Genomic DNA, 144,179 nt, shown 5'->3' with positions numbered 1-144,179 from the left:
ATCATTGATATATCTATCTATCATCTATCGTCTATCTATCTATCATTGATATATCTATCATCTATCTATCAATCATCTATCTATTATCTATCTATCATCTGCCTGCTGCTTGTGGATCAGGCTATAGCTCTCAGTTACTACCTCAGCACCTCTTTGCCTGCCACCATGATCCCCACCATGATGATAACGGATTCACTTCTAAAACGTAAACAAACCCCCAAACAATTTTTTTCCTTTATAAGAGTTGTCATGGTCATGTTGTCTCTGACAGCAAAAGAACAGTAACGAAGACAGCCAGTGATGTTGGAAAAGGTGCACTGCCCCATCATTGCTTAGGGAGAACACTGTACCACAGCTGAACCTTGAAGAAGGTGGGAGTTTTGGTGGTTTTGATGTTGTGTTGCTGTTGAAACAAACTCTTGCTGTGTAGTAAAGGGTGGCTTTGAACTTGCGGTGATCCTTGTGTCTGCCTCCCAAGTGCTTTGGTTGAATGTGCTGAAAGATAGTATCTGTAGAGAAAGGGAAAAAACAAGCAAGCAAGCAAACAAACAACAACAACAAAAGCACCCCACACATAAGGGAATGCATGGATAAGGGACAAAAGGCAGAAACCTGGGGGCTGCCTAGACAAAAGCTAAGGGGATAGAGAATGGGGGCTTCTTGGTATGTAAACAAAGTTATGCATGAAAGCTGCAGCTCGGGGGAGGCTTTGCATACTTTGAAATGCTGATATCTATGTTAAGAATTCACTTGGAAAGGGAAAAGATTCTGATAATATGATATCTTCTCTCCTCAGATCTCATAACCATGTTAACCCCATTTGCCCCAGCCATCCTGCTTCATCAAAAGAGCAAGGGAGACTATTTCTCTTGCTTTGAGCATCCCTTAGTAGCCTGTAATTCTTTGTGCAGGGTTGAGGCCTCCTGGGCTTCTCCCATCCCATCCCACCCCACCCTATCCACTTTGGCATGTCTATTGTTATTCAAATGATCAGACCTGAAAACTTACATTCAGGTAACATTTGCCCTTGTACAGACTGACCAGACTAAGCAGGGGTGTGTGTGTGTGTGTGTGTGTGTGTGTGTGTGTGTGTGTGTGTGTGTGTGATAACAATTAATAAAAAAAAAGAGGCCATACATTTGAAAGAGAACAAAAAGGGACAGGTATGTGGGTATGAAAGGAGGAAAGGGAGGGAAGGGAGGAATGATGTAATTATCTTATAATCTTGAGAATTTTTTTTTAAGAGCAAGAAATGCAGTCACCTCTGAGCAGGAGACTGAAGTGGGCGTCAGCGAGACATGTAGAAATATTATTGAGTTACAACACTGTAAATTCCCTTCAGGGCCATGTGACATGGCTGTAAATTGCTGCACTGTGCTCAGGTATGTCATCTCACACTCAGCTATATTTATCACTTTGTTTACTCTCCCTGGGATTCTGGTTTTTTTTTTAACATGTAATAGGTAATATCTATCTCCCCCACATATTTTGAATAACAGAAGATAAACTTTTATGCTGTTTTTGCTCTTCTGTTTCAGCCCCAAGGAAGAATAATTTCTTTAAATTTAACAAATTACTGGGGAAGCTTGTCTTCTAATCTAGTTACTAGGTCTCTGCACAATGGAGCCCAACCCTGTAGACATTCCAGGAAACATTTTAAGCAACACAGAATGGACAATCTCTCTTTAAGTGCAGTTTTAGGTGCCAGGTTTTAGTGATGGCAGTCTCTGTGTCTCATTTGCCATGGTCTCTCACCCATTAAGAGGACCTGCAGAGGCCTCGGGTGACCTGCCACCACCTCTCATGGGGCTGGCTTCTGGTCACCCACCTTTATGAATAATAACATTGGTGCTGTTAACTTGGCAGGCTATCCCTTGCAGCTGAGGACTGCTAACTCTTCTCTATGGTTGCTTTCCCAACTTAAAATCATTGGAATTCTATACCCAACATCAAATGGTAGGTTTCCCCTCTTAACAATGGCCCAGTATTGATCAACCACTTTCCCATCAGGCTTAAAGTCCCTTGCCTGGGCCTCCAACGCCACGTGTTGTGTAGGGGTTTGGTTTGTGCCCACCCATTCTCACGGGCCCTGGACTTTGATTGATGACCCAAAGTCAGCTTGAGCTGTGGTCCATGCTGAACTTCTAGGATGCTGGAGTTTGGTCTCTGGATCTTACTCAGGGAGACTGTGCCAACCCCCTTCTCAGATATCAAGCTACATAGCTGCCTATCATTAGCTGAAATGCAGCCTACTTTTTCTGTGTTTTTCTATCTGCTTTTCCATTCTGGCGTGTCCCACTGCTGCCAGGCCCCACAGCCCTGGCTCCCAGCTCCATCCTGCTGGCACTCTGTGTGATCTCATCCGTGTTCCCCACCACCCACTCCAGTGGTGGGATCTGTCTCTCTTCCTTTCATGGAGCCCTGTTTCTGTCACTGCTGGACCCTCTACTAGCCCACTTCCCAACTTTCTGTCAGTACACTGGGACCACTGGTAAGATCACCTCTAACATTTCCCACGAGCAAGGTTCTAGGCTCTGCCCTAGCACTGCATTCAATTAGCAGTGCATTCGTTTGTGGGGTCCAGGGCCCTTTGGATCTATGGATTCTTTGGGGATAATCCAAAAGAATTCGCTTTTGGCCTAGTGCCTCTCAGGTGACGGCCCCTTTTCAGGTTCTCCCCCAGCACTGAGCAGTGCATTCATTTTTCAGGCCCAGGGCCCCTCGGATCTGTGCATCCTTTCTGGGATATTTTTCTGCTTCACACATGGGAAATAGGCTGACATTTCTAACTTCTACCAGCAAATGGTTAAATTTGAAGAATTACACCACATGGACAACCATGGCTGCCACCATTTTCTTTGATCTTAACAAAGGAAGGAGCCAGAGACTAGTGAGGTTCTGCCCCTAGCCAAAGAGCTTTAACAGTAGGTTCTCCACATGTCCCTAGCCAGCTGCATGACCTGTTACTTTTAAGGTCTCTTACAAAAATACTGTATATGTACTCCAACCCTGCTTTAAAATACATTAAGATGTTCTCCACTATTGTCAGTTCTGCTGTTAAGCTTTTATTGTGAACAGTTTTTTCTTCTTTGTCTTTCACAAGTATAAATCTCACCTGTTAAGTTAGAAACCAGTACTGTCAAGCTTGGACTCAACTCTCTAGGCAGATTCTATACTGTAATTATAACTTATCTATACTCGATAAACAGCCCTCAACTGCTCAGGGATCTGGGAAATATGGCATTTAAATGTTTAATTATTAAAATACTTTTCATAACAGAAAGACAGGTTGGCTCCTAGCAGCAGTACTCTTATTTCCTTCAGAGAAGACAGAAGACAAATGGGCACAAAACAATGTTTGTCTGTAAGTTGTCTCATCAAGTGAAAGTGTTAACCACTGGGGGAAACTGCCTTTCAAGTAAACTAAAGATCTCCAGACGTGGACAAAGAATCAAATGAAATTCACTGCCTAGCTGCTCAGACGGAGGTAGGTTTGTCTTCCTACACATTTCCTAATCCCCAGGATCTCCTAAAACCTGGCAGGCCCTGCACTAAACAGCAAAAGGCAAATATGACCCTGAACAACCACGGAGAACCCTGAGGACCTTGGTAGAACAACCGAGTAAGTTCTCTGCTGTTTTTGAATCAATTACTCCTCAAGTAAAATTTTATTCTTCTCAAAGATCTCTGACACAGTTTGACAGCTGAGAGGTTCTGTCAGCATAAAAGGTCAACCTCACCAAACAAATTTCAGTATAGCTTCTTAACATGCTCTAAATAAAAGGTATTTTAAGTTATATAAATCCAAGTTATTAAGGTATATACCTGCAAGTTATAAAGGTCTGAGGACAAATGAAAGTTATCAAATTCCTCTCTCATGCTGCCTTTCATAATGTTTTCATTTTACAAAAGTATCTGTCACAGTCATTCTGACACAAATATGCTTCTATTTATACAACGTGTATGTCTAAAACTTTATGTTTTCACAAACTCAAAAAATTCTTGTGAGCTCCAGGGAGCCAAACTGAAGGGTTCACCAAAGCCTCAAGTGACTGCCGCTGCCCCTCATTGGACTGGCCTTGGGTCAGCAGTATTATGAAGATAACATGGGGAGAAGGCAAATCCACCCCAGCAGGCTCCAGAAGCTGGGGTCAGGATACTGTTTTTGATTATAAAGAGAGTGGATGTAGGTAAACCTGTGCTTAAGAAAGACAACTGGTTTACAGCAAGGAGTTGACTGGAGGGGCGTGTATGAAAGGAGAGGCCCCCATTTCTGTAGATGGAAGCAGATGACAACATTGGTCAGGTGGTATCCGCTGAGATAGAAGGAAGGAGATGCGCAGGATTTAGAGGCCAGATGTGAAGGTCAGAAGTTAGAAACAGGCAGAAACTGGTTTAGGGGACAAGACACAGTTCAGGGATGTGTGTGTGTGTGTGTGTGTGTGTGTGTGTGTGTGTGTGTGTGTGTTGTGTAGGAGTAGAGAGTGGGGTGGGTGGGTAGAAGGTACATTCTTGACCCAATACTCCTGTAGAGACATTAATAAAAATCTCTTCAGCCCATACAAGGCACCCATGACAGACCAACAAAACAATTCAAGTGTAGCTAAGTGAACCAGGGAGTTTACTGTGGTTAGTGACAAGAACCCAGATGAGTTGTCACTGACAGGGAGGGGTCAGGGTTACCGGAAAGCAGTTGCACCATTGAAAAACCCCTGCCCCACCCCAGCTGAATCCTTGGAGCTCCCTGCCCTACTTGCAGACAGCTTGGCTGCTGTGAGACATCTCTCCCTGGACCATGAGCTCCTGAAGGAAAAAAAAAGTCTCTTTTTATCACAAGCTTGGCATGACGAAAACCTTTTAGATACAGAGTTGGGAGAAGGCTAAGTAGATGAAAGGTAAACAAACTGAATAGTTAATTACCATCTACCAAAATCATCAGCAAGCTTCTATTTAGGGGGTTATAATAATTAAGGTGACATAATTAAGAACTGTAGCTTAAAACAATGGCCTTTCTTAAAACTATGAATAAGCACAAGATGTATATAATTTATTTATGTACTCAAATGTCTTTTTAATTTTATAAATTTGCTTCCCCCACCTATTTAACCCACCTAAAACTGTTTTTTAAACTAAACAACTTCTTTATACACACATATATGGTATATGGAGCACACTCCTATGCCCTCACCCACCTCATCTTCTTCATACACGTGTATTCAGTATGCGGAGTACACTCATCCTATGTGCTCACCCACCTCATTCTCCCTCCCCTACTGTAAGTCTCCTTTGTCTTACAGTTTTATTTCTACTTCCATGTCATTTACATAGACAGAATTGTACGTACTTTACAAAATCTAAGAACCCCAAATGAGACCCAAACATAAAATATTTGTTTTTCCAGCAAGCCTAACACTTTTGTTCCCACTCACACAAACCTTGTTCCGTTTCACTGGTAGCCAACCATGGTATTCAGTGTGCTTTGTACTATTCCAGGCCACAATCCTAGCTATGTCCTCGCTCTCAGCTCTCTGTTGGATGAAAATGTAAACCATAGCAGTGAAACACAGTCCTGATGCATGGGGTTAGGTCTTCAGAGAAGACACTGAAGAAGGCTGAGGGCCAAGAGTCTATACTCTTTGGTGGCATTTAAAAACCTAATACCCATTCACAGGGACTTGGCTGAAAAGTGTAGCAGACCCAACTTTTCCCTCCTGTGGACATCCTCAGCCCTCCCTTCTAGCCCATACCATTCCTTTGGGTCTACCTGGGACCCCGCCCCACCCCCTCAGTGGCCATACTAGGTCTGTATTCAGGTAGGTGATTTTCCCTCTTTCCTGTCCTCCAGTCTTATCCCCAGCCCCATAGCAGCCTGCTCTCCTCTTATCCTACCTCCATTCCCTGGGGACTCTGCCAAGCCTTGGTGTAAACATCTCTTTCCTGTGAACCTGTTCATCCTTCCCTTCTAGGCCATCCTTATTCTTTGTGTCAGCACCCAATACCTAAAAACATTTTACCCAGGATCCCCAGTGACCACACCTGGCAGGAACTAAGGTAGGAGAATCACACTGTCCTTCTTGTCTTTCAATGCTAATTATTCATTCTTACCCTAAGCCTGGTAACAACCTGCTCACAGCCACTCCTCCTACCACCTTAACTCCATTCACTTGAGACACCAACTCTTGGTTCAGATCCAGGGTGCCCCTGGCCCCTTCATCCTGTCTCTCCAGACAACTTTTTGTATTACTGCACCCTACTTTCAAGATCCCCTGTATGCACCACATATCAACTCCCTGAAGACCCCACTTCTAGATGCGAAAGACCCTTAGGCCTTTCCTGAAGACCCTCTTGTTATTTTCTCCTAGCCCACCTCAGTTCTTCTCTACCAACCACCAACATGCAGAAGCACTCCATTCCAGGTAAGCCACAGCCACCATACTTTCCTGACGTCCAGAGAGGGTGACAGACACAAAGGAAAGGAACACCACCCAACCAAGGCAAAATAAGACCAACATTTAGAATCACCTTCGTCATCCCAACTTCAGAAGCTATGTACACACCAGATCAAAACCATAAACATCACAGTCAAGACAATATATTTCCACAAGAACCCGTTGACCCTACCACAGTAGGTCCTGAGAAACTCAATATAACTAAAAGCAAAAGACAAGAACTTCAAAATACCAATTATGAATACGTTCAAGGACTGTTAAATGATGTGGGTCGAAGAAACCCAGGCTAACTCCAAGATAAACAAATTATGAGAGGTAAACTCATGAAACAGGAATGAAAAGTCCAACCTCATTTGTTGGGGTCCAGTGCCAGCCCAGACCATAAGTTATTTCTCTGGACCAGAGGGGAGGCGAGGGAATTAAAGACACAACTCACATAGCTTGATCAGGAGGCAGATTCTCAGTGATCCTTCATAAAATCCTGAGCTCACATCCTGAAAATTACCTGTGTTTATTCTCCAAACAACTTTTAGACCAAAATGTAAACTAAGGGGGAAATTCATTAGCATTCTGTTTCCCGGGTAGCCGGACTAAAGTCACTTCTGCAATTATGGCTGCTCTGCCTGGATTAACACCTCTTCCCAAGTGATCTCCATAATTACAAAGAAGAAGCAGAACAATATTACCATATCCTGACCCTTTGTTAGTGTGGAAGGCTAGGTGACCACCTCCTATGTGGCAGGTGCAAACTATGGCCTGAGAGTCTGGTCACCATACCATGTAGAAATATAGGCTGGAACCACAGAGAGAGAGAGAGAGAGAGAGAGAGAGAGAGAGAGAGAGAGAGAGAGAGAGAGAGAGAGAGAGAACCCTGAGTGGCCCAGCATTTTTTCTTCAGGTACCAAAAGGTCATACCCTAACCTAGTCCCACCTCTTAAAGACCATTGGCTGACAGAGATTCCCCATCACCTCTCCCTTTTGTCTAAATATGAGAGTCCCAAACCCAATACAATACTATATACAATAGGAACAGATATCAAATATAAAATTAGAATTATAACCAACATAAACAATATTAAGCAAGGAACGCATGCTAATTTTTTTTTTTTTTTTGGTTTTTTGAGACAGGGTTTCTCTGTGGTTTTGGAGCCTGTCCTGGAACTAGCTCTTGTAGACCAGGCTGGTCTCGAACTCACAGAGATCCGCCTGCCTCTGCCTCCCGAGTGCTGGGATTAAAGGCATGCGCCACCACCACCCGGCGCTAAATGTTTTAATAAATATTCTAGTCTAAAGTCTTAGTCTTGGGCTGGAGAGATGGCTCAGAGGTTAAGAGCACTGACTGCTCTTCCAGAGGTCCTGAGTTCAATTCCCAGCAACCACATGGTGGCTTACAGCCATCTGTAATGAGATCTGGTGCCCTTTTCTGGCCTGCAAGCATACATACATACAAAACACTATATAGATAATAAATAAATAAATAAATAAATCTTTAAAAAAAGAGTCTGAGTCTTGCATCAGAAATGGCTTGACTAAACCATCATCCAGATTAGTAAGTTTTTTTATAGTAGGCACTAGATTTTTTAATTTTCCCGGTGGTGAGACATGTTCTCCACAGTAACTGGGAATGATTGGACCACATTTGACATGGTGACCTGAGAGAGGCCCCACAAGGAGTTTTCCAGTGGTTTCAGGTTGCCTTGTCTGTCTTTTGTTGACCTACATTCATTGATCCAATTTGACATTTGCCACACCTTCTATATACATCGGAAGGCTGAGTCCTCCTATTCTTGCCATTCCCAGAGGAGATATTATACCTAAGAATTCTTTGTCTACAATCCCTTCTCAGATGTCCTATTCTACCACAATTAAAACATTTGGCATTTTGGTGTCTCCTCATACCAATGGAAATTGTTTCTCCTACTCAAGCTTCAGTCAAATGTCTCAACATTCATTGTATATAAGATCCATTAATCTATTGGTGCTGATCTGATCTTTAAAGGCCTAAGAGTATTTTTTGCATTCTAAGTTGGCATTTTCAAAAGCCAAAGATTCAATGAGTACACATCTTGCTTCTGGGTCTGTTACTCCTATTTGTAGAGCCTTAGTTAATCTTTGTAAAAAGTCACAAAAATGGGTTCTCTCTGACCCTGTTTAACCCTAATATATGATTGCATTCTCTTTTCTAGTTCCTGAATCCTGTCCCAAGCATTTAATATTGCTGTGATACATACACCTGTGGTCATAAAGAGCCTGAACCCAAGGATCAGAGTAATGTCCTTTGCCCAGAATTTGATCTTGGGAAAATTCAAGTCCTTTTGCTTTTCTCTGTTCTAAAATTTTTGTTTCTTCTCTCCTATAACAATTTCAAAGAAACTGCGGTCTATTTTCTAGGACCACTGTGATGAATTAAAACCAATATTGCGGGGGTTTCTTATTGCTTGAAGCCAACATTTTGACCATTTTTCTAACAAACAGTGAATGTAGGCCATAATTAACTATTGCTTGTTTAATTTCTTTTATATCACTCATATATATGGGTTCCCATGTATATTCTTTGACTATGTTAGGGTACTTGGTGCCAGATGGTCCTTCTAAGGAGATCACTGGGTAGGCAGTGAGAACTCTGTGTAAGCCATTCTAAAGTGTGGTACGTACTGATGAAGCTAAATTCTGTCTTTGTATCTTTTGTTCCTGCTCATCAATTTTGACAAATTCCTCAATCTTTTCAAATCTTTTTACCACTGCCTTTTGTAAAATCTGAATCTCCTGTCCTGTGTTCTGTTCTAATGTCCTCATTGAGGATTCCAAAGTATTAAGTCTTTCTAGTAAAGATAACATCTCATCCTTGGACGTAATTTTTATAACATACATATTACCTTCCTGGAGAGACACTCTATCTATCAATCTATCAACCTATCAGTCTATCATAACTGTTCAACAGATTCTGATTAATACATTAAACAGCACAAATTCTCTCAGACAATGTCTCAGTACTCTCTGTCATTGACTGGGTTTTGTCCAACAAATTGGTCATCCTTCTCCAGAGGGCTGATTTTCCCTTTTAGCTGCTCATTATCAGTTTGTAAAAAACTGTATCATTTCTAAAAGTGCCTCATTTTTTAAGGAGAGAATATGGAGGGCAAAGCTAATCTCTAGAATCAAATATAGGGATGTAGAAGGGAAATCACATAAGCCTTGCATAATACCATCTATTATATAAGTAAAAAAGCTGTTGAACCTTTGCATCATTAAATTATCTGTCATCTTAACTTTATAAATTATAAATTTGACCTTATAAATCTCACCTGTAATGAGCTGGAGTAGGTGTAATAACTGTTACTGGCCAGTAGGTGTCACAGTTTTAGCCATGTGGCTGCTTCAACAGCTCAGATTGGTTCTAGTGCTTTAGATACTGAAAAATATGCTTAAAATCAGTTATTATTACCATCAAAAGTGATTTCGAGAGTTGGTGACCAGGATAAAGAGAAAAGCCAGAGCTTTGCGTCACTGCAAGTCACAGACTGTGTGCTCCATGGAGCTTCCTGCCTGGGCAGCAGCAGTGTGTGCACCAGGGAACAGCTCTAAGATACCACAGAGGTCAGCTGCTGCTGCTTCAGAGCTGCAGGGCAGGGAGTTAGAAGGGGCCTGGCGGGGGCTGGCTGGAGTCACAGGGATCCGAATCCCCAAGCCCCACGATTTGATGCCAAGTGTGTTGAATGGCGTGGGTTGAAGAAATCCAGGCTAACGCCAAGATAAACAAATTATATATTCTTTATTATAAGGGGCAAACTCACAAAACAGGAACGAGAAGTCCAACTACAGTTGTGTAGTGAGGGAACTACAGAGAGAGAGAGAGAGAGAGAGAGAGAACCCTGGGAGGCCTGGCATTTTTCTCTGGGTACCCAAAAGGTCACACCCTAACTTGGTCCCACCTCTTAAAGACCATTGTATGACAGAGGTTCCCTATCAAAGGACCTTCAAGGGACATGAGTGAGTCCGTTAATGGAATTTATGAAACCACAGAGTGGAATGAAATAAGAGAAACAGTTCAAGACATGAAAGTGGAAATAGGGCTGGAGAGATGGCTCAGTGGTTAAGAGCACTGACTGCTCCTCCAGAGGACCCGGGTTCAATTCCCAGCACACACATGGCAGCTCACAGCTGTCTGTAACTACAGTTCCAGAGAATCTGATATCGTTAAACCAATGTGCATAAAATAAAGTTAAATAAAGTTAAAAAAAAAGAAAGTAGAAATAAACCAAAACTGGGATAAATAAATAAAACTTTCAGAAGTCTTACCAACAGAGTACAAGACATAGAGGAAACTCTCAGACATTGATGACAAAAGGGGAGAAATGGATACTTCAGTCAAAGAAAAGAGTAAATATAAAAATTCCAGGCACAAAATATCCAGAAATCTTGGACACTATAAAAAGACCAAATCTATAAATAATAGAAACAAAAGAAGGAGAAGAAACTCAGTTCAAAAGTACAGAAAATATTTCCTACAAATTTATAACAGAAAATATTCCCAACTAAAGAAGAAGGTTCCTATCAAAGTACAATAAACATATGGAACACCAAATAGTATCAGGAAAGAAATTCTCTTACAATACATAATAATCAAAAAATATACAGAACAAAGAAAGAATATTAAAAGCTGCAAGAGAAAAAGACCAAGTAATGTATAAAGACAGACTATTAGAACAACACCTGCTTTTTCAATGGAGATTCTAAAAGCCATAAGGGCCCAGACAGATATTCTACAAACTCTAATGGATCAAAGATGCTAGCACAGACAAATATACCCATCAAATCTATTGATCATAACAGACAAAGAAAAACACTCTGAGATAAAATCAAATTTAAACAGTTTCTATCTAGAAATCCAACTCAAGAGAAGGCACTAGAAAGAAACTTCAACCTGAAGAGTTAAATGGTTAAGTGCATGCCCCACCAAAAAAAAAAAGAATAAATAATCCCAGAACAGTGAGTCAAAAGTGGGAACTCACACCACGACAATAAAATAACGGGAATCAAAAAACCCCTGCTCATTGATAACACTCAATATTAGTAGTATCAATTCCTCAATTAAAAAAGAAACTTAACAGATTGAATATCTGTTTAACATCTATGTACCAAACAACAGGCCACTCAAATTCATAAAAGAAACATTACTACAGCTATAACTGTATGTAGACCTCACATAGTGATAATGGGTGACTACAATACCCTTCTTTAGCCAATAGATAGGTGGTCAAACAGACAAAAACAAAATAGAGAAATTTTGAGGTTAGATAATATCATAGATTGAATGGAACTAGCAGACATCAATAGAACAGTTCACCCAAACACAAAAGAATATACTTTCATCTTAGCAGCTTTCGGAACTTCTTTCAAAACTGACCACATCCTGTTGACACAAAGCTCTCAACAGAAATAAGAAAATCGAAATAACACACTGAATACTATCTGGTCACCATGTTATTAAAGCTGAATATCAATAAAAACAGATATCATACAAACTCATGGAAATAGAACAACTCCCTTCTGAATGAAAATGGGTCCAGACAGAAATCAAGAAGGAAATTAAATATTTTTAAAAGAATTGAATGAAAATGAATATACAACGTATTAGAACTTATGGGACATAATGAAGATGGTTCTTTGAGAACCAGCCATGATAATCTAAGTCTGGGCAGAAAGAAAGTTCTTTACTTTCTCCAACCATTATCACCTGGGACTCTGGCCATCGATAAATTAAAATGGAGCTTAGAGTCTCAATAGTTTACCCTGAGACAATGCCTGGCAGGCCTAGATTACCCGACCCCCACCCAAGAGCAGACCATTCAACGGAAATTCCTGGCATTCCAAGCACTGTAAATAGAAACACCTGCCAGCACTTCACCAGGACACCCCCCACCTTTACTACTATAAAAACCCAATTCTAATTGAGCTTGGGGGATATTCCAATATGTTGGACATGCGGAGAGACTGAGTTCGCAAACTTGATTAAAATAAAGGCTCTTTGCTTTTACATATGGAACTTGATTTCTTTTTTTGTTTTTGTGGGGAACCATGGATTTGGGCGTAACAGTTCTAATAGGCAAGTGTTATGCCTAGATCATGGAGTCCCTTCAAAATCAACTAGGAGACCAAGTCCTGTATATAAAAACAAAGCCTTTATTCTTACACAAGTATGCAAAGTCGGACTCTCCCTGTGTCCAATGTATTGGAGTAATTGGAGAGCCCCCCCACAGCTCAGCTAGGATTGGGTTTTTATAGTAGCAAAGGTCGAGGGTGAGGGATTTCAAAGGTTCAGGACACCTGATTGGCTGACATTTGTCTAGGGGTGTCCTGGTGAAAAAAACGATGGGTATCCCTATCTACAATGGTTGGAATGTTAAGAATTTTCTTGGGATGGTCCGTTCCTGGGTGGTCTCAGTTTGTGGTCTTTCTTGGAACCAGATCTTGCCTTAGGTTTGTAAACTATGGAGACTCAGGCCTCTATTAAGCTTGTCATGGCTGGGTCCAACACAAGTTCATAACACTAGGTGCCTACATTAAAACAATGGAGAGATTTCATATTAGCGACTTAGTGGTAAACCTGAAAGCTCTAGAGCATAAAGAAGAAATAACACCAGAAAGGAGTAGATAGCAAGACATAATCAAACTCAGGTCTGAAATCAATAAAATAGAAACAAAAAGCACTTGAAAGACAAACATGCTATGTACTCACTTATAAGTGGATATTAGACATAAAGCAAAGGATTACCAGACCACAGTCCACAACCCCAGAGAAGACAAGAAATAAGGAGACCCCTAAGAGAAACATGCATCGATTCCCCCAGGGTGGGGAAGTAGACAAGATCTCTTGAGTAAATTGGCAATGTGAGGTGAGGGGGTAGGTTGGTAGGGAGGTATGGAAAGGGAGAAGGGGAGCAGGCAGGAGAATATGAGGGATTTGGGAAGGCTGAGTTGGGTAAAGGACGGAAAGGGAGATCATGGAAAGAAATTCCTTTGAAAGCCCCCAGTGCTGGGGAGACTCTCACTCAAGTCTCGGGATAACACGATTCCCCAAGTAACTCACGAGGTTTAATGATGAGATGGGAACCAGTGCACTGGGGCCGAGACTCATAACCCACCCAGGGGAAGAATTCAACCCCGAGTGACCTGGAGAAGGGGTTTTTATAGGAAGAAACCACAGCCCAATAATCTGAAAGGGGCAGGGAGGGTGTCACAGAAAATCACAAGGGGACAACTCTCTGCCTCTCAAGATCACTCAAGGTCATAATCAGCTAGTTCCTGAAACACATTATTCCAAAAATACCAATGATAATCACAAGGGGGGAAACTCCCTGTTTCTCAAGATTATTCTCAAGATTACAATCTAACTTTATTTTCAGCTAGTTCCTGAAACACAGTCACTGAACCAGCTAATCCTAGATTCCCGATTCTTCTCTTCCTGCTTAGATTTTTGGCTATTTTCTTCCTGCTTGGGGGGGGGGGGAAGGGTCTGGATTTATCCAGGTCTTTCACCTTGAAAGAAGGAGTCATTATGGGGTTAGTGAGAAACCGGGTGTTGTTAATTAATTAATTCCTGGCTACAAGGTAAAAGGCGAAGGCGGTTACGTGAGGAAAAGACACAGGCACGCGGCGGTCCCACGTGGGTGCACTTTAATGGGGGGGAGGGGCAACAGGCTGGTGAAGGTGTGTGATACACTAGGAAAAGCGGAAGAGGAAGGGGGGAGAAGAGAGAGAGAGAGGGTCGTAGGACCCTCGCTTTTTAACGAGGAATACAAAGGCTTCTGGGAAATGTCCGTATCCAGGAGAATGCTGGGAACTGTAGTTCGGCAAAAGAACAACACTGGGCCTTAGGGAAATTCTGAGGAATGCACAAGGATGACCCCAGCTAAGAATCTAAGTAATGGTGGGGAGGGTACCTTAAATACCGTTCCCCTGTAATAAGATTAATGACTTCCTTAATTGTCATCATAAAACCTTCATCCAGCAACTGATGGAAGCAGATGCAGAGATCCACAGCTAAGCACTTGGAGTCCAGTCATAGAGAGGGAAGAGTGATATTATAAGTGAAGGGGCGAAGACCATGATGGGAAAACCCACAGAAACAGTTGACTCTGGACTGACATCTAGGGAACCTGAACTTAGGCCCTCTGACTATGGGTGACAGTTGTGTGCCTTGGGCAGTTTGTGGGGTCACTAGCAGTTGAACCAGTATTTATACCTCCTGCATGAACTCTTTGGAGCCCATTCCCTATGGAGGGATACCTTATTTAGCCTAGACACAGGGGGAGGGCCTGGGTCCTGCCTTAAATTTGTGACAGGCTTTGTTGACTCCCTATGGGAGGCCTCACCTTCTCTGAGGGGTGGATGGAGCATAAAGGTGGAGAAGAGGGAAGTGGGATTGGTATGTAAAATAAGATTGTTTTGGGCTGGAGAGATGGCTCAGCAGTTGAGAGCATTGCCTGCTCTTCCAAAGGTCCTAAGTTCAATTCCCAGCACCCACATGGTGGCTCACAACCATCTGTAATGAGGTCTGGTGCCCTCTTCTGGCCTTCAGGCATACACGCAGGAAGAATATTGTATACATAATAAATAAATAAATAAACAAATAAATAAATAAATAAGAAAGTTAAAAAAAAGATTGTTTTAAAAGTAATAAAAAATACAATAAATAAAAAATAAAGAGCTGATTCACTAAGAAAATCAACAATATTGATAAACCCTTAGCAAAATTAACTAAAACATGAAAAAAGAAGATCCAAAACTAACAAAATTCGAGATGAAAGGGGGACATCACAATAGACACCAACGAAGGTAGAGAATCCTAATGACATACTTTAAAAAAATCTGTACTCTACCGAACTGGAAAACTTCAAAGATATGGATAAATTTATTGATACATGAGACCCACTAAAGATAAATCAATATTATATAAGCAATTTAAATGAACCCATAAATCCTAGTGAAATAGAGTTTGAAGTTAAAATTCTCCTAACCAAAAGGACACGGAGCCAAACGGATTCACACAGAATTCTATCTGATGTTTCACAGAGGAATTAGTGCCTGTACTCCTCAAATGATTTAACAAAATAGAAACAGAAGAACATTGCCTATTTAATTTTATGAGGGCACAATTACCCTGATATCTAAACCACACAAAGACCTAACAAAGAAAGAAAATTACAGACCAATATCCCTTATGAACACAGATGCAAACACTATTAATAAAATACTTGCAAACTGAATCCAAGAACACATCAAAACATTATCCACCAAAATCAAGTCTGCTTCATTCCTGAGATGCAACAATGGTATATATTAATGCAATACATAAATCAATAAATGTAATCCACCATATAAACAAACTAAAAGACCAAAGCCATATGATTATCTCATTAGATGCAGAAAAGGCCACTGACATAATCCAACACCTCTTCATTATAAAAGATGGAATAGACTACAAGAGATATACTTCAACATAATAAAGGCAACTTACAACAAGCCCATAGAAAAACATCAATCTAAACTGAGGGAATCCAAGCATTTCCACTAAAACCAGGGACAAGACAAGGATATCCACTCTCTTCATACCTATTCAATATAAGTATTAACTAGAGCAGAAGTTAATACAATATAAGCAATAATTTAACTAAAGAGGGCCAAGAGGATACAAATTGGAAAGGAAGAAGTCAAAGTATCTTTATTTGCAGATTATATGGTTGTATACATAAATAACCCTCAAAACTTCACCAGGAAATTTTTATAGCTGATAAACACTTTAGCAAAGTAGCAGGATACAAAATTATCACTTGTAAATCGATGTGTACATGTATGCCAGTGACAGGCTGAAAGAGAAATCAGGGAATGAATTCCTTTCTTAAGACTGTCAGGGGGAAAATCCTTGGATAATTCTAATCAAGAAAGTGAAAGACATATAATTAAAAACTTAAGACTAAATTGAAGCTAAAAAGAAGATATCAGAAGATGGAATGATCTCTCATGCTCTTGAATTGATAAAATTGATGTAATAAAATAGTCATTCTATTGAAAGAAATCTACAGAGTCAATGCAATCCCCATCAAAATACTAACATAATTCTTCATAGAAATTAAAAAATTTTTCAGCTTTGTATAGACACACAAAATAATCCAGTATAGCTAAAACATCCCTGAACAATAAAAAAACAGCAGGAGGTATCACCATTCCAAACTCAAGGTGTAATACAGAGGTGAGCTCATAAAAACAGCATGGTATTGATGTAAAAACAGATACATTGATCAATGGGATCAAATTGAAGACCCAGACATAGATACATACTCCAATGGACACTTGATCTTTGACAAAGAAGTCATAAATTAACACTGGAAAAAAAGACAGCATCTTCGAGAAATGGCTGGTCAAACTAGACAGTTGCATGTAGAAGAATGCAAATAGACTGATAGTTGTTACCCCTGCACACAACTTTATTCCAGAAAAAGCAAGGACCTCAACACAAAGTTAGTCTGAATTTGATAGATACAAAAGAAAGTAGGGAATAGCCTTGAACTCAGGAATAGGAAAAGACTTTCCAAACAGGACACCCACAGCACAGGTACACAGATCATCAATTAATAAATGGGACCTCATGAAACCAAAAAACTTCTGTAAGCAAAGTCACCAAAGTGGCAGGATACAGAACAAAAGAAGATCTTTACCAACTACACATCTGATATCAGGTTAATATCTAAAATATTTAGAGAACTCAAAAAAGTGAACATCAGGAAAACGAATAATCCAAATTTAAAAATGGGGTACAGAACTAAAAAGAAATCTTAGTAGATGAAACACAGATGGTTGGAAAACATTTAAAAGAAATGCTTAACCTCCCTACTTAGCAGGGAAATGAAAATTAAAACTACTTTGAGATTTATCTTACCCTGTTCAGAATGGCCAATATTAATAAAACAAATAACATGCTGGGCAATGGTGGCTCACACCTTTAATTCCAGCACTCAGGAGAGAGAGGCAGGTGAATTTCTGTGAGTTCATGGCTAGCCTGGTCTACAGAGTGTGTTCCAGGACAGCCAAGGCTGTTAAACAGAGAAATCTTATCTGGAAAAACCAATAAAATAAAACCTATGACAGCTCATGCTGGTGAGGATGTGGGGAAGGGGAACACTTGATTTATCCATTGCTGAAGAACATGCAAACTTGTATGGCCTTCATGGAAACCAGTATGGTATTTTCTTAAGAAGTTGTGAATAGGGCTGGAGAGATGGCTTAGTGGTTATAAGAGCATTGCCAGCTCTTCCAAAGGTCCTGAGTTCAATTCCCGGCAACCACATGGTGGCTCACAACCATCTGTAATGAGGTCTGGTGCCCTCTTCTGGCCTGCAAACATACACACAGACTATTGAATACATAATAAATAAATAAATAAAAAGAAGTTGTGAATAGATAGATCTACCTCGAGATCTTGGGCTTATCTCCAAAATGGTACATCTTACTATGGAAGTATTTGCTCATTCGTGTTTGTTGCTGCTCTATTTGTAATAGCCAGAAATTGGAAGCTACCTAGATGCTTGTCAGTGGATAAACAAAGAAAATGCGGTGCATTTGCATAATGGAATATTATTTAGCTGTTAAAAGAAATAATGAAATTTGCTGACAAATAGATGGAGCTAGAAAAAAATCATTCAGAGTGATTTAACCCATATCTAAAAAGACAAATATGGTATGTATTCTCTTACATGTGAATATTAGCTTTTGAGCCTTTGATAGGCATGCTGCACATTTATAGCCACAGAGATTAAGTGACTAAGGGGGCAAGGATCTCACAGGGAAGTGGAAATAGAATTTATAGTTATGGAGTGACATGGGCAAAACTAGAATGGGAGGATTAGAAGGGGAGGGAGAGGAAATAGAGGGAATAGGAGAGGGATGCGGGGAGTACCAGGAGGGACAACTAATCCTGAGTGCCATCTGAACAGTCGCATGGAAACTTACTTCAGTAGAAACTTCCTAAGACATATATGTATTTGAAAAAAATTGAAAAGAAGTCAGAAAACTATGGGGAGAGAATTCTCCAACTAGAGATAGTTCACCACTCAGTAAAACTTCCAGTGGTAGGAATGAATTACAACTAGTTGAGTTGTTGGCCAAAAAGGGCCCCATAGAATCCCACAAAACAACTCAGGTTATTGGCAAGGCTATTGATTTCTCTCTAAAAACTGATGATAAGCTTCTATTGCTGAAGAGAACACATCTATATCTCACTGAACACAGAGAAGCTGAGTTGGTGTCTACCTAGAGCCTTGACCCCTACTGGCTACTTTTCACGATTCTAGAGGATACTCTATATGCCAGCAGAAGAGAAAGATACATCTGCAAAACCATAGATCTACAGTGGTGACCTGCCTGTGTGATATACTGGTACAATAGTAGCACAAAATGTTGTGGAAATAATCAACTACTCTCTGATTGGAACTAAGGCCCACTTCATAAGAGATGGAACTCATACCTGACATTGCTCTGGTGGCCCATAACCTGAGACTAGATAGTACATGGGCCTCGGAGAAAAAAAACCTGTGGAAGCCCAAAAATGTGAACCTATTTCTACCTTGACCAACTTCAGTATTCACTGGGACTCCCTCCAGGTACTATTCTGTGTTTTTATGTTTTATTACTTTCACACTCACCTTCATATTCTTACTAATATTTCTAAATCCCCACAAACTTATCCTGGCAAGAGGTGTTTTTGTTGAGGCTGGTCCCCAACAAAAACCAAATAGTATTATTGTGCTAAAGGAAGACAGTAATAAAATGACTCCTGAAAACCTGTGTCTCTCTTAGCTGTCTTCAGAGATGCAATAGACGGGAACCAATATAAAGATTACAACTGGACGATGTACAGAGAATGAGAAATGTTGGAGCACTGAGTTCTGAGTGAGATGTCTTCATCAAGCCCATTGCCTGAGAGCTAAGGAAAATATTCAGATGAGGAGGTCAAAAGATTGTAAGAGCCAGAGGAGACAGACACACAAGGAATCCATGTCTCCAGACAACAGGACTGATGCTCATATGAACTCACAGAGATCATAGCAACATGTTTAAGTCCAGTTTGAAATCGATACCCACCAGTAAAGGAATAATATGTTTTTTTTTTCCCAGTGAAGTCTCAGCAGGCATATAAATCACACTTAAGTGTAAGTCCCATGCACAGTAGTAGATGACCAGCACAAAACAAACTCAATGTTATTTTTGTATTTTTTTTGCATCTCATATGGCTTTGTTTGGTTTTTTTAAAAAAAAATTACTGGTATTTTGCGAGTATAATATGGTTTCCAATTATATATATATTTGGTGTGTATGTTTCCTGTGGCTTTTGTTGCTGTTGTTAACTCTGATTGCTTTTTTTTTTTTTTTGCATGATTGTTTTTCAAAGAAAGATAGAAAGAGATGTGGAATTGAATGGTGGAAAGATGGGGAGATCTGGGAAAATATGGGGGAGGAGAAACTGCAATCAGAATACGATGGGGGAGAGTCTTCTGTTTTGTGTTAATTTCATTGGTTAAATAAAGAGACTGCCTTGGCCCTTTAATAGGACATAAAATTAGGTAGGTGGAGTAAACAGAACAGAATGCTGGGAGCAAGAAGCTGAGTCAGTTGGTCGCCATGATTCTCCCACTCCAGGCAGACGCAGGTTAAGATCTTTCCTGGTAAGCCACCTCATGGGCTACAGAGATTATTAGAAATGGGTTAGATCAATATGTAAGAGCTAGCCAATAAGAGGCTGGAACTAATGGGCCAGGCAGTGTTTAAAAGAATACAGTTTCCGTGTAATTATTTCAGGGCATAAGCTAGCCATGTGGGCGGCCGGGTGCCGGGGACGCAGCCCCGCTGCTCCTATTACAACAAGAATATATTGTATGAATTTTCAATAAAAATAAGTGAACAAAATTAATGCATTTAAAGTGATTGTAAAGAAAAAAGAAAAGTAATTAAAAATAAAACACAAAGAAGATGAGGAAGACAGAGGCAGTGGCTCTCTTTGAGTTCAAGGCCAGCCTGGTCTACAGAGCGATTTTCAGCATGGAGAAGCCCTGTCTTCAAAAAAGAAAAAGAAGGAAAAGAGGAAGAGGAGCAATCTCTCTAGTGTGCCTCAGCTCCCACTCACTTGATTGCCCAGTTTCAGAGACCTGCCAGGACAACAGTATAAAAGAGTCAGAGTTGTTTGGGTATAAGGACTACTGCTACTGATAAAATATTTGGAGTGACACCTAGGTATGGAGTGGGTAGCAAGATTCAAGGACAGATCCTGAGCTGAAAGGCCTGGGTTCTTGTGCCAGCTTTACTTTAACATGCTCTGTGATAGTTTGGCAGACCCATTTGCCATCTCACAGGAGATCGACTTCAAGGTGTCTAAGTCTCATCCTGTTCTGATGCCTTGTGCTTGAGTCATAAATTCATTTCACTGCCTACATCTTTCTAATATGTCTACTTTCTACTCCTCCCTGTAATTCCTCTTTGTGGGGTCCCTGAACCTGTTGTCTCTCTTAGCAAGTCTTCTTGATGGACCAATTACTGGAAACAGCTTCTAATTCCTGTAAGATTAGACAGTGAAATCATTATTACACCTAATAAGAGTTAACTGGTCCATTTCCCACAAATTGTCTTCCTGTGTAGATCTGAATATAAATCACTAAACATGAGTGGTATGGGCTGGAGGACAGTTGTTCACAGACAATGCTGGTGCACACGGGGAATGTGTCTTGGCCAATGTTATACTCTAAAAGCCAGAGTAGTTTCAACCATTCACACCATCTTTCCCCAAATATTCAGTCTTCCACAGTAGGTGGTTTCTTGCAATGTTTTTGCTTTGTTGTCATTGTGACCAGACACCTGATAGAAACAACTTAAGGGGAAAGGGTTGCTTTTGCTAGTGATTTCAAATGTTTCAGTCAATGATGCTGGGTAAGGCATAGATCTCCCAAGAACCACAACTCATATCATGGTAGATAAGGAACATAGTAGATCATTAACAGGAATGGGCCAGAGCCTTATGCCACCAGGATACATCCCCAAAGTCCTACTGCCGTGAACCGGGCTCTCCACTTTTCATAGTTCTACTCATGATTTAATTGTATTTGGAAAGGTCTCTGTCACTGATGTCCTAGGTAGTTTACATTAACTCAAGTTGCCATAGGACCAAGCCTTTTTTGTCTTCTTTAATGGACATGCTGTTTCCTCACTTAGGCTCTGACACCCATCTCCCAACATGCTCTCTGATTTCTTCAGAAGGTTGAGTGAAGATGGCTGTTTACTAACTAAATTGTTGTTGCCTAGGATGCTTCACTTCAGCTGAACTTCTTCCTGACAGCCATATGTCTTAATAAACCATAAAGCTGGGCATGTAGAGGGCAGATACCACTTCATCTGCCAGGACCCTAATCCTTGGCAAGATGTCAAGCACAGTGTGCAGTTATGAGATGAGGATGCAGCAATTTGTATGCCTAGAACTTCTATTCCCACTCCTTTTGCAGGGTCCAGGTCTATCTGGACTTAGGGCTCCTTGGCCACTAGGAAATGCTTCAGGCTTTTTGTTCTCCTCTGCCCATCATAGTTCCCTCACCATGGGAACTGGAATCTCACGTTTGTGTCGTTAAAACAATCCCTTGCTCCTGCCCCATTGCTGGGTAAACCAAAAACTGGCACCTTAGAGAAAATGAGAAGACGAGCAAATGAACTGCTATAGCAGCTGGAAACTCAAGGCCGAAGTCTGGAAGAATCTGTACAGCTATCAGATATATAAGGCACAGTGAGAGGCAGCTGCCTCTGCTTGGAGGAGTCTAGAGAAAGGCGATGTCTCCCAAACTCTGGGCTGCTGGCTTGGCTCTTCAGAGAACAGTAGAAGAGTAAAGGGACCTCTGAGGCTTCTCCTCCAATAGAAGCTTTTGGTAGAACAGTGTTTCTCAACCTGTGGGCCACACATCCGATATCCTGCAATTGAGATGTTTACATTACAGTTCATAAGAGTAGCAAATTTACAGTTATGAAGTAGGGACAAAAGTAGTTTCATGGGTGGGGGTCACCACAATAAGAGAAACTGTATTAAAGGGTCGTGGCATTAGGAAGGTCAAGATTATCTTCCTGGCTGGAGAATAAAGATCTTACCCTTCTTTCCCATCTCTGTAGTAAACATGAGGGAGAGAATCTTCTGCTTTCTCTGGTTCAGCATCCATCCACATTTCCCACTTTCACCTACTCTGCTACCTTGATGATTAAGAAGGAATTTACAGCTTCTTTTCTACTCTCAGAAGTTCTAGACTAAGGAGAAGGACAGTCCTTGCCTTTAAGGAGCTTAAAGTTAATGAGGAGTCAGGTGTCCTGTGCTTAAGAAAGTACTGTGTCTAGTTTATTGGGATATGTGGGGTTTCTCTTCACAGTACCGCTTGATACTGGAAGACTGAGTTTCAGGATGCCTCCTTTGATGAAAGGAGACTCAGTTAATCCACTGAGACAGAGTTGTGAGCCTTGGTGTTAGAGAGATGAAAACGGAGCAAAGCTGGGAAGCTTCGCTGGGGCTGCCCTGGAAGAAGAGGTAAAACAGGTCAGTAACACACACAGGTATGTTAGAGAGCACAGGGCAGATTCCTGGGGTGAGCAAATGCTGTACTCAGCTCATAGTGCTCACTCAAGTCACAGGCATGTGTTTGAAACTGGTGATGCCTGGATGATATGCCAGAGCAACACATCCTTGCAGGACAGGCCTCAGCGTTGTTTTATGAAAGCCTACCAGGAGACCCTAACATGGCTGGTGTTGGGGACTGCTAGGCTCTTGATGCTGAGTACCTTGGAGGAGGAGTCTAGAGATGAGAGAAAAGTGCTTGTTTCATGCTAATTGGCGGAGGGGCAAGGCAAGCTAAGGCCTAGGGAAGAGAACTCTGGCCACTGGGGACATCCTTTTAGCATTTTCCTTTGACACTGCTTTGGCCTCTCCATAGCGTACATTCCAGCAAAGTAAAATTGTGCTTCACTTCCAGAATTCCCTGCCCTGAGGAGCTTGGCCTGTGCCTGTCCACTTGCTATGTTTTGTCCTCAGATGCCTGCAGAGACAAATATGCAGTGTAAGTCCAGGAGGACAACTCTCCCTGGCCACTCCTACAGGCCGTGGTAGCACAGGTCTAGGCAGGAAGATCTCTGTGAGTTTGAGGCCAGTCTGATATAGAGAGTAAGTTCCAGGATAGTAGGGCTGTTACACAGAGAAACCCTTTCTTCCTTCTCTATTCCTTTATATTCTTGTTTCACCCATAGCATTTAATATAACCTAGTACATTATAATTTTATTGCCCCTCCCCCTCAAATGAACACTAAAAGAAGAACTTGTATGTATCACTGTGCCTTTTCTGTAACGGTGTGTCATTACTAAGGTTTGCTTTCTGGGTTCTCCTTGAATTTACGGTTCTGTTTTTGTTTGTTTTGTTTTAAGACAGGCTTTCATTTAAGCCCTGGCTATCCTGAAGCTTCCTTTGTAGCCCAGGCTGGCCTTCACTCACAGAGACAGACCCACCTCTACTTCCTATGTAGCCCAGGCTGGCCTTCACTCACAGAGACAGACCCACCTCTACTTCCTATGTAGCCCAGGCTGGCCTTCACTCGCAGAGACAGACCCACCTCTACTTCCTATGTAGCCCAGGCTGGCCTTCACTCGCAGAGACAGACCCACCTCTACTTCCTATGTAGCCCAGGCTGGCCTTCACTCGCGGAGACAGACCCACCTCTACTTCCCAAGTGCTGGGATTAAGGTTGTGTGCTGTGATGTCCAGCCCATTCTCCACCTTTGTCTCCGGAGATAGGATTACAGATATGTACTTCTATACCCAGATCTATCTATCTATCTATCTATCTATCTATCTATCTATCTATCTATCTATCTATCTATCTATCTATGTACTTGTATTCTGAAAGCCTAGTTTTGTGATTGGACCATATTATGCACAAAAGAAATATCTGTTGAATGATCAGTTAATGAATGAATAAACTAAAAACTCTTAACATGTCCAAGTGCTGGCATGATTTGTACGGGTGTGTGTCTTCTGTGTGTGATGGTATTCTTAATGTCCAGACTAGATATCATGTTTTTAAACTGTGGTTTTGCCTATGCATGCAAGTATTTTTTTAAACATAAACAAATTCTCTGAGTCCTTGCATGCTATGCTTTTAATATGAGCTTTTTAGTATCTTGTTTTGTTTGGTTTGGTTTGATTTACTGTGTTCTGTGTCCTCTAGTTGTCTGTGGTTGTGTATGGACCATTCAAACTAATTGTCAAGACTTTTTGGAGGCACTGTGGCCATTTAATATCAGCAGAGGGCACTAGAGCTATGCGCATTAGTTCCAGGCCTCAAGCTCAAGCTATCTTGGCCAGGAGCAAGGGACTCAGGGGATCTAGAATCTGAGAAGTAAGAGGTGGAGACCGCTCCAGAGCTGCATAACTGGAAAGTTGTGCAGTTCCAGTGCCTTTCCTGTTCTTTCCGCCATTTTCGTTCTCTAGGGTCCCGGCTTCAGGCAGTCTCAGCAGCCCAGGGAGCAGGATTTATTTAGGGATTGGGGGAGAAGATGGCTACTTACACCGGGTTCTGGACAGGACCACCTCCTCCCAAATGACCTTCCATTTCGGTTCTCCACCTCTCCACTTTAGTGTGCGCCCCTGAGTGCTTAGAGATCATTCGCTGGCTGCCTTCTGTGTCAAGCCTTCGGGGAAGCACAAGAGAAAGCCATCGAGTTGGTTGCCTTTCCCTCCGAATGGATGGATGTCTGGGATGAACAAAGAAGAGTTAACTGAGCCTCTTTGTGGCTGCTACGGACTCCGGACCCTGGCGCTGAGGAGGGCCTCAACGTGGCTGGCTGAAAGGGCTCAGAGGCAGATTCAAGATTTCTCCAGTCTGAGCTTTGTGGGTTGGGAGAGCTTCTCCCCCATCCCCCTCCAAAATTCTCTAGTTATCTGAGAATTCTTTATTTAGGCATCTAGGGTTAGATTCAGGGGGTTGTGATTAGAACGAAAAGGCTCTTAAAGCTTCTATACTCCCCCCTCCCCGGAAAGACACAAGCACACCCCTCCCAACACAGTCACCCAATTGATGGAGGTTCATCCTCAGCCCAGGCTGCCACCCTATGCCCGACTCAGTTATGCCACTGGGGGCAAAAGTAGGTCTTGGCACCGGAGTAGCGCAGGTGGACAGGAGCCCAGCGGTCATTGCTTCAGAGGTGCAACGCTGCATTCTCCCTACTCCTCCCACCCCTTGCCGCTGCCCTCAATTCCTTTCTCTTCGCTCTCCTCCCATCTCGGTTCCAGCGAGCAGAGCCTGAGTGCGCGCGCGTTGGGGGACCAGGGGAGGGCAGAGGAGGGAGGCGCCGTCGGAGGGAGAGCAGACGTCAGGAAGAGGGAGGGAGCCGGGGAGGGAAGAGAGGGAGAGCTAGAGAACGGCGCGGAGGTTGAGTGAGGCCTCGAGAGATAAAACTGGAAGGCAGAAATTATTAGGGGGTGCGGGACGAGAGGAGGGGCCAGGAGAGCGAGCCCGCGGCAAGAGAGGCAAGCGAGTGTGCGCCGAGTGTGCAAGGGCGGGAGGGAGGAGAGGGAGCCAGTGGTGGCCCGGCTCGCGCCTACTCGGGCCCAGCGGCGGGCGGACAGCATGCCGAGCCTCCTCATCTGGATCCTCACTCTCTCCGACACTTTCTCTCAAGGTAAGCCCCAGCCATGGGCTAGGGTGTCCTGGGAAGGGGCGCGGAGCCACCCAGAGAACACCAAAGGAGTTTTTGGCGAAACGGCCCAACTTGCTTCCTCCGGCTGCGCGGGAGAACAGAGAACTTAGGTCGCGAAAGCCGAGATCCGAGTAGAAATGGGACCCGAGTGCTCAAAGTCTATCCTCCAGTCCCTGGCAATTCTCCCTCCCTCCCGAGCCCAGGACCGGACTCCTGGGTCCTGGCCAAGGGAAAGGCAGGGAAGAGGTGGGATTTCAGATTTGGGGGGTGGAGCGCATGGAAAGCACGAACGCTGGCGAAGAGGAGGCTCCCCCAATCCAGTCTAGAGTCACCTTCATTTGCAGTGCGGCTGCAAACTGCTTGGGATTGCTCCGTAAAGGGAAGACTGCAGACGGCCCCCAGCCCCGGAGGCTGTGGGGGTGAGAGGTGGAAGTCCTGACCAGGGCTGCTGGGTTGTTTGGAAGGGGAGTTGATCCGGCCAGGCGCTCACTTCAGGTCAGGAAAGTACAGACATCTGCGGCTCCTTTGGAACTGGCAGGACCGAGGTTGGAAATAAACCGTAGGGGAGAGATGAGGATGTTCAGGTACACTGGTCTGGGTTCCTGTGAAGGAACCAAGGGTCCAAACTCCAGCCAGGCCTGGGGTCTGTGGGAATGGGTGTCTTTTCTCCTGAAACTGACTCCAAGGAAGATTTAATGCTGTTGGATTCCTCTCCCGAACTGAACATAGAAATTGACACACAAATAGCTTCAAATAGAGACATTGAGGCAGATTGCACACCTATGGAGACATTCCCACAAACACCGACCCCCCCCCACCACCACACACACAGAGACAGACACATACACAAAGACATTAACTGACATCTCTGAAGAAGCAAAATTCCTCTTCTAAGCCGACACACATTTACCTAGTCCCACATCCTGGCATCAAACTTACACTGTATGTGCATGTATGCTACGTTCAAAGGACATAACATCTATTCACACAGAATTGCTTCCACATACTCCAGCCATGGAGCAAACAAAGAAACTTGGGCAGACATTCTTATAGGCAGGCGCCTACAAAGATGTACAGTCTTCAAAATGGAGGAGGTGGTCTCTCATTGGGGTGGGTGAGTGATCTGGGAAGAGACTAGCCGCCAACTGGAAAGAGCCTCAGGCATTGGCCAGCTCTCTTCCTCTCCTGAATAGTGTGTGTGGTGTGGTGTGTGTGTGTGTTTGTGTGGTGTGTGTGTTTGTGTGGTGTGTGTGTTTGTGTGGTGTGTGTGTGTGGTGTGGTGTGTGTGTGTGGTGTGTGTGTTTGTGTGGTGTGTGTTTGTGTGGTGTGTGTGTTTGTGTGGTGTGTGTGTTTGTGTGGTGTGTGTGTGTGGTGTGGTGTTTCACTGGACCCCTCCTCTCTTTGCTAGCCCTCTCCTCCAGCTCTGAAGGCAAACCTGGCGTAGTTCAGGATCTTGATTCATCCTCTTAGAACACGGGAAGGCACACATCCATGTCATGAGAGCAGGCGTGGAGCTGGAGGAGAAAGAAGGCCTGGCCTCAGGGTTGGCCACTTGGCAGAAAGTTGGGAAGATAAGTGAAGTTCCGACTTTGTTCAGCCAGGTTGCTGAACTGGAGAGAGCTGGAGGGGGAGAAGATGGTGGGTGAGAGGCAGCTGTGTCAGCTCTGATGTGTGGGGAGCAGGCTTCTGACTGGCCCTCTCTTGCAACCCTCATCTGCCAGTGAGACAGAATGAGCTTTAAGAGACAGAAGCTGCAGCTAGGAAGCAGGAGAGGCATGCAGCTTGCATCTGGACTGATAGATAAGTCAGAAAACATTGCTTGCCATGTACTCCTCCATCTCTGTAGGTGGGTGTGGCTAGGGAATGCAACTGAATCCCAGCCTTCTTGACTCTGTCAGAGGTGAAAGCAAGAACTGCAAAAGGTTGCAGGCGTGTTTGGGGGTCTTGGGGGAGGAAAGCAAAGGCGGAGAGGAGCCAGGAGGGAGAGGAAATCACTATGGAGTCTTTAGGGGACACCCAGCAAAGGGCTGGGGAGAAATGTGGGGACCTGGGAACACTGAGAAGCTGAGCCGGAGGCAGGGAGAGAGCACACAGTGTGGTCAGCAGTGAGTTGAAGGCAGGGATGACAGTGGGAAGTGAGGAGGAAGAGAAGGTGGTCAGAGAAGCAATAAAATTGAGATCAGAGAAGAGCCAGGAAGGGGAAATTCAGCCTCGCTGAGGAATGGAAATTGTATTTTAAAGGATTTCAAATGAGCTTCATCTATTTTCATTTTTTACTAAATAATTTTCCATATCTTATCTAAGTGAAAACCATTATCTTTTCCCTCCCCCACTGCTGTGTCCATCACGCCCTAGCTCCCTAGACTGATTATGCCGAAAATTGAAATATTTATTCATTTTCTAAGAGATTTTTCTCCCTCCCTAGTCTCAAGGAGGAGAAATTGAAAAGGAAGGATTGTAGTTAATCAGAGCAATGTGGGATGACAGGGTGGCTCCAGTGGGAGCTGCCTCCAGAGGCTGTAGGAGGAAAATCTGCTCCTGTGGTACCCCCACCCCCAAGCTCCTGTCTGTTCTGCCTTTGCTCCAAGGGGTAAAACAAAGAGGCCCAAGGGCCTCCTATGTTTCCAGCATTTAGCTCCCGGTGCACACTTATATCCTGGCAAAGAACAGTGAGCCTGGATTCTACAGCTCTGTTCTGCATACACATGCACACCGCATACTCCAAATGCCCTACTTCCACCCAAAGCTGGGTACTGAGCTGGGATAGAGGTAGGCAAAGCTGGCAGAAATCAATCTGACCCTGACATTGATTGGACTCTATCTTCAGCCTTCTACTCAAATTCAGAGGGAGACACGAAGCAAGTACTGGGTGCCACAGGGATGCATCTGCAACACCCAGGCAGGACAAAAGGGGAGTGGCATTCAGTTCTTCCAACCTTTGCTCCTTATTGCCACTGAGTGGCTAGCTGGCCCCCCTGGCCTTTCCAGGGGGTAGGATGATGGAGCCCCCTGATTACCCCATGCTTGCAGAGAACTGCACTCTGAGGGAACCTCCTTTGAGATCCCTTGGGACCTGGTCTTCTCGTCTCTCTTATCCTGCAACATGGGGCATCGTGCTGTGCATATAGCACTTGATGAGTTAATACCCAATTGATGAGTGAGCCGCAGTGCAGGAGGGAGGTCATGTAAAATGGTGATGACGCCATAGCCTTAGCCTGGTATGCCTGGAATCCTAATATTCAAGAGGCTGAGGCAGGAGGACTGTGAGTTCAAGGCCACCTTGGACTACGCGTACCAAGTTTCAGACCAGTTGAGGCTGAATTTTAAGTCCCCAGAGATAAATAACACATAAATTAATCAATAGAAGAACTCAGAGACTTCTATTTAGCTCTCCCATATTGGTAGTCTGAAGAAGTTATGTGCTCAATAAGTGCTCCAGTTTAGCTGTATGCAAAGTGGTGATGATAGCCGGGCGATGGTGGCGCACGCCTTTAATCCCAGCACTCGGGAGGCAGAGGCAGGCGGATCTCTGTGAGTTCGAGACCAGCCTGGTCTACAGAGCGAGTTCCAGGACAGGCTCCAAAGCTACAGAGAAACCCTGTCTCGAAAAACCAAAAAAAAAAAAAAAAAAAAAAAAAAAAAAAAAAAAAAAAAAAAAAAAAAAGAATACAAAGTGGTGATGATCTATGTGCTAATCCATGGATTGTAATATATATTAATCTATATATTACAGTGCACGGCATGCTGTCTGGTACAGAAGTGTTCAGTGACTGTGTTATGACTTTGTGTCTGAACTCAACATGTTGAGTTGACCACCCCTCTATTTTCCTGTTTATGGTTCTTTTTGTCTTCCAGTTCCAGCCCTTATGGTTCTTGGTCCCTGGCTTCAGTAAGCCAGTGGTTTGCTCCTCTCATAGAGAGAACCTGGCTGAGCTAGACCTTAAAAGACATAGTTCATCCCCCCCACCCCCACTTCTCCAGCCGTTGGTGCTCCCAGAAAAGGTCTGCAAAAGAGATGCACCAGGGGAGGGCAAACAGGAAAAGTTTGAGCTTTTGGGTAAAACGAAAAGTGGCAGGGTCTCAGTGTGAGAAAATAACACAGCTCATTTAGTAGGTTCTCACGTTAGTGACTTTTAATATGGGTTAACTTAAGCTGTACAACAGTCTCTTGGGATAGGCTGAGTAATTAATTCCTTTTTCCTGGATGGGAAGCAGAGGTTCAGATATGTAAGGTAGGTAGTTATAGAAACCAGCTGACTCCAAAACTTACACAAGTCTCCCTTGCCAGAGAGCTCCTCAATTAGCAGGGACTGGAGCTGGGCTAGGGCAGGATATTTTTTTTTTCCTGATCCATGGTAGAGTAAGTGTGAAGGGGATTGTTTTATCAAGGTACTGTCTTTCATTCTGAGATTCTACTCTATATTTTTGGGCTATTCTTTCTTTATATGGTACTCTGCTGCTTATTTGTTAAAAGGGCTTTATCTGCCAAATAAGATTTATACTAGGTTTATTCCAAACCTAGCCTTTCTAGTCCATGGGTTTATACACGGGGACCCTCCCTTTCCCCCTTCAAGCTGACTCTGTAGAGTCTTAGTCATAAAACTATGAGGCTGAAGCACTCAGTGGGAATCTGGGGGCAGCCTGTACCCTCCCACCTCTAGCCTCTGGTAGGGCTGTAGTCACAGTAGGGCTGTAGGTGGATGCAGCAGGGCTGTGGGCACAGTAGAGACTGTATATACAGTAGGACGGTAAACACAGCAGGGCTGTAAACACAGTGGAGGCTGTAGACACAGTAGGGGCTGACTGTAGAGAAAGCAGGGTTGTAGGCACAGTAGAGACTGTATATACAGTAGGGTTGTAGGCACAGCAGGGCTGTAGACATAGTAGGTAGGATTGTAAACACAGTAGGGCTGTAGACACAATAGGGGCTGAAAATTTCAGTGTCCAGTTCAGCTCACCTGGAGGTGCTAAGCTTTGCTTTTCAGCTGGTTGCTTACCTCAGGACCTGCCTGGCCTAAGGTACTGAAAGGGATCATGGGAAGTCAGCAACATACCAAGATGTCAGCCTTACCTTTTACTGAGTTCCTGCTGTTGCTTTTCAAAACTGATGTTCCTGTCATTTCATAGATAAGGAAACCAAAACTGAGAGGTTGAACAGCCAACTAAGGGCCATCTCTGGAGTGTTAATACCCTGATCCAAGTCCTTTTATATCACTACAAAGCTTAACTGTGTTGGCAACCTCTATTAGACAGGAGGAGAGCCTAGACCTGCTGTCTTGTTCCATACAACAGTCCTCTGAGATAGGCTGTGTAATTATCCGTAGTCTCTCAGCTAGGCTACCCGTAGTTACCCTGGGTTCGATATCAGCATACAAAGGTGGGAGTAAACTATTAATCCCTGTCAAAAAGAGGTTTGTGTTACTCCAGTCTCTTTCCTCCTATGTTTTCAGGTGGTTTTTTTTTTTTGGAAGGGGGTTGGGGGTGGGAGGGTTGTGTGATCCAACCCTGGGTTAGGCAAGTACTTTATCACTAAGCTACAGGCCTGCCCCCTTCCTGTCTTCCTTCTAGCTTTGGAGCTATGGAATGCTTCCAGGATTTAGTAGTGTCACATGTGCCGTAACATTCGATAGAGCATCATGGGATATAGGCAGGTTCTTTGTTATTCTCCCATTTAGTAGAGGAGAAAATGGAGTTCCAGAGAAATTGGATGGCTGGTGAAAGGGGTTAGAACTCAGATGGAGGACGTGAGGAGAGATAGAGGAGGCACGTTTCTCTATCTCCCCAGTTTCTGGGAGATGTCCTTCTCTGAAGACAGGGAAGGTACTCTGTGAGAGTCTGACCAAACTGTACCCTCCTGCCTTCTGTTTGTTTTCCAGCTCTTCCCAGGGCTCCAGGCCAGGCAATCTGGCAGTCTTTCAGAGGAGGTTTTGACCTGGAAAAGGCTGGGAAGAGAAAGAGATTGCTGTGTTCTTGATCTTGAAATGTGAGACCGGGGAGTAGAGAGTCTTAGGAGTCTTGATGCAGGAATGGCTCTCAGGGTGGAGAAGGAAAACTACTTTATGTTTTGCATATAATAGTAATGTCAGGTGTTACTTCCATTTTATAGATGGACAATTAGAGGCCCAGATAAGTTAAACAGATCATCCAGAAGGACACAGCCAGTACCCCACAGTCCAGATGAGAAACAGTGACATTAGAATGGTGGATGGGGAAAGACCCAGAAAGGCACTCCTGAAGGCTACACACATTTGCCACATCCAAGTCTGTAGGTGCAGTCCCATGTCACATGTGCATGTCCCATGTAGGTGCAGTCTCATGTCACATGTGCATGTCCCATGTAGGTGCAGTCCCGTGTCACATGTGCATGTCCCATGTAGGTGCAGTCCCATGTTACATGTGCATGTCCCATGTAGGTGCAGTCCCATGTTACATGTGCATGTCCCATGTAGGTGCAGTCCCATGTTACATGTGCATGTCCCATGTGGGTGCAGTCCCATGTAGGTGCAGTCCCATGTCACATGTGCATGTCCCATGTGGGTGCAGTCCCATGTCACATATGCATGTCCCATGTAGATGCAGTCCCATGTCACATGTGCATGTCCCATGTAGATATATGTCCCATGTAGGTGCAGTCCCATGTTACATGTGCATGTCCCATGTAGGTGCAGTCCCATGTCACATGTGCATGTCCCATGTAGATGCAGTCCCATGTCACATGTGCATGTCCCATGTAGGTGCATGTCCCATGTCACATGTGCAAGCACTCCTATTTCCCAGCACATCTTGACGGAAACCTCTGTTTGTTCTGGCCCTTTCATTTACCAAGACACTGGCTAGTATGAAAAAAAATTCCTTTCCCATCATTTTTCTTTCCAACCGTAGCAGCCTCCTGAGTCGTGTTGCTTGTTTTGTGTACCCTCTGACAGATGTGCACACTGCCGGGCTGAGAAAGCTAGGGCCCTTGAGTTCCCTGCTCTCCGGCTCTGCCCCTCTGTGTCTTTCATCCCCAGTTCTTAGACTTTACATTCTTGATTTTCAGACAGTGTGGGCTTGATTGAGCGCTTACGGCACCCTGAATGAAAGCTTCTGCAGCTTCTAGGTGCCTCTGAAGATGATTTTTCTGTCTATCCTGCTCTCCCTGTGTCTATCAGCTTCTCCCGTGTGGAAGGCGCTCCTAGTATCTCCTTCCTACACATTTAATTTCTTCAGCAACTTTTATTAACCTCTCTCATCTCTGGGGACTGCAGTGCTCCTCCGTCTCTGCCCTTCTCAAACCCATTCAACAAAATTAGGATGGTATTGAAATAAATGGGCCTTGCAGCCAGCCACCCTCTTCAAGATGGAGGGTCTTAAATCTGGGCTAGAAATCTCTAGTAAATGCCATTAGTTTTCAGGAGATAATACTGCAGCTTCATTCCGGGTCTGAGCCCTGGGAAGGTGCTGCCAGAATCTCCCAGAAGGCCATGGGGTCTGAGTTTTGAGGCAGAGAATGGAGAGCAGAATTTTGTGTCTCATGTAGCACACAGGGCCCAGCAGGGCTATTTCAGGTAGTTGTTCTACGTGTCATCTCTTTCCCCAGCTCCCTAACTTGGCCTAAGAATAATAAATTCTTCTTCAGGACAGGATTGCTTGTTCTTTGTGGCCTGCATTTCCTTCTGAGGCAATATGAGTATATCCTAACTGGAGGATGTGGGGAAAAAAATGCAGAATTAGTTCCCTCCCTTACCAGAAATGTGCAGCTAGCATGACTTAATGGTCAGAACCGCACAGATAATGGGGAAGATGCCTTCAGAGATATGTATTGTGAGACAGTCTCCTCAGCTTTTCACCACTGCACATGGTAAGAGTCTGCTGCTGGGTGATGGAACCCTGTGGCTCCTTGGGTATAGGTATTTTCTCACTGACCGCAAACATCATTACGAAGCCTAATGGCAGAGCACATGTGCCAGCCCTGCCCGAGCTCAGCCTCCTGCACCACAAATACAATCATACTGTTATATAGCACACAGGCAGATGTGTGTTGCAAGATGAGTAAGATACTATCTCTATTCTTAAGGGTCTTTATCTTTTATGTGAAATTATTTAACCCCATGGGCCTCAGTTTCTTCTTCCACAAAATGGGGAAAACTGATTTTTAAAAAATCTGGTATAACTATTTGGGAAATGACTACAAATTATGTGGAATAATTTTGAAAAAAGAATGTAGTTCCTTCTTGACAAGAAACTAAAACCCAAAACTACAGAGACTCTCTGTGTTGATATTCAGGGGCTACTATAGCTGTGTGAAGGCCAGAGTTGGAACATTTAGTACAGAGGAATTTGCTATGGGGTGCAGTGATCAGGGAGGGCTCCCTGGGAGAAGGGGTCTTAGAGTTCGGGACACACACACACACACACACACACACACACACACACACACACACAAGGCAGGCAGAGAAAAGATTCCCACAGGTCCGCATTCCCACGTTAAGGTATGGTTGTCAGCCAGGCAGGTGTGCAAGTGTAGTAAGAGAGAGACTGACTGAGAGAGGCGTGGACAGCACCGAGGATGTGTTATCCCTGAGGTGCTCTAAAGCTGAGACTGCTGCCAAAGCCCATAGGGCTTAGAAGGCTCACAGAGTCCTGCAAGAAGTGGAAGACCAGCTGATTCTAGGATTTCTTCTTCTGACATATCTCTCTTAGTAGCTCAGGTGGGCTGCAAACTCTTGAAGCCTCTGCCTCTGTCTCTTGAGTCTTGCTTTTGATTTTTAAACAAAGAGTGTGTTAAAAACAAGTTAGGGTCCGTGGCTCGTTCTCAATCAAACCTTCCCTTCCTCTAAACTCTTTTTTTTTTTTTTTTTTTTTTTTTTGGTTTTTCAAGACAGGGTTTCGCTGTGGCTTTGGAGCCTGTCCTGGAACTAGCTCTGTAGACCAGGCTGGTCTCGAACTCACAGAGATCCGCCTGCCTCTGCCTCCCAAGTGCTGGGATTAAAGGCGTGCGCCACCACCGCCCGGCTTCCTCTAAACTCTTAACCTGGTAGAGCTGCTATGGAGACGTGTAAAGCTGATGGTAAAATAAAAAAATAATAAAATGAAACACATAAATGAAATAAAGATCAATCTGGCTAGACAGAAGTGAACAGAAACCACTACAGGAGTGTCACTGGAAGTCCCCAGTCTGTGACCTAACTTTGGAGACTGGGAAGTGGAGGTGTTCTTGCAGAGTCCTTTGGCAGTGATAAAGCTGCCTGGAAGCAAAGTTTGGCAGTGATAAGGAAGAGGAGGGCCTTTTGACCCAGATGCCAGAAGCTGAATTAATCTGTGCCATCTACTCTGAACTTGAGCAGTCTATACTTTCCAGGGTTGAGAGTGATACCATGTTTAGACTTTCATGGTCTTAGACTTTTTCTGCTGGCCAGCAACCTTAGCTCTTTTTACTTAGAGTTTCTTAGGGCCTCAGCAAGGAGGAGAGCTCCAGGATTTCAGTGGAGCCTCAGCAGAGGGGCCCTGCCAAGGAAGAGGAAGCTAGTAAACAAGCTTAGCTATTTTTGTTTTGTGGTGGTCCTAGGCCTAGGGTTACAAAGGTGAGATTTAGTCCTTGTCCTTGAGGCTTGCTCAGCTCTCAGCCCGGTGTGGGAGGTGGATACAAAAACAGAGACGGTCCTGTAAGGCAGAGGTTGTAAGAGAAGTATGTGAAAAATGTTGGAGTCTGATCTTTCTGGTGGTTGCCTGAAGCTGGGAGTGTGTAGGGAGGAGCTGACTGTGCTGCGGGCTGTGCTGGGTGCGGAGTGCTGCTGCACCGCAAAGTATCTGGGATCTGGATGGTCCTTGATTGTACCCCTGCTCCAGACAAAAGGAGCCAAGGGATCCCCAGGACTGATTCTTCATTCTGCTTAAGGATTTTGATTTCTGAGAACAAAGGCAGTTTACATAAAATACCATTTCCTCAAGTCTCCCAATCTCTTGTGTCCACTTCCCTCTCCCCAGCCCCCACTCCTGCCCAGTGGAGCTGATTTCTAAATTAACTTTCTCCTCCTAATTAGCTTAGCCAGTTTTTATTATTACTCCCTCTCCCCGAATTCTTCATGCACAGCCTGAGGCCCTATGTGCTCCATTACCCAACATTGCCCCACCACGAGGCAGCACTTTTAACTGTTTGTTCCCATTCTGTTCATTTAACTGGGAGTTTATTATAGGGAAGAAAGAGATGGGCCAGAAGGACTGAAAACAGAAGGGAGCAGGAGAAGGCATTTTCCAAGCAACAGAAACCCAGGACTAGACATGTTGGCTGATGGGAGTTCTTAGAAAACTTGAAGTTTTCTTCATCTTCATTTTTAATCAACTGAGGACTTCCTGCTTAGGCAGTGGTACTCCTTTGCTATAATCCCAGCCCCAGGAATTTACCCATTGCTTTGTGACTTAGTCCGAACTCCCAGAGGAAATCTGCCAGCTTGACTGCATTGTGGAATGAGGGCCTCCATAGTTCCCACAAAGCCCTCTCTCATCCGCACTCGCTGCAGCTAAGCTGACAAAAATGAGCACTCAGGGCAGTATCACCTACTTTGTGGATGATGCTGGACTAATGTCCGTCTCTTCCAATGCACACCCTTCTCTGGTCAGTGGATGAAGTGGGAATGCGATTTCATTTTAATTGCTAGTATGAGCCAGAGATAACAAGAAAGGAAAAATCTGACTTTGTACAAAAATAAATAATTATAATGCATGGCCAAGGTAGATGAAGTGGCTTTGTACAAAATAAATAATTATAATGCATGGCCAAGGTAGATGAAGTGGCTTTGTACAAAATAAATAATTATAATGCATGGCCAAGGTAGATGAAGTGGCTTTGTACAAAATAAATAATTATAATGCATGGCCAAGGTAGATGAAGTGGCTTTGGGACTGTCCGCCCCGCAGTCGTGTTCCATTTACACAAACCACCGAGAATTTGGTAACATCTACATCTGAGGGGTTTGCACACACTTTCAGTTTTTTCCCCCAGGATCATAATGTAAGACAGCTTACTCTCCAGAATCAGGGAACCATGAATTTCCTGGGACCCCCAACCACGGGACTGTAGGAGTGTGAGCCTTTTTGTCAGAGGTAGCACTTTGTGCCCCTTGGAGCCTTGGCTTCCTCATCTATGAAGTGCAGATGGTTGAATGAAATGATGTATGAAGCAGAAGTGTCTGGTACTTACTAAACCATATTAATAATGCATAGTGCTTGATTTTTCAGGGCTCACAGTGCACGGCAAATCCAATAGAGAGGAACAGCGATGAACCAGATGCTGTCTGTGTTAGTGGTACAAAGGGAGGCAGCAGAGATGTGGTAACTCCTGCACTTTGTACTCTGAAGTTTCAGTGAAGGGGAAGGCTGGTGGGTGCCAGCCTGCTTTAGAATTCAGTCTGTGTTCTGTGTCTGGAGATTTGAGTGACCTTTGTGAGCTATGGCTTCTTTGTTTCCAAAATGGAGAACTGTTACTTATCTACTTCTAGGTAATCTACATCCTGGAAGAGTCATTGTGGGACAGTAAGCTTAACTGTTACTCCAAACCCTGTCTCTCCAGAAGCCTCAGCTCATTGTGCGAGGACAGCAGCCCTCAAGTTTAGAAGGATCTGGAGAAAGCAGATTCTGTATTGGTGTGGGACTCCCTGATGATGCTGGTGCAGCACGTCCCTGTTAGCGACCCTGTTGAGGTTTGAAAGGATGGCTTCTAAGGGAATCTGTCATCTACGGGAATCAAGAGCAGAGCTTTCTTTTAAAACAGTTTGGATGGGTCATTGATTAAAAGGCATTGATATGCTAGTTTTAGGAAGGCAGATGTGGGAACTTCCTTAGCATCCAACTGACCTGTCAGGCTGCCCCCGCTGCCACCTGCCAAATTCCAACACCACGTCCATGCCAAGTCTTCTGGGGCTTCCTACCGCAGAGTTGAAAACCCCAGCCTGTGCATTGCTGGAAACTCTTCCATGCCTGAGCAGTCATTTCCACATCATATTTTTTAAGTCCTTGTGATTCATCATTGGAGGTTTGAGAGAAACATTTTGGCAGAGCTTCTAGTCAAAAAACCTTGAGCCTTACTGGCTTTGGCTTAAAAATTGGGTTATGAACAAGATGTGTGATTGAGAAGGAAGGGAAGCTATGGTTTACCTGGACGTGGCTGTAGGGGAACAGTGGGAACTCTTTCTAAACAGACCAGCTTCTTAATCTTGCATAGAGACACTCAACCTGCAGACCACTCTACAGCCTTTGCCCACTGACTCTGTGGAGGAGTCCTGTCTACTAGCAAACAGGCACCACACTGATTCTTTGCTTCCTCCTTCCTCTTTCACCCCAGGAAACTGGTGTTCCTGAAGCTCTCTCTGCACCTGCAAGTGTAAGGTAGTGATTAGCTACACAAGCCTGGCGAGTTTGCAAGATGCAAAGAGGGGTGCATTTAATCAGATTTGGTTTCCTGGGACAGAGAAAGAACTTGAGGTCTAAAATACAAAACAAGTGATGATCATTTAAGAACACCATCTTCAGACTCCCAAGATGCCTCTCTTGAGGCGGGACTAATTCAAGTGAAGTTGGAAATCAGTGTTTGACCCTTTTTTGAAGAGAGGAATTTTATTAGCACTGTCCACTCTTTCCCTCGCCTATCTGACAATCCCTAGAAAAAAGGAAGTTCTTTCTGTCTAACCTGAATCTTTCCTGCTCTGAATGGAAACTGTAACGAGAGGTTGCAACACCAACAATGCTCTATAGCAGGATGAATATGTTTTCCCTGTCAGTTCATTTTTTCAAACTTCAGGGCATGCTCCTTTTATTGAGAAGCAAGGCCTGAGAGGTCAGAGGTAAGTGACCCTCAGGCTCCAGGGAGCCAAGAGATCTCTTTAAGGGTCAGACAGAGCTGCCATTATGCAGGTGTTCTTGGCTAGGTCTGGAAGGATGAGGCTCATAGCTCTGGACCTTCCCACCAACAATAGATGCAGCTTGAAGGCCTCTTCATCTCCCTCTGTGAGTGGCAGGGTGGGGATAGCAAGGTAGGCCCATTTGTTGTCAGAACCTGTTTTAGTCCAGGCCTCCCCAAATCAAGAGTGTCCGGAGCCCAGCTGTGCCTGCGTGGGTCCCATATGATAGTGACGTGGGCAGAGGAAGTGTCTATTGTGCACAGGCAGTGTAAAAGATCCAAAGAGGTAGTGGAGCGGGTCATGGCCAGTTAGAAAAATGGCCCTGGGAGAAGTGGAGAGACAGCACAGCAGCAGCTGTGCTGGGAAGGAGCTAGAGGACTGGACTTGTGAGAAAGGCAAAGGAGACTGGCTGCCTCTTAAGGAAGTTTGATGGGGAAAGCCACGATGCCCAGGGAGATCTGCCCAATTAGAGGTGTATAGTTAGCACTCTGAGACACATCACTGTGGTGCTGTCTTGTCAGCTGTGGCCCATGCAACTGTTTTGTCTGCAACCTGTGTGATGCATTTCCCACACAGTTTTTTTTTTTTTTGGTGGTGGGGGGGGAGGGAGTGCAGGGGGAGAACAATCTCTGCTCCTTTAGAATGGGATGGGATATCAGAGGAAGGGCAGGGCCATGGGAAGAGGAGTGCAGTGGGCCACGGGACAACCTGACATTCCCTTTTTCAAGGGCAGGAAGGCAGGACAGCCGTGGGCTAGAGTTCCACAAACACTAACTGTGGCCTGCCTTGGGACGGTGGCTGTCCTCCAGCAACACTGCTGGCCCAGTCTCTGGCTCTCCCTGTCCCTGGACGGGTGTTCTCCGCTCTCTTGATCCTGCTGTCCTCTGTCTGTCACTAGACAAGAATGCATTGCTCTCTTGAAGCATTTGGTGCTTAATAATTTGTGGATTACAGCTAACTCTCGATAAAGATTCCCCTAATTGCTTGCCTCACCTCAGGTTCGATCATCAAAGCGAAGTGGCGAGGCCCCCCTCACCCTCCTTTTCTTTTTATTATCTCTTAATTAATCACTCGGCTTTCACACTTAGCAGATAATTACAGTCTCCTGGGCACGAAGCTCATTTTCATAACCTCCTGCTCCAAGCCTGCAGCAGCAGCATGGAGGGGGTGGGAAGGAAGAGGGAGAGAGGGGAGAACAGATAGACATATGCTGAAGGAAGGTGGGGGAGGTGGCAGCAAGAGAGACAGGTGAAGAAAGGGACAGAGAAGGAGCAGCAAGAGGGACATGGCTCAGGATCAGGGCTCTGCCAGTGCGTAGAAGGTTGGTGATGCCTGGGGAAACCTCTTCTAGTTTTTATATACTGAGTTATATATTGTGGGTCCCTTCGTTTGCCCTGGGGCAGTGATGTGCATTGCCACAAAGCTTAGTGTTAACTATAGAGGAAGCTGAGTGAATTCTATTTTCTCTGAAAACTGGGGACATCTGAGATGGGTGCAACATGACTGTGATTGGGGTCCAGAAGTAAGAGCAGGACACCCCTTAGGGTTAGAAGCTGTGGGAATGAATACGATGGTATGTGTAGATGGAGGGGAGGCCAGGCATTCTCTCATCACCTTCACTTGGGGACTGCCTGTGGGTCCCAATAGCTTAACTGCCCCATTTTAGAGACGAGTAGAATCTTCCTGGGTTCTGCTGCATTCAGGAAGAGTGAGTGATCGACATAAGCTACATGTCCAGGTCTGACAGCTAGGTTAGAGCAAAGGCAAGAGGAAGAGGGGCTCTGTGCCTGTGGAGGCCTCTGGACCAAAGGCTACCACGTGACCATCTGGTTTTCCTTGTACTTCTGACTCCTAGATAAATAAACAATACACATTTAGATGGTGAATCTGAGAGGCACGCGGGAATCTGGGCCACAAAGCTGTGGCATGTTTCCCTATCTGGCCCTCATTTTCTTCCGTGACAAATCTCATGCTTAATGCTGGTTTATTCACTGTAGAGAGAATTTCAACCAACCTAGTTGTCTATAGGCAGATGAATAGATAATGAAAATTTGTTATCTTTAAAAAATAAAGTACTACTCACCTGTAAAGAAAAACAAAGTTAAAAACTTCGTAGGAGAATAGAGGGATTTAGAATGTATGCTATCTAAGTGAGGCCACATAGTTGCAGGAAGAAATAAACCACATATTCTCTTTTATATTCAGAATCTAGCAAATATACTGTACACACACGTGGGTACAGTATAACTGAAGAAAAGAGCAAGGAACGCTAAATACGAGGGGGCGAGAAAGGCATCAGTGCAAGGCATGGGCACAAATTATGACAGAGGGATATAAAGTTAATTGTTTTTCCTGCTCTGATTCTGCTCTATATGGCGGCGGTGGTGGTGGATGAGTACGTAAACTGTGTCAGATACAGAAGAGTCCAATCTAATGGGAAGCACATAGGGTTCTGCTTCAGATTTAGTTCTAACTGTGGAAGTTCATTAAGTTGTGTAGACTTTGGGTCTGGTTAACTTTGGTGTGTGATGTTTTTGTTAATTTGCAAGCCTTTTGTATAATAAAGTTTATTTAAAACAAAACAAAGAAGCATAACAGAACAAAACCCCAAAGGCAAGTCTCTGTGGCCTGGACTTCAACAGGTCTTGAAGAAGAAGGTGCTACCACAGGGCTTCTTTTCCATGAGCACAATCTGCTGTTGTTGGTCTGCAGGAAAAAAATGCATGGGTTTCTACTACTTTACTATTAACCAGCATTAAAACCTCTCCAAATCTCAGTTTCCTTTTTGGTAAATGAGAATCTTGAGAAGCTTGAGATCATTTTGTTTAACATATAGAGTCTCTTTGGCATGGTTGGCCAATGACAGATGTTGTTTCTCCACTGTTGTCACCGTGGATGAATGCAGCTAGCCTGTGCCTAGCAAAGGGCAGGGAGAGAGGGCCTTCTCCACTCCCTGGCTGGAGGGTGGCGTTAGGAGTCTCGCCCTCCAGCACTTCTGGGTGCCAGTAGGCAGAGGAGCCCTGACTAGTTGGCCATTGTGTCCCACTACAGTTTTCCTTTTCTGTCTACAAACCAAGTGGTTCGGCTAAGGCTAACCTCCCACTCACGGTGTAAGGGCATCAGCTTCAAGCATCAGGGGCCTGGATAACAAAAGGTTTATCTTACTGAGTTGAAGAAGGCTTGCTGCTTCTGGTTTCCCTGGCACATAATAAGAAAAGCTACATTTGGAGGCACTGTGGAAATATCACTGAACGTTTAGCCCCACTGTGCCCCTAATGGAGTGAGTGACCTTAGCGACTTGGGCTCTCTTAGCATAAAATGAGAAGGTCATTCATTCTCTGAAACTCTTTATGAATGCAGTTTTTTAACTGCCATCCAGGGGGAGTTCATCAAAGACTGGCCCTGAATCTTGTTTTGTTTTGTGAGCAACTGTCAGAAAGGCTAGTAGTCTCTGAGAGCCAGCTAGGGAGGGACCCAGAGGGGCAGCAGATATGTTAATACATTTTTTAGATCTGATATGGCCTCGGGGGTAAGATGTGCAGGACTCCCCAATATGTATATGTATGCATGTACACACACACACACACACACACACAGTGTCCTGGGGGCAGATGGCAGATGGGGATGTGGGGAACCCCACCAATGGTGTGGGTGTTTATGTGTTTATGTTGATAAAATGTTCTCCCTGCAAAAGCATGTTCTGGCTTTTCTCTGAACTTTAGCTTTGGTCTATGAAAAGGTTTTGCAGTCTTGTGGGAATATAAACATTTGGCAGATTTCTTTCTCTGAAAGCTATTTCGTCTCTTTTCTTTTTCTGGGAATTTTAACCAGCAAGATTAAGGTCCCTCCGCCCATCCTTCCTCTTTCCCCTTTGCCTGTGACAACCCCTCCTTGAATCACCCCCCCCCCCAAATGAAAACAACGGTAATTAGTGTACACTGGGAATCTTCTTAGAGCCAGAAGAAAGGCGTGAAGCAAAAGGCTCTCCCAAGAGGAAAAACTGCAGGAGAGAAAAGGAAGCAAATGGCATCGTGGTGAAAAGTGAATTCCAGACACTGAAATTCTTTTGGTTTTAATCATCTCAGAGGGCAACCAGAGCTGAGCTGTGGGGGAAGGGAAGAAATGAAAACCAGGGCCTTCCACTTCCAGTTTGCAGGATTCTGTAAAGACAACCAGTTTTCCGATGGAGGCTTCTCTGCCCCGACCCTCAGACCTGGTGTCTGCCCCTGCATGGAGTTGAGGCTCTTCTCTTCCTCTCCAGCCCTCCCATTTAGCTCAGTTTATAGGCTCAGTATACCCAATTTTAAAGTATTGACCTTTCAGTTTTCCAGCCAGATTTCAAGTTCCCCAAGGCCCAGGATTATGTGTTGTTGAAAACAAAACAAACAGCAAAGTCCAGGCTCCTTCATAAGCCATAGTGTTCCTTCATTGGAAAAGTGGAATCATTGAAGTATTTAAGGAGCTGAGTGGAGCTTTCTCTGGTAGGAAGGGGCCGCAACTGTACCTCAAGGACAGCCTGTGGGAGAGATGGAGGGACCATAGAAGCCTGTGGATGTGTATAGGGTTCTTCTTAGGTTTCTTCAGGATCAGCTAGCCAACATCAGGGAAGCTTGGGATATTGGCGGTTGGGGAGGATGGGGTGGGGTGTAGGGAGAATTAAGAGGATGTGATTCCAGAATCTTCTCTTCTCCACCAGGGTGACTGTTTTGGTGATGGAGTGAGTCAGGAAATCTTGTGACCAGGCCCACAGGGATGCCCATGTGAGGTCACCAGTTGCCAGGCAGCAGCCATCTCTCCCTAGACCCCTTTTCCTGTGTTCAGCATCTTCTTTCCTTCCGAATGCCCCTCCCCCAACATCAAGTTCTCTAGTTCTTTTTTTTTTCGGGGGGGGGGGATTTTTCGAGACAGGCTTTCTCTGTGGCTTTGGAGCCTGTCCTGGAACTAGCTCTGTAGACCAGGCTGGTCTCGAACTCACAGAGATCCACCTGCCTCTGCCTCCTGAGTGCTGGGATTAAAGGCGTGCACCACCACTGCCCTGCTTAGTTCTTTCTTTTTATCTGAAGGCAGCTCCCCATATGTTCATGGCCACCAGCAGTTTCTCCTTCCTTTTCCATCTCATCTCCTACTTTTTGGAAATTTTGATTCTTGGGTCTTTGGTCCTTTGTCTCTTCCTTTTTCCTTCTTTTGAGTAGCATCTCTCCATTCCTAGCTCCTGATTGCCCAGAGTATCAGTTTAGGGTGGGAGTCAGACAGGTGACTGAGTTTTGACTTTCTCATTGACTTTCCACCTGGATAAAGCTGCTTGCTATTTCATAGCTTCAGGTTGCTCCGTGGCACATGGGGAACTAGACAGGCATTTCCTGTAATCCAGAATGAGCATGTCCTTCCTTTATGTCTGGAAAAAAGAGGAAGATAGAATTTGGAGTCAAATTGATGGAGTCAAATCCAGGAACTCCCTTCTCCCAGTGTGACCCAGGCAGGATACTTCAGCTCTTCACAGAAGAGGGGTGCCAGCAACACATAGTGACAGTTGAGATCACACTGATAATCTCAGTGTAGTCTCTGAGGTGATTTTGCTGTTCCCAAGTGATCTATGTCAGCCTTCTTGTTTTGTTGAGTCTTAATACTTAACGGTGCAGAGTGATAAGGAACCAGGATGCTTGGGGTTCTGACTGACCTTATGTAAGTCCCAGCTAGAACATGAGTTCATTGCCCCCGCCGTACCAAGACTAGAGAATATAGGTGACAGCCCTTTTTTTTTTGTCTTGGACTTGTATCTTTCTAGTCCCCATACCAACACTAGGAAATGTGTATTCGTGTAAAATGTGAATCTAGGGGTAAAGAAATTTGGGCTCAGAACATTGCAGTGACTTTTAAGTGGATATAGCAGACCCTTGTTGGGGGGCAATCTCTGCACTGAAAGCCAGTGGTCTTCCCTCTCTAGTTGTGACAGAAAATGATCCTTCAGACATTTCTGGAATGCCTTGTGAAGCAGAGTTGCCCCCACTTGAGGACCACTGAGCTTGCATGAGGAGGAGCTGGACCAAGGAAAGCCTGGCTTCCCAAGTTGTGAGGTTTCCAAAAATGCCACATGTCTCTTCCTCCCGTCATATATCCTTGATCAATATTTCATAAAATTGAGAAATTTTAAGTTAATGATGATGAGGAAATGTTTTGTTCTCTCATCCATTTTGGAAATGGTAAACTTCCTCTTCAAGCCTTGTTTTATGTCTCAATCCAAGATTTTGATTAGGAAGGTGACAAGCACAGGATTATTTGGCACCTCATGGAGGAGGCTCTGGTGCCTTTCAGGGCTGTTGGAAGATTTGCCATACCCTTGCTTTAATCGGACGAAACCTGGCTGCTGTGGATGGCAAAAAATGGTTTCAGAAGTTTGCCTCTGTCCCTTTTCAGTAACCACCATATGTTAGAATCTGCCTCCTGCAGTTCTCCACAGATCACCCTGCTTTACTGTCCCTGTGCAGATTTAAAGCCCTGTCTGGGTGTCTGGTGGTTGGCAATATAAGGAGCGTGCTGCTCATATCTGCTGGAGGGTTTGAGGTTCAGAGAACAAGGAAGTGATAATATCCTAGGTAGATCCCAGGGAATATAGGATGACCCTGTCCTGGACTGTCCACAGATCTCCGACCTTCCCCAGATATGCCCGTACTTTTCAACCTTTGCCCCCATGCCTCCCAAGGTCCCAACTCTTGCTATCATGGCAACCAGGAGGTTAAGACCAGTTTGGAAGCCCAAAGATATAGAAAAGGGTTTAGACAGGAGGAGGTGATAGAACCTGATCAGAAACAGCTAAGTGGGAAAGTGGAAGGCAGCCAGGAAGGTGAAGGGAAGAGAAAATGAGAGACAAACCTCATCCCTAGAAAGAGAGGGGAAAAAAAGAGGTGTGTGTGTGGGGGGGAAGAGTCTCAACTTTTATTTAAAATCTGAGAGCAGTTATATGCCTGGAGTTGTTGCTATGGCAACAGCACAGAGAAGAAGATAGCTTGTAAAGAGGGGAGGTGGAACGAGGAAGATGATTCAATAGAGGTAAATGTTTAAAGACAGGAACAAAAACCATTTACAGATAATTAAGTAACACACTGTGGGTTCTTTAGTCCTGCCTGTGTCAGGGGACTGGCCTGTGATATGGCTACTTCTGCCTAGGGCTTCCATCCTTTCCCCATATCCCTTTCTCACAGGTAACCAGGAATGCCAGCCGCAGTTACACTATGTCTGTCTAGGGAAAGCCTTGCCCCAGCCTTTGGATGGCAGAGTTTTTGCCTTGTCCTGCCCAAGGTCCAAAGGAGCAACATTTATGCCTGGAGGCATTGTTGGGGCTGTTTAACGTCACCTCTGATTCCTCTGGGAATGCTCACCTGCAGTCCATTTGTGGAAATACTCTCAAGTTTATCCTCAGAGAGCCAAGCACCACGACAGTGAGTTGTGAATCAAGACCTTTGAGATCTGCCCTGACTAAGCTGGGCATATGGCATGTGCCCCCAGCGTTCTGCTTTGAGCTTGATTACCCTTCTGATAGGGGTGTTGCCCTGGACTCCACATGTGAGTGTCTTTTCATTGGTGAAAGTTCTGTAGTGATTCTTCTGGTTAGCTTTTATGTATTGCTCCCCCAACCCTACATACAAAAATTATCCAACCTGGAACTGGCTGTTTTCCTAGAGGACCTTGGTTCTGTTCCCAGTATCCACATGGTGATTCACAACCATCTGTAATTCCAAGGGATCTGGTGACTGATGCCTGAAGGCACCATGTATGCATATAGTCCACAGATATACTTTCAGACAAAACATGCATACATATAAAATAAAATGCTTTTTAAATGTGTAAATTATGTCAGGAAGTTTGAATTTTTGTTCTTTGTATTGGCTGCTTCAAATCTAGGGTGACCCTCACAGTTCCTCTCTGAGGCTTTCAGTACATCACACACACAGCTTCACTATGGCCTCAGTGATTTTCTTCCTCCTGATCATTGTTTGCACTCACTGTTGTTCTCTTAGTTTATTTTTTATATTACTGACCAGATGTGTCTATTTATGTGGCCTTAAATCTTTTATGGAACCAATAAACTAATTAAATGAGTTAAGCTGTATAACACAGTGTAGTGTCTGGCAAGTAGTAAGAAAGCAGAGAAAATGCCAACTGTTTCGTGGAAACAGGTAATACGAATCGTCTCTAGCCTTACTTTAGAGGCTCTGTGAAGATGGACCAGACTTCAGAGAGTCACCTCAGTTAACCCCCAGTGTGACTGTGTAGAAAGAGAGAGCCTTAATGTTTTTTACGCCCACTACCCTGATTTCTTTAATCTTTTCAATGCACACTGCTAATGAACGCATCCTGTTGGTATGAGGACATTAGCCAGGTTTGTTCGCTTTTGTGAATTGACTTGAATGCTGTCTAAGCAAGCCTCTAATTGCTCATACCCAAATATTCTGGGTATAAAAGCCTGCCTGGGATTAAGATTTTTTGCCATAGATGATCTTCAGGGTGAGAAACCTACGTATCCCCGAGAGCTGGCAGCATTTCGTCGATTGTTTTGCTATCCACAGAAGATGGAGTAGGTAGAAGAGGCACTGCAGAGACTCTTTCTCATCTGCGGCCACCTGCCTCAACTCAAGGCAGATTCTTTGGTTTCCCCCCAATCTTTTATTTCTCTCTGGGGGTCGGGGAGCGCTAAGAAGGAGCTGTGAGCCCTGTTTTGTTGAACCCCATATTCACACATCAGTGCTGTATGTGAGACCCTGGAGGTGTGGTGGGTGTGCCAAGTCTTGCTAGCTTTCCTGCCTGTGATGGGTGGGCATCCAGGTGAGAAGCTGCTCAGAGGATACATACCATGAAGGGCACCTTCTCCTTTCCTCAAGGAGGCTTCAGGCCTCCCTTGTTTTCTGTTCCTCTTTTCGCCTCCTCTCTCTTTTGGGGATGGGGAGGCTTTCTTTTCCTTTCACATTTTGAAGACCTTCCTCCTTGTTTTTATTTAAATATATTTTTGAGGAAGAAAATAATTTTATAATTGGTACCTTTCTCCTTCTTAATTTGTTTTTTATTTTTAGAGGAAGAGTTTCATATAGCACAGGCTGGCCTTGAATTTTCCAAGCCCATATCCACTTCCTCTATTGCCCCCTCCCTGGTTTCTTTCCCAGTTACTTACAAGATAGAGAGAAGAGAAAAGCTCTCTGGCCCTTTCAGTCTGAGCTATTTGACTTAGAAGACAAAAGGCCCTTCAGAATTAAAGAGAGGGGGGAAAGGATGGGGGAAAAAAGTGATTTCGGTTAAAAATCTTCATTAGGGTCAAAAACCTGATAGAAAAGCTTTGTTTGAAGGGGCTGTGAGGGCAGAGTAGGGGTGGAGGAACTGGCAATTGACCTTCAAAAGGTGAGCTGGAGGAAATCTGGAGAGCAGTGGATAGTCCTTTGGAGGATTTCTGAGCCTGGTTCCTCTGAAACGGGAGGAGTGTGTTGAGACCAAAGACTGGGTGGGAAGGGAAGGGAGACAGGAAGCGGCCATTTTAACTCCATACTGTCTCAGAATTGTAAAGAGCCTGCAGAGATTCCAGGGAGGCCTGAGACCTTGAAGGCCGGCTACTTTCCTTGCCTACTGCTTGTGGATGGGAAAGGGAAGCCAGTGAGCAGAGAGGGGTTAGTTAGGGCTAGGCGGAATACGGGGGGGGGGGGGGGGGGGCGGCAGAGAAATCACTACCTCCAGTGCTTCCCCGGACTGGGTGGCACATTTTTAAACCCCAGGCTGCTTTTGCCCTAGCACATGGATTTAAGCCACTAACTGATATGTCACGAGAGCGTAGGAACTGATTTTAATGTTAGCTTGAACTGAAAGACCCTCAGAGAGGACCTTTCCTCCGAGGATGAAGACCCCAGAACCAGGACACTCCGAGTCCAGACCACAGGATGCAATTAGCAAGAGGTTTATTGAGTAAACACAGGTACCTGCCGGCAGCAAAGTCTTTCGGAGGACTTGCACGCCTGCCAACTGGAGAGCGGGCTTTTTATAGGGAAGAGCAAAAAGCAAGTTTACAGAAGCAAGCGTGGTTATCGGGCATCAAGCACGTGGGATGTTCTTATGAGAGCAGGCTGGCTGCTGATCCGGAGAATTTTTTTCAAAGCAAACAGGAGTTCCCCCAGGAGCATGCTAGCTGCGGGTTTTGAGGAGGGGATCTGTAGGGTCTTTCAGAACAAAACCTAAGTAGAAGACAAATTTGTTTCTGCTACTCAGCTGCTGTGGCACCATGTTTCCTATGGTCCATTCAGACATCTTGGGAATGAATTTCCTGTTCCTTGCCTTCTTTCTTTCTCTGTCTTGAACCAAAATATAGAGGTCCATGGCCTCTACTCTGACTTTTAGATTATATTGCTAGGGGCAGGCCTGTGACCCGCTCCCTGGAACAGACACTGTACAGATGCATGAATCAAAGAAATCAACACATGATGAGCATGTGGACATAGGGCGAGTGGTATAGACCAAAGAGGGTGGATAAGCATCTGAGGGGTGCCTTAACTCTTGCAGTGCTGGGGAAGGAAAACAGAGTTACAACTGCAGAAAAACAAGATGGCTTTAGGAAGGATCTTGTCCTGTTACCACTCCCTCAGGCGGGCAAAGGCAAAGGTGTGAGTGATTGGGAGAGAAAGCAGGGAGGCAATGACCTTGGATGCAAATGCCTCAGCCCCGACCCCAGTCCTCTCTGGTTCCTCCACCAGCTTTTCACTCCGTCCTCTGCTGGAGGAAGGCAGGAATGGAAACTGGAGGCCTAATTGCTAGGTCTCTCACAGCTCTTCCAGGGAGCACAGGGGCAGGAAATTCCTCAGATTCCAGGCTTGTAGGATCATTGCTGAGTGTTAACCGCAGAGCGGCGGAGCCTGGCTAAGAGGAGGCAAAGGGAACTGCCTCCTCTTCTGCCTCTTTCCCTTTGTTTTAAAACGAGCTCAGTTAAAAGGGTATAGAGGGGCTGCTGGCTGGAACAAAAGCTCTAACTGAAGAATCCTCCTGAAGAAAAAGTCCCAGATCTGGGAATCCCAGAAAACTTAGTGCTGAGTTGAGGAATTTTGAAGTTGAAAATGGACTGTTGTGGACTCATACTGGATCTGTTCTCAGGGTGAATTTTTTGGTTGTTGTTCCCCACCCCTCCAGGTCTCAGTGAGTGGGAAGGAGCTGGCTTGAGCAGAAGCCCTAAGCGCTCCATGTAGAGAGAGCTAAGGATGGCTGTGTGGAGCAAGCAGGAGTGCCTGCTTCCCCGGCAGCATTTGCTCTGCCGTGTTTGCACCTCACTTCTCCCGTGTCTCTCTTCCAGAGGTATCTTGCCAGTCTTCTCCATTTCCCAAAGAATAACCGCTTCATCTCCCTGGGCTTCCAGAACAACTGCTTGTACTTAGGGAGAGTCTGTCCCCGCTGGACTAGGGTGAGCTGCTTACTGTCCCAGCGTTCTGTGCTCTTCCGGGACAGAAAACCTCATAGCAGAGTAACAGAGTGAGTGCGGTGGGGCGGGCGGGGAGGGGTGTTGAACGGAAAAGCAACCTTGTTGTGTGACTGTCCCTGTCCTTGGGGGTTGGAATATCCATTTGGCAGATCTCTATAATGCGTGTTCAATGCATGGTCTGGTTTTTCTTACAGCTCAGCCCTTCAAACTGTCATGTGTCATGTACTCTGAGAAAATGAAAACTGTGGTGTGTTTGTTATCATCCCTAGACATAATAGTTGCTGCTAATAATTCACCACCGTGAGTTCCATTCCCAACCAGGACTGACCTCCTCTATGCTGCTGGTGTGGCATGACAGATGGTAGCTGAGATGACAAGATGTGTGTTTTCTTACAGCTGATGATAGAGCCGGGCGGTGGTGGCGCACGCCTGTAATCCCAGCACTCGGGAGGCAGAGGCAGGTGGATCTCTGTGAGTTCGAGACCAGCCTGGTCTACAAGAGCTAGTTCCAGGACAGGCTTTAAAGCTACAGAGAAACCCTGTATTGAAAAACAAAAACCAAACCAACCAAACAAACAAAACCAAAAGAAAGAAAAAAACAAAACAAAACAAAATCTGATGATAGAACTACTTTAAGAGTAGAGGATTTGTGGGGTCCGAGAATGAAGAAGCAGTGGCCCATAGCCACTGTAATATTCTTCCAGTTGCTGCGGATTCTGGAACTTGGGCGGAGCCCATAGTATTGAGCACCCAGCCCCAACAGCAGGCTAAAAATGACCATTGTGGGCTGGCATCAAGGAGTCATTTCAACCAAAGCCACAGACATGGAATAAAAAATGCCATGTGCTGGCTGTTCATTTTTGGATGGGAATATGAGCTCTTTTCGTTCTTTAGCCTCCTTCTCTCAGGGTGACCAAGACCCAGGATGCAGCAAGAGAGCAGAAACCACCCTGCTGCTCCGTGTTAACTTTCTAGTCAGTTCACTGTTCTGGTTTGAGTTTCCAGAGTGTGGAAGAGGCATCAACTATCTAACCTCATTGGCCTTCCAAAACTCCTAACATGACAAAGTTGTTTGTTTTGAGACTAAAAGATGACTCAGCAGTTATGAGCACTGCCTGCTCTTCCAAAGTTCCTGAGTTCAATTCCTAGCAACCATAGGGTGGCTCACAACCATCTGTAATGAAATCTGGTGCCCTCTTGAGGAGAGACCTGGTCAGTCATCCTCATCAACTTAGACCATGAAACCCAATATGGACAAGTTCAACCCTCACTAGGCAACCTTGACTTGCCTGGATCGCAATATGTACACCAGACTGACCTTAAACTCATAGAGTTCTGACTGTCTCTTCCTCTCCAGTGTTGGGATTAAAGGTGTGCTGACATACTGATGCTTAGCAGCTGAAGTTCTTTTTAACTAACTTTGTGAGTGGAAAGAAAAGTTTATACATTTTTCTTTTTTTTTCTCCTTTTTTTTTTGCTTGAGTACCATTTGCTTCTCATAATAAGTCATATCTGTATGTTTCTACCTTCCTCTAGCCTCCTCTTCCTTGAGAAGGCCACCAGGTTCCCCTAGGGTATTCTATGCATGGCAATTATGTAAGGGGATATATAGGGCTTTGCTTAGCCCCACTGCTAACCTGCAGCTTTCAGAAGAATGCCCGTTGTTACCAGGATGTATGCATGCTTACATATATGTATGTAAGCAGCTGCCAATACATATAATGTGACTCAAGGTGTTAAACATCAGCAAGACAGGAAATAGATGGGCTATGATATGGATGGTGCTGGTTTGGCTAGGCTTCCTGAAAGAGGCTAAATTCACAGCAAGGAGCCAACAGTTTTGGGTTGCAGAAGGGGAAGGAAATCAGCTCCAGGTGTGTGCATGATTGTGGCTGGAGGGGGCGGGGGCTTGGTAAAGCCTTCTGCTCCTGGATTCTTAGTGGGTAGCTTCCATAGATTCTTGAACAGTAAGTCAACTTGCTGCTGCTAGAGAGACCACATTCCAATTTCTGGTCACCCGGAGGAAGGGAGGTAAGAAGCAAAGATTAGAGAGAGACCATTTCCATTCAAATGAAGCTAGAAGGATGGAAGGATGAGAAGAACTTTATAGATATACAGAGGTAGGTGATCTCATAGCATAAGTTATACTGTACTATTCCAGCATGTCAATTCTGGAAGAGACCTTAGAGGTGATCAGGTCCCTGAGTTTGAGATGAGAACTGGAGACCAGGGAAAAAATGTGATCTGTTCAAAGCACGCAGCTTACTCTGACCCAGTCTGGCTGGAAGACCTGACTACTGGCTTCCATTTCTGCAAAGGTTCTTATATAACTAAGTTCTGCCCAGTGGGGTGTGTGTGTGTGTGTGTGTGTGTGTGTGTGTGTGTGTTTCCCTCAGGGTCTTATGAGCCTTGGTTTCGAACTTACTATGTAGTCAAAGATAACTTGGATTTCTCTCCTGCTTTTATCTCCCAAGAGCTGGGATTTAATGCATGTGCCAGCAGACCTAGTTGATGTGGGACTGGAGATGGAACCCAAAACTTCCTACACATTGGACAAGCACTCTGCATTCTTAGCCCCACCTACTCTCTTTGGCTCCTGGGACTGTACTGGGGAGTGACCTTAACATACCCCTGCATCCTTACTGCCTATGTGCTGCCTCCTAAAAGCCAGGACTTGTCCTGGGTCTTTCCTTTCTGCCCAAATTGAAGGCCCTGAGGATGATCCTGCGATCTTAGATGAGGTGAGACTGCAGTAACTTGAGGGAAGGAAGACTGAGACAAGATCTGGGCAGGTTCTTCTGGGCCACTGCTCTTCCACCTATCCACCATATTCATTACACTCCTTTGCCTTGTGTGAGGGCTTCTATAGGGCTTCCACTGAAGTGACATGGGCCTAGTTGGCTTCCAGCCTGCTCCTTCCCAGGATCCCTAATCTGTATACGTCCATTGTGGGTCAAGTGAGGATAGATCTTGAACCCAGAATGGGAGGGGCAGAGAAGAGCCAGTTAGGCTCACTCAATGATAGGGTTCCCAGGTGTCGTCTAAAGTTCTTTTGGGTTTGGCCTGCAGCTATGAAGTGTTCCACCCAGATGCAAAGTCCCTGGCCTGGAAGGTCATGCCATTTTCCTTTGATCTTGGAAAGGGCAAAGGTGCAATCCTTCTATAGCCCAACTGTCCTTCGGGATGCTGGCGAGTGTGGGAAGAATCGACTCTTCATGGATTGTGCCAAACTTTGCCATTTTGTTTCCAGAAAGAACCTTCCTTACCCTCCTTTTAAAGCAAACCTGTTGTTTTAGAAGCCACAATATATTTTCATTTACTATCATTTGGCAGGGATTTGTAGAGTGCCAAGTGTGGTTAGCTGCCGAGGAAACAGAAGTGAATACAATGTGCTTACTGCTTCCCAGGAGCTCACAGTTGAGTCAGTTTTTGTTTAAGACCAATAATACTTATATAAAATATAGCAAGAGATTGAATACATAGAAAGGCTCTTTAGGGTAGAGGACAGGAGGCAGAATAATGAGATTGTCTTGCCCACCAGACAGGGCATTCAATTGTCCCTTCTGTGACTAGCAGACAGCTTGGCAGGATAGAGAAGACTGGGCTATCTTCTCCCATTGGCAATAGAGACTCCCCATGGACTATATTCGTTACTTCTACATTGCTGTGACAAAGCACCATGACCACGGTTGCTTATGAAGGAACCAGTTTAATTGGGATTCCAGAGTCTGTGATGGTGGAGTGATGGCAAAGAGACAGGTGGCTGGAGCAGCAGCTGAGAGCTCACATCTTGATCCACAAGTAGAAGGCAGAGGGGAATTGGGGATGACATGGCAATTCTGAAACCTCAAAGCCCACCCCCAGAAACACACCTCATCCAACAAAGCCAAATCTTGTAATCTTTCCTAAAAAGTTCTACCAGTTGGGGACCAATTATTCAGACATATGAGCCTATGGGGGCCATTTTCTTTCAAACTACTACATAAACTGAGCAAAGTACATAATTGCTCTGGCACCTGGCTTCTTATATAAGTACAGATGGAGTTAAATAATTCCTTAGATCTCTTTCATATTTATGGTCAGGCCAATTGGAAGACTTCTTGAAAGGAGTGCAGTTTCAGAAAATGGAAAAGAGATGCTCAAGTAATACTTCAAGGAAAGCTACCCCTTCTTTTAACATTGTCTGGGGAGAAGGGGTTTGGAAGTGAAAGAAGGAAAAGAGTAGAGACAAGGGCCTGGGACCTGCATCTTAAGTATGCTGGAGCCCTGCGGGTGACTGTGGCAAGGTCTTCAGCTCCAGCTATAGAACACTATATGTGAAAGCTGAACTGGGTAGTGGTGGCGCACACCTTTAACCAAGCACTCAGGAGGCAGAGGCAGGCAGCTCTCTGTGAGTTCGAAGCCAGCCTGGTGAGTTTCAAAGTGTGTTCTAGGACAGCTGAGAGAAACCCTGTCTCAAAACAAAAACAAAACAACAAAACCAAAACCAAACCAAAGCAACTCTAAAGCAAAATGAAAAAAAGAAAGGAAAAGAAAGGAAAAAAAGAATATCATAAATGAGAGTGGAAGTTTCCAGAGGAGAACTGAAGAAGGAGGCAGGCTGGGAGAAAGAGGTTAGCTCCTCTCCCTATGGCAGGCTCCCTCCCTTCAGCTTCAGTGGCTTCAGGATTCTAACTGGGGTTTACTGAATGAAGCTAAGAGATTCAGAAGTTGGAATTTCTTGCTCTAATAGGAAGAAGTCATCCCAGCAAGGTCCTCCATTTAGACTCTCTTAACAATAGATGTGACAGCCTAGGTATGAGTGGCAGGTACCTGTCAACAAACTGACCTCTGATGACTACAGAAAGCCATTGGGTGCCTCTGTGTGGAAACAGCATCCTTGAGGGACTTCTTAGCCCCTACTCTACGAACTTTAAATCATACTGGGCTTTCTGTTCAGTGCTAGCAAGTGGCACACTTAGGTTACATTAGTGCTAGCCTTGCTCACCAAGGAGTTTTCCAAGCTTTCTCACCAAGACACAAACAAACACCTCTGTTTAGTGAGGTGGAGGAATGGAGGAAGGCATGTGTGTGTATAACAGTAAGAAGGGGAAAGTGGAAATAAGAACACCACCAATGAAGGAGTTGGGGGCGACTGAACAAAGGGGCCTGGAACAAGACTGCAGAAGCAAGGGAAAGAAGCAGAGCTGGCTCGGGCTGCAGCAGGAGAAAGAGCAGCAGGCAGCCATGCGGGGTCAACGGTGGTGGCAGGGTGCTCAAGGGTCCTCACCATGACTCCTTGGACTCTCTAGAAGCAGATCGATCGCTCTTAACCTGGCCGCATTGACAGATTGGTGCACTTATTTGCTTGGAGCTTGGGGCCTTAATATTCTCTCAGGGGAATCTTGGCCTCAAAAGGGGACCAGAGGCCATGTGAGAAGCAGAGGAAAGGAAATGGCTGCAGTCAGGGCTTTCTTCTCCAGTACCTCTGTGATGTCCATCTCTTTTCTCTGTGTCTGCTGATGCTCTGATAGGCAGGAAAGCTAAAGTATTCCTTCTGACTCCATAGGGTCCCCTGGAGTACACAAAGGTGGTTGGGAGAAGCTGCTCTATGAGGGGTTTACAGTGCAACGCAAGTTTGTTAGAGGTGGAAGACAGCATGCTTTGGGAGATGTGAAGAGATGAGACCAGAACTGGGCAGAACATGAGTTTTAAAGTCAGAGAAACTTGATTGTAATCATGTGCTGGATCTTGAGTAAATTTCTGTGTGTTGTTTTCCTCATGCACTAACCATGTGTTGGTAGTACCTTCGTAAGTGATATTAATATTCTAACCTTCACAGTGATTTTAGGAGATTTCTTTTTTTTATGGTTTATTTAACTTTTTTATGTGCATTGGTGTGAAGGTGTCAGATCCCCTGCAACTGGATCTTCAGACAGTTGTGAGCTGCCGCGTGGGTGCTGGGAACCGAACCCGGGTCCTCTTAACCACTGAGCCATCTCTCCAGCCCCTTTAGGAGATTTCTTTAAAGTAGCCCCATTATTTTACACAGGAGGAAGCTGACACACATAGAGAAGTTAAGCCACTTATCCAAAGCCACAGATAAGATCTGACAGAACAGTGGCTCTAGAATCAGGCTGGCTGGTGGTCTGTTGTTTGTTTTCCTCAGAAAGGATACAGCTGTTGTGGAGCAGGACCAGCTGGTGACTTGGTGCACAGTAGGCCCTCTCAGAGCAAGACAGGAGATGCTGAATTAGTATGTGGGTAGCATAACTAGGAAGCTCTGAGAAGCAGAAATCAGGTCTTGTTAGAATGTCTGGAGGAGCTGTCACCTCCAGGGTAAATTAATATATAGGATTTCAGTCTTTGGGATGGGGCCGGGGAAGCCCCTGTCCATTCTCAGGAGGGCTCATGGTATTTCTATCACTCCCGTCCCTCCTATTTACTCCGTAGTCACCGAGGTGGGCCCGCTTGCTTCTGCCAGCAGGTTTGTAACATTCCAGACGGACTGTTCTGTCTGCTCTGTCTTTCTCCACCACTGATCCTTGACCAAGCTGTGACTCGGTTGGCCTTGTCTGCCTGCTCAAGGTCCCCTGAGTCTTCAGAGTGAACTGCAGGGCAATTGCTCTAACTACTCTGTTATTTTAGCCGACCTAATACTGGGGTAGCAGTGGCAGTGGGGTGGGGTGGCATTATGGAGCTATGTGAGGTTCCCCTTCTACAATAACTAGAAATGAGTTGATGCCAATTCAGTAGAATTTAGGAAGAACTTGGGCTATTCCTCTCATCTTTAGTTGCTCCCAAAGCTGATGCAGCAAGCTTTAGAACTCTCTCTAGGGTATTTGTTGATGTGCCAAGCTTTAGTAAGGCATGGTGGCCATGCTGAGTAAAGCAGTTTCTGATGCTGGGGACCCAAAGCCCAGGAGGCATTTTCCTGTTGGAGGTTTTGAGGACTACAGCATCTTAGTGACTGTCTCACTTAACAATTTTTTTAAAATTTACTTTTCTCCTTTTAATTTTTGGCTAGATATCAAACCCAAGGGCTTGTGCATGCTGGGCAAGTACTGTAACAGTAATATGCATCCTTAGTGTCTAGTCTTCTTTTTTAAAAAAGGTATTTGATACATAATGATTTTCCCTTTAGTTCACAATTCTGTGTTTAATTTCCACTACACTTCCTTGAGTAGGTATTATCTCCCTCTTGCAGTAGGTAAACTCATGACAGAGAGGCTAGCTGCTCACCCTAACCTTCTCCAAGCATTAGTGTGTGTTTTATTGTATGGCACTGTGTGGTGAGACTTATCCTGTGCAGAAGGGCTTTGCTTCCATTGAAGTTAAAATGAATGATCTTTATCTTGGTGGTTACCGACACAAGCTTTTGCTAAGCACATAACTGTGTCTGGCTCAGTGTGGACATGTGAAGAGATATAGATGGCCCACCTTTGCATGCCTTGGACTGTAGTCTAAGCCAGAGGCATTGATGTGGGTTGGCTGTATAGAGCAGTCGGCAGCAGAATTAAAGGAAGAATCTTCTGTATGTTCAAGACTGTGTGAGGCAAGTTGCCTGTTGTGTCTCCATACTGCCAGACGACAGGACAACATTTTCTTTTTCTTTTTAAATATTTACCTATTTATTTTATGTATGGGTGCTTTGTCTTCATATACACCAGAAGAGGGCATCATATCCTACTACAGACTTTTGTGAGCCACTATGTGGTTGCTGGGAATTGAACTCAGGACCTTTGGAAGAGCAACCAGTGTTCTTAACTGCCAAGCCATTTTTCCAGCCCCACAGGAGAACATGTTCAATAGCCACCCTAATTCTCCCTCCCTTTTTCTATAAGAAAAAAAAAAGCTACCACTATCCTCTCCAAGTGTGTATACACATAAATGCATTTTTAAACAATTTTCTATAGGCAGCCAGTGGACAGTTGAACTGACTGTAAGGCAAATAGTTACGGAGTCCTATGTTTAGATAATGATGGGAAAGTTTCAGCCCCCACCGGTAGCAATATAGTAAAATTTATTCTTCAACATATAGCATTTTCATCTCTTAACACTGAACTTTTAAGATAGAATAAGCATCTGTAATTAACTTAGGGAAGTATGAGATTGCAGCTCTGAAATCAGAAAGAAAAGAATTGTAACCCTAGACTATTGACTATTCAGTCGCATCTGACACTGGCTGGCTTACCTGAATTTGCTGAGCCTCAGTTGCCTCATATTCAATTGGAAAAATTATCTCTACCATATAGGACCACCCAGAGAATTCAGTGAGATTATATGCATAAAATGTGTAACCTGTAGGTTAAAGTATTCCTGTGAAATTTTAATTTATCTTTTCAGGAGCTAGTGCACATGGGTACAAATATTGTAAATGTAGAATGATAAGCTGTGAAAACAGTTCCTTTTCAGTGTTGTCTTTTGGCTACATATTGAACTCAAGAGATCCTCACGTGTTGGGCAAAGCATGCTTTATGTTTCTTCTTTTTCAGGCATAAAAATAGAAGACTGAACAGGGTAAACAGATCACCAGAGATCACTCATATGAACACTGGGATTATAACCCAGAGTGGAAAGCATGGTCAAAGATGTACCCCACATTGCTGAATCTTATAGTGGGGCCATAAATTCCTTTGACAGTCCTTTGAGTGCTGTGGGCCCTCAACCTCACTTTAAACTCTTACTGTGATTTAAAAATTAACATAATTTATAATTATAATTTTATAATATTTTAAGATGTATTTTAAAGAAGTTATATGTACTTGTGTGTCTGTGTATAGATATGTGCATATGAGTGCAGGTGCCTGCAAAGGTCAAAAGAAGGCATCAAATTTCTTGCAGCTGGAGTTATGGGTGGTCGTGAGTTGCCTGACATGGGTCCTGGGAACTGGACTCAGGTCCTCTGTAAGAGCAGTGTGTGCTCTTAACCGCTGGGCCATCTTTCTAGCCCTAGACTCATACATAGATGATTTCACGAGGATTTTCGATGAGTAGATGAGTCCTCTGTCACTGGAAGTTGAAGTTCATACCTTAATGCCTTCTCTGCATTCATCCCCAGCAGAGCTTTAGGATGCCTCTGGAGAGCTATAGCACATGCCTAATGAACTGCCAATCAAGCCTGCTCCCCAAGAAGCCCAGGTTTCTGAATCAGAAGATGTGGGCTCCACGCTTAGCCATTGCATATCTTATCTCTGTGACTTTGGGTGAGTTTCTCGATTTCTCTGAGTCATTGCCTATTAAATAGTGTTGGTGGTCTTTGCTCTTTGTTCTTTATAAATGCGAACTAATATTTATAAAGTGCCCTGTTCTAAATTGTGCAGTTGTAAACAAATCTATGATCTTATTTCTCTCTGCAAAGCCTGGAGAGGCTGAGGAATCCAGGAAGAAGTGGATTCATACCTGGAATTTTATCCTGCAGCTCAGAGAGTGACCCTTTTCCTGGGTTAGGCTTCCAGAATCAAGGTTCCAAAATCAGAATTAGGTGTGTGTGTGCCTACTCATGTTCTACTGACTGTCCATTCCCCTAGCTGATCTCAGCTCCATTTGCTTCTTTCAGCCCAAAGAGAGCAATAATCCCATTATGAAGACATGTCTCATTAAGACATCTCTACGATAGAGGCAGCAAACAGCCCTGTAGACTCTAGGCTGTTGCCTGGGAAAGCTTCTCCTTCCTTCCCCTGTTCATTAATGAATATGAGAGGTTTTATTCCCCCCAACAAAAGTGTTAATTAGACATTGCTCTGAACAGGGATATTACATAAATGAATTAAACTTGAATCAATCAGCAAGCCGGCTCTGTGCTGCAGGTCCCCTGAATGAGAAGAGAACTGAAGGCTGTATAATGGGAAACAGGAGGTGGGATGTCCCTGATGTAGAATGTGAAGGATGAAGCATCCCTCTGTTTCCAGCACCATTTTCAGGCAGATACTTTTATTCTTCTACTTTCTTTACCTTCTTGCTTCCTTCTCTTTATTCTTTTCTCCTTTCCACCATAGACACACACACACATGCAAATATCCTCAAGGGTCTGAAAGTTCAGATTCAATTTTTGTAACTGAAGTTGGTCTGGATTTACCAGTGGTACTTCCTTGGCACCTTATTGGGCCCAGGGTTGATACGTCAGTCAGAAGACACCAAATGCAATCAGTCCTACCCTACCATCACCTTTCCTTGTGAGCCACTAGTTTTCTCATCAAAAAATGGTGCATATCTTGCAGGTGTGTAACAGGGAGGGGTACCTATACAATGAGTCTGAATGGTTGGGTGACTTCTGGAATCTTTGTGAACTTGTATTGCTGATCATCTCTTGTGCATTGAATGCAAAAAACAAAAACAAAACAAAACCATGGCGGGAAAGACTGTGTTTTTGTCTTTTGAGAATACCCAGTGAATTATGAAGGAGATGGGCCAGCGTGGTGGCTCAGCAGGTAAAGGCACTACTTATTACCAAGCCTGACAACCTGAATTTCCTCCCTAGAACCTCACCCACATGGTGGAAGGAAAGAATCAATTCTTGGAAAGCTTGTGTTCACATGTGCATGGGGGCAGGTATTTGTATGCATACGCAATGCACAAATAAATAAATAGATGTGAAAATTTTAAGAAATCTAAATTGAAAAGTCCTTATAAACATACAAATGATCCAGGTGTGTTGGCACAGACCTATAAGTAATCTGTTGACTGAAGCAGGAAGATTGCAGAAGTTCAAGGCGAGCATGGGCTACATAAGCAAGATTTCCCCAAGACACATGAACATCTCATACACACCATACACACACCTCACACACACCACATATTTACCACACATGAACTCCACATATGTCACATACAATATATACTATTTACACACATGCACATACATGAGAATATGGTAGGACAAAAATTAAGTATTAGGAATTTGGTATGTAATTGCTGGAAAAGATCTGTTGGAAACTGTTGAGAAGTTGCAACAAGGATTCTGTTGCCCTGATAAGGGGGCCCAGTTAGGGGCAAGAAATGCAGCGGAAGTGTGATGAGTTGGGTCACCAGGACTGTGCCAAGGAAAATACCTATGTGCCTCTATCTGGCACAGAGTAGAGTTTGAATAGATGCATAAAGCAGCACATCTTTCATTCTTTTGTAAAGATATATTTAATTAATTAATTAATTAATGTAAAAATTTATTTACTTATTCACACATACACAAATTATGTGTGAGTACGTGCATGTGTGACTCCAGGTGCTGGAGGTTGCCAGAAGAGGGTGTTGCAGCCCATAGAGCTGAGGCCAACCCTCTGACATGGGCACTAGGAAGTAAGCTGCAGTCCCCTGCAAGAGTAGCAGGTACTCTTGCCTACTGAGTGTATGCAGCACTCGGTCTCTCTAGCCCCCACCTCCTTCTCTTGAGTTCTGTCACTGCAGTCTTTCTCTTGTCAGCCCTTCACGGCACACCCTTGAGTTCTTGCTCAGAGATAGATGGACTTTTCTTCACTTTTAGTAAAGGAGATTGAAGCCAGTGCTTTGTGTGTACCAGCCAAGTGTTGTACTACTGAGCTGAAGTGTCAACTGTGCCATTCTTTTATTTCTTTTTATCTTAGCTGCCTCAGTTTCCTAGACTCACCTTTCACACTTTTCATTCTTCTATTGCCCATGCAGGCACTTGGCATTTTACTTTGCCTGGTTCTTTTGCTTTCCAGCGTGGTCTGACCGGAGGAGAATGTGCAGCAGCTGTGTTGTGTTTTCATTGCTATAACAAAATGCCTGTGACCATAGCTCGCGTTTGCTCTCTTGCTTTTGGGCTTATGCTGAGGCAGTCTGTCCTAGCAGGGACTCCCGTCAGAGAGAGCTGCTCATGCCATGGGTGATAGGGAACAAATACAGCAGACGAGGAAAAGCTACAATCCCAGGTCCCGACTCATTTCACCCGACTTTCTTCCAGTGGGTCCCATCTGAAGGAGACACCACTTTCTCAATAGTCTTACAAACAAGGCAGCTCACTTTCAACACATGGGCCACTGGAGGTGGGCTCTGCTTTACATTCTCTGCAGCACTGAGAGCTCAGGGAATTCATTGAGCGTCTCTGAGATTCAGCTGCCCAGGGCTGAGATTTCATGACTCAAAATTAAACTGGATGTGAAAGTGATTTGTGAGTGTTCAGCTGTTCATCGAGGTAAGCAATTGTTATTTCTTGCTATTTCCATTGGTCTGGTCTTTGGTGATGACCTGCACCATAGGCAGGTAAAGCAGAAATATGCTTACAGGTTTGGGCCTATCCAGATAAACTGGAAAACCACCACATAGAAAGGAATTCTTTTTATTTCATTAAAAAAAAAAGTCAAAGCTGGCTAGAGAGATGGCTCACTAGTTAAGAGCACTGGCTGCTCTTTCACAGTACCCAGGTTCAATTTTCAGCACCCATGTGGTGGCTCATAGCTGCATTTAACTTCACTTCCGGGGCCTCCATAGGTATCAGGCATGTGTGCTATTGCACCAACATAAATGCAGATGAAGCAGTCACACAAATTTTAAAAAGGGAGGGGAATTAGGAATGCTGGGGAAAGTAAACCAACACTTGAATTATATGTATATTCTAGCTAATAAATATGGAGTGTGGGGGGTGTATGTGCATATGTGTAGTGTGCATGTGTGTGGTATTTGTGTGTGTGGTGTATGTGTGCGTGGTGTGGTGTATGTGTGTCTGTAGAGTAGATGTGTGTGTGTATGTGTGTGTATATTTATTTATTTCAGCCTTTTAAAAAATGTTTGTGCTCTTACCTTTCTTTCCTTTACTTCCTGGGTTGTCTAGTCCTAGACCCCTAGAACTGAAGCAGTAACTTTTAGCAGCACCTGCCTTTGTCTCCTGTTTAGCAGACTCATTGGCCCCATTAAGGGCCAATTAGTTACCCTGTTTTTCTTTCTGAAGGAACCTGGTGAGAACAGCCCCCTCGGACTTAGCCTGGGGCAGTGTGCTTCAGGGAGGGGGAGTTCCATGAATGCAAAGATTCAGGGCAGAGCTTCAGACAGTCCTGTCACACTTACACACACACACACACACACACACACACACACACACACACACAACTCCACGGCAGAGCTTCAGACAGTCCTGTCTCTCTCTCTCACACACACACACATATCCATGACAGAGCTTCAGACAGTCCTGTCTCTCTCTCTCACACACACACACACATCCATGACAGAGCTTCAGACAGTCCTGTCTCTCTCTCTCACACACACACACACATCCATGACAGAGATTCAGGCAGTCCCATCCTTACACACACAGATCCACGGCAGAGTGTCACACAGTCCTGACACAGTTACACACACAGCTCCACGGCAGAGCTTCAGACAGTCCTGCCATGGCATTTTCCCTCCACCAATGGAGGGAAGGGATTGAGAATGGAATAAAAACCTGCCCTAGAATGGAAACTGAAGGTGAGGGCTTGGATCGGTAGGGACAAAGGAGAGAATTCAAGGGGAAGAGAATGAAGTTAAGCATTTGTTCTCTGTTCTCTGTAACAGGTCCTGTGGAATATTCTATTTGCTGTTGAACTGTTACTTTCATTCACATAGAGGTCTGTTAAATAGGAATTAATGACCCTATTTTCTGGATAAGCTGTAATGTCTAGAGAAATGAGGGTATATCTGAAATCCACCCTGGGCCTCTGGCTCTTTTTACCATGATTTCTTTGACATCGTGATGAGGGAGGTAGACCAGGTTACTGCTAGATGGAGACCACTAATAGGATGTTTGGGTGTCTGTTTTATTCCTTTGTTTGTTTTATTTTTGAGACAGGGTTTCATTCTGTAGTCCAGTTTATCCCAGAACTCACTATGAATCCTAGATTGGCCTTGAACTTAAGGTTATCTTCCTGCCTCAGCCTCTAAAATGCTGGGCTTACAGGCTTGTACTACTGAGTAGATCTTATTCATATCCCAGCAATAGGAGGGACCTGCTCTTGCCCCTTAGAGAGTCGTTTAGAAAGCTGAAGCCTCCAGAGCCAAGGGGGAGACTTATGCGTTGACCAAGCTTTCCAGATAGCCCTCAACTCCTGATAGACACAAACTGCGGAGATTCTGAAAGAGATACTTCCCTAACGCAAAAGACAGATCAAGAGATCCCAAGGATCCTAATAGCTTGTTTGTTTTATTCGATGTAGAAGGAAGGAACCGCGAGTTGTGACTTTACAAATCTAAGAATTACACACACTTCGAATGTAGGTGGAGCATAGTGGAAGATAGAATCCAAGTGATGAATTTCACACTGCTCATTCATTCATTAATTCCTCTAGACATGTTTTCTAGTGCAGCTTGTTTAGATGGGTACTGCAGATCAGAGAGTAGATAGTTTAAGGGGTTTACCGAGTTACTCTGGGATAAAAAATACAAAGTTCCTTTATAGTCTGGCACAAGAGGCATGCTCGACAGTCAGCTAACAGCAAGCATTATGCTGGATATCCTGTATCTATGGGTGGTGAAGGGGTGGGTTCCTACAGCCCTCCAGATAGACAGGGTCTATGAGAAGGAAAATCACAGATTCCACGGAGGAGAATCCATGGGTTCTTAGATTGTGTGGGTTGTCTAGGATAAGCCATAATCCCTAAGGTGGGGGGCTGGATGGACACTTGAGAGTCCTAGTGAGAAAGACTGGCACAACCTTGGTCAACCTATGGAGGTGGGTGCTCTTCTGTTTAAGGCGAGACGGTGAGCTGGCAGATAAGTAGGTATCCCAATAGCTGAGAGCATTCCTGTTCCCTGGCTTCAAAGGTGAAAGGGGAAATGATTTGCGATGGAGAACAGGCTGTCTAAAAAAGACTGCAGGAGAGGCTAAAAAGCATCTAAATGAGAGTAAGGGTAACCAGTCTGTGTGCCTCATGGCGTGAGGGTATCCAACTCGTGGGCCTTGTGGCTTCTTTCTGACTGAATTACTTGGTAGATCTGCCTTAAACTGCAGTGGTACCTCTGCTAAGGCCTGATACAGCTATACCCTTGGGGACCCTCTGCATCTCTTGGCCATGGGGACAGTCTACCCCATGTAGTGACACTCAGAGAGCAGCTGCTGGTATTGGTCTGGTCTCAAGCTCATTGCCGTCTCCGTGCGTGCTGGGATTACAGGCATGAGGCATCGTGCTCAGCTAGGATCCTCATTTGGGAAAGGGGTCAAGCACCTTGGCTTCTCCAGGCATTGTAAGCATGATATGGGCTTATGTTCATGAAATAGCGGGATGCCTGGTATACATTTATACAGTACGTGACCATGGTGTTTGTTCTTGTTGGCCACCCTGTCTCACCTCTTTTTAAACCCTGGCTGTAGCCCTCTCCCAGGGAAGACCAGTGCCCTCCCTCATATAACTTCTCAGGTGGCTGGCTCTAATGTTCTAGGCACCTGGTGTCTGTCCCCAGATCTCTCCCCAGGGCCCAGAGTGGAGTCCAAGTGCCTTACAGCTGACTCCTGCCACTTGAACTCTCTTCCTCGCAGGAATCAATTCCACTCCGTCAGCTAGACTCAGAGCAGGACTGCCATGTCAGCTGCTGGCGGTGGCCCTGCCTGAATGAGGGTGTGGCAGCTTTCTCAGGAAGCTCTTCTCGGACTTGCCGTCTGGGTCTAGGCATAAAAAATCCTAGGTCGGGGCTGGAGAGATGGCTCAGCGGTTAAGAGCACTGATTGCTCTTCCAGAGGACCCGGGTTCGATTCCCAGCACCCACATGGCAGCTCACAACTGTCTGAAAATGCAGTTCCATGAGATCTGACACCTTCACACCAACAAACATAATAAAGTTAAATAAATAAATAAATAAAAGTTTAAAAAAAAATCCTAGGTCATGTGGAAGGAGCATTAGGTACATGGGTCCTTAGTCATGAGTACCAAGCAGGAAGGACTTTTGTTCACCAATTCAGAATCTAGAACCCTGACACACAGTAGGTCCTTAACGAATATTCTCTAGCCTAGGATGAATCCCACTGACCGTAAAGAGCTGCTTTTTAGTAGCAGAGCTGTCAACAAAAAGAAAGTGTTGTTTCATGAGGAACCTGCAAGCCACGTGTTGGACATGCTGGTTGGAGACTTCTGATTGTGAAGGGATAGTGGACAAGGTGACCTCCTCCACCATCCCTGCTAATGCTGAAGCGTCGTCTCCCCTCCAAGCTCAGGCCTGGGAACTGTCTGCACTTGGAAATCCCTTTCCCTCTACTGATGCTACAGCACTGTTCTCCTCCAGTTTGCTGTATCAGATGCCAGCAGATGATTCCTGGATTTGCTCTTTTCTGCCCCTCTGTCCCTCCACTCGGCCAGTGGATGAAACAGTGGCATTGACTTGTGAATTGGGTCAGAAGGCATGAAGAGTGGCTAGGTGAGGTGAGGTGGTGTGTCGGAGCCCAGCAAGCAATTTCCTACTCTGCTGCTGTATTGAGTGTTCTAGCTGGGCTGCCCCCTTGGATCTCCTATGATCCCTAAGGCTACTGCCTGGAGGAGACCCTACGGCTTCATACATTTGTCCCCGTCTTGTCTTCACTCCAGTGTAAATATGTCTAAGATGTAAGAACTGTCTGGTCCTATGAGGTATGCATTGCCTCTTTCAGGGCATTCTTTCCAGAGGACCTGGAGGTTGCTACATGTGTTAGTGTATTGAGCTCTGAGGGAGATCCCAGGGGCAGGGAATGAATCTGTCTTACTCTTGAGAGAGAACCGTGTTTGCCACTTGTGGGTAGTGTTGTTATGTTTTTTCTTTGGTTTGTTTTGATGTGTTTGGTTTCTGTTTTTTTGGCAACCATGCCATCTCCTCACTACTCTTCATGTACTTAAAAGTAGAGCTCCAAGAAAGGCGACAGTTGATGCACAGGGGCTTCTCCTGCTGGGAGTATGGGGCTGGGTCTCCCGGGGTCTTTTCCCTCTGGACAGTTCCTCTGCTCTTGCCCGGGTCTGGGGGAGTGATGTCATACTCAGGCTCGCTTATTCATTCACTCGCTCTTTTGCTCTCTTAACCAACTATACTGGAGCCCTTCTGTAATCCAGTTCCTGCGTTAAGCCTTTAGGAATAGAGTGGAGTAAGAACTGGGCTGTTGCTCTGCATTTGACAGCAGGGACAGGCAAAATGCCTGACAGTGCAGTGAAGAAGCAGGACAAACAAACCCTTTTCAAGGGGAAGAAGTGAGGAGAATGGGAAAGAGGACCAGCACTTTTTGAGGTTTCCGGGTCATGGCTCCAGCTTGTACTCATTTGAAGTGGAATGGTAGTGTCCTGCACTGCTAGCGTACCGTGTTACAGGAAGCATGGGATGAGGGGAGAGAGTGAAGACAACCTCTCACAACCCTAAGAACAGAGGGCGGTCCAGACCACCAGGAGCTCATGACAGGGACCTGTGACTCTTCCCCTAGGGAAAGTGACTCATATTGGAGTAGCTATGGAACAAGGTTGCCAGGTGACCTGTAGGTCAGAGGGTTAAGGCATGGGATAAGGGTGACCTTTGTGTTTTTCTCTCACCTCCCGTTTCCTCGGGAGGTAGGCAGGATATTCAGAATCTTTCACCTGGGCCCAAAGCTTTTCCTTCATTTCATTCTGTTACCTGTGGCCTTAGCTTCCTCGTGTGAAGTAGGAGAGGTGGGAGATGATGGGATTGGAGTCACCTGCTAATCCCCATATCTTCATATCACTATAGTTTTCACTGAATCCTGTTGTGTTAAGGAGCGGCAGGGCTGGGCTGTGTCCCACCACCCAGCTAGCTTATGCCCAGAATAATTACACGGAAACTGTATTCTTTTAAACACTGTCTGGCCCATTAGTTTCAGTTTCTTATTGGCTAGCTTTTACATATTGATCTAACGCATTTCTATTAATCTGTGTAGCCCACAAGCTGGCTTACCAGGAATGATCTTAACCTGCGTCTGTCTGGAGTGGGAGAACCATGGCGACTCCTTGACTCAGCTTCTTTCTCCCAGCATTCCATTCTGTTTACTCCGCCTACCTAAGGGTTGGCCTATCAAATGGGTCTAGGCAGTTTCTTTATTAATAAGAAATCACTCCCACATCATTTCCCCTTTTTCTGTTTAAACAAAAAAGAAAGGCTTTAACTTTAACATAATAAAATTACATATAGCAAAACAGTTATTAAGCAAGAATCACAGTTACAATATTTATATCTATTTTATCTTTTATCATAACAATGGAAAACTATAACTACCTATCCATTCTTCAACTCCATCAAAGACTCCAGAAGGATATAATATTACCTAAGTAAACAAGAAATAAGAAAACTCTAGAAATGACAGAGACATCTCGCTGCCTGGACAGTCACCCAAAGTTCTTTTGTACCGTTGGGGCATCCATCTTCAGCCTTCAGGCCCATAGTATCCAGCAGACATTTCCATGAAGCAGGCAATTTCAAAGACAGTTCAGTCACTATCTGCTGTGTCCTGCAGAATGTCTCACAGACTCTTTCATGAGTCATGAACCCCAAAAGACCATCTCACCTTTAGGCAAGTTCAGCAGTCCTCTCTCTGCGGGTTCTCTGTGTCCATTTTATGCAACAGTCCAGGCAAGAGCAGTTTCTTGCCCAAATGGCTATCAAACTCCATAAGGATCCTCTTCGATGCCCATCTTCCTCTCGAAGCAGATTGGTGCCGCCAGGAGCAGACATGTCTCATTGTCATGAAAAGTCCTAAGTTATTAAAATATTTTAAATGCCATATTCTGCAGCCTTTGAGAGATATGAAGAATGCCTATCTGAGATATATCTCTATATATCTAGAAAATCTAACTAACTTGACTACAAACTTGACTATTATTTATGATTATCCATCAACAACCTATATTTCCTAATTATACATTACATTTTAAAAATGAACTACACAATCACACCTTATTCAAGATCAAAAATACATATACATATAACAAAATTGACCTTAAAATCCATACCAATGCAAATTATTCATACCTATATCATATCCCCCTTTAAATGTAAAAGAACATTTACAAAAAATTTTTGGGAATATGGACGCAGTTTTTTTTCTCCAAACTGCTTTCTGCTGAATGGGGGCGTTGTTAATTAGGTCTTTCATGGTATAACCTGTGTGCTAGTTTCATCTCAGTTGGCAGTTGAGCGAAGCAATTTTTTGAAGATGTTCACAACAACCTTTCAGGAGGGCGTGGTCTATCATATCAAATTGGAATTGAAGAAATGAACAGGGTCTCATCCTCTGTGAAAACAAAATAAGAAACTCCTTTTTAAAGCATCATGTCCTTAGACCCAAATTTTGAAATCATACCCTCATGATATCCGTTCTGGTTCCATTTGGCAGCCCATATAATGAAATGTCTCTCTGTATTTAGCTCCTTCACAGTCAAAAATTTTAAAGAAAACACAATGTACATAATCCAGACTCTCTGTGAATTTTTTATTTTTTATGTGGCTTATATTTCTTTATTTTTTTTAGTCTCTTAACTATCTGTACTGTCTCTTTAAAGACTTTACCTTTTTTTTTTTAAGCATTAATTTTATTTTTTATATTTTTTTTTTTCTCTCTCCCAAGCCTACGTACATTTATCCAACAGTATGGTCTTTTATGTCTGAATCTGTTTTATTGTGAATCTGTAACATTTTTTTATTATCCAGGAGCATTTTTTAAAATGTTAAGCAGTTTTTAAAAACTTAAGTTACACCATGTACAGGTAATACGGTAATAAGGTACAGCCTGTTTCCTGTCCAGTCTAAACCTTAACTGCGCTGTTTTTATGGTAATTACGGTAGTTCCTACCTGAGACCAGCACAGTTCAGCATGGCGGAGCTGAGCAGCTCATGCCTCAGAGCCATTTGGTGCCCCTGAGCCACACACAGTTCCAGGCACACAGTAGTCCATATTGCCATCAACCAAGCCATAGAGCTTTACTCCAAATGCTCCATTTAAAAGCTCTGTCTCCCATAGGGGCCAGACAGAGATCGCAATGGCGGCACAGCCCAGAAAGCGGCGGTTTAAAACTGCAGCTTTTTTCCTGTTGCGGATGCTGAGTCAGGAAATTTTCTCTGTAGTGCGCCACCCACAAGCCATAAAAGAACTGTGCTAAACTCTCTCTTACCTTTTTAAAGTCCTCTCAGGTTTTTAAGTGAATTTAGGCCCCACGTTGGGCGCCACTCTGTTGTGTTAAGGAGCGGCAGGGCTGGGCTGTGTCCCACCACCCAGCTAGCTTATGCCCAGAATAATTACACGGAAACTGTATTCTTTTAAACACTGTCTGGCCCATTAGTTTCAGTTTCTTATTGGCTAGCTTTTACATATTGATCTAACGCATTTCTATTAATCTGTGTAGCCCACAAGCTGGCTTACCAGGAATGATCTTAACCTGCGTCTGTCTGGAATGGGAGAACCATGGCGACTCCTTGACTCAGCTTCTTTCTCCCAGCATTCCATTCTGTTTACTCCGCCTACCTAAGGGTTGGCCTATCAAATGGGTCTAGGCAGTTTCTTTATTAATAAGAAATCACTCCCACATCAGAATCCCAACCAGGAGCCAGGCTCTCTGCGTACTGTGTACACTAAAGTCTTCATCACAGGAAGGTGAGCTTTCCTGCTCTGTAGCAAAGGAAGTGGAGAGCAGCCTACTTTGGCCTTTGCCCCTTTTTGTTACTCTTGTCTTCTGCCTATAAAGGACTGCATGTTTTAAGGGTATGAGAGGATGCACTAAAGACTGTGAGAGCCACACTGGAGTATCTGGGGAGAGAGACTGCTTGGGAAGTTCCTTGCAATGCGGACTGTGACACTGTTGTGCGATCTCTCTTATACCCTCCTCATGGAGAAGAAGAATTAGAACACTGAGGCCAGCCCCCTCCCCTTTTCCTCCCCAGTTCACCCTAGCCCCTTTCTTGGCCCTTTCTGCAAGCTTTCCTACCCCAGCTTGTGGTCTTCAGCCTGTTGGAATCAGATATGGCCTTTGTTTTTCTGCCTGGCTGCTCCCTTTCAAGGATAAAGGGCTCTGTGTCTGGGAATGCTCTGTCTTAGGGAAGCCTGGGGAAGCTTAGAGACCTTTTCTCTGCATCACCTTCCCTGAGACTGGTGAGCCCCATGGAGGTAAAGAAAGCCTTGGCTTTCCTGGGTCACTGCTCAGGGGAGAAAGGGGAGCAGAGCAGAAAATGTGGTCCATTGAGAGGCCTGGAGAGTATGAGGGGTTGAGTATCCATAGGGAACTGAAGAACAGCAGCATAGGTCCAGCCTCATGCTCCCACTCAGACTCCCATGCATGTCCAAGAGGACTCATGCCAGGTTGGGTGGTGGCTGTTCCAGGGGAAGACATAACTATTCGCCAGATCAATGTGATCTGAGAACCACGGCATTGATGATAAAAGGGTTAGTGAAATTTCATGCATATTTATCATCATAATTATTGCTAATAGCTTCATCTGCATAGCACATACAAGGCTAAGCCCTTCATATATTTTGGTTCATCCAGTCTTTACAGCTGTACTTTATAGATGAAAAAGTACTGAGGCTCAGTGGAGTTAACTTTCTTTGTACATAATGGTAGCAGTGAAGCTTCGAGCAATCCATCAGCAAGCTCATGGTCTCCATGGCAGGAAGACCCTGTATTTAATCCTTTTTTCCCATCCCAATAGCTTTGGGAAACATAAATTCTTTTTCCTTTTCACCTCTACATTTCCATCAGTACAATGGCATTGAGGTTATGAATTTTCATGGTGGATATTAGGAATCACTAAGACAACGACATAAAACATTCACTCATAAGATTTGAACTGGAAAGTAGAGGCAATGCTGCATCTAGATATAAGAAAGTGAATAGTATGGACACTGGCCCTCCCTTTGTGCAAACAAGCCATGTCTTTCTGGAGCCTTGGCTGTCATAGGACTAGCTCTCTAGATCAGACTGGCCTCAAATTCACAGATATCCACCTGCCTTTGTCTCCAGAGTTAAAGGTGTGCGCCATCACCATCAGTAGCAGGCTTTTTCTGGACCACCAAACAGCTCCCAGATCAAGACATGGAGACTTATCGTGAATATTCGGCTTTATATTATGCTTGCCCCACTAGCTCTTATAACTTAATTTTACCATTAATTCATCTGCGTTTTGCCTCAGTGCTTTTTGACTTTTTCCCTTCTTGTATGTCCTATTTTCCTGCTTCTCCCATGTCTGTCTGTCTGGTGGCTGTCTGACTGACTGGCTCTGGGTATCTCCCTTTTCTTTGCTCCAGCACTCTCCCCTCCCTGCTTGAGCCTAGATTCCTCCTCTTACTCTCTCTGCCTGCCAGCCCCACCTATCCCTCTACTGCCTAGCTATTGGCTGTTCAGCTTTTTATTAGACCAGCTAGGTGCTTTAGGCCGGTGAAGCAACACATCTTTACATAATTAAACAAATGCAGCATAAACAAATATAACATACCTCTACACGGTTAAAGTAACATTCCGCAACATAAACAAATGGAATACATCTTTTCATAGTTAAAGTAACATTCCACAACGACTGCCTGACTCTGGATATGTACTTGGATGAGAAGTGGATCAATAAAACTTTTTGCCGGGCAGTGGTGGTATGTACCTTTAATACCAGCACTCTGGAGGCAGAGGCAGGTGGATATCTGTGAGTGTGAGGCAAGCCCTGGTCTACAGAGTGAGTTCCAGTACAGCTGGAGCGAAGTTGTTACACAGAGAAACCCTGTTTCAAACAAACAAGCAAAAAATGAAATTACAAAAAAACGGTCAGAAGGCAAAGTTTAACGGTCTAATCTATCTATTTAATGCTTTAAATATTTTTTCTAAGTGCTGTGTTGATAGTAATAACTAAAGTGGGAAAAGAAAATGCCTGTCTCTTGGATCTATAGAGGACAGATCCAGTAGAAAAGTTAACAATTATGTGAGTACGTTGGATGATGGTAAGAGGCATGGAGAACAATAAGCAATAGAACGGAAGTCTAGGATGTAGCATGGCTGGTCTTCAGTTTAAGTCAGTCAAGTTTCTGTGACTCTGACAAATATTTAAGCCACTATAAAGACAAAAAGTTTATTCTGGTTCATGACGTTAGTCCATGGTTGCTTAGCCCCATTGCTTTGAAGGTAAAGCAGAACATCACAGTGGAGAGGGTGTGGCAGCTTATTTCCCAGCAGCCAGGAAGCGGGGAGAGAAGAGTGGAAGCCCAGTCACTTTACCATGATGATCTTACTTCCTCCATAAGGCTCCTCCTTCTAAAGATCTCAGCATCTCAGCAGGACTATGGGCTTGAGACCAAGTCTTTAGTGTGTGGGATTTGGGAAGACATAAAAGATCCAAACCATAACAGGCTGGAGAACTTACTTAGAAGACAATAACTTAAGAAAGATCCAAAGGAGAGAGAGGAACAGGTATGCAAGAGTGTGCTTGTTATAGTTGAGGGGAAACTAACATGAGTGGAGTGAACTGAGGGGAAGAGCTAGCAATGAATGTAGGGATGAATGCACAAATGCAATGGCAAAGAATCTTCGGTGCTGCAGTTCATTTCTGACCTCATCACCCTGAACGAGGGCAGATTTTACAACGTGAAGAGCAAATCCCAACAAAATTCCCTGCACTTCCCATGCCAGTCTCAGCTCAAGTTCAGAAATTCCCACGACCCATTTGGATTTGATAATTTCACAAATGACTCACAGCATTCAGAAAAGTAATATTCTTACAGTTTTCAAAGAGACCTGTGTGTAGAGAGATCTGAGAAGGGTCCGAATGGAACTGTTGTTTCTTCTGCTTGAGAAATCAGGATTAACATCCTTCATAAGTCATGCATTCAATGACTGGAAGCTGCTGGGACCCTGAATGTCTTGGGTTTCATAGCTGAGATTGCAGCCTCTAGTTTTCTTACATCCCTGGTCAGCTTAGTCTAGTGTCCTTCCTAGCATAAACCTAGGTGTGGAGCTGGGTACAGTGGCACACTCCTTCAATGCCAACGCTTGAGGAGCAGAAGCAGAGTAGAAGCAGCAAGATCAGAAGTTCGGGACTGTCCTTAGCTATATAGCCAGTTTAAAATCATTTTGGATTACATGAGACTCTGTCTCAAATAAGCAAAAAGCCAAACCAAACAAAAGCAAATACCAGCTGTGGGTCTAGCACGAGTAACAAAGCTACTTCTGTCGCTCTGAAGTCCTTAGAGCCTGGGACTTCTGATTTTTACTGTCAGAGTAGGCTTAGAAGGGATCCTCAGGACTAGGACTTCTAACAATAGCAAAAGCTATCTGTGGGCTGGGGAAGGGAAGAGATGGGCAGAGGAGGATGTGTTAGAATTTCTGTTTGAGCAAAGTTACTCTGGCTGTTATGTTAAGAGTAAGCCTAAGAAGAGAGGAGTGGAAATTCTCTGTGGCTGCTCTAGTTGTCCTGGTGTGAAATGCTGGCTAGCACCAGGGGTACCTATCTCTAGAGTTGCTTTGAACTTAGAATTACGAATATTGACTGATGGTTTGGGTACAAGGTAAGAAAGAGCTAGGAGTCAGGTGATATTTTTTGTCTTAAATGCTGGAGGAGTGGAATTGTAAGACCAGGGGCTAAATTTTGATTTGGAAGATGGTGCTGGGGACTAAATCCAGGGCCCCTTATGTGCTGGGCATATCCTCTATTAGTGAACTGCATCTCCAGCCCAGGAGCTTAGTTAAGTGTGAGACGCTAATTAGAAAACCAACTAGAGGTGTTAAATAGGCCATTTGATAGATGCATCTGGGTCTTGAGAGGGTGTTCTGAGCAGAGATACGACGTCAGAAGAAATGATGTTTAAAGTCATGTAACTAAGGCTGGGGAGATGGCTTAGTCAGTAAAATGCTTGCCACACAAATATGGCTGAGTTCAGATCCTTAGTACTCATGTACCCATGCCAGGTGTGGTAGTACAAACCTGTAATCCTAGCACTGGGAAGGAAAAGATAAGAGGATCCTTGGATTTTGCTGGGCAGCTAGTCTTGTGAATATATAAGTTGCAGTTTCAGTGAAAGGCCATTTCTCAAAAAATAAGGCAGAAAATAGAAAAGGATATCCAATGTTGACTTCTGGCCTCCACCCACAACTGCCCTCATATTACATAGATACGTACAAATGTATTTAGAGGCTATACGATTAGATGAGTTCACCACACTAGCGAAAGGAGAGGACAGGCCCAAGAAAAACCCTGAAAACACACATAGATAAGTGTAGTCCACATTCCTTATCAAGGAAACTCTTTGTAACAGAGAACATGACTAATCAAAATGAAAATTTGTGGGTCCCAGTTCCATTGGATGCACCTATAATACAACCCCTGTATGGAAGGCTCAGGGATGGTTGTGGAAGATCCAGAGGAGCAGAGAGTTTTGCTACGAAATTGTGTTTCCTGGGACTGTAAGAAGCTACACCCATGAAGTCTCAATTTAAACCATAACACTCACCAACAGGACAGCTGAATAAGAACAATTGGCATGCCAATATGAACAGAAGAAAGTCCTGGAGGCCTCAACAAAGAACTACAGGCAACTAAAGAATACTGAGATGGGGAAAAATCGTCTTCTCCAGGAAAGAGCACACCCATTGTTTATCCGATATCAAATCGTCAGCCCTAAAAACGTATAAGTAATATTATACAGACTGAACAGGTTGTATTTAGGAATATGTATGTGTTTCACACATGCTCATACAGCAATCAGTGGGAAGAATGGCATATGAATTTGAAAGTGAGCAACAAAGAATACATGGGAGGACTTGAAGGGAGGAAAAGGAAGGCAGAAATGATGCAATTATATTATAATTTTAAAAAATGAGAAGAAAATATCAGAAGGTAGGGAGTCACAGAAAAATCATGTGTGGGTATTACTGCAGGACCAGTGAGGAAAACCTCTGCTTTCAACTAGAAAGTTCTACTGCGGCCTAAGGACTAGGGGTAGGCTCAACAGTAGAGTACATACATGCCTGACAGTAGTTCTGCACATGGAAAAAGAGGTAAATAGATACTCAGCCCCAGTAAGAGGAGGACCAAGATGGGACTAGTGTTGCATTGAGGCACTCTATCCTCAGGACCTTAGGGAGAAACATACTTGGATGACTTTGTGAGGGATGGTAAGATTGTGTGCCCAGTTCTGCCAGAGTGCTTTCGCCATGAGGAGAACACAGGTTAGGGATTTGGCAGTGGCTGTCTGGGGTCAAGAGAGAAGAAGATGTAGCGTATTTACAAGAAGATGCCTGTGAGAGCAGCAGCAGCATTAGAAATGAAGGATATTTGGTTAGAAGTAAAGGAGACTCAGGGGGAATGTCATAGCTCTCCTCTCATGCTTAACGGACTATCATGTGGAAGAGAATTAGATTCATTTTATGTGACCCCAGGGGAAAAACTAGGATTGATGTTCAGAAACTGCAAAAAGAAGGTTTACAGTACGGGCTGAATTAGAAGGCCTTGCGTGTATTATTTTCTCATTTGGTTAATCAGCCCTCAGTGCATACTGTGGAATCAGCACTGGCTGAGGCACCAAGGCAAAAGCCCAGCCCTTTTCAATAGTGGAAAGGAACTCAGACAAGTAGTGTAATGTGGGATGGAAATACTAACCTGACTGGGGTGGGGAGTGAGGATATGGCTCATTGGCATAATTCCTGGCTAAGGATATTCCACTCTCTGTCAATGGAGGTCCATCTCAGTCAAGTCTGGTGAGTTTTCTGGATGGCTAGGCCATGTAGGCACATCCTTCATAAAAATGATGTCTGATAGACAATTGGTGGTGGTATATTATCACTTGTAGAACACTTTCAGTTCTCATTCTAGCCCTGTCAAAGTCAGTCTGTTGTCTGTGCCTTTTAGATGGGTCCAGGATCTGCGTATCAAGTGAAGCATCTCTTACTTCTGTCTCCCAGCTTTGTTCCCTCAAATCCACTCCCATCAAGCCTGTTTTCTGTCCTCTGCCTGGGACCTCCTCCACCTGAACCCTTTCCATGGCTCATGTTTTCTTATTTCAAGAAGGTCTTTGGAACTTAGGTTTCCCAACTGTGCCATTCTCCATAATTCCTGGACCAGTCGACCTTGTGTTCCTCGGGTGTGCTGTGAGACATGTCTAAGTTTAAATAACATGGAGGGTTGGTCCTTAAAATGCTTAAAATGCTGTAAATAAGGAGGGTAGAAGGAAGAAGGAGAAAGCAGGAAGACTGGCTCTAGCTGCACCTCACTTGATATTGGCATTCTCTTCATTTTACAAAGCAAGCGCCTTGCCCCAGTTGACTGGCCCAGCCGGCTGCTGTGTGGACTTGCTTGGACATTGCATTCTACTGCCTTTCTGGGGATAGAAAAGGGAAGAGTTAAGACAGGAAAGCTTCTGTTTAGCCTGATTGTTGAACTTCAACCTGCTGGATCTACGAGGAAGACATAGACTATGTCCTACCCTCTTTGAATTCACAGTCACAGGATACCAAAAAGAGACATGGGGAAATGACATGGGATGGCCACAAAGTGAAAGAAACTGTGCACCTTTGTATACATATAAAAATAACAAAATGTTCAATTTGGCAACTCAGGGCAGGTCCCTGAACAACTACAAGTTAACCCTATTGCAGTGAATCTCTGTTCTGGTGCTGCTAAAAGAGTTAAGCAATGTCCTTGTTCTCCAGGTAGAAGGATAATTGCAGGGATAGGAGCTGGTATGCTGTTGACAAGAGAATGAAGCGGTTCAGTATGCTGAATAAATCATAGGCAGAACAGTCCAAAGGAGTTGGTCACATATACTAAGGAGCTGTGGGTTGCATTCTGCCACCCAGCTCCCGCCATCAGGTAGCTTTACCCGAAATAACAACACACAAATTGTATTCTTTTAAACACTGCTTGGCCCATTATATCTAGCCTCTTCTTGGATAACTCTCACACCTGGACTAGCCCATTTCTAATAATGTGTGTAGCACCCCAAGGTGCGCTTACCGGGAAGATTCTAGCCTACGTCCATCCTGGGTCGGAGCTTCATCACGTCTGCCCTGGAGAGCAGAAGCATGGCATCTGTCTGAGGCGTCTTACCTCACTTCCTCTTCCTCCCAGCATTCTGTTTTGTTTATTCCACCCACCTTTGTTCTAACCTATCAGGGCCAAGCAGTTTCTTTATTAATTAACCAATGACCTTCCTCCATCAGAGAAAGACATATTAAGGGGACATAGCACAGTTGAGCTCAGAAATTCCAAGAGGAGCAATTAGGTGGGCTTGTTGGGGAAGATTTTCTAGAGAGAAAGTATTTGGGTTGTATTTAGGAAGAAAAACAACTTGGACTATCAAGTAAGAAGTCTAATAAAGATATTTATAAAATGTGGGAAAAGGAGAGGGAACAATTCTACAAATGTTACCTGCGAGTGTCTACTAAGACCTAGGTATCATGGATATGAACCAAGGCAAATTAGCACTATGTCCTCTAAGAGCTGCCCAAGGTTTTGCAGAGTAATGAGGTGCACATGACCCCTAAGAACTCTGTGGTGGCCTTGGCCCAGGCTGAGTCTTAGAAAGGCTCCCATGCAGCAAGCCAGAACTGCATCTCGAAGGATAGCTAGAAATGAGCAAGGGGTCAGGGCAGGGAGCTGCCCAAGGGTGGATGTTGGAGTAGGTGCTGCTGGTGTGGGCAAGAGCCTGACAAGTTCCCCTCGAAGGGGAAGAAGTGGAAGAGGATGCTGAAGAGGTAAGCCCTAACTTGATTTGTACTTCACCTGAAGCCACTGGAGAACCACTGAAGGATTTTATACTGGGTGGTGATATCACTGGGCATGTACTTTAGAAGGGTCATTTGGGCAGCTGTGCTGAGAATGGATTTAAGAGGACCATGCTGGAGGTAGGAAACTATTAGGAAGGTATTGGAACAGTCCTGGGGAGCAGTAGAAAAAATGTTAACCACTTGGGTGAGGGCCAAAATGAAGGGTTAAAATTGGGATATACTTAGGAGGGGTATCTGTGATATGTGTCATGGGGCAGTCTTGGATGAGTCTTAGGTTTAAACGAGGGTGAAGAGGTAGCAGGGTTTCTGGATAGAAAGATTTAGGGAAATGAACCCGAGATTCTTCCCACATCACAGAAGTCATGGCCCTTGACAAATGAGAGAGGGTCATCAAAGACAGTGCCACAATTCTTATTGGCTAGATCTAAGTTATGTAAGAACTTCCTGAGAGTCTCTGGCTGAGGATCAAGTACTCAGCAGTTCTACAGGTTTAAGGCCAAAGTCAGCATCAGGAGAGGAAGTGGAAGGTGAGAGGGTTGTGCCCACGGTGTAGGACATCTGCATCATATGCTTCATGCAGGTTTATTTTACAGGGACAGAACAGCAGGATGTGGTTGGCATGGAGATGACACTTGAGCAGGATCCTATGGGAACTCACACTTCATTTCTGATTTTGCTGTTAACTGATTCTATGACTTGAGACCGGGAGAGTCATGTCTCCTCTTTTGACACGATTTTATATTTGTACAGTAAAGGGTCAGATTAGATCAGTAGGTTTCATCAAATGTGAAGTCTCACAATTCTGGAGAATATAGTCAGACATTAAGTCTCATGATGCTCAGGCTGGCCTTGAACTCAATGAGTAGCAGAAGGTGACTTTGAATTCATGATCCTCTTGCTTCCACTCTCCAAATACCTTTTCACAGGTAAGCAGTGCCGTACATGGTTCCAACACAGACCTGATTGCCGAGAAGGCACAGTCTGTTCCCTGTAGCTCCAAATGAAGGCTTGCTCCTCATGTCTTAGTTTTGTCTAAACCAAATCAACTATTCAGACCACTGGGTAGAAATCCCAAAGGCAATCTCTCAGAGGAGGCTGTTCCTGAGTCTCCAGTCCTGCCTTTGCACCCGCGGTAGCCCCAGAAGAGCTTCCCCTTCTTCCTTTAGTCTGAGTTAAAGCACAGGGCAACATGACGATCTTGATTCCTTGCTCCCACTTGCAGCTCTCACCATCTATAAAAATAGACAGTAAGCTAATGTTTTGAATGGTTCAAGGTCACCTAGCAAATATCTATAGATTATGAAGGGGACATTAATGAAATAGAAACAGTAGCCATTTCATTACTATGCATAAAATCCTTTTAAAACCTCATAACTCAGCACTGCCGATAACCAATACACAGACATAACAACCCCAGCACTGGAGGAACTGTGCCTCCTCTGACTCCGCTTGTCTCCTGTCTCGGGAGGAATGCAGTGAAGAGATGTGTCTCTTTCTTCTTTTATTCTCTTTTGTCTTCATTCTCTCTCCCTTCTTGCTTACTCTTTTCTGAGAAAGGTATAAGAGCAATTTAATAAAACCTCTTCCCTTCTCCCGTCATCTGCTGGATGAAGGCCTCAGGTGGCTACTAGGCCTCCCACACGTCATTGCCCTCTGCCTCTCCACCACACCAGGATTCATCTGCTGTCTGCTCAGACAGACTGTAAAGGACTGACCTTCTCCTCTCAGATTCCACACTCTTTCAATCCATAAACCCTGCTGATTGACATATTTTATATTCCTCCCATTTCTTTGTACCAGTCTTAGTTTTACACTCCTCTGGTTTCCCTTCAGATGGAGTGTGGCTACTCTGTGCTGTACTTACCTTTCCCCCAAGTTATACCAGGTTATCTCTGTTACCCCTAGAGATGAAAGTCCAAACTCATGCATGTGAGAGTCCATAGGATCCGATCAATGCTATCTCCTCTGCCCCGTCCCTTGTCCCATCTCTTGAGTTCATGAGAGCCACTCGTAGGTGCCGCAGTCTGCCACATATCCTTCCTTTTGCTTACTTAGGTTTTGCTTGAAGGACACTTTCCCCGAAAATCGTCTCTGTGCTTTGTGAGCGCCTCCCACATTTCAGATTGTTGATTGGCTGACGTCTTCTCTCTGCCAGCCTTTCATACTTTGTCCTTTTACCTAGAATGCCATACTGTATTTATATGTGACTGCCTGTATTTACCTTCCATAAATCCCTCAGAGCGGGAGATGTGGCACTCCACTTCTTGTCTCTATCCCATAACAGTATTAGACACACACACACACACACACACACACACACTGTCTCACAATGATGATACATTTTTACTTTGTTTTGTTTTGTTTTTGAAGATGGGTTTCTCTGTGTAGCTCTGACTGTCCTGGAACTCGCTCTGCAGAGCACGCTGCCTCCCAAGGATTAAAGACAATTGTCACCACTGCCTGGCACATTTTTACTTTTTAAATAGATTTATTGTATTTGTAATACTGTGTGTCCCAGCCATCCATGCCTCACTGTTCTCCAGACAATACCCCACAGTCCCACCTGCCTCTGTCAGAAGGCACATACTATATTACATCTGCAGCTCAGGTTTTCACCCTGTCCTTCACCGACTTCTCATGTTCACTCTTTCCTTCTTTTTGTATCATCATCATCATCATCATCATCATCATCAGATCAGATACTGGGTCTTTTGTAACCCAAACTGGGCTCAACTTTCTTATTTTAAAATGTATTTTATTTTATGTGTATGTGGGTGTGCCTGAGTCTAAGTCTGTGTAGTGCATGTGTACACAAGCTCATAGACATTAGAGGAGGGTATTGGATCCTCTGAAGCTGGAGTTATAGAAAGTTGTGAGCCACCATGTGTTGGGAACTAGGGTCCTCTACAAAGAACAGTGTATGTCCTTAACCTCTGAGCCGTCCGTCTAGTCCTGGCCTCCTACTCTGTGTAGCTAAGGCTGACCTTCACCTGCTGCCTCTACTTTCTGAGTAGTAGGATTACAGGTGTGTGCCACTGTGTCCAGCTCTTTATTCTTTCCTCTTCTATCGCCATTGAAATTGCTAATTTCTTCCCAGGTGTGGTGATCCATGTCTGTCATTGTAGCCTCCAGAAAGCTGAGGCAGGAGGATCACTGTGAGTTTAAGGCCAGACTGGGCTACACAGTGAAGCTCTGTCTTAGAAACAACAACAACCAAAACAAAATAATTAATAATTTCTCTCCTACAGCCTAGAGCTGATGTTTGATTAGAGCTTTATTGTTCTTAATACCTGGAGGCTATGCTTTTCCCCCCTTTTATCTCTATAGTGTGGGTTATAAGCTCCGCATGAAGAGCAGATGTTAGATCACCTATTTTGGTTTCTCAGTTTCTCTCTCTCTCTCTTCCTTTATGGAATTATGAGCCAGAAGGGACGGAGTGAGTGGTCAGCTGGGTTGAAGTGAAGGTGAGGGTAGGACCAACTGGAAGACTGGTTAAATTTGACAGCTCACAGAAGTTATAAACAAGAATTCTCACCACCGAGTCTCCTGTGGATATTTATGCAAGCGTCATCATTATTATTACATTATTACTCAAGTTTTGATTATCTTAAACACACGCCAAGCTGTGGGGAAACATGCTAAAACTGTATTAGTTAAAACTGTTCTCTACCTCAGAGGTCAGGGCAGTATCCCCTCCCCATGCCACTAAATGTGCTTGAAGAATGGTCATATTATTTATAGCGATTCTCAGCGCCTCTCTCTGGTTTCCACAGCGCTCTGACATCTGAGTGTTGATCATCACTTCCAAGATCTGTCCAGCCCTTATGCTTTACAGGTGAAGAAATAAGAGCAGAGGAGTGTTGCTGGCCCAGGTACCCACTTCCTGGCGGAGTGCTTGTTCAATCTGGGTCTTCTGATTCCAATGAAATTTTTGCTGTTGTTTTTGAGGCATGTACTGGTGTGGAACCCAGAGTTGTGTGCATGCTAGGCAAGCACTCTGGTCTATGCCCTTACTCCCCAGCAGACCTTTTCTCCCCACACTCTTTACTAAAATCCACTCAACTTCCTCTGTCTTCATCAATAAACAATTATTCAACAATAAACAGAATCGTGCTAGGGTTAGAGCAGTGAGATCAAAAGAGACACACCTCTTGGCAAGGTTGCGTCCTTTCTGGACATGGGGATTTACAGGTACGCACACAGGAACCTCCCTTTCATGGACCATTTCACTGGCCTCTTCAGGGTCCTTTTTGTGGGCTTTTCTGATACCCAGTTCTGGACTTATCTGTCGTTCCTGTTGCATCACTGATGAAAATGAAACTCAGAGATTCTGAGCCTTTACTTTACTGAACCTAGGCCAAAGGGCTTACAACTCCACCACCCTTGAAAAGCAGGAAAGTGGGGGCTGGAGAGATGGCTCAGCAGTTAAGAGCACTGGCTGCTCATCCAGAGGACCTGAGTTCTATTCCCAGCAACCACATGGTGACTCATCTATAGTGGCATCTGATAACACCCTCTTCTGGAATAAAGGTGTACGTAGAGATGGAGTACACAATACATAAAATGAATACATAAATTCTAAAAGACAAAACAAAAGCAGGAAAGTGAACAAACAACCCTTGGTTACCTAACCTGGATAGACCCACCTGGAGAATGTAAGACCAAGGAAGTATACCAAGCCAGCAAAGGTGGGGGAGCAGCTAAGTTCCTGGAACCCAACATTTGCTGTCATTATCCACAACTGTTTGACCTCGCTGGTCCCCTGAGGTCCTTCTACTTTGTTATAGGAGAAATACACCTTGAATTGCTTTTGTAACTCTGTCAGAGATGCAGGCTTGTCTAGCAGAGATGCTGGCAGAAAGCAATAGAGAGCTCGGTATTTGTTCCAGCTGTTCCCCACCTCAGAGGTTTGGGCAACAATACCCTCCCTAGACCTCCGTCTAGGCACCATCTGGGGAAGGCCAACATGCCAGTAAGTTGTGTGCCTCAAAACCACTTTATTAGCTTCTTGTCATATTGGAAGTCATGTAATTATGAGCAGAATTTATATGTTACCAGGGCTGCATAGGCACCCCCTCTGCATCTCCTTCCAGGCACTGCAAATATTGAAGACTGGCTAAGAAAAGAATCAAACATACCCACCTTTATTATCTGTGCACCCTGTAGATAAGGTTTTAATTGAAAATTGGTTCATCTGTTCCCTGTGCCTAATTACAAGCTGCCTGCAATGCCAGTGGAGCCCAGAAAGAGGAGCTCAGCACTCTCAGAGAAGACCTGAGCTTAGGGCCTTAAACACAGTATCCACTGCTGAAGCCTTCTGGTTTCCTGTGCATAAGCAAGCACTGGGTTTTGCTTGCAGGGGTTTCTAGCCACCTAGTCCACTGCCCATAGCTGTGACTTCTTCCATGAGGACAGGATGTAGCTCATGCTTGCTTCCTCCCTTCTCTCCAGGGATATGTTCCTCCCAGCCCATCCCATCCTTTCCACTTTTTTCCTTTCAGTCAGACGGGCCTAGCCACTCTATGTCTGTCATCACTCTCTCCTGTACATTTCTGGGCATGTCTGGAGGCCACCCATGCCCTTCTAGGATACTCTTTCCCCATCTGGCCCAACCTTTTTCCTATACATCTTTCTCCATTCATTGCAGTGGTAATGACAGATCTTTGGCCCCTAGGACCACAAGTACTTTTTTTTCCCCCCACCAGTCTTTACCTTCTTTAACTCTCCTTCCAGGGCGCAGGCTCTGCATTCAGGGAGGTATTTTCAATAGAGTAGAAAGCCTGGATTTGGGGCCCTTTCTGCATTCTGAAAGTTGATCACCATACCAGATGGCAAAGCAAGATAGATCAAGCCGGCTGTCTTGTTCAGGCGCCCAGGACCTACCTCTGATGCTGCTTCCTCCACCCTGGCCTAGTTCTCCATCTTAGCCCCACTCACATATCATTGCTGCCATGCTTAGCTCCAGGGATAATTCTCCTGCCAGAGAGCAGCAGGAGGAATTCATCTTCCAGCTTCAGGCGGGTAGCTGTGAAATATGATTTCTAAAGTGTTTATAATGCACCGTGTTTAGATAGCACTTTACATCTTCCAGAGCAGCGAGCTGAGCAGTGCTGCCCCTCTGGGCTGGGGCTCAGGGACTGACTTTTCATCTCAAACACGTGCCTACCTTTGGTGCCTCAGTTTCTCCTTCTGGAACAGGGAGGGCACCATTAAGTCTCTGCCTTCTTCTAGAATATGAACTATGACCTCTCTTTCCCCACCCCATCTTCTTCTTCCATACCTGTGTTCTTAATGTACCTCCCCCTGGGAAGTGCCCTGCATTCCTCATTTCCTCATCAGAACCACAGTGCACCCCTGTTGGTGGCCAGAGTCTGGGGTACGGAGGAGCCTACTGCTTTTGCCGCCTCCAGCCCTGTGGCCTTAGTGCAGGCGGCAGAGGATCCACTCCCACTCCCCTTTGTCTGGGATCAGGAGATGCTCCCCGTGGGTTGAGGTCTCCACAGGAACCAGCTAATATCTACAGACAAAGAAAAGTGTGTTCTGCTCAGAGGCCCTAAGCTTATAGGGTTCAATCTAGAACGGTTGACAATTACCACTCCTTCTGTGCCTTTTGTGCAGGTGTGAAGTAAGAAACCTTATCTGTTTAGTCCTCTCCAGGCATTTTGTTGTACCCAGAATTCTTCCCTACCATCATCCATCCAAGACTAGAGAAATTCCAGGGTGAGCCAAGGAATAAAGAAGACGCAGAAGTAAATACGGCGACTCCGGTTTCCCCCCTGTTCCTCCCCCAAATGCGACACTCCCATACTGCCCTTTCTGAAACAGTTGCCTCCCTGAAAGGCCCATAATAATTCTGATCCTACTGCTTTTCAGGAAATACCATATTGGGCAAATTATCGAAAGTCCATTATTGTTCTGAACATTCTCTCTCTCCCTCCTTCCTTCCTGTCCTGCCCTAGGCTTCCAAGACCCACTGCTGTCTTTGAGAAATGCCAAGAGCACGGTTCCACTCCCCTCCCTTCAAGCACTCCTCACAGGCCTTGGTAGCTGGTTCCACTAAAGGACTGGAGATTTTGACTTGGTTTTTGATCCTGCTTGCTTCCAGACTTAGAAGTGAGTGCAGGTGTTCTGGGCACAAAGTAGTTTAGATCAAAAAAAAAAAAAATAGTTGGTAGCTAGAGAGATGGTTGAGTGGTTACCGCCACTCTTCTAGAGGACCAGGGTTTGATTCCCAGCACCCATAAGATGCCTAACTTACTGTCCTTAACTCCAGCCTTAGGGAACCTGAAATCTTTTTCTGGCCTTCTTGGGCATTGCATGCACATGGTTCACAGACATACATGTAAGCAGATCACCCATACATAAAGGAAAAAAAAAAAAAGGAAACAGTTGGAAGCCAGAGAAAATTTTCAGTTTTCCTGACATCTTGGCTAGAGTGACATCTTTATGAATGTATGTTCCAGATAACATCTGGGAACTGATGTCTCATCCCTTAGAGAAAGAGCTACAACTAACTCCATCATCCTCTTCCATGAGCTGAGGACCCAAACCTTGCACATCTGTCATACATCCCAGTCATCAGATTTGGCTGCGACAAGAGAACTCTTTTTTTCCCCCTGACACCACAGCAGCAGCTCCTGAGGGATGTGGAGAGCTTTGCTCTTTGGAGATATCAGAGGGAGAAGACTGCTCCAGAGTCAGGCAGGATCAGGTAGGAAGAGGCTCCAGAGTAGCTCAGGACGCTGTCAGCACCCTCCTCACCACAGCCTTCCTGCTGGAGCTGGCAGCTTCTGTCTGTTCACTCTCGCCGCTCTCACAGCTCAGCAGCAGATTCCTTTGTCTTGAGCCTCACATCCTTCTAACAGACCCCAGACCCCTATTTACTCCCAGTTTTTAGGACCAAACCACTGGAACAACACTGTCCGTGTTAGCCTGAGAGTCTAGACGTCTGCATTTCTAGTGTAATGTGGTTTACCTTCTGTTTATCTCTGACTTTTACTGCCTCTGTGATTCAAAGTATCCATCCAGGTATGTGGGGGCAGAAAAAATACTGGATGGAATTAGTTAAAGAAAAATTGCAGGTAGGTGCAGTGGCCTTTGGCCTTAGGGTAAGAAGGCATAAGAGCTAGCATCTGACAACAGACTCCATATTAGGGTGACTTGGAAGATGAAGGCATGCCTTAGGATTTTAGTGATTCAATAAACGCCTTTTGATCACTCAAGCTTGATCAAGACAAACATATTCTACTTAAGGTTTGGTTGTGTTGGGGTTAAGGTTGGGCCAGGGGTAAAGCCTAAAGCAGGAATGTGTGGCCATAGTGGTGGCGTTGAAGAGATTTCTGTGTAAGTTCCTTCTTCCGAAGCCCTGCTTAATTCTTTTCTCCCAGTGCTTACTCAAGCTTGTCTATGCTGCCTAAAGCTTGCAGAACTGACTGAAATCCTTTTAATGACTGTGGCCATCTGTTACCCCTCCTAGCTATCAGCCCTTTCCCCTTCTCTCCTCCTCTACTTCCCCCAGCAGGATGTCTGCATTCCCGGGGCTGTGGTTGAATCTCTCTGAGTCTCACTCCTTATTTTTAATCTGCTTGGAGTCTCTAGGACCACTTATTTGCCCCTCTCCTATTCTCTTTCTCCTTCCCATCACCACTGCCCCTTGCAGTCCCAGACTCTCAGTTCTAATTCTTTACACACATGGGATCCTTCTATCTTTATTGGGTGTGTGTCTTCACCATATTAGGGGATGTGGTCTCTCCCATCTTCTCCTTTTGACTTTCCCCCATCCCTGCTGTTTCACTCTGCCTATGCTCCTCAGTTCATTTCTTCAGAGCACGCTCCCACTTCATCCATCCCCACCACCTCTGTATCTGGGGAAACGTCCTACCATCTCCATTTAAGGCAGACCCCTTGAGGACTCATGCTCATCCAACCAGGAGCAGGGAGTTCTGCATAGAACCATCACTTCCAAGGGAGAAATGCTAGAGTGAGTGCTTGAAGCAGAGGAATACCTTTTCTTTCTTTCCCAGTGAAGTAACAGTACGTCTAAGTTCAGTGTGCGAAGTGGATGGGTGAAATACCAATATTTCAGGAGAAAGGAAATTTGTTCCAGAACTCTATGAGCAAAGGTCAGACTGCTTCTATCCTACATTTCAGAAAACTCTGCAGTCCACCCACTGAGAGCCTGGGTTAGAGGTTTCTCTCCACGCAACCCCTCCTTTACCCTTCCCTTCTTCTCAGAACCGACCTGTGATCCTGGGAGAACTTCACCTCCCATGCATTCATCTTTCTACCCATTCATCCGAGGACTGTGAGCTGGATTGACTCTCATGTCAAGGAAAACACAGGCTGTTTGTTGGGATGCACTGCACCTTGCCCTCTTCCCCCTCAAAGAAATAATTCAAGGAAATATTGACTTATCCAGGAAACGTGGTGTGAAGTTTGTGAGATTGCTGTCATGAGCAATCAAAGAAGCCTCTCAAAATGGAGGACTGGGCAGCTAAATCAAATTGCTAAGTTATTTCAGGGACCAGGGACTATGGAAATGGAGGAATAAGAGACTTCCCCTTCTTGAGATAACGGAGGGTGACAAAAATATATCAATAGGAAAGAATCAGAGATGCCAAGGTAGGCCGCATCCTGCAGGATGGTCCTATGCTGTGTCTACACCTTCTCTGCCGTGGGTCCCATCAGGCTCCTGTCTGAAACCTTTTATGAAGTAGAAGTTCTTTGGAGCTCCAGCTTTAGAATCCAAGCAGTCTCAGATTATGCCTCCATGAACTCTTGCCATAAGCCCACAATCATGTGGTAAGATAAGTTATTTTAGCCTTTTTGGTTCACCTTTGCCCTTGGGATATGTGTGTCCCATTTAACAAGCAAACTGAAGCAAGCAAAGGAAGAAAGATTAGAAACAAATAGAGAAGTTCCCCATGTGGCTCCCTGCCTTGGAGTCATCAGCCTATCCCCGAGCTTCTCCCCTCTGTGCAGGCTGATGGGGCCCTGCTTTACAGTTGGTTTTAGAGCCCCCATGCCAGGCTCCCCCAGCTCCCTGCAGCAAATTAACATTCCATGCCTCTTCTCTGTGCAGAGTGAATAGCTAGATGGATCAATTCCACAGCCCGTTGGCGCTGCTTTCACTTTGCACAAGATTGATCCAGATAACCTCAGCTTGGGCCTTCTGGAAGTGCCTTTGTGGGGAATCTTTTTAATGAAGATTAATTGGAAAAGCCTACTATGCCTTGGTTTTAGACAGAGGAGTGCATGATTTTCCTTTTGGTGAAGACTTATCAGCCTCTGTGTATGTGAGTGTGCGTGCGTGCGTGTGTGTGTGTGTGTTTCTGTCTGTCTGTCTAGTGGATTTCTAACGGGGGAAGGCAGTCATACCAAGTCTATCATTGTATCCTGAGTTTAGTACAGTGCTTGGTAGGTAGTAGACACTCAATAAATATTTGTTACATGAATAAATGTATATTTAATTGATAAACATAATTTAATCATTAGTGAAAATAATTGAATAACTATTCATTGAGAACCCATGGTATGTAAGGCAAGTCATTTCAGAAGATGAATGAGATTATATCTGTTTTTCCAAGGGGTTTTCTATCTCATCATCTGAACACAGGTCCAGAATAAAATACAGAATGGGCATAAGTCTAAGTCTAGGTGAGGCTTGATCGTGTCCAAGGCCCAACACTATTATGGTGAAGTCATTGCCTAAAGGTCTATCCTTCACTATATCTTGACTGCCCTCTTAGATCATGGCTGATCTGTTCTTTTCCCTTTAGATGTCATGATTCAGTGCTCCTTTCCTTAACATTTCAAATCTACCTTGATTGAATGATCATGGATTCATTATTTGATGGGTGTTTACTTCAAGAAAAAAAATGGAAATCATACGTATATCCAGAGTTCTCTAGAACACTACTGAGAAACAGCCAACCTGCTTCATCACTGAAGCCTTTAGTCATGGGAGCGCGCTACTTTCTACTTTCAGAAAGCTTGCTCTGGTGGTGCTGGTGGTGGTGGTGGCACAGGCCTGTAATCCAAGCTTCTTGGGTACTGAGACAGCAACGCTGAAAGTTCAAAGCTTGCCTGGGAAGCTGAGTTAGACCTTGTCTCCAAATAGAGAAAAAAGAATTCATAATGCTCTTATGTAACTAGAATGCTCTGTTCTCTGAACCCACAGTCATTCATGTGTTTCTGTATTTTATGTAGAAGTACAGTCATGGGGTCTTGGGACACACCCAGGCTGTGGGCATGCATAACATCTCCTCCATCTTGTATAGCCATTTGCGTGAAGAGCCAAGTCAAGTACTCATGGAGTTAAGACCCACCCCTTCGTCTATTAGTTGATTCTACTCAGACTATAGTGATCCCTCTAGAAGCGCTTGAGGCACCTACAAAGGGCATCTGTAATGATGGGTTGAAGATTCTAGGAGATTAATATTTACCCTGAATCTTCTGGGAGTGGGAATGTAATAAACTTCATAAACTTAGAAGCAGAGACGTATCCTCAGGAATGCTAGCCCGGTGTCCCAAGACCTGGATTTCATTCTGATTCTTTTTAGTGCTTAAGTGAAGGAAAGCTTCTTACTGTCTAGACCTTTCTGAGTCTCTGGATTGAGACTTTTATTTGAGAGAATGTTCCAGGAAACTTCTGTGGAGGGACCTAGACTACATTTCTTCCTAGGTTTCAGGTGTGTGAGGGGGACTTGGGTATCATTCTGACTCTAAAAGTTCATTACAGCAATAAGTAAGAATGTTCAAACAAGCAGAGGATGTCTTTTGGGCCAGAACCAGTACTTTGGGGATCCATGTGCCTGAGAAAATGGCTCCATGGCAAAGGGACCATGCAGTTAGAACCAGGAAAGTTTGTGTGTGCCGAGGCAGGGGCAGGCAGGTAGGAAATGAAGCACAAATGCCTGGAGAGTGAGGGTAGACCTCTTGAGGACTTTTGTAGGAGGATGCTAGGTTCAGACCCTGATAGGCAGGGACCTGAGCTGCCCCAGATACGGCCTATCTCTTTTTCCTTTCCTTTCCTTGTATAATCCTAGCAAGGGTCACTACAGTTCTCAAAAACATTCCCCCTTTTCTTTGATCTAAGGCATCCAAACCTTCAGACGAGGTCACAGCTGGTGATCTTAACTCATGCCTGTCTTCCCTTTGGCTCCCATCTCTGGAATTCTTCAATTCCCTCCTTGCAACTTCTCTGCCACTATCTTCATTCTCCTTTCTTCTCCCTGACAATCTTCAAGTACTTGGTTCTTGATACTTGCTTCCCATTGTTTAATCTATCAGCTCTTCCTTTGGTGCCTGAGTGCTCCCAACAAAATCCTCCACCCCCGTACTGCAGTTCTGTTAGTGCAGGGACAAGCACACGTTGTGGTATACCCAACTCTATAGAGGGGACTCTATAACTGAGAGACTAGTTCTGAAACCACTGGGGATTTGGAGGTTTTATCCCTATTCCCTGTGATTCTCACCCCCAGTTCTCATTTATTGGGTTGGATTTTACCAGCACCCTTTATGACCCTAACCTCCAGGCCACCGTTCCTCTTGAGTTTTTTTTTTTTTCTTTCTTGCAGATGGCCTTAGGGACCTAAGTTTTTTATTTTTGGATTAACCTCAGGGAGGCTTTGCATGTCCAGGGGTCTATTTCTGATTTTTCTCTTTTGTCTTTTTCTGTCCTTATGTTCTTTTCTCTTTTGTAACATAGCATCACTTCACCTCTATTCTTCTTTTTTCTTTCATTACCTGATGTTTTTTCTTTTTTTTTCTGAGCTAGTCTCATGTAGCCCAGGCTGGTCTCTAATTTGTTATGTAGCTGATGCTGACCTTAAGATCCTGATTGCTTTTTCTCTGTCTTCTGAATTCTAGGAGTATAGACGTACTACCATGCCAGGTTTGCCAGAATTCTGGAGTGTTGGGATAGAGCCCTGAGCCTTCATATATTCCATGGGAGTCTCTACCAATCCATCTGCAGCCTTAGTTTTAATCTTTTCTAGTTCCATGCCAGCTTCCCTGCCTTCACGGCCCAGAGGTAGTGCAGAGTAGAGGTCCCCTTTCTTCCCTGCTCACCTTCTCCCATCTCTGGATTTCTCTGTCTTTATTCTAGTTCCCCTCTTCTCCCTCTCCACTTTCTGGGTTCTTGCTGGCCTCCTGCCTCTTCTCCCTCCTTCCCTTTCCTTGCCTATTGGAACCAAATGGAAATTCAGGGTTTGGTTTTGTTTTTAGCAGAGCCAGACACTGAGCCCTGCCACCCCCTTTGTGCTTCTGTCTGTTGTGCCTGCTACAGCCAACCCCATTTGGCTCTCCATATCATTGTACTTTCTATAAAACATTGTCAGGGCCCCCTGCCAGTCCATATTTGCATAGAGCTGTCAGAGCAGGTCTGGCCCAGGTACCTAGGGGCTGGAGGCCCAGATGGGACAGGTGGGACGGTTTCTAGCCACACCTGCTAGCCTTTTTCATTTCAAGAGCAGTGTCCTTGTGAGTTGGCCCTGACCAGCAAATGGCCTCAGAGTCCTTGCTTGCCTTTTCTCTCTGCTCTGCTGATTCACTGTGACCCTGTGGGAAGGAATGTAGGAATGTGGGACTTCCTTATAGAGGAAAACAAAGAACGCCCTCTGCCTCCTAGCCTGGGTATCATGCTTGGTTCCTTTCTGCCACTGTCCTGTTGCCCCCCCCCCCCCGGCCGTCCCCATACACTCTGCTGTGAAGGGGATACTAAGACAGGCGCAGACAGGCAGGCTTCCTTTAGTATGAAGGTGACTGGGCACATGGCCTCGAGTCTTGGGCAAGGGATGATAGTCTCTTAGAACCCAAGTCAGGGGGTTCCTGTGGCCAAATTACTCAGCTCCTTCATGTTATACCTAAAAGCTACTGCCCAGAGGAGTGGTGTGTCTTTCCCAGAGTTAGACAGGTTGGTGACAAAGCCAAGACCAGGTCCACCCACACCTTTTTGAGAAAATTTCTGATCCATGGAATTTTGCTTCTTCCTGGCAGAATTGTGTAAAGCCTGTCCCTTGCCCCCATTCTGCCCTTTGTATTTCAGGGGTTTCTTCTTGTCACTCTGGGAGACGAATCTACCAGTCCAGACTCATAAACCTCCTCTTCTGTCCCAGCAAATACCAGCCGGCCTGTGAGGTCTGCTCAAAGCCAGGAAACAGGCCAGGCTCTGGCCGTTTGCAAAATCCCATCTGGTGCCTGGAAAAAGTACCCTTTGGCTGTTCTCTCTACCCCCAGTTTTGGAGATGGCATTGGAGTTCTGTGGTCACACAGGTTGTGTGGAGGAGAAGGGCCTGGGAGGAGGAAGGTGGTGAAGAAGACATTTGAGGCCCCTATACCTGAGTTTTTGTACTCAAAGAGGGAGGTGACACTGGGCGACTCTGGACAGGGTGGTAGATGTTGCAACAATTCTGAGTATTTGGACACGAGTCTGGGGTTGTGGGCTGTTCTTTGTTTGGACACGAGTCTGGGTTGTGGACTCTTCTTTGTTCTCTTCACCGTCTACATATAGCACCTGGTTGGACTTAACCAGTCCTCCAAGCACATCTATAAGTTTTCCAACTCACAAAGTGAAGCCTTCTTCTGTCAGAGGAAGAGGCCATGGTTTCAAAAGGCACTCACATCCATTTTAAGGACTCTAGGTGGGGCTCAACATAGAACAGAAACAACAGGCCTTGATTCTTTCTGCCTGCCCAGCTGAGCTGACACAGAGCCTCTTTTCTGGAACGTCTGGTCCAAGGGTCTGCCTCAGGGTGTCTAACCCAGCTTTCTGCTCTTTTATGTTATCTGTCCTCACTCTGACCAACCTCAGCCTTGTCTATGGCCTTCCTCCTCTCCCTCCTCTTCTTACTCCCCTTCCTCTCCTCCATCAGAAGCACAAATCTTTCTTTTTGCCTTCCTTCTTTGCTGGCCCATCCCACAGACTTGAAATCCTCTTTTCTCAGAGAATCCACTGTGAAAGTCTCTGTGGTAAGTGAATGGCTGGGCTGGGGAAGGACACCCTGTCAAGATGAGGAGAGAGAAAACAGGAGAGGGAAGGACAGTAGAGAGATTTAGTTCCATCTGAGGCTGTCAGTGTGAATCAAAGGCTTTGCTTTGAAAGGCAGCATGGTCTGGAATGATGTGCTCAGGAACTGCTTCAGCCCATGGGGCTCATTTCTGCTCTTTGATAAATCCAGGGAGACAGGGCTCAGCCCCCACCATCCCTTTCTCCTGCTACCTAACTCCCTGGCTTCCATGTGCTTGTCCCCACTCTCTGGTTCTGGTTGGTCCTTTCAGGCTAGCCTCTGGGAACATGACCACCAGGGCATGATGTGGGATTATCCTTTGTATGCTATGAATATGTTTTATTACCATTGGTTATTAAAGAAACTGTTTCAGCCAGCGACTTAGTAAAGCCAGGCAGGAAATCCGAACAGAGATATACAGAGGAAGTAGGCAGAGTGGAGGAGATGCCATGTAGCTGTTGAAGGAGAAAGGCACCAGCTGCCAGCCAGAACCTTACTGGTAGGTCACCACCTTGTGGTGAGTCACAGATTAATAGAAAAGGGTTAATTTAAGATGTAAAAGTTAGTTAATAAGAAGCCTGAGCTAATAGGTGGAATAGTGTTATTATTAATACAGTTTCTATGTGATTTTTTTCAGGTCTGGGTGGCCGGGAAATGAACAAGCAGTCGCCAGCTACAAGGGTACATGCTCCAGAACAGAGAGCAGACTGCCCTTGAGCAGACAGATGTGTATTCACACACAAGGACACAGAGAGGTGTTTGCATGGGCAGGAAAGGAAACACATGTGCTTGCTTGCCTATGTGTGACCATATGAAGTTTATGATTGTGAGAAGATATAAACATGTCCATCATAAATAGTATAACTCTAGGGGTCAATTCCTAATTCTCCATCAAAACTAGGGTTTGAGGGCAAGGGGTATAGTTCAGTGGTTGAGCTTTGCCTAGCATGTATGAGTACTTGGGTTCAATGCCCAGTGCCAGAAAAAAAAAAAACAACAACAAAAAGGGGTTTGAACTCTCTGTCCTTGCTAGGCTCAGCAGATAAAAGGAGATTGGAAATTTGTTCATGAACAAAGACTGACCTGACCGTGCCCCCCAGTGCTGGGATGATAATGGAGAAAGGGACTGAAGGACAGACCTGAGTCATGAAGAAGGGGAAAGAATGTGTTAGACAAAGGAATGCAGAGATAACATCAAGAGGGAGTATAGAGACCTGGGGATCAGTGTCTGGCCTAGGGGATCCCAGGAGAAGACAGCAGTGGACTACTTGAGATAGCATCCCTGGGACAACTTGGTTTCTTTCTGTGCTTACTGTATCCCAACCTTAACATTTGTGTGGCTCAGGGAAGTGTCCTGGTGTCTCTGAGCTGTGATTTCTTATCACAGTATAAACAGTACCAGCGAGTCTAAGTACAACAGCAAGTCTTTCATATGCAGGACCTATTTACACACACACACACACACACACACACGCACGCACGCACGCACGCACGTGCTACAGGTTGTCATTGGTGGCTTAAAGACTGCTATTTTGTTTGCCACTGAAACTCCCTGGGCTCACCATTGCCTCCATGCATTCCTGCCAAGCTTCTCCTATGCCGATAGCACACAAGGCTGAGTGCTACATGGCTGTGGGGCCAAACCCCAGACCCAAGTGCCACTATCTACCCAAGAGGTAAACAGACTGGAGATGAAGTCTAAGCTGTAAAGTGGAGGTCAGAAACGGCAGGCGGGCAGACCTGAAGGCTACCAGTAGCTCTTTCTCAGGCTGAGGCATGAATCCAACTCATTTACAGGATTGGATATTCCTAGAGTGTGACAGGGTACCAACAGTAGCGACTGTGGAGCTGAGACACCTGTTTTAATCTCATTTCTGCCAGACCACAATTCCCCTTTCTTTAAAATGCAGGTAATAAGTACCACTGTGTAGCGGATTATAACGCTAGGAACAGTGTCTATAAGACATCAGAGGGGCACGCAGTCAGCATTTATAATTGCGGGTATTTATTATTATGGAGCGTTGCTGGGGCTGAATGAACAGAAATGGTAAATCAAAACCTCTGTTCTCAGGGGCTCACAGGAGAGCGGGGAGACAAAACACACATGAGTAATTTTTAATCTGAGGCAGTTGTGGTGTGTTCTCTCACCAGAAGTGCAGACAAAGCTGTGGGAGAATAAAGCAAGGAGGCTAGAAGAGCTTTGTGACTAGAGGTGGTGCTAAGGGTTGACAGTTAACTCGGAAGGAAGGCGATCTAGGAATGAGACAGAGGTACGGTGGCAGGGGATCAGTCCCTCTGCTCCCCTTACCTCTCCAGTGTGAATCCCTTCCCTACTTCATTTGCCCTGTTCACTGTTGCCCTGAGGGAAAACCCACGCTGAGTCTCTCGAAATGCCAATGGAGGTAGGAAAGAAAAGGCTGCTCAGACAGTGGGTCCTTACTAGGTAACTCTTGAAGAAGAGGCTGAGCCCACCTCACCTCTGTAGGTAGGTCCGGAGTCACTCTGTTCTTGGTTTCTCTTGGTAGGTAACTCTCCCCTGTCTTCTCTTCTACCTTAGCCCCATTAGGACACTACAGACATATTGGTCTTAAGGGTCCTTCCTTATTCCTTTCCCCTCTGCCTTTGTGTGAATGTCTATCTTTAGCTGTTTTGGCTTTTTCTCAGTGTTTGTTTCAGTACCTCTGTTAATGCCTTATCAAGAGTGTGTGTGTGTGTGTCATGATCTGTCTTCATTGTAGCTGGCTTGCCTCATCTGTGATAGAGTCTGAAGTTTGGGAGGGAACAGGATGGAAGTGAAAATTCCCTTTAAATACCATCAGAAGCTCAAGGCTGCTGACTTGATGCTGTAGCAGGAGGTTAGTCTGTGTTCGCCTGTCTGTGGCCATGGCTTTTATGCTTCTTTCTGCATTGCTATACTCTGCTTGTTCTCTTCCTGGACATGGATGAGGGCATGTTCACAGACCCAGACATAAGGACTGAGATTTTCCCTCTCAGTTCAGAACAGGCTTCACTAAGCTCAGGTACCCAGGACCTCAGAGGCATGCTTGAGTTGTGATGTATCACTCGCTAGGTCACATGTTCTAGGTTATTGGCACTTCTTGACACTCTAAGACTTACCAACACCTATGTCTTCTCTTGGGGCACTACTACCCTTTATGCTCAGAGCTTTCCAGACATTCTCTTCCACTGTCCACTTCCCCTCATCATCTGCAACAGAACCTTCTAGACTGAGTGTTATCCTTCCTAGCTCTACACCATATCCCAGTTTTCAGGATTCCTCTCACAGGAGAGAACACACTATTGCTTCCACATCTTGCATGTTTCAGTCTCACTTAGATGGGGCAGAGTGGAGGGAGAGGACAGTGCTCTGCTTTCCCTGAAGAAGTTTCACAAGGTTGGACTTGGGTATTGGCTCCTAATAATCCATCTGTGAATAGACTAACTTAGCACACCCCTGTGTCACAGCTCTAAGTGTTCCGGCAGGCACTTGTAGTGTGACTTAGGCCTGTGAATGACACAGTCCAGACTCAAAAGGTTGCCCCTGGCTGCGCTGAGGTAGCTGACCTGAGCAGTGTGGTCCTCACTATGGCAGAGAAAAGAAGTGAATAGGCTCTGAGGCAGTGCATGTAATCATGGAAGGCGTCCCAGATAACGTGACTATTTGAATCTCAAAGAAGGAGTGTTTTTCAGAGACCTGTATGGGGACCTAAAGGGTGACCTATATCCAACTTATGTAGACTTTAGAGAATAGAACTTAATTAGATCAGACTGTGTTTTCCCTCATCATAAGTTGACTTAAGTATCACCCATGGCGTCTTTTCTCCTCGTGTGCTGTCTCGGCTGCAGGGCTATTTGGGGACACGTACCACTGCTCGTGACTTTGGTACAGAAAGTGGTCCTTCCACGGATTCAAATCCTGAGGGCCCCTCCTCCTTCATCGTTGGACTCTGCTCACCATTGCTTCCGCTCTGCTTTTAGACCAAATTGCTTCAACTAGGGCTGACTCAAAAATTTATTTTACTTCCAAATTCATAGAAAAGCAGACACCACCCTTCTGTTACTCATTCTTATGTTTTCCCCAAGAGTCTCCTTTGCGTGTATCTAGTTGTCTAACTGCTCAGGGATAGATAATGGTCATGGCTATTTAGTAGGTACATGCAAAGGACTTTGATAGGCCTGCATCCACCTCACCACACTTGGCTTCACAGTGGTCCGGGAGGGAGACATATCATTCCCAAGTAGAAAATGCACTTTGGAAGGTAACTTGGCCAGAGCTACCCAGTTAGGAAGAGGAGCAGAGGGACCATGGAAACCTTAGTCTTCTTCTAAGCCAATTCTCCTAGTATTTGAACAGAAGGGGTCTTTGGCAGTCTATACCAGTCTTGTCATCTTACAGCGAGCAACTGAAAATCCAGGTAAGGAAGAACCAGGCCAAGGTTGCCTGCTTCTCACTTTAGCAAGACCTTGTCTCCTGACTCCAGGTGCATCCCACCACCCTCCCACTGCAGGGTCATACAGCTCCTCATTGCAAGTAAACATGCAGCCGGCTGCCCACTGTCCTCTGGAGAAGCCTCCAGGCTTTGTGTAGAAGAGTTATGGACGGGCCACCCCTGTCACAAATCCTTGCCATGGGCTTGAGGAGCCTTGAGACACAGGATACAGTTTGTTGTACTTAGCTGCACTAGAGAACATGCAAGGATATGAATAAATTTAAATAATAATGAGTGCAAATGCTGGAGTGAGTAACACCAGGCTGCTGACCTGGCCTGCAGGGTCTCAGCACCTGTCATCCTTTTCTCTGGATGTGTGAATGGGACTTAGCTTTTCTTACTGAAACAGACAAGCTGGGGAAATTAGGTCTGCAAAGTTGGGGAGCCACTTACAATTAAAAAAAAAAAACCAGGTACACCTTTTTTAATGTCCTGATCCCATGCAGACCCAAAGATCCGCATTGTTGCATTTAACCAAGGGCAAAGCCTGTGTCCTGTGCTTCCTGTGCTGTCCTGTTCTGATCCCAGGAGACACAGAAAGAGACGACAGTTCCCCACTCTGGTGTGTGTGTGTGTGTGTGAGACAGAGGTTCTATTCTCATGGAACAGATAGGGAAAACACTTCCACCAACAAGTTGTCTTCCACCTCCTGATGACAAAAACATGGGCTTGATCCCCTACAGCTTTGGACAGGAAACCCTGTAGACAGAGTTGCCACAAGATCGAGTGATGTGACAATCTGTGCTTGCACAGGGGCTATGGTTTTCCTGAATGGAGAATGTGGGGACAAATTTGGAAAGAAGGGGAGATATGGAACTGGAGAGAAGAAAGGGGTGGGTCGGCTAGGACCCAGGGCTTGGCTTTTGCTCAGTGGTAGAGGGCCCTGTGTTTGATTCAGATTAAGAAGTGGGGTGAAACCTATACACTGGATGAAAGGGAGGTCTTGACTTGGGGAGGAATGAATTGAGAAGCTGGGTTTGAAAGGACTTGGATTAGGGGGTTGTGGCCTCTATAGACTCTGAGCTGGAAGAAAAGGTAAACCAGGAATCTAAGCTTTGAAGAGAGCTTATTTTGATTGCCTGGTGTGACCTATTGGAGCTAGGGCAAGGAAGCCTCCAATTTTTGCTGATCCCTCATCAGCCCCTCTCCTTCCCTTTTGTCCAGTATAAGAAACTAATGCTCACATTATACTGTGCCCAGTGTGCAGCGTGCCCTACCACTGGGACCAGCCAGTGATGAAGCAAGCCTGTTGGTGGGAGCAAGAGAGAAGAAATCTGCGATCCAATTCCCTACTCCATTTAGACTCCACAATTAAAGGCAATTACTCTGCAGTTCTCTCATCAAATGCTCCCGGACAAGCTGCCAGCCAGGCAGCCATGTGTAGCTCCTGGAGCTCGAGGGAGAATAGAACAAAGTCCCACACTGTCTCAGCTCCCAAGGTGCAGGAGAGTGTGTGCATGCAGATGTTTTGGTGGGTTCATCCCTGTGTTCTAGCCCTTGGGTCAAGGATAAACACATGGAACAGAGCCAGCATGCAGACAAGTGGGTTCAGGTCTATTTGGCTTTGGATGTACTATCACCTTGGAGTTGTCTATGCACTCAAGTAAACACATTGTACATGGTAAAGCCGAACATCTGTTGGTTTGTACTGCATGGAAGGGATTGTGGCATTACAGTCATCTGTTATGAATCTATCACTCTTGAACCTGAGTGTCTAAAGGGAGGCATCAGATGCAGAAAAGGTTTTATAAAACAGCCTTGGACCAGATAGCAAGGGCTTGAAGTCTAACCCTAGCTCTATTATTCGTTCAGTGGGTGATCATTGGATAAGTGTGATTCTCTGGGCTTCAGTGTTCAAAACTGGGTCAGGCCCAATCCGAAGACCTTTAGATAATGCCAAACCATTTCTGTGATTGCTAAACCCTCCAGAACTTTAGACCTGTCTCTGGGGCCCTGACAGGGAGGCGTAAAGGGAGCACGTGGCATCTTGTGTGGGAAGGCGTGGCCCCGGATTGAAGGATAAGAGTAAAATCCTGCAAGGGACATTGGTGGAGCCCTTCTCACCCTTATTTTTACATGCTGCTAGTTTTAGCTTTACCTGGGACCCAGACTCGCTTCAGCCAGGAGCCAGCTGATCAGACTGTGGTGGCTGGACAGCGGGCTGTGCTGCCCTGTGTGCTCCTCAACTACTCTGGGATTGTGCAATGGACCAAGGACGGGCTGGCTCTTGGCATGGGCCAGGGCCTCAAAGGTGAGTGGTGGGCTGGGACTGTGCCTTCTTAGAGTGCATGCTATCATGGCCCACGGCCTGAGTTTGACCCCTAACCCAGCATCTGGAAATCCTCTTCCCTACTTTTGGCCTAGATTCCTGTATTTGCTACCCATCCTTCTCTCTGTCCTGTTATTGACTTCTGAGGTCTGTCACTTTTACCCGGCAACTCTCTCTTTCCTCAGATTGTGGATTGGCTCAAGAGAGGTGGTGTGTGGCCTGGGGGATCAGTCAGGGAGACAGCAATGGGGTGCTGTGGGCAGGTCAAGCAGGAGGAAATACAAAAGCCAGCCCAGCCCACCCCACATAGTTGGTATGCTGAGCTATGCCTACCCTTTCTCCTTTTTTATTTTTGAAATTATAATATAATTACAGCAGTTCTCTATTCTCTGTCCGCCTATGGAGTACTTCATGCTTTTCTCTTCCCCCTTCACAGTCCATGTCTGCTTTTTGCAACGTTTTGCTGTTAACATCAGCCTAAACACTTTCTTGTTTAATAATTTCATGAGCATTTGTTAAGCACAGGCTATGTAGCCAGTGCTGAAGAAAACACAAAAATTCAGCCAGTGACAAACACCCTAACTTCCTATATCCCAAAGCAAGTCCAGAGACTCTTGGAAATACTTCTCAGCAAAGAGGGTAAAGAGCTGAGACACCTGGCTCCCATTACCCCTCGGCCACTTGCCCACTGAATGACTTGAGAAAAACCACTTTGTGTCGCTCTCATTGTCTTGGTTTAGCTGATTTGTGAAGCGGGTTTGACAGTCACAGTCTGTCTATCTTAAAAGTGCACTCTTGGTTTTTACACCAAGTGGCAGGATGTGTTTTATGAGGATAACATTGTTAGCTATGAAGCACCACAATGAGGTGAGTCGGTGAGGGACTATATAATGATCTGGTCTTATTATTTTTGAGGGTGGTGAGATTATTTGCTGTGGGTCTAGGTTGAGGAAATCAGCATGGCACACTCTATAAAAGGAAAGAAATGAATGTGATGGATCTGTTGTTGATGAGAGGGAACATGAGAGAGACAGAGGTCAATAGATATGCAGTCAGAAGTATCTATAGCCTCTGTGGTGGGTGCAGTGCAAAACAGATGGTGGGAGCTAGTGGGAGCCTATTAGCAGGGTAGACCAGATACAGAAGCCCACCCTATGTCTTGGAAAAGAAGCAGAAATCTCACTTGGGTTCTCCTTTTAGGAACCAGCAAACCTTGCAGGCCAGAGAGGTGGTCCATAAGTGCTGAGGTGGCCGTGCTTACCACTGCCCACACACTTCTCTCGCCACACTCCTGCCTGCTTGCCTGTTCTTTTCTTCCTCTTCCTTTGCTATTGTCATGAGAAACATTTACCTGTAAACAGCTGTGGAGATTTCATCTGCTCCTCTCTCTCTCTCTGCTCATTCCTCACTATCCCCTCCTGCTTAATAGTTATGGAGTCTGTGTCTGGTGCTTCAAAGTCTCACCTGCCAGAGGTGCCCAGGAGAGGGCAAAGTGGGGAGAACTGACCTGGAATGGATGCTGGTTCTGCTTTGGGGAGGATCTGAGGAGATGATGAGCCCTGGGTAGAGAGGACAGCGTGGTCCAGGCCTCAAGACTTGGTCTTAGTCTGATCTTCCCCGTTCTGTCCCTGCAGCCTGGCCACGGTACCGGGTCGTGGGCTCTGCGGACGCTGGTCAATACAACTTGGAGATCACAGATGCCGAACTCTCCGACGATGCTTCCTATGAGTGCCAGGCCACAGAGGCTGCACTGCGCTCCCGGCGGGCCAAACTCACCGTGCTCAGTAATGACTCCAATCTGTTTCTCCCCTCTCCACTTCCCTCTCCAATGTCCCCAGCTTTTCCTCTCTTCCTAGCCTTGCCTTCCCCCTGCTGTCTCCACCCTCCCTGGTTCTCTCTCAGCAACTCCTTACACAAACTTCTTCAAAAACTAAGGGACTAGAAAGATAGCTCAGTGGTTAAGAGCATTTGCTACTTTTGCAGATCTGAGTTTAGTGCCTGGCACCCACATCTGGTGGTTTATTACCACTGAGAATTCCAGTTCCAGATGATTCTAATGCCTTCTTCTGGCTTCTGCGGCCATGTGCATGTGTGAGGTGTTCATACAGAGAATCAGGTGTGTTTATACACACACACACACACACACACACACACAGGGTCAATTATACTTAAAAACAAAGCAAACCAAACTAAAAGCAGGTCAAGAGTGGAGGAGGCTGTGCTGTCCTTGCCTTTACTGGGTATTATGGTTTCTGTAAGTTTGGTACCCTTTGCTCTGACCTCTGCCCCAATCACACTGAGGACCCAGGGTTTTATGTGAAATACAGCTGTGGAGACAAGGCTTTCTGCACTGAGGACTATGGTGATGGAGACGCATCAGTACTTTTCCTGATTTATACAGCAGTAGGGTTTGTGGTTTAGGGAACTTTGCTTGTTCCTCTCCATTCTCTGCTGGACCCAGAGACCAGCCTGTTTGGAGCGGCCTGGTGGGTTGTCTTTGAAAACGGATCTCCAGCCACAGTGCACAGGGGACAGAGTAGATGTCACTGCAGCGAGCCTTGGGCCATCTGAATAATGAGAGGACAAAAGGGAAGCCAGCAGTGACCCATCTTCAGGTCTTAAGATCCCGCCCCCTCCCGCCCCCAGCTCAGTGGTCTCAGTGACTCTGTTGTGCTTCCTTGGGCATGGATCCTTCTGCTTGTGAGCCCCTCTTCTTTTTCCTCTGACCTCCACTTCTCATCCTTGCCCTCCCTCCAGCACAAAGTCAGGGAAGTCGAGAGAAAAGAGTAAGGAACAGAGATAAATGAGTCTGCATGCCAAATTCCCTCCTATTTGGGGGAGGGAGGATATGGGGGGGGGGGACTCCTAGCAATGGAAGGAGCTCTAGACTGCTGGGAATTCCAAGCCTTGGGTTCAGGTTGTGCCTTGGTCATTTTTTAAAAAAAAGATTTATTTATTTACTATGTATATGGTGTTCTGCCTGCATGTATGCCTATACACCAGAAGAGGGCACCAGATCTCATCACAGATGGTTGTGAGCCACCATGTGGTTGCTGGGAATTGAACTCAGAATCTCTGGAAGAGCAGCCAGCCAGTGCTCTTAACCTCTGAGCTATCTCTCCAGCACCTTGGTCATTTTTGTACTGTGACCCTGATCAGTGTCATGGAAATACACCATAATACTATCAGCCTGCCCTCCCTCCCTCCCTTCCTCTTTCCCTCCCTCCCTCTTTCCTTCTCTCTCTCTCTCTCTCTTCCTTCTTCCTCCTTTTCTTCTTTCCTACCTTCCTACTTTTTTCTGAGATTTGATATTTTATGATAAGGGTTAAATGAAGTCATATGCACAAGGTACTTTAGTGAACAAGAGGTAAACACTGGGTAAATGGTAGAAATTGTCAGTTGTCTCATGGTTTAAAATTGATAGCAAAGACAAAAACACACAGGAGGATGAATGGAACCAAATTGAAGACCCGAATATTAACCACACACATTTGAACACCTGATTTTTGACAAAGAAGCCAGAAATAACCAGTGGAAAAAAGAAAGCATAGTTAACAAGTGGTGCTGGCATAACTGGATATCAACATGTAGAAGAATGAAAATAGACCCATATCTATCACCATGCACAAAACTCAAGTCCAAATGGATCAAAGACCTCAACATAAAGCCAGCCACATCGAACCTCATAGAAGAGAAAGTTGGAAGTACACTTGAACGCATTGCCACAGGGAACCACTTCCTAAATATAACAACCATAGCACAGACACTGAGAGAAACAATTAATAAATGGGACCTCCTGAAACTGAAAAGCTTCTGTAAAGCAAAGGACACCATCAACAAGACAAAATGACAGCCTACAAAATGGGAAAAGATCTTCACTAACCCCACATCAGGTCTGATCTTCAAAATATACAAAGAACTCAAGAAATTGGTCATCAAAAGAACAAATAATCCAATTAAGAAAATGGAGTACAGACCTAAACAGAGAACTCTCAACAGAGGAATCTAAAATGGCTGAAAGACACTTAAGGAAATGTTCAACATCCTTAGTCGTCAGAGAAATGCAAATCAAAACAATTCTGAGATTTCATCTTACACCTGTAAGAGTGGCCAAGATCAAAAACACTGATGACAGCTTATGCTGGAGAGGTTGTGGGGAAAAGGGAACACTTCTGCATTGCTGGTGGGAATGCAAGCAGGTACAACCCCTTTGGATGTCAGTGTGGGGATTTCTCAGAAAATTAGGAAACAACCTTCCTCAAGACCCAGAAAAACCACTTTTGGGTATCAGTTGTGCCACAAGGACAGGTGTTCAACTACGTTCATAGCAGCATTGTTTGTCATAGCCAAAACCTGGAAACAACCTAAATGCCCCTCAGCCAAAGAATAGATAAGGAAAATGTGGTATATTTACACAATGGAGTACTACACAGCAGAAAAAATAATGACATCTTGAAATTTGCAGGCAAATGGATGAAGCTAGAAAACAGCATATTGAGTGAGGTAACCTAGCCCCAGAAAGACAATTATCACATGTACTCACTCATAGGTGGTTTTTAAACATAAAAAAAAAAACAGCCTACAAATCACAATCCCAGAGAACTGAGACAACAATGAAGACCTTAAGAGATACTTACATGGATCTAATCTACATGGGAAGTAGAAAAAGACAAGATCTCCTGAGTAAATTGGGAGCATGGGGATCATAAGCGAGGATTGAAGGGGAGGAGAGAGGAAGAGAGGGGAGCGGAGAAAAATGTAGAGCTCAATAAAATCAATAAAAAAATTGACAGCAAAGACTTTGAAAAATTCTAGAGAAATGTGAGTTGGTGCCAGAGGTGCCAGATGGTCTTTGCCCGAGCAAAGGGAAGAGAAACCTGACAAGGGCAGAAAGAGAAAATGCTTTCTCTGTAGCAGGGATCCAACATCTCTGAGCATAGAGAGGCTTGGTTCCTGAGTGCCAGGCAGACCAGGAGACCCTCCCTGTTTCTCCACTTCTCAAGTTTCTTCTGCTCACAACCACAACTCTGCCCCATTACTGGAATTGTATATACCAGGGAGCAGGAAAGAGGGAGAGCAGTGGGTGGAAGCCAGAGCCCTTTCATCACAGTAAGAGCAGCACATTTTACACAACACAAGTTCCCTGCATGCCACACTCTGTGTGCAGCACCTCACTGACCTCACATAGGCTCGATGGAGGGACTTTGTTAGGTCTCTGAGGAAGAAACAGACTCAGTGCCTTTAGGGGTTCAACCAAGAACACGACAGTGAAGGGAGGTGCCAGGATGTGAAGGCATTGATCTAAATTCCATCCCTTCTCCACTCTGCCACCCCACATGCTTAACCAGAGCAGAAAGCGGTGTCAGCACCGGCACCCCCAGCACCCCGGGACAGCCCAGTCTGCCTCCAGCTCCACGGACCTCCCAAGGTCGCCCCTCAAGGGTCTCCTCTCGAAGTTACCTCTCAGTCTCCCGTGTCTTTCTCAGAAAGAAGAAAAGCAAATCCTTTTCTTCAAAATTTCTGAATATTGAACATCGAGTGGACCTAGATTATTATTAAAATCTTTCTGACTTTATCCTATCAATGGCCTGGTCAGTCGATGGCCCCTAGGGCCTCCAAGTTCTGACTGATATTGCTGGTAAGAGTTAATAGGAAGAAATGGATGCAATGCCTCAAGCCTCTAATCCCGCACTTGGGAAGTGAAGGCAGGAGAATCATGAGTTCAATGCCAGCCTCAACCACATAATGAGTCTCTGTCTCAAAATAGTAAGTGAATAGATACTTTATTTAAAAAAAAAAAAGAAGAAGAAGAAGAACCCCTGCCCTCTCAGAACTTAGGACTGTTGGCCTTGGGGATCTCAACCTAAACATTTAGAAGCCTGTGGCAGTGGTATAAGAACAAAAAAAAATTTATTTCTTAAAACCAGATGTATAGCAGCTAACTCAGTTCCTTAAGCACACAGCAAAGACTGTTTTAACCATGCAGTGGAGACTTTTTAAATGCCACTAAGACTTGTACCTGCTTTTTCCGAGGGTATTGAGGCAGAGAGAGGAAGTCACCAATAGAAAGCAAGTGCTGGGCAGAAAACAGCTGAAAACTGCCACAGGTGGGCACATAAAGCTTTCCACCTTGCCTGGGATTTGCCCAGGGTGGTAACTCTTCCACAGCCACCCAGAGAAGGCACACATCATGGAGAAAATAGCAGAAACAAAGTGGGGCCATAAGGGACTACAGGACGTGGCTTGCGGACCCTAAAACAGGAGACAAGCAGGGTTTGGAATCCTCGCCACAGGCAATTGTAGCCTCTAGAGGTGTTTGAGCAGAACAGCACAGTCTTAACTGCTATGGAGAAAATAACCTGCTAAAGCTGTAATGGATAGAGTTCCCCATCTGGCCATTCCAAGCAGGATAGATAGAAGGGATTCCTTTCCCCGCGTGTTGCTCCATCCGAAGCAAACTCCTTGGGTAATAGAGGTGTGTACAGCATCAGACAGTAACAGCAGCTGTGAAAGAGTAACCATCAAGCCGAGAAAGCTTGGGGGCTGAGTGAAGCCCCTTCAGAAGCACTGGATAGAGCGATTGTAAATTGGGCTAGGGTGGCATTGATCTGCTGAGAGCAAGGAGCACCGCTGGCTGCATCCTGAGCTGATTTTGTTCTCCTCTTCCCTCCAGTTCCTCCAGAGGACACACGGATTGATGGCGGCCCTGTGATTCTGCTGCAAGCAGGCACCCCCCACAACCTCACATGCCGAGCCTTTAATGCCAAGCCTGCTGCCAGCATCATTTGGTTCCGTGATGGGACACAACAGGAGGGGGCTGTGGCTACCACGGTGAGAACCTGCTCTCTCCCCAGGCACAGCTCCGGTTCTTTCCTTTCCTAAAAGAAATGGACTTCCAGGGTCACAGCCATTTCATAAGTACTGGCTGTATACTAGGTACTCAAAAGAGTCCCATAAAGTAGGCATTGCTTCCAACTTACAAAGGGGTGCCTGGTGCAAAGTCACACAAAGAGCAAGCAGCAGAGTTGGCATTCTGTACTCGAGTCTGACTGCCCTGTTGATCCCTTTCTGTGGAAGCCCGAGTTTTCATGCACTTTCTCAGATGTCAGGCATGACAGTGAAAGGCATTAGGTCACTTAGCCGCAATCACATGGCGAAACTGATGCTGGTGGAATCCAGAACCTGCACCTGTAACGGTGTAAACGAATGCAGACAGATTGTAAATATATATATACAGCTTTAATGGCGAAATAGACTTACAGAACCACCATTCCCACGGAGACCAGGAAAGCAGAAGAAGGGACGGCTGGGAGCACGCTCGCCAAATTTATAGGCAAACATTAGCCCGAGGCAAACACGCCCCCCAAGGGGCGGGACTTCTCCCTACTGCACCTGAGGAACATTCTGTCCATTCTGCCAGCCGTGAGCAGCATGTCTGTGCACCATGCCTGTGCGGGGCACCATGGGAGACACTTCCCAGTGGGGAAAGAAACTGCCCCCTGTGTTCCCGGAGTGCCAGGATGGAGAGCTTGGGTTCTGGCTTTAGCTCTTAGTGACCTCTGTGTCCTTGGACACATCTCTTCTTCCTGGCCTCAGTGGTACCATTTAATAAATGATTATTTGACCCCCCCATGGGACCTGACATTTTTACCATTAAACCTGTTGTTTTTCTCCCAGGAGGAGGGGCTACTTCTTTTAAATTGTCTTGGCAGCCAGACCATTTATTGCCTACTCTCTAGTTTGCTTATTCACCTCAGACTATGAGTTTCAAAATATCACTGTGTTTTGGATCGATTGGGTGATGCTGTGGTCCCACAAAGATGTCTGCATGGCTATATAAATGAGAGGTCTTATCCTTTTCCATAGTGTGGTTGCCTCAGGTAGGTGACAACATGGAAAATGGCTTGGGATGTCACTGGCCCATGAGTCTTTGGGCTGCTGTATCTGGCACTGGTGCCTAACGGTTCCATTGGGAAAGATGCCAGAGTTCCGAGCTGTCCTGGGAAGGGTTCCAGGAGTAAGGCTATATTGCACAGAGGGAAGTTATACTGCAAAGAGTAAACGCTTACATGCACTGTGTACTTCAGTTAGCAGCAAGGTACCCGTGTCTATTAAAAGTTTTCCACACTAGTGTAAGGCATAATAATGAGGCACATGGTGGAGGAGAGGGAAATTTTTCTGTAAATTTCAGAGAGCTTTTTAAAATAGCCTACTTCTTTAAAGTAGAAAGAATGGGGGAAGGAACCGCACTGTTAAGGGACAATCTTTAGTCGGTTTCGCTGAGAGCAGGGGAGGGGGCTTTAGTCTTACTCTATCTTTCCCTCTCCCCAGGAACTACTGAAGGATGGGAAGAGGGAGACTACAATCAGCCAGCTGCTCATCCACCCCACAGACCTGGACATCGGTCGTGTGTTCACCTGTCGCAGCATGAATGAGGCCATCCCCAATGGCAAGGAGACATCCATTGAGCTCGATGTACACCGTGAGTAGGGTATTGGAGAGGGTGCATGAGGTGGGGACAGAATTTAGGCAGTTTTAGAAGCTCAGAATGAGGACCCAAGAAACCCGGGACCAACAATCCCCTTAGTTCCTGGTTTGATCTATGGGCAATAATGGTTGGTACATGGAGCACTGAGTATAGTATTATATATGCTTATTGAAACTGTGAATGTTAAATAAATTATGGCACAGGAGCATCCCTGGCAGATGTTCCATGCGTTTCTTCTAGTTAGCGATGCTCTTACTTTACAGTAAGCGAAGCCAATCTGCAGTGCCACCTAGTGGCCATATTCGGCCATTACATCCATTAGATAATTGGTTTCTTCAGTATCATTCTTGGCCATAGCCCTGTGTAGAAAGGGTGAGGGTGATACCTTGTAAAGTTGAATTCCCACTTCGCATCAATGCGGTATGAATAAATTTGTTACAGAAGGAAAGAGAGAAACTCGGGACAAAAAGACCCTGACTTTCTATGCCTTGCTTTGCAGATCCTCCTACAGTGACTCTGTCCATTGAACCCCAGACAGTGCAGGAGGGAGAACGAGTCATCTTTACATGCCAGGCCACAGCCAACCCTGAGATCCTGGGCTACAGGTGAAAGGGTTGGGGTTTGGGAGTGCCATGTCGGTGACAGATGGATAGGCCCTTGAGACTGGTGTAGTGGTGGCGGAGTTACTAGGGAGGCCTCTGTCCCTGAGTGTAGTTGAGACAGCCCCAAGTTTTGATCTCACATCCGTGTTGCCTCATTCTCTAGGTGGGCCAAGGGGGGGTTCTTGATTGAAGATGCCCATGAGAATCGTTACGAGACAAATGTTGATTACTCCTTCTTTACGGAGCCTGTGTCTTGTGAGGTCTACAACAAAGTGGGGAGCACCAACGTCAGCACTTTGGTGAATGTTCACTGTGAGTAGCTGGAAGGGCAGAGGCAGGGGATGGAGAGTCCTTGGGTACAGGGGAGGGAAAGTTTCACTAAACTGGCGAGATAGAAATAAACACGGGGAGGTAGAGTAGATAAGAAAGGAAAAAGAACAGATTGGAGTTGGCACTCAGACCCTAGTGACTCTGACTGGCCACTTCTCTCTTCTTCAGTTGCCCCCCGGATTGTAGTTGACCCAAAGCCCACAACCACAGACATTGGCTCTGATGTGACCCTCACCTGTGTCTGGGTTGGGAACCCCCCACTCACCCTCACCTGGACCAAGAAGGACTCAAACATGGTAAACCTCTCCCTGCCTGTGCTGAGTGCTGGGAGGAAGGGACACGGACATCCTGGAGCAGTTAAGACAATGGGAAGGGTTACGCTTGCTTTTTCAGATCAAAGCTGGAACATTTCTAGGGTCTTGGGATTTGGGAGAGAACACTTGCAATCAGCCGTACCCGTTCTGAACTTTGCATAGAACTCAGGGTGGAGAGGATGAAGGGAGCAGGTGGTGTTGTGGCAGTCGTCAGAGACTCAGTGCACGCACGGTGCACGGGGAAGTTGAAGTGCACGAGTCTAAAGACCTATAGTCGGCAGTTTGGGCCAGAATTGTATAAAGGAATTTCAGAGTAAACTGGTTTCCCTGGCAGATCGTTAGAGAGGACTGTAGCCTTCTACAGTTGTAGCCAACATCTGCTTAGAGTCGGGGGCGTGGATCAGCCAGACTCAGGAGCTCATTACCTTCTGGGAATTCACTTGTGGCCCTTCGTGCTTTCTTTCCCATGCCTCTGATGCGGGGCCCTCACCAACCTAGGGGCTCAGGCTTCCTGGCTCCCCACCCGAGGCTAATCTCTCTGCCCAGGTCCTGAGTAACAGCAATCAGCTGTTGCTGAAGTCAGTGACCCAGGCAGATGCTGGCACCTATACCTGTCGGGCCATTGTGCCTCGAATCGGAGTGGCTGAGCGAGAGGTACCACTTTATGTAAATGGTGAGTGCCCTGTGTGGGTGAGACCCAGCGGACCAGCACTACAGCCTCTGTCTGGCCTGACTGTGTTTTCCTGCCTGTAGGACCCCCTATTATCTCCAGCGAGGCAGTGCAGTTTGCTGTGAGAGGTGACGGTGGCAAGGTGGAGTGCTTCATTGGGAGTACCCCACCTCCGGATCGAATTGTGAGTGCTGGGCAGGCTTAACAGGCAGCCCTGATGTTCACTCCTGCCCAGCTTCTCCTCCCCTCTTCTGACTTGCATCTTTGGTCATCTTTCTCATCTTGTAATCCTCTGCCTTTTTAGTTTCTGTATCATTTTACTAGTTACAAATTCTACCTCTTTCCTTAGTTGTGTGACCCTGGACAGATTAGTGGTTTGTTACTCAGTTCCTCATCCTCAAAGAGGAGACCATAGCCCTGTATATGTCATTAAAGCCGTAGCTGTAAAGAACCTAGTTCCTTGGAATCAGGGAACAATAGGTTCCCTCTCGTTCCTGGTGAAGGTCCTTTCTCCTCCCTCATCCGCCTCCCAGTCTTGTCTTTGTGCCTTTCTCTCCCTTCCTGCCCCTCCCTCCAGCCATCACTTCTCCCTCTCCCACCTGTCCCACTCTTTTCTCTTTTTTCCTGTCTTCCTTCCACCAGTCCCTGATCATTCCTCATTCTTTTCTTCACTCCTTATACTATAAACAATTAATTCCTCCTGTGGCCACTAACCATCAAAACCCTTATCACATTTAATGACCATTTGGCTAGCTCCAGGGCTGCTCAGGGGTACTTCATTATCACAGTTGCCTAGGCAGAAGGCGGTTTGGGTCCCAGAAGGTTTGCCTCATAGAAGCTGGGAGTGATCCCTGGAAAGGAGCCAGCATTTAGCTATTCTTCTTCCTTAGCATTCCCTCTGCCGTGAGAACACACAATTGGTAATGCCTCAGCTGGGGAGGTCAGGGATGGAAGGCCTGGGGACATTCCTCTTGACAAGAGCAGGCAGATGCATCTCCAGAGAGCCAGGCAAGTTTCTGTGGGTTGACTTAAGGCTGGTAATATAGACTTGTGTGCAGTTAGAATCACAAGACTGAGCATTGCCCTATGCTGGCTGGAATGAACTACTTCAGAGATGAGGAAACTGAGACCTACACAGGGAAAGCATGGCCTCATAGCTGCTCCAGACTGGGAGGTTCTCAAGTTCCTGCAACACCCAAAACCCAAATATTGGCTCAACTGCCTCCACATCACAAAATACTTACAGCATGGGACTACCATAGAAGCAGGTTCCTGAATCTCTCCCTACATCCACACTTGGTATGTAAGTCTCAACTAGGGGGTCTCTCTAGAGAAATCTGATGCCTATTGTGTGAGAGCCATAGCTTTCAGAGTGGAAGTTCAGTGTCAAGGATTTGTGGTAGGCGGTGAGACACAGGTTGTTTCGGGGTGAAGATCTGTTGGGCCTGGGGATAACAAATATGCTGCTGTAAGGCTACCCACGAGTGGACGGGGTGTTTTGGAGACACATGCTTCTTCCACATGCCCTTTTCTTACATCCACTCTGCCTTTCCCACCGCAGGCTTGGGCATGGAAGGAGAACTTCCTAGAGGTGGGGACCCTGGAGCGCTACACTGTGGAGAGGACTAATTCAGGAAGTGGTGTGTTGTCCACACTCACCATCAACAATGTCATGGAGGCTGACTTCCAGACCCACTACAACTGTACTGCTTGGAACAGCTTCGGGCCAGGCACTGCCATCATCCAGCTGGAAGAAAGAGGTTAGCCATGTGGAGTACTCAGGATAGTCCGAACTTCCATCTTCTTTTTTAAAGCAAGATAACTCCCTCCCTCCCTCCCTCCCTCCCTCTCTCTCTCTCTCTCTCTCTTCTCTCTCTCTCTCTCTCTCTCTCTCTCTCTCTCTCTCTCTCTCTCTCTCTCTGTCTCTCTCTCTGTCTCTCTCTCTTTCCTCTCCACCAGAAGCTGACGTTAGTGCTCAGCTAGTTAATCTACTCTGCAAATGTTCCTTGAACATCTTTATATGTCAAATTCTGAAGGAAGGGTTGCAGGTATGAACCTGGCATCATCTCTGCCCACAAGAAATTTTCATCTAAGTGAAGGAACTTACATAGGGGAAACAAATGAGTCCAGATGGAGAAACATTAGCCAATATATGCAACAGTTTAACATCATCTATGTCAGTGAGTTACTGAGAGGACTGACAGGTTCCCCTACCCTTTTAAGCATCCTTAGTTTTATAGAAGAGATATATTCTCTCTGGGTACCTTTGGCAAGATGAAAGAGGTATTTAGACTTTGGCAGAGATGTTTGGTGAAGGAAAAATAACACTTGTTTGTTTTTGAGAACTAGTCATTGAAAAGGGAGATATGGAGAACCCGAGGGATTCTTGGAAAATATCTAGGAAAGCCAATAGCTCAGGTTTAGTTAAAGATACCAGAAGGGTGAATGAAGGGAGCAGAGAAGAGTAGTGTGGTAAGGATCTCAACGGGGCAGATCCATTGCGGGAGTCTGGAGAGAAGGCCAAAGGGAGAATTCTTGGGATTGTTATCACCTAAGGGAAGCGGTGGCACGAAAGAGGACCACTGGAGCCACAAGTGGGCAGTGCAGATAGAATAGACAGTTTTGCAGGCAAGAAAGGTCACAGAGGAGGTTGAAACAGACATGGCAGATTGGAATTTGGAGAGAGCTGATTTCAGACAAAAGCCCAACTTAGGAGGGAGGGACCAAGCTTCATGGGTAGGCGGGCCAAACAGAGGAAGAAAGGGCTGTGAGGCAAACTGATGCGGGGCTGAACACTGCCCTGACATCAACTGTGATCAAATGAAAGCTCAGATCCAGCTCAGCCAGATCTTGTCCAGTGATAGCCAACAGATATCATCACTGCCCAGCTCAGGCAAAATTTAGCTTTGTACATAATCTAGACTGTCACTGTATCTTGTGGCTAAGTCTTCAGGTATGGCTCATCCTCACTCCAGCTCTTTCTCCCCCGTCTATAGAGGTGTTACCTGTGGGCATCATTGCTGGGGCCACCATTGGTGTAAGCATCCTGGTCATCTTCTTCTTTGTCGCCTTAGTGTTCTTCCTCTACCGACGTCGCAAAGGCAGTGAGTACAGGCAATTCACAGCCACAGCAACCCTTCAGGGTCACATCACAGGGTGGGGGCTAAAAGCCAATGCCACAGAGACCAACAGAAAGCACCTGGCCCAGCCACACCTCCCTGTCCTAGGTCGAAAGGATGTGACCTTGAGGAAGCTAGACATCAAGGTAGAGACAGTGAATCGGGAGCCACTCACAATGCATTCTGACCGAGAAGATGATGCTGCCAGCATTTCCACAGCAACTCGGGTCATGAAGGCCATCTACTCGGTGAGGATCGTGCTTCTTGCTGGCCTAGGCTCTTCATAGTCCCAAGGACAGTCCTATGCATTTTTCATAGCTTCTGTCACCTCTTTGTCAGTGAGTTTAGCCTGCTTTTGCCACCCCAACTCCTATGTACCAGCCTGCTCACCAATAGACACACTCACACACTACATTGGGACCCTCACACACACTTACACATATACACTGTCATGTGCATATGTAAAGCTGTTCTCCTCTCCCCTCCACCTCCCTTTGCCTCATCCTTCCCTCACATAGAAGAAAATCTGTAGGTATTTCTGGTTCTCTCTCCTCATTGCTGAGATGTGCGCCCTGACAGTAGCAATGGCAGACTCAAGATGTCATATTACACGTTGGCCACAAAATTAATGCTAGAAGCCAGGTCTGTGGTGTCCCCCTACTTCAGTCTATACATGAGACACAAGTCTACCCTAACCCAGAGCATCCGTTAGCAGATGGTCTCTGGACATAAATTAGCAAAGGTGGGGTAGGGGATAAAGCAGAGTCTGTCTCCTGACACACACTCCTGTCCTTTAGTCTTTTAAGGATGATGTGGATCTGAAGCAGGACCTGCGCTGTGACACCATCGATACACGGGAAGAGTATGAGATGAAGGTGGGAAAAGGGATTAAAGCAAGGCACAAGGGAAATGGGATAGGAGGATCTGCAGGGGAAGGTCTCCAGATAGAACAGAAGAAAGGGTGATGCCGAGTGAGAAGAGGAGAAGAACATGGAGTGGGGAGGGCGTGGGCAGAAGACCATCTGAGATCCCATTACACTGGAGGACACTCACACTTTGATCCTCTTCTCTCGCTGCCTCCCCACCCTCAGGATCCTACCAATGGTTATTACAATGTGCGTGCCCACGAAGATCGCCCGTCCTCCAGGGCGGTGCTGTACGCGGACTACCGTGCCCCTGGCCCTACACGTTTTGATGGCCGCCCGTCATCTCGCCTCTCCCATTCCAGTGGCTATGCCCAACTCAATACGTATAGCCGGGCCCCTGCCTCTGACTATGGCACAGAGCCCTCACCCTCTGGCCCTTCTGCTCCAGGTGGCACGGATACAACCAGCCAGCTGTCCTACGAGAACTATGAGAAATTCAACTCCCATCCTTTCCCCGGGGCAGCCGGGTATCCTACCTACCGTCTAGGCTACCCCCAGGCCCCACCCTCTGGCCTGGAGAGGACCCCCTATGAAGCATATGACCCTATTGGCAAGTATGCCACAGCCACTCGATTCTCCTACACCTCTCAGCACTCAGACTATGGCCAGCGATTTCAGCAGCGTATGCAAACTCATGTGTAGAGGCTGGAGTCTGGCTGGGGTATCTCTGCGGGGCAGAGGAGAAGGCTTCCCAGTTCTTCCCTGACATTCAGGGACATTGCTCATTGCTCCTTTCTTGGACCTAGCCTTCCTCCTCCTGCTGTCACAAATAAGGAGCAGGTCTCCCAGTAACACCCCATTCCAAGGACGGTGCTCTGGGCATGCCCCAGTCTCCCAGGCCTGCTGAGCTCTTTTTCAGGAGGATGTCTCTACTGACCTTGATTCATATCTGACCCAAGCAAGGGCACGGGGAAGTGGAGGTTGGGGAGGGGGGAGGAAAGGAGAGGAGAGCACATTATTTTATCATTTCCTTTCTGTCCTGCTCCTCTGATCACCCATAAGTGGGCATGGAGATATGCTGAAGTGAGCAGGCTTTGGCCTAGGTGGCTCTAGTCCAGACAGCTGGAATGCGGGGCAGTCCACAAGTCCCTCTCTTGATTTCATTCATTGTGTTCATCTTTCCCATCTCGGGGGACTGCAGATGGGACAAGGGGTTCAAATCCAGCCTTTGGTCAGTTGGGGTCAAAATGCCAGCTACTGTGGCTATTTACTGTGACTGAGTGTAGAGGGCTCCGGAAATCCCCAGGAGCACTTCTCCCCTTCCTTTCAACTTTGTGCCGGACCAGCCATATGTGTCCTGGATGTGAGCAAAGAGTGGTCGGGACCATGTACTGGTCGGCTGGCAAGGGACCACTGTGCTGCATGGCAGTTCCCAGACCCAACAGTAGTGGGAACCACACAATCTTACTACTTTCATGTTATCCGCCCCACTTTTTGGTATTAGCTTTTGAGCTTTGGAGAATAGGGTAGGGCAGAGGTGTCATGGAGCTATTTTTTTCAAAGGCAATAAAAGCCCTCATTTGGAAAGCTGTAGGGTTTTCCCCACCATACACAAGTCCCCATGCAAAGAAAAGGGGCACCTGTCCTCCAGCAGGCTCCTAACACCTTGCATTATTCTGAGTCTCCAAGCACTTTAAATCTTATTTTTTACATCCAGTGGTCAGACCTGCCTAGATGTTAGAGTTAAGCAGTCCTGAACCTTGGACACTGCTATCCTATCCTGGGACTCACCCTAGTTAGAGTTCACCTTGTAGGTAGCATGGTAAATGCTTTATCCAGACAAATTTTGGTTTTGTCTCATCCTTACCCCACCCCTAGGCCAATCAGATTTTTTTCCATTTTCAGTGCCTTGAGCATCAGGTTTGTGATGCTGTCCCTGAATAGAGAGGAGGAACTTATGAGCTTCAGATTGTCCTGTGTTAGCATCCAAGGAGAGATAAACGAGGGGATGTGAAGGAAAGGGGGCCTGGAAATGGCTCTATGAAAAACTTTGTTCTGATCTAGGAGTCCCCAGCGCAGAACACTGTATGCATTGCATTCCATAGCCCATGTTTCCCCTTCCCTTGCAGCATACACACAACCACACACACACATTCCATACCACTTCTCATCTGCCACCTTCTGACCAAAGAGAATCTGTAACTCCTGTTTCAGCCTCAGTTTCCCAAGAAACCTCTGCCCATCTGGAGTCTACTGCCATCCTGGAGATGAGACCTACAAGATGGAAGGGGTAATCTCAGAATACTCCTTGTCTTTTCACATTGGTCCCCACTCATTAGTCACGTTTACTTTTATGAGTTACATGCTCATCAGCCACGGTCCATCAGTAACCTTATAGATTGTCTCCTTTCTGATAAGGACTGGGTAGTAAGGGGCTCCATTTCCAGCCTGGCAGACAGCCTCTGCTTCCTCTTCTATTCCAATAAGTACACCCACACAGAGTGGCCCTGTTCTGTAGCACTGACAGGCTTGTCGCTGTATTCCAGTTCAGAGGACTCACACTTCAGAGCCTTGTCATGAGAAGTCAGCAAAGCAATGTGTTTACAGAGTAGGTTTTTGTGAATATGAATTCATGAAAGTTTTTAAATTTCATTGACACCTGAAGCTGTGGGTGATCCGAACACTTTAAAGTCTAAATAGAGTGGCATTTTAAACAGCAATACTCCCTAAAACAATCATCTTGTTTGGTGTTTGGCTTGATTCTCTTATTTCTCTCTGATTTAAGCAGTAGATCCCTCCCATGGAAACAAGAGCATCACTAAGGTCAAGCCCTGCCAGAAATCTGTGGGTATCAAGCACCGTACAGGGCACAGGGAGCAGCAATGGAGACAGACTCGTCTCCTGCCACTCATATTCTAGAATCAGAATCAGGGGTGGGCCCAGCTGAATGACCAGTGGGGTTGCATGTCTAGGTAGTTGAAGGTCCCCTTAATCATGGGACTCTACCACCATTTGGTACCAGCATTTTTGTACCCTGTTACTTGATGATGTTAAGCACCCCAAGTGTTATTGCTTTATTTGAGAGAATAAGGAACCAGGAGTCGAGAGATCCCATGATCCCATTCTGCAGCTGCCGTTCGCTCAGTAACCATGATCTGACCTCTGTTTTTGTTGCCTCCAATTTTCGGGTCTTTATCTACAACTATTCTGTGTTGGCTGTGTTCATCTGGGGAGGCAGGATTTGGGATTGCCCATCCATCCAAAGAACTCAGGAAAAGTAAACAGTCCAGGTGAGGGTTGGGGCAGGGGAGGCCTGCCTGTACCACAAGCTTTACCCTAACACTGAGTGAAGTGAACCAATCTGGGTTGTTGTGATCATGGTAGGGCTCAGTTTCCTCTACCGTGGATGCAGACCGCAGCGGCACATAAGCTATAGTGAAGCTGCCTTCCACATGGTCTTCAGGAATGGTCATCGGGCAAAGGCAGCACTCCCTGTTTATCAAGCTGAAGCCTCTGGTCCCAGAAGTCAGGAGTGAGAGTGGCTAACACCTTCCCATAGGCTGAAAGGGGAGCTGGTAGAAGAAGGGGTTTAGTGGCTTTAACTAACTCTTCATATGCAAAAAGTTCTTGTGGCTCTGGATAGGCCTTACTCTTTTTAGAGAGCCCAGCCTAATTACTGAGTCCTGGGTCTCCCATAGTCTAACCACAGAATACACACAAGGCAAAGCCTGCTATGAGAGAAAGGAGCATAGTCAGGAAAGGCAGCAACCCACAGCTCACAGTGTTTGGGTTACAGTAAGAAAGATGAGCTCTGTTCACATGATTCTGGGTGATAGGCTTTCCTCATGCTGGCAGCGGCTTTCCTCCTATGTGACAGGAATTTCTGCCCTGTGGGAGGGAACACACAGACCTGTGTCTTGTCCCTTGTATTCTGTTCACATGTGGTGCTCCTGGGTTCCCTAAGATGGAATTGGTGGCCCCTGTATACTTCACTTGGCCCACTACATAGCAATGTTAGGCTATGGGGGTTAATAGTAACTCCTGTTGAAGTCAAAGGCCCTGTTTGGACATGTGGAGTCTACTGGTTCACTCACTGCCTCATCCTGCTGTGTGAGCAGTTCTATCCCTATGGATGAATTACTGACCTCCCAAGGCCACTGCAGGCCCCGAAAAACTTGGCTTTCTTCCTATTTTATTAATATGGAATCTAAGCCAGGCCTGCTGTGCACCTATAGAGCCAAGGGAATAGCTGGTAATATAACTCTGAGGTTCACAGACCTCAAGACTCCATGGGTGAGGCATTGACTGTTGGGAAAGGACCATAAAACTGTCCCTAAGCATAGCATCCCTTTCTCCCGGCATCTGTTCCATCTCCCCTGCTATCTTTCCTTCTCTTGTAAAGGCAGTGCTTTCTGGCTAGTGCTGGGTGGCAACTTGCTGCTGACACCACCCATTTGGCCTGGCAGAGTATGGATTTGAGAGGAGGGTACATTAAATTTGGTGATACAACAAAGGTAGGCTCTTTAGCAAAAGTGACCAACAAGGCCATGCTGCCTCCACTTTTAACAGCCCAGCACTTCTGGGGTCAAACTGTCCACCCCAGCCATTCCTGGGATTGCAATCCCCATTTCTGATGCCAGTTGAATTTTCGCTACCAAAATTCTCATCATAAATGGATCCATGATGATAACTAAGAGAAAAAAAGTATTTTTGTTAGGACAAACCATCATAGATTTTTATCAATATGTATCTGTGTGTCCTTCACACCTTTTCCTATTCTGACATTTTTTTCTTTTTTTAAAAAAAAATATTGTGTACTATATTTTTAGCCTCAAACACACTATATATTATATATTTAATTTTATATATATAAATATAAATGTTTTAAAAAGCACCATGTGTTGTGTTATTTAATCTATGAGCATTTGTTTACTATAAAACCCTGCTCAGTTTTGTGTGAAATTGTTCAAGTTTGGGGAGGAAAGTTGAAGACTGAGATTGTAAAAGTTATATATTTTTACTTCAAGGCCATGTGAAGACCTTTCATTCTTCAGTTTGTGAGCATTAGAGAAGTCTGAGGGCAATTTTGGCTTGCTCTGTTTTTGTGACGTCCGAATGCTCAGTGCTGGGCTTGACTGTGAGAATGAAGAAATAGGAGCCTCTTCCCGGGAGTCAGTGCGCATCTGTGCTGTTTTGTATATTCAAATGCTGTGGTCTGAGTAAAAGCAATCTGCAGGTCTCTGACCTTGCAAGCTGGCTGTGAAAGAGTGCAGAGACCAATGGCACAGCAGCACGCAGTACTTAATGGACTGGGGTTCACACTGCTCTCCTCACAGGAGTGTTTCAGGATTGACAGAACTGCTTGCAGGTAATTTTGAAGCTGTAAGTCATGAGAGAGATGCAAATGTTCTCTGGTTAATGACCAAGAAAGTCAAGACTGTTCCTGGGAACCTTTTCACATACAAGAATGCAGAGCACAGCTAGAAACAGAATGTGAGACATAACAAAGAAAGAGTGCAAGACTGGGTATATAGCTCAGTTGGTAAAGTTCATGTCCTACATCCATCAGGTGTCAGCCCTTGGGTGCTGGAGAGGGTGGAGGAGGGGCAGGGGAGCAGGTGCAAGCCATTGCCAAAAGGTTACAGATTACACCTCACAAGGTTTATCCCAGAAGAGTGCAGCTGCCATAGGGGCTGGAGTTTGGAGAAATGAGACCCAGGTACAGAGTGAACCTAGAGGCCAACCTAGAATCAACACAGTTTTGGGGGCTTTGTTCATATGTCTGATTGTTTTTAAAGCAGCAGCAATGGCATTGATTGGATCCAGAAACAAACAGAAGATGGGGTTGGGGTGGGGCAGAGGTGGAGGCCCAAGTGATTAAGCCAAATGGTATTGGGTAGGATGCTTCCTGTGCTGGGAGGGCCAGGACCCTGCCCAGGGCCAGCATTACTGTGACACAAGACTATGCATAGCACCCCACTTGGAGCTCCAAAGGCCTAAACCTACTGAACCCCCAAAAGGTCATAAGGACCATACTTAATTCTATGCATTACGTTCCATCCTGACTCCAGTCCTTCACAGAAGTTACCTAAGGCTCAAGGGCAAATAATAAAGACATGGCCTTTATCACCAAGCCTTAAGACACTTTTTTGTTTGTTTGTTTTTTTTGAGACAGGGTTTCTCTGTGGCTTTTTGGAGCCTGTCCTGGAACTAGCTCTGTAGACCAGGCTGGTCTCGAACTCACAGAGATCCGCCTGCCTCTGCCTCCCGAGTGCTGGGATTAAAGGCATGCGCCACCACCGCCCCGCCATTTTAAGACACTTTTAAAAGGCACTCCCTCCTTGTGAAGTCTTCAGACTCAGGACACGAGCTCTTGGCCTAGCTTTAGATAATGTCTTTCTGCACTTTCTTATCAAAGAGTAAAGCTCTAAATCCTCCAGGATTTGATTCCAAATTACCCCAAGGAGTCAGATCATTCACATTTGTTTCCTGCGCTCACCTTTCAGCCCAGTCAGAGAGGTTGTGCCTTGTTTGCCCTGTGCTTCCCTGCTGTTGTCCCTAGAGGGGCCGTTGACCTCTTTCCCAGAGTTTGCTTATTTGAAAGCTCACCTCAAAGGCCTTACCCTAAAAAGGTACTTATTAATCCCCTTCGTTTCCACCCTGAGAAGCCTCAAGCTGGTCTACTCATGTCTAACTTCTCCTTTGATCTGCTTTGAGTTTTGTGACTGGCACATGACACTGGCCCTCTCCTTCTCTGCTGCTTACAGGGTTTTGTTGGTTTGTTTCTTTCTTTCTTTCTTTTTTTTTTTTTTTTTGATTTTTTTTCGAGGCAGGGTTTCTCTGTAGTTTTTGGTGCCTGTCCCGGAACTAGCTCTTGTAGACCAGGCTGGCCTCGAACTCACAGAAATCTGCCTGCCTCTGCCTCCCGAGTGCTGGGATTAAAGGCGTACGCCTCCATCCGCCCAGCTATCTCACTATGTAGTCCTGGCTGGCCTCTTCTCCCCAAGTGCTGGGATTAAAGGCATGTAACACATCTGATAAACCTTAAACTGCAGTTGGATGCAAAAGCAATGCATTTCTTTATCATATATTTATATGTCTATTTTGAAATACCATCACTCTATAGCACAAGATGGCCTGGAACTCAATACAGAGCACGGTGTCCTGGAACTTAATCGTGACTCTGCCTCCTGAGTGCTGGGATTCCAGGTGAGTGCCTCTACACCTAGTCCACAATAATTAGTATCCTGTCCCCCAGTACGGTGGAGTTGTTCAGTGTGTGCCGGAGGGTCAAATCCATGAAATACCATACCTAGGGGAATTTAACCAGCATTCAAGTTGGGTGAAGTTGGCCATGAAGAGCCTTAGCTCTGGTAAGGCCAGCCTTAGATTTGCCATGACTAGTACTGGCTGATGCTGAGATTTCTCTGCTTATTGTCTGACTGACAGACAATGCCAACTTGGTTATTTTGGGTCAATATGCTATATATGGATGTGATATGTCACTTCCAGGTCAAAACATTTTGTTGTTCCCATTTTTGCTCCTGTTCTAGTGGCAGAAACCCTTTAACTGTGTTGTCAGAATTTCTAGGGTGAAAGCCTGGATTCCATCAGTCTAAACATGGTAGGCTCAGCCACTCCTGCCAATACCAATATACCAGATGGGTAGTGATAAAGAGGAGAGATCTATTTAATGCAGCCTAATTATGAAGAACAAATAAAGGGACCCTGGGACTCTCAAGTTTACAAAGTTTACATGATGTTTAGGTTAAATAGAGGAAGAACTGGGGTAGACGGGCTAATTAGGCAACCCTGGTAAAGTATGATCTGGTTGATAATTTTTTCAGTTCTGGTTCCGTAAGGTGGTCCAAAGAAGTTCTGATCATTGCCACCACTTAAAAGAATCGATCATATTCATCGAAGATGATCACTTCTGCTCCAGTGTGCTTCCTTACTCTTTGTGGATAGTTTCCCTCATCTGATGGGAATTCAGGGTGGCTGGAGGTTTAAGATAATAATTTGTCTCTGCCTTCAGCCTTGAAGGGAATAAAATAGACTTGATAGACACTCTTTGGATGGCTAACATCCCTGTGTGTAAACAGGCGATCAAAAATAGGGGTAAACAGCAGACAAAAATGGAGGCAGAAGTGCCGGCCTTTGTTCTGTTTGCTGAGGAATTGATGTCTTTTAAGAAAAAGAGCGTCCAAGTATCTATTTTCAGTTCCAATTGGTGACCTTTGCAGTGGTTTCTGCCTAGGTCCCTGAGTGATTGGGTAAAGCAGAGTCCCTTTGTCAATTCATGATAAAACATGAGAGTTGAAGGAGAAATCAATCTTCATTTTGCTAAGATATTGAATTGGGAGTTGTCTGGAGATCAAATCAAAGACATTGTGTATGCTGAACAGAGCTCTACCCCCAAATATCCCTAGCTTCCAAGATTCTGATGTTTTGTGATTACTCCTCACTATGATCAACATATCCTGTCCTCGCTAACATGGTGCTAAAATACTGCGTTTGTTTCTCTGCATCTCTCTCCTCTTCTGTGAAATAGATTGTTTATAGTTTCCATTCTACCCAAACTGCTCAGTTTTAGAATCTGAAACCCTCTTCATGTTAAGTTTTCTCAGACTATAAAGAGGTGTGATAGGCACCTGCCTACCATCCTTTGTTCCTGTCTCAGCGATAGCGGGAAAATATCAGCATTTGTCCAGGGGTTCAAAGAGAAATATGAGCTTCAAAATGAGGACTAGGGTAGAGCTAAGCAGTGCTGTGAGTGATACATGACAGGCCCCAGCTTTCTGAGCCACCTTGCCTTTATCTGGAAAACGCCTCGAGCAGCCAGTGGGATGAGAGATACAAAAGTCTTTTGTAAATTGCAGGATGCTATTCAAATATGAGTTGTCTGGGGCCCGTAATGCCAGAGCATTAGAGCATTCCATCTTGGTAGCATCATCCTATACCACACAGCCCACTGCCTAATACAAACACTCCTCTAGCCATGACCTGAGAGTAGAATGTGCTTGCTCAGCTGGGCGTAATAGGCCCTATCTCGCGGGCCCCAGGGTTATAAATTCAAAGGATCAGTTCTCTGCAAAGAAAGCACCTGGAGGAAGAGAAAAAAAATCAGTTCATTAGCGCTCATTTTCCCATTTCCTTTACTCAGTGTAATTAGCAGCACAGAAGCAACCTCCTGCGAAGAACAGGACCTGCCCAAGCCAGAACCAGACTGCGGGCTTTGTCTTGTCCTCCCTTGCACAAGCCCTGTTCTCCTGATGGTCTCTGTGATGCTCAGCCTGGGGCACAGTTAATATTTTGAGACTCAAATTAATGTCCCCCTTTCCCAAAAGACACACTGGTGAAGACCCCTTTTCAAATAACATCCTGCTGCCATTTCCAGCAGAGGCTGGCTTCTCGAATTACACTAGAGAAGAGGTTGAGGGGTCCCCCAAACCTGTTTTTTCTCAGAACCCCCATGATCCCCTCATCAAAATAGATACCTACCAATGCAACACAGAACCTCAAAACAGGAAGTGCCTCTGGGGCCATCTGACCCAATTAAACAAAAATCCCTTATCCTCAGAGAAGACACATAGGTTCAGCATTGGGGCCATCAGGGAACATGGTGAGGCTTTGTATAAAGTATGGAATCTGAATGTTTTGGGGTTGTCTCATTTTCTCCAGTTCCTGTGCCTTTGGGGGAAGTCCTTTGACCTTCCTCAGTTTAGGTTTCCTCTTTAATAAAACCATTCATTCATTAACTCTACAACTATTTATTGCCTGTTTACCGTATGCTAGTTCTAATTTCAGCCTGGAAACCTCGTGGAGATCAGCCTTTACTCTTACTTCTCACTACTTGTATTTCTCCCACTTACTCTCCTTCTTTCTGTTTTTATTCTTCCCCTTACTCTCCCCCTTATTCTTCCTCTCCTCCACGCCCTCTTCACTTCATTTTTCCCCCTTGCACGAAAAATAAAGAAGATGCAGAGCTAATGTACTTAAGTTAATGTTTTACCCTCAGATCCTCCCTTCCACAGACATCCAGTTCTGAGCCCAGAAGGGGTACTGAGGCTGGTACTCAAGGCCCCCCATCGGAGCATGCAGATCTTTGACTATAAAGCCTTCCCTCCACGATGTACATCTACTGTGAACTGTGAGTCTAAGCACACACTCTGCTTCTTCGTCTTTAAGATCATCATAGAAAAGAGAAACACGGGTAGAACACTTGAGACCAGTGGAACTCCATGAGTTCCAGGCCAGTCTACAGTGAGTCTTAGTTACATAGTGAGATCCTATGTATCCTCAAAAAACAAAACAAAACAAAACAAAAAAAAAACACCTCAGGACAGGAGCTACTTGTTCACAAAAGGCCACCATACCAAACCTCAGCAGTCCTCCCCTTCCTCCGTGGGTTACACTATCATGGTTTCAGTGTAAAAACACAGCTATCATCTTTAAAAGAATAAGAAATAATTTGTGGACTGGAGAGATGGCTCAGAGGTTAAGAGTACTGGCTGCTCTTTCAGAGTTCAACTCCCAGCAAACACATGGTGTCTCACAACCATCGGTAATTAGATCTGGTGCCTCCTTCTGGCCTGCAAATAAACATGCAGACAGAACACTGTATACATAGTAAATCCTAAAAGAAATAAAAAATAATTTATTTTGGAGCCAAATTTGAGTAATCACATCCTGGGAAACACCAGATTCCATGTTGCCACATGGAAGCAATTTTCAGAGTTTTATAGTAACAGAAAAAATAATTCATAAAAGAGGCGAGAGATGAATCAAGGTGAGAGATGCAGGTACAGCGAGAACAGAACATCTTCATGCTATTTGGTGACAACTTTAGCTCTGAGGTTGGTGGAAGCTAATAGCCTGCTATGTCAACAGATCCCAAAAGGTCTTTATCCATTAATCACGGGATATTAGATTCTACACAGAGGTGGGTGAGGAATGGCTGTTAAGAGGGCTGAAACTAGTTCAAAACAAAATTACTAGGCTCCGGATCAGCACCGTTCCAACCTCTTGGCGTCCTGCTGTTCTTTCAGTCAATCAGATTCTTTCTTGGAATTCTTATTTATAGTTTTTTATACCCTGTATAGTTTATTGAAGTACTGACAGTTGGAGGGACTGACTGTAATATACAAAATAAAACCATGCCCTTAAAGCAAAAAGCAAACCCTTCATTCCTCCTACAAGTTGAAAATACTTCTGGACATCTGGAAAATACTTCCTCTCTCCCATTCCAGCCTAGGTTTTAAAAGTCATTGATTTTATTTGCTCATTCACTAAACACTATACTGTTTCCTGTTCCTGTGAGCTAATCAAACAGCTTTCTTGGTAGTTATAAAACCTAATAGTAACTTTTCAGTTATGTTCTTCTGTTGTAGGATACTTTTTAATTTAAATAACTTTTATATTAATGTAAAAATGAATTTGTGTCAAATTATGTTTAATCACCAATACCTGAGGACTATTTACAGTAAGATATTTCAACTGATTCAAAGGAAAATTCAAAGTGCCACATTTATATAGGAATTCTGAAGTGAATAAATTTACAAATATAAAAAAATAAGGTTATTGGTGGGCAAGAATCCCAGAACCTTGGGGGGAAGAGGGAAGCAGATCTCTGAGTTTGAGGCCAGCCTGGTCTGCAAAGTGACTTCCAGGACAACCAGGGCTACACAGAGAAATCCTCTCTCAAAATTCAAAACCATAACCAAAAAGAAAGAAAGAGTGTATCCACAATATACTTCCCTTTGCATTCTGTTAGATATGACTAATGATTAATTCACATCCCAGTGAGCAAGAATCATCACATTTCAGGTTTTTTGTTTTGTTATTTCCAGAGTTGTATCTCAGTGTAAGACTACCCTGAAGGTAAGCTAACACACTCCATGATACTTTTGAGGTTCTTTAAAAGTCTTTTCTGACTTTTAAATGTTCTTGCCTAGCCTGCAACTTGCAACACTTCAGATCACCCTTCTTTTGCTCTGTTGACCCCTCAGAGCGTCGCCCATCTCTCTGACCAGTTCTTCCGGGCACAAATGGACTCTTTTGCCCTTAGCTCCTTTAACAGCTCTGCAGTCTGTCTCTCTCAGTTTCCACACTTTTGAGGGTTGTCATGCCATCAAGTTTTCAGGAATAATACCAAAGCCTCTAGCATGGCTTCTGTAAAGGTCAAACATCCACATTTGTTTCCTCTGTATAGAACTTCAGAAACGACAGGCTCTACCCCCAAATCTTTTTAACTCTGGTCTTTAAGGCAAACCCCAGAGGCGAGGCCACTCTCTTTCCTTTATGCTTGCATGTCCACATGCCTCCATATTCAACTCCACCATGGCTGTTTCTCTTTGCCTCCTGTCTGCCTGACTCAGGCTGTCTTTTTTTCTTCTCTACATTAATGACAGAATATCTTCTCTAGTTTTCTGTGCCTCCAGCTCGATACTGTCCACTCCATACATGGCAGTGCTGCTGGAAGAATCCCTCTTGTTTTCTATTTAAACCTGTATGTCATGCCTGGCCTCTTAATGAACTTAGGGGGAATTGTCACTGGATCCCTTGTTCGTCTTTCTGTTATTGAATATGGGGGTTAGGTTACAACCTGTGCTCAAGTTTGGTACAACCATCCATCTTCAATAAGACAAGTTAAAGAGCCAAGTTAAGAGAGAAATGTGGGAAAGTGGGGATGTTTAGTGTGGACCTTTCAAGGGGTAGAATGAAAAGATCCAGGGAACCCCAAAGTCCATCTTCGGGGTTCTGAAGTGAGACCTCAGCCTAATTAGAGGGTCAAGGGTATGTCCATCTAAAGAGTTCCACCACCTTTGACCTGTCATTCCATCCTCTGTCTGTTCCGTCCTCTAAGGTGCTCTGACAAGTTATTAGAATCTGTTTCTAGTTCTCCCTCTGGAGGTAGTTTTTTTTTTCTTTCTCCCAGCGTGAGATTCTTGGGAACATTCTCATTTTTTTGAGGTTCAATGTTTCAGTAATCTGATCGTCAGACTCAGCACAGGTGTTTCTTTAGAGCACCTTTGTTTCTGCCAGGCCTGTTGCATTTCCAGTGCTGTGGCACTGCTCCAATGTTTCCCAGGGCATGGTGGCACACTTCTGTAGAGACAGACATAGGAGGGTCAAGGGTCAAGGTCACCTTTGGCTATATAGCAAATTAGAGGCCAACCTGGGCTACCTGAGACCCCGTCTCAAAAAATAACAGCAACAAAATAAATAGATGGAAACATCAGGCAGGCAAGTTCCAGCGAAGCTGGGAAGTCTGCACTATAGGCCTCAGATGCTACCTCGTGAGATTCTCAGCCTTTGGATTGGTGGAAGCCAGTGGTCTGTCAAGTTCAGAAAGGGCTTATTTAGGAGCCACTGGATAGTAGGTCAAACACAGAGATGGGCAATGAGTAGCTGAAGGGGTTTAAAAATAGTACAAGATAATTTGGCTCCTAACATATAACATTCCAGCTCTCCACAGTCACAGACATTCTAATCATTAAGTCATCCTTGGAGAACCTTTTAAATTTTTTTTATTAGATTTATTCATTTTAGTTTATATGTGAATGTTTTATCTGTATGTATGTCTGAGCACTACAGGCATGCTTGGTGCCCATGGAGGTCAGATGAAGGCATCAAATACCCGCTTAGAACTGAAGTTAGGGATGGTTGTGTACTACTATGTGGCTGCTGGGAATCAAACTCAGGGTCTCTACCAGAGCAACCAGTGTTCTTAACTGCTAAGTCATCTCTCCAGCACTGAAGAGGTTCATGTAGCATACTGGAGATCATGGCACACTTATGCAGGCTCCTCCATCAACCTGGTGTCCCCATCTTTGCGTCAGAAACTTGATCTCTATGCACACACCCCTTTGCCCTCTTCAGTGTCCTCTTTTTTTTGTACAGGGGTGCTTAATTTCTTCTTCTTACCCCTATAAAATAGATCAGGAAAGAACAGGAATTACAAGGAGGGAGTACTGTTGGACACCGCTAGAGTTCAGAGGATATAGATAGCAGAAAACCATGGTTTCTCTTTAGGAATGTGTGACTCAAAAACTAGAGCAATATTCCTGCATGCAGAAAACAATAAAGATGCAAGCACTAAGTACTTGAAGTCAAAATGGAGAATCAGCTTAACAGTGAACAAGAGCCATTACTTCTGCTAAAATTTGGGATAAGAGATTCAAGGAAGGAGGTTGCCTCCTTCTGCACAGGGACCCAGTAAATGAAAAGAGTAGCAGCCTTTGCACATGGGAAAAGACAGGGACAGCGAGACCGTGCAGAGGCAGTCAATGCAACACATGCCCTGTGTGATTTTCGTGGGGCAGAAAGCAGCTCACACATTTCGTATGGACTGGGCACAAGGACTGGGATGTCGGGAGACACCAGAAGTTAAATTTAAAGTACTGCTCAAGTCCCCTGGACATGGTGGACATACTCAGCAGGGGTTGGGTGGAGGAGCACAAATCTCCATGCTTGCCTGGTGTATCATGCAAGAAGCAGGAAATTTCCTCTCTGCCTGGAGAATCCATCTTGGAGACAGTATACTGTCTAGTAAGTTCTGTTGGGCTGCAACATATCAGACGGGAGCCCATCTAATGGCAGACCCAGAAGAATGCTGCTTACTGCTTGCTCGGCCTCACTCCTATGCTTGACCCCCTCACTCTATCTTTTGGCGCTCCTAGGCTTGCCCTTGTCTCTCTGCCAACTCCATAGCCCTGTCATACCCTCCCATAAGTTCTGTTTCCCAGCTCTGCTTCTTGTGTTTTTACTTTGCATTGCCCTCATCGTTTTGCTTCTGAGCTGTTGAAACTTTGTCTTTTCTTCTCACTTCTCCACACCCTTTTCCTTCCTATCACTTCTTTGTGCTGGAGAGCTGGTGTTCAGGGAGTCAGGAGACACACAAGGATGACTAAACTAAAACTGAACACAGGGAAACTTGGCTGGCTCCTCCCCAGAGTGAATCATCTCTCCTTTCGTCTTTGTCTCCTCATTGTTTCGCTGGCTGTTGTCATATATGAATGAATACCTCTAGAATGCGCTCCATAGTTTCTAGGTGATGAGAATTCTCTTAAATATATCCTAAGGGTAGGTAACTTTTGTGGGTGCTTGCTCTGTACTGCCTCATCTCCCAGGAGTTTGTTCTTAACTAAAGCCCAGAGGGTTTCTAGGAGGAAGGAGGAGGAGGAGAGAGAGAGAGAGGAACCCAGACTGACTTGCTAGGCTGATCCGCCTCGTGGTGGTCCTCCTCATGGTGGTCCTCCTCGTGGTGGTCCTCCTTGTGAGAGATGACAGCATTGCTTGCTTCCACTTTCTAACTCCGGAAAAAACTGTGAGAGGCTGAGGCCATCAGATCCAGGAGCCTCATGCTCTTATCTTCTCCACCCTTAACTCTCTTGCCAAGTATTGGAGGGAAATAAGTATTCATTTCTGTGCAAATGCCTATATAGCTGGCAATGCCTGCCTGCTCTTCATGTGCTTGCTATTGGAGCAGTTAATGTCACTACTTGTACCCTGGAAGCCTTAGTAAGTCAAGCTCAGCCCCCTGCCCTCACTCAGCCAAATAAACAACAGTGAAAAGTAGTAAATATTTGTTCAAGTGATCATGTTAGAAAGAGGAACAAAGGAAACCAGTGATCCTCTAAAGCCCATTTTTCTGGGTCCTTACATGAGGTTTAGCTTTAAGTAAATGGCAAGAAGTATGTATAACTAAGCGATCCTGGTCAGGGTGTAGCTCCCCCTATTATTGTCTTGGCTCCTGTCTCCCCTGTAAGGTGTCTGATAGGTTGTTAGGACTATGTGATCTCCTAGAAAACAAGTCCCCCTCTGGCTGCACCAGGCCCCAGTTACTGAAAAATCTGGTTTCTTAGTGTTTTGTGTTTTATTACTTGGGCAGACAAAGGGAGGGCAAGACCTCTGTTCAGAATATCTTCATCTTGCCCAGGATGACTCCATGAAGATGCCGGTGTTGTTGTTAAAACAAAGGCAAAAAACCAAAACCACAACCCTCGCTTCAAAGAGGCTAAGTGTGTTGATTCCAGAGCCACATATGTGTGACCAAGGCCTTAGAGCCATGAAAGAGAGCTCTTGGAAAGAATTCGTGTCTGCAAAGAATGACTGCAAAGAACTGACTGATTAGAACAACAATGATATAGAGAGGTTGGAATGTTGCCGGCCCAGAGGCGAATTACCTTGTCTTGGGCTAATGTTAGCTCCTGGAATAGACATACCTTGCCTACCTCTGTGTCAGAATTAACATCCTGTGACTGATAGATAAAAACCTTTGAAGTCTTTAGAGAGCATCTGAGGTATACCTGAAAACTCTGCCTACCTTGCAGTAGCCCTCTTTGATCTCCCCACCACTGTATTCTAAACTTGACTTTTCTTTGTTCTGTAAGCCATAAAGCTTCATGAAACCACTTCTGTGTTGGAACATGAAATTTGGGTAACCCAAAACCGTATTCCTGGGCTGTGGTCACTCCAAATGGTTCCTGAATAAACAACCTCTTATTACCTTTAAGATGAATGCTGTGGTTTTAGCATCAGCAGAACAGACTTAGATTCGCAAAAAATTCCATGTTCCAACAGTTTAATGAAGTTTCTTTCTTAGAATAGCTGAACAAAGAAAATCATAATTCAAGGCATTTAAAAGTATATTGATTGTAACATTAAGTAGGCAGGTTACAGCAAATTAAAGAAGCCTCTATTCTATCATAGGTCTCAGATGTCGTCTGATGGGATTCTTGGCCTTTTGATGGAAAAAACCTAGTTAATACATTAAAAAAAATACATTAAAAAAAACCCTTCTTTTAAAAAATTGCTAGATTTTAGGTCCAGCATAGAGGCAGGCAAAAATTTTAGAGAGCTAAAAGTCACCAAAGATAAGTTGTAATTAAGCTATGAATCTGTAACTTGTTAGTGTCTCCACAGTCAGTGAAGTTCTAACCATTTAATTATCTGGTAGAAGGCTCAGCTGAAGATAGAAGTTTTCCCTGGAACTTTTATTCACTGAAAGAGTAAAGTAAGGAGTTGGATGGTCTATAAAATGTTAAGCTATGATTCTGTGTTAGGGGAATTCTTCCATAAAACTGAGATTATCTCATGTGTCCAAGTCTGCTCTCTGGGATGGGGATTCCATGAGCAGTCTGGGGAGAGCCAGCGAGGAGCCAGAGCTGGGTAGACTGGTGCGAAGGAAGAGGAGGGGGCTCCGGGGCAGGCATATGTCTGAAAAAAGGTAACTGCCTAGTGCAGCAGCCTGTACCCCTCCCTCTTCCTCTATCGTCCCTGAGCCTTAATATAAGAGTTGCATTGTAGATTTATCAATTAGGTCTGGGCACCCCATGCTTGCTGAGTTTCTGCGGTTTACCCATTGTTGCTCTCTGAAATGGTTTCCGTCTGCTGTAAAGAGAGCTTCTTTGATAAGGAGTGAGAGCTATTCTTACCTGTGGATACATGGACACGTATTTAGAAGTTAATTGGTTTAGGAAGATGGCAACGGTAGGCTTTTCTCTGTATTGATGACTGCTCCAGACACAGGTGCTTGACTCTGTTTACAGCACCAGGCATGGATTCTCTCCTATTGAGTAGTCTTCAGTCCAGTTAGAAAGCTGTTGGTCACTCAAGTACCACTGCGGCACCACTGCAGATAGCTGGTCAAGTTGGCCATTGTGGTATTCGCAGGTTTTACAGCTAACTAGAACTGTGGGTTGCCTTTTCTTTTAGTTCCCTCTTGGCAGCTTGTATGCATCTTCCAATACTACAAGAGCTGTCTTCAGGAAGAAGGCATGCAGGTCACTTCTAGCTTAATTCGTCCAATTCTTGTGTCTGAAATATATGAGTTTTCTGGAATAGGAGTTTTTTAGTATGTTTTGAAAACGGTTAAGGTGACATCTCCAGCATTACTCTTTTGGCTATCGAGGGTCTTTTGTGCTTTTATATGAATTTTAAGTTTTTTATTCTGTTTTCTTTTTCTTTCTTTCTTTCTTTTCTTTTTTTTTTTTGCTTTTGTTTTTCAAGATAGGGTTTCTCTGTATCTTTGGAGCCTGTCCTGGAACTTGCTCTTGTAGACTAGGCTAGCCTCAAACTCACAGAGATCTGCTTGCCTCTGCCTCTCGAGCGCTGGGCTTAAAGGTGTGTACCACCACCATCTGGCTCGAATTTTAAGTTTTTTTTTCTATTTACGAGAAGAATCGTTTTAGGATATTGATGACAGATTGGAGGGAAGGAGTGGGAGAGTGTGTGGAGGGAGTGAGAGGAGGGGAAGGAGTGGGAATTTCAGTTGGTATTTCTTTAAGTAATAAAATAATAATAATAAAAAGAATATTGGTGGGGATTGCATTGGATTTTTAAGATTGTTTTTTTTAAAAAAGAGCCATTTTTACAACATTGATTTTTTTCCAGTTTGTGAGCATGGTTTTCTACTTTCTAATGTGTTTTTCAATCTTTTTTAACATTCTCATTGTAGGGTCTTTTCTTCCTTGGTTAGGATAACTCTGAGGATTTAAAAAAAAAACAATTGTTAATGGAATCATTTCCTTGATTTCTTTCTCAGTGTACTTATTGGTATAAATGGACTCTTTGATTTTTGTATGTTGGTTTTGTGTCCTGCCACTTTGCTGGATTTGTTTATCAAATCTAAGAGTTGTCTGGTGGGGTCTTTAAGGTTTCTTTTCTTTTTTAATTTTAAAAGCCCGATGTGCTTATAAAGATCATGCTTACAAGAAGGAAACTGCGTAATGAAGAAATATCAAAATGAAGTTGATGAATAAAAAGGCACATTTCAAAAGTGTAAAAGTACAAAGAGTCCTTTCTTTGTCCTACTAACATAGGACGAAAGGGAAATCAGTTTGAAAGTTTCTCAAAAAGCTGAAAATCGATCTACCACAAGATCCAGCCATAAGATTCTCGGGCATATACACAAATATTCTATATTTTATTATAGAGACTTGATGATCCATGTTCATTGCTGGCCTATTCATAGTAATCAGGGGATGAAAACAGTCTAGATAAGCTGATAAATGGGAGTGAAGATGCTATAAATTCACACAATGGACTAGCCAACTATCAAAATACTCTGAAATTATGCAATTTGCAGATCACCTCTTGATGTTGGATTCCCTTCTTTTATGCTCTGAATATGCTTAAACAGATATTTAAAGAGAAAGTAGGTGGAATCAGAGAGATGCTATGCAGCTGCCAAAGGAGAAAGACGCCAGCCACCTGGCAGAACCCTACCAGTAGGCTACAGCCTGGTGGTAATACACAGATTAATAGAAATGGTTAATTTAAGATGTAAGAGTTAGCTACAAATATGCCTAAGCTATTGGCCAAACAGTATTGTAATTAATATAGTTTCTGTGTTATTAGTTAGGTCTGGGTGACCAGGAAATGAGCAGTCCCTGGCTACAAAATGGTGCACCAATGTGGGGCAGCTACATTCACATAAAACCTGAGAGAGCTTGAAAAAAATTCCAGGTATAAAAGAACAAAGTTAAGCACAACTTCTTGATAGTAGTACCTTTTTTTTTTCCCAGATAGGCTTTGTTTGCTGGCAGTGAACAGAGGCATGCCTGTAAGAGAGGTCTTCCTAGGTCATACTGGCATGAACAGCTATGGCCTTTTCAGGAGGTCTGGCTAAGGAACACTTAAATGGGGTTTGTGAGCAGAGTGCTACAACTTGTTTTATGACAACATAGACCCCTTGCGTCCCTGGAGCTGGGGTGGGCGGTGAGCTGTGGAGCTAGCAGTGAACATACCTCTGCCATGTTGGACTGGGTTAGGCAAAAAGGAAAGGTAGCCTTAGTCCTAGCCAAGTAGCTTAGCATTTTAAGAAGTGCTCCTGATCAGAAAAGGAATACAGGTACGTAATAAAGATGAATTCAGACAATAAAAAACCTCTGAATGAGACTCAACATGTTTAAAAAATGTGCCTAGGCTTGGGAGAGAGAGAAAAAAGAATATAGACAGTTATAAAAAGAAGTAAATAGTTTAAAAAAATTAAACAAAGTCTTGGTTTTGGAAGTTCCTTACAGCGTTCTTCCTGTTTACTTAGGTAATATTATATTCTTCTGGAGTCTTTGATACAGTTGAAGAATATATAGTTATAATTATAGTTTTCCTTAGTTATGATAAAAGATAAAGTAGACATAAATATTTTAACTGTAATTATTGCTTGATATCTGTTTTGTTATATGTAATTTTACTTTGTTAAAGTTAAAACCTTCCTTTTTATTTAGACAGAAAAGGGGAGATGATATGGGATTCTGCTCTGTATGTCATATGTTTTATTACTATTGGTTATTAAGGAAGTTGTTTCGACTAATGACTTTAGAGTAAAGTCATGTTGGAAATACAGACAGAGATATAGAGAAAAAGTAGGCAGATTCAGAGAGATTCTATGTAGCTGCCAAAGAAGAAAGATACCTGCTGCCAGCCAGAAGTTACTGGTAGGCCATAGCATTGTGGTGATACACAGATGAATAGAAATGGGTTAATTTAAGATGTAAGAGTTAGCTAGAGATATTCCTAAGCTATTGGCCAAACTGTATTGTAATTAATATAGTTTCTGTGTGATTATTCAGGCCTGGGAAGCTGGGAAATGCACAAGCAGTCTCTCTACAACCTCTGTCTTCATCAGAGCATCTTTCTTTTAAAAAAAAAAAGTACTTGGCAATTAACACAGCAGGAACTGTCAACATGCAGAGAAAAAAGAGAATTCAGAGTTCTCAGCCATGAATGTGATATCTATATTATATCCCTCCGCTCAAGACTCAAAGATATTTGAAGAAAAGAGGTGGAAAAATTATAAGAGCCAGACATGGTAGATAGATGATTTTAAGGAAGCAACATTTTCTAGTCATGACAAGGCAGATGTAGATGTGAACTCACAAGAGACTGACATCATGCACAAGGCCTGATAGAGAAGGGCTGGTCACCCCCTAGCCAAGGTGCTATTGGCATTTTATGGGTTCTGGGAGTGGGAGAATCATTTTTCTTCATTGGTGTGACAATTAGCATATTGACCACACTCCAAGGCAAGATTCATGCCCAGGAGTAATTGACTAACACAAAGTAGACTCAATGATTTTTCAGAGAGAGAGAGAGAGAGAGAGAGAGAGAGAGAGAGAGAGAGAGAGAGAGAGAGAGAGAGAGACCAGAGCAAGGAAGAAAGGAAGGAAAGAAGAAAAGAAGAAAACTGAGCAAGCTGTGGAGAACAAGTCAGGAAGTAGTATTACTCTGTTCCTGCCTTGGCTTTCCTCAGTGGTGGACTCTAACCTGTAAGCCAAATAACCCTGTCCTGCCCAAAGTTCCCTTTGGTTGTGGTGCTTATCACAGCAACAGAATCACCTCTTTATTGGCGAAACTGGCTTATTGAAGTCAGCCACTGTTTGTTGGATTACTCTATGGTTTTATATCTAGTGTTTGTTTCATGAAATAGTCATAGATGTTCAAAGTAGTAGTTTTTATTTATTTGTCTGAGTGTGCCACAACCTGTATGGAGGTCAGGAGACAGCTCTTAGGGAGTTGGTTCTTTCCTGTCACTCTGTGGGATCAAATGATAAAACTCAGGTCATGAGGTCTGTAGTCAAGCGTTTCTACCCCTGAGCCATCTAGCAGGTTCTATATGTTTAAAATTGTCATGTTTTCTTGATGTGCTTTTTTTCCTTAATCAGCTTGAAGTAACTTTACATTTTCTGGCTAATCTTGGTTCAGAGTCTATTTTGTCGACTTCTTGCTCCCTGGTTCCTTTTACTTGGAATATCTCTTTCTATTTTCATGGTGAAGTAGTTAGTGTCCGTCTTTGATGAGGAGGTACATTCCTGAGAGATAACTAATAAATATGTCTTGTTTTTTAAACCATTCAACCAGTCTGTGCCTTTTTTTAACAGAAATTTTAGTTAATTTTTATTTAGAACTTCATTGAATGTGAAATGTCCATCTTTACAATAAACAAATATAGTAACAATAACTCACACTAAAACAAAACATACTTCTTCTGTTTAGATAGCCATTGCTTTTCTGTTTGGGGCAGTTTAAAGTTTTACTTTGGTCACGAAAACAAGAATGTATCTTTACAAAGGCTCAAAATAGACCATTTTTTAAACAAAGGCGATGTTTCACAAAAGACTGTGAATAGAACCTTAACTAGCTGTTACAAATCTAATAAGATTTATTAAAAAGAAGTTATATCAATAACATATCTGAAAGGTTCTTATATAAAATATCAAATAAAGAAAAGAATTTATCAATGTCCAAAAAAGTGAGTTTGTTCATAAAAAAGTCTGATAAATTACCATAAAAAGTGCAACATTCTTCTTGACCCCTTCTTGTCCAAAATTTTCCACTCGATAAAATAGCCAAGGATCTGAAACTGAGAAAATATATTTGAGTACAGTGTGTGAAACGTGATACTATTTTTTCTTTTTCCTTCTTCCCCCTACCCTATCTTCGGAAGATTTTACTAACTCACAACAAGCTTGCCACTTTAGTGTGTTGCTCAGATGTAAGAGACACTTCTCTGTGTAGTTTTTGGTCTGTTTTCCACTGTCTCTTGATCCCAAATTTATATGAATTCTTACATGCATCTTTCGGAATTCTCTGCTATTGCTTGTTGGGTGTTCTCAATTGTGTTTTGTGGTCTGTTTGAGAATGAGAGCTTGGGAAAGGGTATGTTACAATGGAGGAGACTGTGAGTCACTGGAATCCATGGCTGTAGGAGGATGTATATGGCTGAGCTTGCGATGGACTGCTGGCTGGTCTATAACTAGCCAAAGAGCTGAAATAACACAGTTTAGTAAGCCTTGGATGTGACCTGTAATTACACCATGGATCTCAGTGGCTGCTGTCTCCCTTATCCTTAGAGACACCTGTTCACTGTACCAGGACATTTGTGGCATGCAGATGAGGTTTGGTGCAGCTAGCTTCCTTCCTTCCTTCCTTCCTTCCTTCCTTCCTTCCTTCCTTCCTTCCTTCCTTTTCTTTCCTTCTTTCCCTCCCTTCCTTCCCTCCCTTTCCCCCAACTCTTTTTTTTGAGCATCTTTCAACTGACCCTGCTTGAGTGAAGCTATTCGTACACGTGGGCTCAAATTCATGCACATGGAGACTTGCCCCTAGTAATCTTCCTTTGAGGGCCTGAGCAAAGGCTTTCTCATCATCCTCCAGGCCACCTCATTCACCAGGAATAAATACTTTGCCTTATCTGCTTGATAGTGAAGTTGCTGGTGTGGTTATGCTTCTTCAGATTGCAGTACAAGGAGATGCAGTTGCTCTGATGCAGCAAGTCCTGTGTGATGTAGACCTTCCACACACCCAGGGACCACTCTATCCTGTTGTACAAGTAGGGGTAAAAAAAATATGGCTTGGAATCTGAAGGCCTTGGCTTGAACCACAAGTGCCTGCCTGGTGTCACCAAAGCCGATAAGGCCCAGTGTCTCATCATGGATAGAGATGCTACTGGAGCCACCCCACAGATCTATTCCACGCTTTGTATCCGTGTGCCTTCCCCAAGCACATGGTACAGATGGGTACTGCTGATATAGATCGAGAATGTATCAGGAGGTGGAATACGCTGTCCCCTCCATAACCATAGGCAGGATGCTTCATGTGGTGACCCCGAACTTGCCAGCAGCCTTGATATTCTCATTACCATAGCCACTCTCAGAGCCTTAAACTTCTCCAGTCTTCCTTAGTGAGGGTGACAAGTGGTAGGTACATTGTGGCACCTACAGATTTATTTAATACCTTCTCGTGAGATTGTGTGTCTCAGAAGGCCACAGTGGCTGAGTCCTTCAGGATGGCTATCTCTGCCATGCAGTGCCACTAGAGAGAGGGGTGTGAGCTGTGGCTCATAATCCGAGGGCAGATATCTTCACATATATTCTGTACAGTCATTGTAGCTTGACTTTGAGTTTAGCCACAAAGGTCATTCTTTGTTGAGCACTGAGATTAGGAATCAAAGGGCAAAGCAGTCAGCAGTTCCAAGGGGAACTCGCAGGAGTGAGTTGTATACCTTGCACCCAATATGCATGCATGTGAATCCAGTATAAGTAAGTGTGTCAACAAACTACAGCTCTGCTTTTTTTATTTTTTAAGGGGATGTGGTTTATTCAGTTCACATCCTTTTACTTGTTGCTAGAGCCTGTTGGTGTGTAGGAAGCCACCGCCTTACTGGCAGTGGCAGAGTAGGGGAGGGGTGTGGCGAGTGGTTGCTCAGGGCAGCATGGCTTCTGACTGGATATCCGCTCCTCCAGTGTTCATGAACAACCTTAAGATCACACACACACACACACACACACACACACACACACACACACGCACACGCACACAGCTCTAGAACTCTGAGTCCCATGATCCTCTGCCTCACACATTTCTATTTCTGGTGATTGGGGAACTGATGATTGAGAACATTAATATTTAGAAGTTATTGGAAAAGTGTTTAATAATTACTGACTTTTAAACTATTTTGTAGTGTTTATGTTATTATAGTCCTCATTTGTTCATTATTATTTTGCCTTTTAAAATGTTTATGATCGTCTATTAATTATAAGCAATGATGAGTTTCATTATGGTATTTTCATACTTTTGCAGAGTGTGTTTAGTCCATATGCATGCCCTGCTAATGCTTTCTTTTCCCCTTACACTTCTACTGCTGCACTTCCTTTCCAATCTGGTCCCTATTTTACTTTCATGTCTATTTATAGTTATTTATACAATACAAATCAATGAATTGCATTGGGGTCACATAAAGGAGAATGTGTGGGAGTTTGTTTTAGAAGCAGGGTACCTTACCATTGTTACACTAATGAAAAGGTGTCTCTCCTAAATTCAACCATTAACAGCATCTAGGTCCTCAGGAGGGGTAAGACCAACTTGGTTCTCACACTTTTCAGGACAGGTTGATTGTGTGAATTCCAGAGCTCAATGGATGTGCCACACCTGAAGGTCAGCATTCCAAAACACTCTCCCTCTTCTTTGGGGCTTAAATTCTTTTTGATCCTGAAGATCTTCCTGATCTTCAGGGATAGTTCTGAGTCTTGGAGGGGGTGACACAGATGTTCCATTTATTTCTGGGCTTGCAACAATCCCTTATTCTCACTTTGACAGTTATGAGTATCTGAAATTACCACTGCATAATAAAGCTTCTCTGGTCACAGTTAACATTTGTGGGAATTCATGGGCATAAATATAGTTATTTAAAAGGTAATTTGATAGCATATCATGTCCACTTAGTAAAAGAACCACAGTAGCTGCTCCCACAAAGTCCCATGACCTCTCCAGACATTAGAGTTACATAAAACATTGATTACCCCATTAACAGACTTGCCATCGTTACACCAGTGGGGTTACCTTGTCTAGCTGGTCAGTATTATCACACACAGGGTCCACAGACGAATTGGTGATGATTCTTCCCCTGAAGCCTACATAGCGCCACCTGGCACTATAAAGGGATGACAAGTAGACTGGAAGTTTTCAGCTCAGGTCCAGCTTGATCTCTGTGTCTTGCAACCAAGAAGGTGGTGCCATCAGCAGTAGAATGCTACCCCCAGGACTCTCTAGTTCTGGTGTGCACCCCACAGTACTGGTAGTTTGCCTATACTGTTTTGGGTGGCAGCTTAGGAGTCTTCCAACCTCTAACTCATTGAAGACTAGCCCACCTCTGGTGATAGAAGTTTTGTTTAATAATCGTTGGGTTCTGAGAGCAACTTTATTCACTTATAAGAAATATCTTCGTTTGAACTTAATTTTTTGAATGTGTATTAAGTATTTTATTTCTTTATGGCTTTTCATACAACATTAACTTTAGTTGCCATTCCTCCCAATCTCCCCACCCCAATATGAAACTTGCACTTTCATACCACATACATTCTTCCACCTTCTCCAACCAAAGACACCTTCCCCTTTCTCATAGTCTCCTTTCTACTTACTGGGGATTGATAAGTATTTTTCCGTAGACAACCAACCTCTCTGCCGACACAAATAAACCTGATCAGACCAATTAAGACTGAGTTAGAAGATGCCCAGCTTTAATGGCTGCCAACACTCCTGGGAACAGAGAAATGAAAGACCACGGGAAACCGGGAGACCATGTGTTCACTCTCTGGGGGGCAGTTTAAATAGTAGCCTGTGGGAATGGTCTTGACCTTCCCTGTGGAGGAGTCACTGTTTGGTTGGCTTTCTCGGAGGTGGAGTTTGGACTGAGGCAACTCCCAGGGGAGGAAGCTCTGAAATAGAACTTCTCACTCAGCATTCAAAAAATGGATGCCAGGGGGCTGGGGTAAAGCCCCCTAACTAAATAATCCAGATTCTTTGTATAAAGGGGTGCCAAGGTACTAAGGTGATGCTTTTAACCAAACATTCTAGACTTTTTTGGATAAAGGGGTGCCGGCTCAAGTGTGGTTACTTCCTGCGGGCATGGGGCGATGTGGGAGAGGGGAGAGCTGGGAGTTGGTGGGCTCACACTCAGTGAGAGGTGTGGCTGGAGCCCAGCATCTGGTTTACTATCATCCTTGAGATCTTAGGCAGCTGTTCCTTGAGGGAGATGAGAAGGCAGGTGGCTAGGTGAAAAAAATATTGTTATTATTGGCCCTGTGAATGGGGCTAGCCATGGAAAGAATGGGACAGAGAAGTACCCTGGTTGTACAGGTTAGGCTTGGGTGTATAAGTGAGACAAGAGAGCAGATATGCACTTTTAAAACCAGATTTTAGTTGGCAGGTGTCCTTGAGCCAGGAAAGTTGGTACCAATGGTGAAGTCCCAGGAGCTGGTGTAGGTGTTGGTGTTGTCTGGAGGACCCTTTGTAAGTTGGTCTTGGACCAGACAGCGGGAGTGACCTGTAAAATATGCTTAAAAATGGGTGGGGTTAAAATAAGCCCTGGAGACTGTTAGTTTTTACCAGACCTGATTTCTTGATAAAGCAGCAAAACTTTTAGAAAAATCTGCAGGTATCTGTAAGACAACTAAAACAAATCATTTTAGAAAACAATTAAAGAAAATTGGAAACTCTGGATTTTTTAAGTATACCTGAAACCTGTTAATCCTGGACTATGAAACTTGTTAAAGAGGCACACCTATTTGAATTTTTAGCAGGAAACTTAACAAATGAAGTAACAAGCTACCAGTACCTTAAGTCATCAAATGTCATTGGACAGATTTAAGAGGGATACATGAGCAAAAATAAGACAGCTTTTTTTCTTTTTTATTTTTTTTATTTATTATGTATACAATATTCTGTCTGTGTGCATGCCTGCAGGCCAGAAGAGGGGACCAGACCTCATTACAGATGGTTGTGAGCCACCATGTGGTTGCTGGGAATTGAACTCAGGACCTTTGGCAGAGTAGGCAATGCTCTTAACCTCTGAGCCATCTCTCCAGCCCTTTTTTCTCTCTTTTTTTAAGCTACCCAGGCATTCCCAAGTCTCTCATTTCTTGACCAGCCTTAGAAGCAGTACTTGCCATTAGCTGCTGAGTATAAGAGGCCTGAAGATTTTTCTGGGGGGCGGGGGGAGGATTTAGTCTACCTCTCTTGGCAGGCTGAGAAGATTGATCCCCGGTGTAACATCCAGGAAGCTGATAAGGTGAAAGTCCACTTTTTGTTGTGTGGGTGGCTTTGCCATACACAAAGGCAAGGCTTGAGGTGGAAGCACTACTGTAACCATGCATCTTCTTGGAGGAGCTATAGGATGCTGCAGGAGATGGCATGTCTCTGTGTTAGAAGCGTTTTTGTTAAATGCCATACTGTCAGATGTTAAAGGCACTTGTGAATTGGGTACCATTACCTGTTCGTTAAATTAGACATATAAGTTAAATTTAGACATGTATTTTACCCAGTTAGTTACAGATTACCAATGGTAGTAAATGTAAGAAGATAAAAAAGACTATTTTAATAAGTCAAAGAATACTAGCACATGTGGGTACTCTTACCCAAGATTGTGGTGGGGTCAAAACGGAGGTTACCCACATGTTTGTATTTCTCCAGAGCTGTTGTAATCTGGAGTTATAGGTCTTACAGATCATCAAACACACACTCAGAGAGAAACAAGACAAGCATACTGTGTAAACACACCCACATCCTCACACAGACATAAACAAGCATACTGTGTAAATGAACACACATACTCACACAGACATAGACAAGCATACTGTGGCCACATTATTTTAACAGACAGACAAATCATTTTTAGAAATCTGTGTAAGCTGACCAATTGAAAATTCCGGTGTGGGTGGCAGAAGCCAGGGAAGCACACAGGTGGTCCCATTAAGGACCAGATTAGCAGATGCTGCAAGAGGGAACAGAAACAAAGGATGGAATACCTATAGAGTGTTAGAGTGGAAAGATGGGGCCAGAGTCCCAGTGTGGCCAGACTATGCCAGGAATGGAGACAAGCAATAAACAGAGAAGTGGAGATGGGGAGCAGGAAAGGGAGTGGAACTGGAGCATCCAGAAACCATGGGCCTATGGAGACTTGTTTGTTTTTACATTAGGTGTTAACCCCAATTTAAAAGGAATTTTGTAAAAGGAAGCCCAAGGGTGTTGGAGATTAAGCATTGAATCACAAGAGCCCATTTTACATGTCTATGCCAAATCTTGCGACTCAATGCCTGTCACAATGAGTCCACCATGACAAGACTCTTGAGTCAATAACAGAGGTGTGTGTGAGAAGTGAGTGGGCAGACGTCTCTATCCACTCAGTCCCAACTCAGCAAGGTCTGTCTCACAGCCTGGTGTCAGGCACCTGATATGGACTGTGACTCCAACAGGACAGCCCCCCAAACAACAAACATAAACTTAACGGACACTGGACCCTACAGGCATGTATTTGAAAAAGAGGAACTCACCAAGACAAGTCGATCTTAGCCTGGCGGAGAACACAGGCAAGAAGGGAGTTTTCCA

At 44.8% G+C, this 144,179-nt stretch overlaps 1 protein-coding gene and 1 pseudogene across 4 annotated transcripts; one reads left to right on the top strand and one right to left on the bottom strand.

The window, feature by feature from the left end:
- Positions 1–25,920: 25,920 nt before the first annotated feature.
- Kirrel1 (kirre like nephrin family adhesion molecule 1) lies at positions 25,921–120,189 on the top strand. 4 transcript variants are annotated; one of them, XM_075978677.1, is made up of 16 exons: positions 25,921–26,193; positions 59,570–59,711; positions 100,724–100,888; positions 102,541–102,690; positions 107,580–107,737; positions 109,238–109,388; positions 109,894–109,999; positions 110,160–110,308; positions 110,495–110,622; positions 111,139–111,313; positions 111,394–111,494; positions 112,872–113,070; positions 114,307–114,414; positions 114,538–114,677; positions 115,227–115,304; positions 115,521–120,189. In XM_075978677.1, the coding sequence occupies exons 2-16, from the start codon at positions 59,579–59,581 to the stop codon at positions 115,995–115,997; spliced, it is 2,418 nt and encodes an 805-aa protein (XP_075834792.1). In that variant the 5' UTR covers positions 25,921–26,193; positions 59,570–59,578; the 3' UTR covers positions 115,998–120,189. The 4 variants fall into 4 exon arrangements, with proteins under 4 accessions (XP_075834792.1, XP_075834793.1, XP_075834791.1 ...); XM_075978678.1 differs by having other exon boundaries at positions 59,567–59,711; positions 111,187–111,313; XM_075978676.1 differs by having other exon boundaries at positions 59,567–59,711.
- Positions 120,190–137,962: 17,773 nt separating this feature from the next.
- LOC142854112 (C-terminal-binding protein 2 pseudogene) lies at positions 137,963–139,100 on the bottom strand (annotated as a pseudogene).
- Positions 139,101–144,179: the final 5,079 nt, after the last annotated feature.

Source organism: Microtus pennsylvanicus, chromosome 7 (assembly GCF_037038515.1).
Source record: "Microtus pennsylvanicus isolate mMicPen1 chromosome 7, mMicPen1.hap1, whole genome shotgun sequence".
Lineage (NCBI taxonomy): Eukaryota > Metazoa > Chordata > Mammalia > Rodentia > Cricetidae > Microtus > Microtus pennsylvanicus.
This window is presented reverse-complemented; position numbering and strand designations above follow the sequence as displayed.

What these genes read in the sequence shown, in the direction of transcription:
- Kirrel1 (XM_075978677.1), top strand. Translation starts at nt 59,579, where the DNA reads ATGCCTCTGGAGAGCTATAGCACATGCCTAATGAACTGCCAATCAAGC. An exon ending in CCTGAGATCCTGGGCTACAG is followed by an intron (nt 110,000 to 110,159) that starts GTGAAAGGGTTG and finishes CTCATTCTCTAG; the next exon opens with GTGGGCCAAGGGGGGGTTCT. An exon ending in GGTACCACTTTATGTAAATG is followed by an intron (nt 111,314 to 111,393) that starts GTGAGTGCCCTG and finishes TCCTGCCTGTAG; the next exon opens with GACCCCCTATTATCTCCAGC.